The sequence below is a fragment of the Haliotis cracherodii genome, unplaced genomic scaffold (assembly GCF_022045235.1).
Source record: "Haliotis cracherodii isolate W230 unplaced genomic scaffold, xgHalCrac1.p SCAF_20, whole genome shotgun sequence".
In the NCBI taxonomy this organism is placed as follows: domain Eukaryota; kingdom Metazoa; phylum Mollusca; class Gastropoda; order Lepetellida; family Haliotidae; genus Haliotis; species Haliotis cracherodii.
In genome coordinates, this window is record NW_027266276.1 from 3336991 (window position 1) to 3464993 (window position 128003).

A 128003-nucleotide genomic window follows, 5' to 3' on the forward strand; every position below is an offset into this window, starting at 1 on the left:
AAAAGTATAAAAACGGCACGCGTAAATACCCAATGAAGCATGCGTACAAAGGAGCTAATTTCCGAAACACAATTATGAGCTAATTTACTTTGCGAGTCAAACCTTTATATTTAAAACAGTTATATAAATCTAAAACATTATTTCATTTTTTTTTAAATCTTAAAATGTTCACTAATTTTTGGGGAAAACCCAATAGAGTGATGAATAGAGGAGTGAAAAAATATTGATTACCCAATGAAAAATGAAATAACAAAATTAAAATAGAAACCCCAGAGTAAACACTCAATTGCTCAAAAAGTTATCTGGAGCTCTTGACACGTTTTAACAACTAGTACGTCAAAAAAGACGCACACGCCATTTCGACAGACGCCCTGAAGATGCACGTACTTCATAAAGACAGGTACGTCACGTAGACACATCATGTAGACACACATATAGACAGCGACCTCACGTAGACACATCATGTAGACACACATGTAGACAGCGACCTCACGTAGACACATCATGTAGACACACATGTAGACAGCGACCTCACGTAGACACATCATGTAGACACACATATAGACAGCGACCTCACGTAGACACATCATGTAGACACACATGTAGACAGCGACCTCACGTAGACACATCATGTAGACACACATGTAGACAGCGACCTCACGTAGACACATCATGTAGACACACATATAGACAGCGACCTCACGTAGACACATCATATAGACACACATATAGACAGCAACCTCACGTAGACACATCATACAGACACACATGTAGACAGCGACCTCACGTAGACACATCATGTAGACACACATATAGACAGCGACCTCACGTAGACACATCATAAAGACACACATGTAGACAGCAACCTCACGTAGACACATCATGTAGACACACATATAGACAGCGACCTCACGTAGACACATCATATAGACACACATGTAGACAGCGACCTCATGTAGACACATCATGTAGACACACATGTAGACAGCGACCTCACGTAGACACATCATGTAGACACACATATAGACAGCGACCTCACGTAGACACATCATATAGACACACATGTAGACAGCAACCTCACGTAGACACATCATACAGACACACATGTAGACAGCGACCTCACGTAGACACATCATGTAGACACACATATAGACAGCGACCTCACGTAGACACATCATATAGACACACATGTAGACAGCAACCTCACGTAGACACATCATACAGACACACATGTAGACAGCGACCTCACGTAGACACATCATATAGACACACATGTAGACAGCAACCTCACGTAGACACATCATGTGGACAGCGACCTCACGTAGACACATCATACAGACACACATGTAGACAGCGACCTCACGTAGACACATCATGTGGACAGCGACCTCACGTAGACACATCATGTAGACACACATGTAGACAGCGACCTCACGTAGACACATCATGTAGACACACATGTAGACAGCGACCTCACGTAGACACATCATGTAGACACACATATAGACAGCGATCTCACGTAGACACATCACGTAGACACACATGTAGACAGCGACCTCACGTAGACACATCATGTAGACACACATGTAGACAGCGACCTCACGTAGACACATCATGTAGACACACATGTAGACCGCGACCTCACGTAGACACATCATGTAGAAACACATATAGACAGCGACCTCACGTAGACACATCATGTAGACACACATGTAGACAGCGACCTCACGTAGACACATCATGTAGAAACACATGTAGACACATCATGTAAACACACATATAGACAGCGACCTCACGTAGACACATCATGTAGACACACATGTAGACAGCGACCTCACGTAGACACATCATGTAGACACACATATAGACAGCGACCTCACGTAGACACATCATATAGACACACATGTAGACAGCAACCTCACGTAGACACATCATACAGACACACATGTAGACAGCGACCTCACGTAGACACATCATATAGACACACATGTAGAGAGCAACCTCACGTAGACACATCATGTGGACAGCGACCTCACGTAGACACATCATACAGACACACATGTAGACAGCGACCTCACGTAGACACATCATGTGGACAGCGACCTCACGTAGACACATCATTTAGACACACATGTAGACAGCGACCTCACGTAGACACATCATGTAGACACACATGTAGACGGCGACCTCACGTAGACACATCATGTAGACACACATATAGACAGCGACCTCACGTAGACACATCACGTAGACACACATGTAGACAGCGACCTCACGTAGACACATCATGTAGACACACATGTAGACAGCGACCTCACGTAGACACATCATGTAGACACACATGTAGACAGCGACCTCACGTAGACACATCATGTAGACACACATATAGACAGCGACCTCACGTAGACACATCATGTAGACACACATGTAGACAGCGACCTCACGTAGACACATCATGTAGACACACATGTAGACAGCGACCTCACGTAGACACATCATGTAGACACACATATAGACAGCGACCTCACGTAGACACATCACGTAGACACACATCATATAGATGGTTTAAAACTATCATGATTGGACACGAAAATCGGAAAATGTACTGAGTTTGTTGTTTATGTAATTGAAAATGTTGCTGAGTGCGGTGTGAACCAACCAACAAACAAACCAACAACTGCGTATACCGAGTTTGTTTTTGTTGTAATTCAAAAATTAAAAAAACTGCTGTTAAATTTGATCATATCTATTCAACCATCACTCTTCCCTGCAACAGTTTGTAAAAAGTAATCTGTTGCTGGGTAATTTTGTGTAAAAAAAAAATAATTTTGCCTCAGTGAAGACTGGGGTAAGAAATGTATTTACAACCACATGAACCCTTCCATGTTTGAAATGTAGTAAATTTGGCCGGAAAAAAGTAAATTTATTGATTTTCAAAGATAAGATATATGAAATACCCACCAGGAGTTGTTTGTTATGCGAAATAAAATCAGTTTATGAAAGTTTTGAAATCAAATTACATTTTTTATTGTATATAATGTCAATATACCATCTGACGTTGAATGTTTTGTTCCTAAAACCAGCCTGACTTCAGGGAATCCTGTCCCGCATATGAGCCGATTCGGAATTTTCGAATTAAGTGCTAAATGTAAAAATCTTCCCAAGAATACTCATTTAAGATATTCACCAATAGTTGTCTAGGTTGTTGAATATTCTTTTCTTATGTATTGGGAGTGGAGTGGAGCGGAGTGGAGTGAGTATGGTTTAACGCCGCTTTTAGCAGTATTCCAGCAATATCACGGCGGGGGACACCAGAAATGGGCATCACACATTGTTCCCATGTCGGGAGTCGAACCCGGGTCTTCGGCGTGACGAGCAAACGCTTTAACCCCTAGGCTACCCGACCGCCCCCTTATGTATTGGGATAATTACCGAGCACGACCAGCTACTGGGGAACACACCACTGTCAAACACTGAGACATTTATGAAGGAAAGGCATCATCTCAAATGTGGAACATGTTATCATTTCAAGCCCAATATGGGCAGGATCAGCAGCTTTTCCACTTCATTGGTGCATCATGGCGTCCATAATATCTTCCGGTGACGGTGGACAATTTGTCAAAAATGAAAGCAAAAGCCATCTGAAGTTAACTGAGAAAATAAGATGTGAAGGGTCGGACTTCCTCATCTATAACATCCATGTGTGGGTGAGTCTCTTAGACTAGAAGTAGGCATCTCCATGGGCACCAATTGTGTTTCCTGTCTTGTTTTTATTATTTATACAATCTAGAAATTATGATTTAAACTAATAATTATTGCCTTTCAGACTAGTCTATCACTATCAGTGAGACAAGAAACAGCCCTGAGCGTCTGCATCAATTTGACTGGAAAAACAGATCTCGAGGAATCATGACTGTGGAATATGACTTAATAGTCATAAACTAATAATTATTGCCTTAGAGACTTGTACAAGTCTATCACTATCCATGAGACAAGAAATAGCCCCGAGTGTCTGTTTGCATCAATTTGACTGGAAAAACAGATCTCGAGAAATCATGACTGTGGTATATGACTTAATAGTCATAAACTGTTCTAAGCTTTTAGCCGCTTTAAAAGAAGACACATTATTTCCTATTATATTGGCTAATCCATACCCCTTGAATGTTACATAACTTACACATGTGAGCTTGAATACAAACCAGTTACTAGGGAACTCAAGGAATTTAGCAAACACGGCAAGCAAATCACGTTATAATGCCTCCACGTCAGAATGGTGAGATCTGATTGGTCCACGTGATCTTGATAAAATACTATGTATCCCGACATGGCGGGAAATAAAATTCTCAGCGGGAGAATAAATTTCTTATACCCCGCCACAAGCAAGTGAGGCTGCACGTGGATTTCTGAGAGGAAGATTAAATCCCTTATACCCCGCTTCGAAGCAAAATGCTCACGCCTTTTCCCAGTCAATGAAAGCCACGTGAAATAGCACAAGTTAACCTCAGATCAATCGAATAGCTGTTATCAATTTTGAAATTGTTTTAATTCTTTTACAATGTCATATTACAACATGTTGGTAAGATAAATTCGTTGTAGCAGGGGCACATGGTGTTTTATGCGTCCCCTATTAGGTTGTATACAACTACATATAACCTAAAACAAAATACTGTCATGGAACATTAAAGGCGATATTGCTACAAAGCTAGAAACTGAAGATTTCGCTAACAAGAATGCCAGAGAGGTAGATAAATAAGTCAGAAAGCGACTTTTGTTGGGTAACGAATTGGATACGGTTATTAGTAAGGCCGAGCTGAATAAAGTGATTATGAATTTGAAGTCAGAGAAATCAGCTAGATTTGATGGCATTATAAATGATGGAAGTACTGACTGTTCAACTGTCGACATACAGTATTATTTGTATACAGTAGGTAGGTGTGCATGACATGTGCTATATGTATTTCTGTTGAATTAACATGGGACATCAGCCGCACGTTAAAATTCTGAGGGGGCACGGGTGGCCCAGTCGTCTAAGGCGCTGCGATTCGCTGTGCAGTGTTGCGTCCCTTGGGCACGCTAGAAACCTATGATTGTGGGTTCGAATCCCGGTTCGCCCCGATTATGTTTCTAGGTTTGTCAGCACCATACCCGTGCTCGTGGGTTTCACCGAAGTGGTAAACGTCTGAGACCTGCATCACTTCGGGCTTTCCTCCCACATTAAGCTGACACGCTGTGATATAACTGGAATACTTTTAAAAGCGGCGTAAAACCCAACTCACTCACTCACTAAAATTCTGAAAGGGTGTTTTACTCTCAAAAAAGTCAGATCTCTCAAATAGTTAAAGTATAGTTATAGTTAAAAGTCACTTTGATTCCACTTTAGTTTTTTTCTAATCATAATATCAGGGTTATATCAAATGACGACGCATAAAAATAATAAGATGTGTCGTCAACTATGTATAGCCATATAAAATATATATGTTATATTTCTCCTGGTACTTCTTTTTGAGGATATATAGAGGTTATCACGCGAGTGTGTTTGGGGATGGTAAATACCCTGCATTAGGAATAAACATTGTATTTAGCGAGCCTTGGCGTGATAACCTCCGTGGAGAAGGTTTTAAGCCGCAGAGGTCTACAAGCACAGATATGGCTACTGATCCCGCTTGGCTGGGCCTCGTGCCCTCGCAAAATTGTTTCCAAATTTATATCTCCAAAGTTGCCAAAACTTATAAAATGTCTCAGCTACGTCACAGTTAGACACTGATTCTCAGTACATTAGACTGTTCTTTTGATAATGATAGCAATTATCCCTGTAGTTATCCAGATTCCCGATGGTTAATTCTGACTCGATCGCCGAATGACGAGGGCGACGCCATGTTTGTTTATAAACAGTGAAAGTAGTCCTACTTGACCTTTGATATTTGCATCTCTATCCGCATATGACCCCAACGGATATCGTTTTTACCCGTTGGCTTTATCCTGCCGAGAAACCTACCAATTATATGATAAATTATTTGATTTGGATTTCATAATACGAAAGACCCGTGATCTTCAGCAACCCAGTCTTGCCATAAAAGGTGACTATGCTTGTCGTAAGAGGCGACTAACGGGTGTCAGACTTGGTTGATGCATGTCATCGTATCCCAGTTGCGATGATCGATGCTGATGATGTCAATCACTCGATTGTCTGGTTCAGACTCAATTATTTACAGACAGACGTCATATAGCTGGAATATTACCGTTACCGCACAAACAAACAAACATAATACTAGACATCAGAGGATATTATAACTGAACACTGTATGCTCTTTAAAAAATCAAACACGCTTATATGCCAAGTTCCCTGATCCCCGTTTCACTTATTTTCAGCACAGTCTTACAGTTACAGTAGTCTGTCAAAAGTATTCAAGTTTCAAACAAAACAATCCAAAAAAATAGTTCCTAGTGAAGTGATTAATATATCGTGTAGTGTCTGCTGATTGATTTTTGATATGGGATGACAAAATGATATATTACTGATATGTAGCTAAAGGTATGTGTCCTTGTAAAAACTATGTTTGTAGTCTACTAAAGAAGATCGTATTGTTTAAATAAAAATAATAAGTCCATTTGTATGGCGCCAAACTCCATACCAGCTCGTGTGCTCATGGCGCTTACATTATTACCCCAGTCAATGGATCAGTAAGCACTCGATTTTTATTCTCAGCTCCCTGGGGAGTATACAACCCAAGCTGTGAGGCGCTAGAAGGTTAACAGCCATCTGCTCCTACCGGGTACCCACTCACTGCTGGCTGAACAGAGGCACATGTCGAACAAAGTCACTTGCCTAAAGAGACACCATATGTGATACATGTGCTTCAGTGTGGGGCAGGACCGAAGCCCTAGAATCTCTCAGGAGTCAAGCTGCTAAACGTGGTCACCCATCCAACTACTCTCCGAGAACGACGTTGCTTAACTTCACCTGATCAGTAATCTGTGCGCTGTGCACAGGACCACGTGTCACCACGTGTCTCGTCTAATGAACACGTTCATTATTTCATTATCGTATTCAATTCCACACAGTACTGTACACAACATTGATCTAGTTTACACACATACGAAACCTACATGGACAATATAAACACATCGCGTCTGGCTTGGAGGCAAGTACAGGGGTAAACAACTTTTGTTTGTTAAACATTTGTATGTATTAAAACACGTGCTATTTTGAAGGGAGATACAAATATTTAGTTGTGTGTTCAAGTTACTAATTTTAACTATTGGTTCCTGAACAAATATTATTCAAACCACATGAGCGTACCTCTTGCTGAAATGTGTGGGCCGGTCAACATCAAATGTAATTTGGTATCATGTGACTCCAGCTGTAACACCAGATGTGGTCATCAACCAACACTCATGTCGTAGCCAGCCATTGTTGTAGACATATATAACGTCAATGCTAGAGAATAACCGGCCACGATTTTCCAAGGAACCAGATTCCATTGGGCGTAGGGGGCGGTCGGGTAGCCTAGTGGTTAAAGCGTTTGCTCGTCACGCCGAAGACCCGGGTTCGATTCCCGACATGGGTACAATGTGTGAAGCCCATTTCTGGTGTCCCCCGCCGTGATATTGCTGGAATATTGCTAAAAGCGGCGTAAAACCATACTAACTCACTCACTTGGGCGTAAAAGGCAAAACAGCGGTGAAAATTATATGAATGGATCACTGAAAATCAGAACGCATGAACAGAGAGTATTTACATCTGGTACGTTTTCTACACACAAAAGACATTTAATTCCTATTATGCACACGTTTGCCAGAGTTTATTTAAACCCAAAATATACATACGCGCTACCCAGCTAACACACGACGTTGTCGAAACGTTGTGGTAAGGTTGTGGATTGGTAACCTTTACTATAACGTCAACGTGCAATGTTATTTCACAACGTTATAACAACGTTGCACATTTACGTTGTGAAAACGTTGTGCATCGGACATCACACAACGTGAAGGGTATCTCGAAACATACACATTCACGTGACTAAAGCATATTCTAAAACATTTCCGGAACATGTTTTTGAGATATTTTCACAACATTTTTGTGGGAAATGGTCATGAGGTAACGTTGTCTCAACGTATTTAAACCTTGTAACACAAAGTTAGTTCACGTCGTTGTGACAACGTCCATGGTGGTACACAGAATAGCGTTGTAGACACGCAATATTATAACATTGCCACAACGTAAAATACAACATTACCACAACGTAAAATACAACGTTCCCACAACGTAAACATACAGCGTTCCCACAACGTAAAATACAACGTTATCACAACGTCGAGACGACGTGAATGTGACGTAACACAACGTTAGGCCATGACGTTGTGACAACATAAATGGTTATCCACAGAATAACGTTATATAGGCGTAATATCCCCAACGTACCACAACGTAAACGCAGCGTTATCACAACGTTGTCACAACGTGAAATTGTTAGCTGGGTATAGGTTTCTTCAGTCCGAATTAAGATTTTTTCTAATGAAGAACTATTCGGTTTGGGTTTTTTCGTAGGTTTGTTAAGAGTGGACATACAGATATGAAGTGATGTGGATCCTCAAAGTTGTGACGACATTGCCAGGGCAGTTCCGGATGCGTGTGTCGGTGAAATTAGGGGGTAGGGGGTGGGGTGAGGACATGTGTCATTCAAGCAGCATGCACACCCCACAACACCTGATACTTACGCCTCCAGTAAATAAATGAATTTATACACAAACATACAATCAAACAAGGACGTTTGAAATAGTAAGGGGGTGCTCTGAGCCTCGGGAGAGTGACCTCAACCAAGGCTCAAAACACTCAGGAGTGACCTCAGCCTCGGTCCAAGTCACCCAAGATTGATTCAACCTAAAGAGTGATCGCAGCCTTGGCCCAAGTCGACCTATAGAGTGATCGCAGCCTTAGCCCAAGTCAACCTATAGAGTGATCGCAGCCTTAGCCCAAGTCAACCTATAGAGTGATCTCAGCCTAGGCCCAAGTCACTCTAGAGTGATCGCAGCCTAGGCCCAAGTCACTCTAGAATGATCGCAGCCTAGGCCCAAGTCACTCTAGAGTGATCGCAGCCTAGGTCGAAGTCACTCTAGTGTGGTTTGAGCCTAGGCCCAAGTCACGCTTGAGTGATCTCAGCCTAGGCCCAAGTCGACCGATAGAGTAATCGCAGCCTAGGCCCAAGTCAACCTATAGTGTGATCGCAGCCTAGGCCCAAGTCACTTTAGAGTGATCTCATCCTAGGCCCAAGTCACTTTAGAGTGATCTCAGCCTAGACGCAAGTCACTTAAGAGTGATCTCAGCCTAGGCCCAAGTCACTTTAGAGTGATCTCAGCCTAGGCCCAAGTCACTCTAGTGTGATCACAGGTTGTTCGATATTATATTAAAAACAGGGAAATATCCAATTGAGGGCCGAAGGGTGTGATACTCCCTATTCACAAAACGGTATAAGTGAGACTACCGTCGATAATTACAGAGGAATGACACTTCTCTCGTGTGTTGGTAAATGATTTAGTAATGGCCTCAATACTTGGGTCGTAGAGTGGAGTGAGAAGTAATTCAGTTCTAGTTGAAAAGCAGAGAAAATTATAGCACCATAGATTCTGATTCCGTGTTACCTTGTCTCATAAATATGGCGGTGGGGTAGCCTAGTGGTTAAAGCGTTCGCCTGTCACGCCGAAGACCCAGGTTCGATTCCCCACATGGATATATTGTGTGCAGCCATATCTGGTGTCCCCCGCCATTTTGTCTATTTGTGAGAGGAGAAATAATTCAGTGAAATGTTTCAGAAAGTCTTGTCTTGCATTGACCAGTATCACCATTCTTATGAGTGAGTGAGTGAGTGGGTTGGGTTTAACGCCGCTTTTAACAGTATTCCAGTTATATCGCGGCGTGTCAGCTTAATGTGGGAGGAAAACCCGAAGTGGTGCAGGTCTCAGACGTTTACCATTTCGGTGAAACCCACGAGCACGGGTATGGTGCTGACAAACCTAGAAACATAATCGGGGCGAACCGGGATTCGAACCCACAATCATCGGTTTCTGGCGTGCCCAAGGGACGCAACTCTGCACAGCGAATCGCGTCGCCTATGACAAACAAACAAAGAACATTACCTGTATAAAGAAGAGCTTGGGTTTGCCGGCTAGGGAGGGGCAGTTGCGTGCCTGGAAGGGGTAGGTCAGGGAGGAGATGGCGATATCGCGGCAGTTGACCCCGTACACTGACCCGTGGTTGTTCTCGGACCCATGTGACAGGATACAACACACGAAACAGCTGTACCCGGAATGATCCTCTGCGTAGGCGACCACATGCGACTGCCGCAGCATCTGAGTGTCAGTGAGGTTGTCCTTTTGTTGCACATGGAATCCTATTTCCTGGAACAAATCTCGTAGCCTTCTTGCATCGGTTTCCGTGCCGTGTCGCGTGGCTAGTCTTTGGTCGGGTGGGAGGTCAGTCTGATCAAAATCTTTGTTGTTGATTATCAGACAAATGCCTTTGACTTTAGTGTTCATCTTGTATGCTGATACGTCCTTGCACACATGTTGCGCGGGGCTATCGTAATCCATTCTAGGCGCCCTGACGCAATGGCCCGTCTCTCCTTCTGGAAAAGCATCCATGACAGCGAGGCTGAACAAGCGTTCTACATTATACCCCGTCTCCGCCGACACAATGAAGTGTTTGATACGTCCATGTTTTGAATCAATCTCATCGACGTCAAACACACCTTTCTCGGCATCAGTGACGTCGACGTCCGCTCTGTTACCAACCAGGAACACCTTCGCCCTCGGTGCCTTGAATTTAATTGTTCTGGAAAATTTGTTTTTGATATTGTCCCGAGAACGCTCATTTGTGGCGTCGTACAGTTTCAGGACGACATCAGCGTTACGGAGAAGAAAGCTGAAGAGAAGTCTTATTTTGGGTCCGTGCAGCTCGAAGATATTCATCTCGGCCGTTGTCCAAGGAGCGGTCACTCTTTTAGCCCAGGTTGCTGAACTCTCCATTGCCATGGTCTTCAGTTTCTTGTCGGCGGTAAACCGTCTGATGAGGGTCGACTTGCCGACAGAATCCCCGATCACAACAACCTTAATTATTTTATTTCGCCCTTCCTCAATTTTGGTGTAGCCGTCTCGGCTGGGTTTTCCACCCATGATGCTGAAGGTCTGTGTGATGAAGGAATGGCAGTGTACAGTCAGAACGGCTCTGGTCACTGGTATAAGATGTCAGATTTACTCAAACGTATGGGAATTTCCAACTAACATATTCTCTGTGTACAGGTCCGACTCTCAACTTCCTCGTTGCCTCTCGTGGATCGCCCAGATCTGAAAGGGAAATCATAGCTTAACATAGATGGTGATACTTCCGGGTATTGATACCGCGTTTCAAGCGGGATTCAGTCCCTCTAAACTCTCCTTCTTTCTTGTTTAAAGCCGCAGTCCTCAATATTCCAGCTATATGACGGCAGTCTGTCTGTTATCGAGTCTGGGCCAGACAATCTAGTGATTGACATCAGGAGCATTGATCTACGCAATTTGGGATCTTTCTAAACACATAAACGCATCTCCTGTAAACATCAACACATATCCTGTTAACATCAACACATCTCTTACTTACATCATTTTGATCGGTAAATGTCCCTTATAGTTATAACTAGCTCGAAATTTAGAGTAGCCCTGGCTCGTTTTAGATGTAGTTCTCACCAATTAAAATGAGAAACAGGGAGACATATTCGTCAACCCTGAGAACTAAGAATAATGTATCGGCAAAACGATTAAAAACGAGTTTGATATGACAAGTACTGCTTATCATGTCATCAGCTCAAAATATATACTCACACGCAAAAGAAACGCAAGTCGAATATGCAGTATACATGTTATTTATTTTCAACAGTAAAGACAAGATATACTAATAGGGCAAGATTGACAAAAATCTGACTGAAGACAGTTTAATCGATTAAAATGCAGATGACATAATTGTTTTTTTCAAATGTTAAGGGCTTACACAGTTTCCGGTCAATACCAAAAATGTCAGTCAATACCTGATGTGACCACCATTAGCATTGATCACTGCCACACATCTCCTGTACATTGAGTAGATCAGACGCTTTGTGAAGGTCCTAGGGATCCTCCTGCACACATCCAGAGCTGCTGTGCGCATATTCTTCGGCAGTTGTAGGGACTGGGCTCACATTGTGCAGACGCCTTTGAACCTCATCCCACAAGTGTTCGATGGGGTTCAGGTCAGGGCTGAGGGCTAGCCACGGTAGAACACGGATGTTGTGTTGTTGCAGAAAGGCCATGGTAGCTCTGGCAACATGGGGACGAACGTTGACCTGCTGGAAAATGTGTTGTTGGTGTTGTGCAAAAAATGGAACAACGTGGGGTCTGATCACTTGGTCGATATACCGCTGAGTAATGACGCCGTGTCCCCGACCTTGACCAACATTTAGAAAGCACATAGGTCCAAGTCTCGCATTAAGTCCAATCTCTGCCCATATCATGACGCTAGGTCCACCCCATCGATCCCTTTCCACAACGTTTCTGTCAGCGAAACGATCACCTCGACGCCGCCAAATTCTGACTCTTCTGTCTGCATGGGAGACACAAAAGCGACTTTCATCAGGGAAGAGGACACGCCTCCACTCACGATGACGCCAATTGTGATGACCCTGTGCCCACTGATGCCGTGGTTATAGAACAGGACGACGTGCTGGTCGGCGACATCTGAGGTTGTTGGAACGGAGACGTCGGATCACAGTGTCCCGGCTAATGTGTCGATTATGTGTTCCTATGGTCTGTCGAGCACTTTCACTTGCAGTTAGGACCGGATGTCGCTGGTTGACGGGTAATCTGCCGATCTTGTCGAGGTCTGGTGACCCTAGGACGACCGCTCCGAGGAAGGTCATCTGTGCTCTGTGTAGCATTGTATCGATGCAGGAGACGGTAAATTGTGGTTATATTAACGTTGAAATGACGGGCAACATCTTGGACAGACTCACCAGCTTCCAAACATCCGATAGCCTGGTTTCTCTGAATTTGAGTTAGGCGTGGCATTGTTGACCAAGGAGTGGTAGGTCCAAGAATCGGCCACAGTTTTATACCCACTACAGTTCGTGACAGTTCGTGCATTTTCGATTTCGCGAGAAATGGGTGCATGATACCCACATATTCATTGAAATGTTGGGGCCGGTCGGGTAGCCTAGTGGTTAAAGCGTTCGTTCGTCACGCCGAAGACCCGGGTTCGATTCCCGACATGGGTACAATGTGTCTGGTGTCCCCCGCCGTGTTATTGCTGGAATATTGCTAAAAGCGGCGTAAAACCATACTCACTCACTCACTCGCTCACTCATTGAAATGGTGCGTTTAGGCGATTCGATTTTTATGTTGCGTTTTTACTTGGGGCTTCCAAAATGCAACCAAAAATATTGATAACACCATCAGGCTTCACTACATGCTAAAACTCGTATCAATTTATAGTCCCGTGTTTGTTACCTATTTGCTTAAAACCACTTGCGTTTCTTCTGCGTGTGAGTATATATATATATATATATATATATAAATCATGTTTGACATCTCGTAAATGATAAGCTGATGATGCCCTCTGGTCCATGTGGCCCGTGAAGGTCCGGGGTAGAATGGGTCTTCAGTAACCCATGCTTGCCGTAAAAGGGGACTATGCTTGTCGTAAGAGGCGACTAACGGGATCGGGTGGTCAGGCTCGCTGACTTGGTTGATGCATGTCATCGATCCCAATTGCGTGGATCGATGCTCATGTTGCCAATCACTAGATTGTCTGTTCCAGACTCGATTAATTACAGACCGCTGGAATATTGCTGTGTGCGGCGTTAAACAACAAACTGGTCCGCGTACAGTTAGAAATCTCGCAATAGGCGTATACCATGCCGTGTATTTGAGACACTGTAAATGAAATTAACATAACATGTATTGCCAATTCGCCAATATGACGAGGGGCGGTCGGATAGCCTAGTGGTTAAAGCGTTCGCTCGTCACGCCGAAGACCCGTGTTTCATTCCCGACATAGGTACAATGTGTGAAGCCCCTTTCTGGTGTCCCCCGCCGTGACGTTGCTGGAATATTGCTAAAAACGGCGTAAAACAAGACTCACCCCTCGCTTATGGATGGATTGTCTCCTCGCATTTCTTGAATACACTTCTTGATCTCCCGCCAAAGGTTTGTGTGGACTGCCGACGGACTTCAACTCGTCACATTAGATCAAAATAACGATGTCAGAACGACTATTTCAGAATACACCCTCATTGACGAGTTTGTCTGCTTGTATATAAAAATGGACCACCTCCGTGGTCTTGTGGTACAGCGTCCGCCCGGAGAGGGAAGGTCCGGGGTTCGATAGACGTTAAAAAGATGGTACATGTTAATACCCTGCCTGGTGCTTGGCATTAAGGGGGTAAAACAAGGACTGGTCTGCTCGGAGTCAGTATACTGTGTCTGAGTGGGGTATTCATGTAACCTGCGGCATGGTATCTCGGTGGGCTAGCATTATAAAATCGGTATCAGTCCAGACTAGTACAAGAAGCCACACACACACGTACATGCACGTCGCTATATAAGTGCAATAATCTTGGACGCGACGTTAAACCCCATTTCACCTCATCTCACATATAACAAATATACAAGCTGATAAGCTAAGCAACTTATAACAGTGATAAAAAAAGGAGTAGCTAAATCTCTAATTGTTGTTATCTTTAACAACAAGATATTAACAAGATGCATAGACAGCCAGGGACGTCGGCCTGAGAGTTAATTAACTCAACACAGTGATAACCTCGTCTGGATTAAATAGCGTGAAATAAACAGAAGTTCTATCACAAAAATACGTCTCCAAGATAATAAAATAGACGAAAACGCCTGAATAGCAAACTAGTCTTATAGACTAAGAAGGACTCAGTCAATTTGTCGGGGCAAGGAAATCCTAAAACTTCCCCCAAACTACAAGGTACTTAAGCTCTAGACTCACAATCATTAAAAAGGGTACTTGACCAAAAGAGTAAACAGGAACTTGACCTAAATTAGACAGTCGCGAGAAAGATGGTTATTCACGTATTACGAAATACAAACAATAGCTAAAACCACTAGCTCGATACCACCAGATTTAGTCAATACCAAAGAGAAAACCTCCCCTTAACCACTTACTAAAGAACTTTAAGCGTCGACCTGACCAAACCAGTAGCAAGACGAACCGTAAACGGTCTAGCGATACCTGGGGGTAAAGACACATGATTTTGCCAAGGGTTTTAATCCATGTGCGCGGACCTCGGAGAGGACAACATGCCCTGGTCAGGCGGGGGAATGCAGTAGCCTGGTAACGTAACCAAAGTGTATTCCCAAAGATGGGGAAAACCCAATAACAGCTACTACACCACTACGGAGGATGTACGTACCAAACTAATGGGGAGAATCGAACCCGAGCCCTCGGCGTGACGAGCAAACGCTTTAACCACTAGGCTACCCCACCATCCCTCGACCAGTACAGGTCTCTGGGGGCTAGTCTGACGCTACCTCGGAATCTAGTGGTTATGAAAGAGGGGAGATTATTTGAAACAGTACGGTACACCTGTACAGCACGCATTTTCTCTACATTTCCTTTTAGCCAGACTCAGTGTCATGTATTTAAAACAATCTCATTAAAATCAGGTCTAAGTTCTCGCTGCCTCTAAACAAAGACCTGAGGACATACCATTACAGGTCACGTCAGAACGACCTTTCGCTAACTTTGACCGACCACTGAAATGACTAACAGGAAGTCGACATCAGCCAATTAGGAAGCAGCTTTCGCGAGCTTCACGACACACGTTTTAACCTGACGACTTGCATTTCAGACTACGCTTGAAAAATATTTTGACACAGTTCTCGATTAAATTTTGAAAACTGAACAAACGAACATTCCGGAATGTCTAATTTATGGTTGAGATTGTATGGCAGAGCTTCCCACGTACTGTGCAACGCCTCCTCCGTTCAAATGTTTATCCTACGGAAGCGAGAGATAGACGATATTTTTGACGGAATCAGTCCTACGAGCCGTAACTGTCTTTCGGAATACCCCTTGTAAACGTTTTCGAGGTTGCATGATTAGAAAACACAATCCGAATGTCACTTTGATGATCTGGTAAGTGACGCTTTGATTGGTCGGATGAAAGGTCGTTCTGACTTGACCCTAAGATCTTTGTTCAGCGATAGCGAGAACTAAGATCTAATTATAATGAGATTGATATTCAAAAGGAAATCAATTTCTTGAATACACAGACATTGAATGCGTGAGCCGTTATCAGCGTATCTATGAATGGGTAGATTGTGAATATTATGAACAGTAAATAGACCGCTGACTACGTACTGATAGCTGTAATGCGCCATATCATAGCAGGCGTGGCTATTTCCAAACAAACATACACCATGTACATTACAGGGAGCAACAAAATATATACAGACTGGGCGCCATTAATTGGCATTGATCCAACCTTTCTTTGGGGAGTGTCGAGACTGGCATTTACGTTATTTTTTACGTTTTCTTCCTTCTGAAATAAACACTGGTAATGAAAACATTTGTCCTCGGGGTTTACCCAAAAGCTAGCCCTGCTCCAAGGCTATACTGAAAGAAAGTCCACGGATGTGTTGTAATTCTATCCTCCTATTAGGCAAGTCTAGATATGTGGACAGTTCAAGGACTAAGTACAGTCTCATCATCACAGTCTCTTATAGGGACATCTTGTTCTTATTATTTGCATAATCTAGAAATTATTATTTAAACAAATAATTATTGTCTTAGAGACTTGTGCAAGTCTACCCAAAAGCGTACACTGTTCGCTGAAGATGATGGATTGGTCTTTGACAGAGAAAATGGGTGTTTTGAAACGTTGTCTAAAGAAATACTATGTCTCCAACAGAAATCTCCAACCCCACAATACTAAATGGCGGTGCCCCTAACTAACATGTCAGTGCTGTGCGCCGATTGTCACAATGTGAAATAGGCAATGACCCTGAAATCACTTCCGTCACGTACGTTCATGTTTGTACACAAATTAGTCTACTGCGTTAGAAATGGGCCTCATTAATTATCATACACTCATGTCTCGCCGACCCAATAGGAATATTTGATTGACAGTGAATTATTTCATGCTTGTTCCAAATGACATAAATTGAATAGACCTGACAATGTAATACTTACGCAATTTCCGAGACTTCAACAAAAAATTCACATTGCTTCTCCTTTGAAACAGGAAATGCGTTTCACGTCAAATGTCAAACAAATTGTCCCAGTGCTATGAATCCAGGAATGATATGACAAATATGACAGCCACCAAACCTATGATCACAGATTTAATGTTGGGAAGTTTCTGTGTCAGAGGTCACTGCCGCTGACACCCTGTGAAGTACACGGGTAAAAATAGACTTCTAGGAAAAAGTAGTTCACCAGGAGAAGGCGTCTTTAACATTGAAACCTTTGAAGCAGATCACCAGTTTTGCAATAAACACATCACATGACTGCATGCATCGCGCTCGACATGCGTGGGTTGCAGATCACTAGCTTTTCAATAAACACATCACATGACTGCATGCATCACGCTCGACATGCGTGGATTGCGGTCGTAGCCAGAGCTAACACACCCTGTGTAGACTTGAAAGGCACAACTCAGGTTGGTTTATCTAGAATTATATCCATTCGTGGTGTTCGGCGAAAAATAAACACACAGTCGCCCGATTGCCTGTGACCCGGCGGAAGTAAACCCTTTGACCTCGATTAACTTCAATTATAGTGCTTACGCCGGGGACAATTTCAAAACACTTCTACAAAGAAAAATGAAAATCCCCAGCCTTGCTCCAAGGTTGTTCAGAAAGAAAAGTCTATGGATGTGTGGTCATTCTATCCTCCCAATAGGCAAGTCTTGATATGTGGACAGTATCTAGCGATAATGATTTAAACTAATAATTATTGACTTAGAGACTTGTGCAAGTCTTATATAACCCCATCAAGTATTCCTCTGAAAGTATTTGTATTTATTTCAAAATTTGTTTTGTTTGCTTGTAGTTTAACCAATATTCCAGTTGCAGACCAACCAGTGATTGATATAATGAGCAACGATCCACGCCGTCAAGGTACACAATCAACCAAGTCACTGAGCTTGACCAGCCTATCTTTTTGGTCGCCTTGTACGACAGGCATAGGGGTTACTGGTGATCCATTCTTTCCATCCCCAAGTTGCATATGAGAAATAACCCGAGGTATTTCGCCCAGTGTTCTCAACAATATTAGGAAGGTTATTATTAGAAAGCGCTCACCCGTCGCTCTGAAGATCAAGGTTTGATTCCCAACATGGTTACAATATTTCTGGAATATTTCTTAAAGCGGCGTTAAAGCCATACTCACTCACTCTCACTTCTAGTAAACTTGAATCAGAGCTCAGTAAACAAAGTCAGTGACAGACTAATCAAGCGGAAGTGCAGATGGTTTTCCCCGGCAAGTTGAGACAGGCGTCTCACTTCCACTCAACCCTTGTGCCACTCAAGACGAGACAGTCAGCGTCCTGAACATGAGAGCTCTGCCGCATCGGAAGCTGAGAGTTATGACACACACAGTGACTCAGGCGATATACAGTGTCGAGCAATGTCATCGCCAGACAGGGAACTCGACAATATTGTACAGTTATTTGAAAACAAATTATCTCTCTTCATTACCAATTCAAAACACATTAGCTGACATAACGCATATGTTTCTCGAAGCTACATGATGCACTGGAGCTATACATATATCAGCCACACCCTAGCTACTGGAGCTATACATATATCAGCCACACCCTAGCTACTGGTGATATACATATATCAGCCACACCCTATCTACTGGAGCTATACATATATCAACCACATCCTAGCTACTGGTAATATACATATATCAGCCACACCCTAGCTACTGGTAATATACATATATCAACCACACCCTAGCTACTGGTAATATACATATATCAGCCACACCCTAGCTACTGGAGCTATACATATATCAGCCACACTCTAGCTACTGGAGCTATACATATATCAACCACACCCTAGCTACTGGTAATATACATATATCAGCCACACCCTAGCTACTGGAGCTATACATATATCAGCCACACTCTAGCTACTGGAGCTATACATATATCAACCACACTCTAGCTACTGGTAATATACATATATCAGCCACACCCTAGCTACTGTAGCTATACATATATCAGCCACACTCTAGCTACTGGAGCTATACATATATCAACCACACCCTAGCTACTGGTAATATACATATATCAGCCACACCCTAGCTACTGGAGCTATACATATATCAGCCACACTCTAGCTACTGGAGCTATACATATATCAACCACACCCTAGCTACTGGAGCTAGCATATATCAGCCACACCCTAGCTACTGTAGCTATACATATATCAACCACACCCTAGCTACTGGTAATATACATATATCAGTCACACCCTAGCTACTGGAGCTATACATATATCAGCCACACTCTAGCTACTGGAGCTATACATATATCAACCACACCCTAGCTACTGGAGCTATACATATATCAACCACACCCTAGCTACTGGTAATATACATATATCAGCCACACCCTAGCTACTGGTAATATACATATATCAGCCACACCCTAGCTACTGGAGCTATACATATATCAGCCACACCCTAGCTACTGGTAATATACATATATCAGCCACACCCTAGCTACTGGAGCTATACATATATCAGCCACACCCTAGCTACTGGAGCTATACATCTATCAGCCACACCCTAGCTACTGGAGCTATACATCTATCAGCCACACTCTAGCTACTGGAGCTATACATATATCAACCACACCCTAGCTACTGGAGCTATACATCTATCAGCCACACCCTAGCTACTGGAGCTATACATCTATCAGCCACACCCTAGCTACTGGAGCTATACATATATCAACCACACCCTAGCTACTGGAGCTATACATCTATCAGCCACACCCTAGCTACTGGAGCTATACATATATCAACCACACCCTAGCTACTGGAGCTATACATCTATCAGCCACACCCTAGCTACTGGAGCTATACATATATCAACCACACCCTAGCTACTGGTAATATACATATATCAACCACACCCTAGCTACTGGAGCTATACATATATCAACCACATCCTAGCTACTGGTAATATACATATATCAACCACACCCTAGCTACTGGAGCTATACATCTATCAACCACACCCTAGCTACTGGAGCTATACATATATCAGCCACACCCTAGCTACTGGAGCTATACATATATCAACCACACCCTAGCTACTGGTAATATACATATATCAACCACACCCTAGCTACTGGTAATATACATATATCAGCCACACTCTAGCTACTGGAGCTATACATATATCAACCACACCCTAGCTACTGGAGCTATACATCTATCAGCCACACCCTAGCCACTGGAGCTATACATATATCAACCACACCCTAGCTACTGGAGCTATACATCTATCAGCCACACTCTAGCTACTGGAGCTATACATATATCAGCCACACCCTAGCTACTGGAGCTATACATATATCAACCACACCCTAGCTACTGGAGCTATACATATATCAACCACACTCTAGCTACTGGAGCTATACATATATCAACCACACCCTAGCTACTGGAGCTATACATATATCAACCACACCCTAGCTACTGGAGCTATACATATATCAGCCACACCCTAGCTACTGGTAATATACATATATCAACCACACCCTAGCTACTGGAGCTATACATATATCAACCACACCCTAGCTACTGGTAATATACATATATCAACCACACTCTAGCTACTGGTAATATACATATATCAACCACACCCTAGCTACTGGAGCTATACATATATCAGCCACACCCTAGCTACTGGAGCTATACATATATCAACCACACCCTAGCTACTGGAGCTATACATCTATCAGCCACACTCTAGCTACTGGAGCTATACATATATCAACCACACCCTAGCTACTGGAGCTATACATATATCAACCACACCCTAGCTACTGGAGCTATACATATATCAACCACACCCTAGCTACTGGAGCTATACATATATCAGCCACACTCTAGCTACTGGAGCTATACATATATCAACCATATCCTAGCTACTGGAGCTATACATATATCAACCACACCCTAGCTACTGGTAATATACATATATCAGCCACACCCTAGCTACTGGGGCTATACATATATCAGCCACACCCTAGCCACTGGAGCTATACATATATCAGCCACACCCTAGCTACTGGTAATATACATATATCAGCCACATCCTAGCTACTGGAGCTATACATATATCAGCCACACCCTAGCTACTGGAGCTATACATATATCAACCACACTGTGTATCAAGAGAAGCTATGGATATATCAGCTACACTGTATATCAAGATGAGCTATACATATATCAGCTATGTGTGTGTGTGTCTGTGTGTGTCTGTGTGTGTGTCTGTCCGTGCGTGTGTGTTTCAGAAATACCAAAACATGAAAAGGCACCAGTTCAGCATGTGTTGGATGCATGTGAGTTTCGTTATGAAATAATAAACGGTTTCCGAAACGTGACGAAAAAGACTATTAAGACTGTCTGATAATATAACACGGACAGGGATCGAACCACCGACCTTCTGTCTACGCGCAGACGCTGTGTCCACCAGACCGCGGAGGCAGACAGTCTTAATAGTCTTACAAACTAATAGCAATGGAACTGACCCTTACAATGCACCTCAATATAATTGTAACAAATCAGAGTACCCCCTATAACATCATTGAAACTATATCTCTCTGTATCTGACATAGATATATATAGCAAGTAAGATGACGTAAAGGTATGATACGCTCGAAGTTAACATATAGTGTCTGTGTGGGGTGTACATTTTTAACTGCGGCATGGTATGTTCCGCGATATATATTAAAGTGCAATAATCCTGAAAGCAACGTTCACCTCAGTATCACCTTACCTAAAAAGCCGCACTCTGGAACATTGCATCTATATAAAGATGAGCTGTATAAATAATCGAATGTGGACCAGACAACCCAGTGATTGATGGTATGAGCAACGTATAACGCCGTCGGGTACGATGACACCCAATCAGCCGAGCCAGACCATGCACTCTATCGCTCCTTAAGACCATCCTCCTGAGGAAAGGGAGTCCAGTGTAGTAGTAGTAGTAGTAGTAGTAGTAGTAGTAGTAGTAGTAGTAGTAGTAGTAGTAACGAGTAGTAGTAGTAACGAGTAGTAGTAGTAACGAGTAGTAGTAGTAGAAAATAGTAGTAGTAGTAGTAGAAAATAGTAGTAGTAGTAGTAGTAGTAGTAGTAGTAGTTGTTGTAGTAGTAGTAGTAGTAGTAGTAGTAGTAGTAGTAGTAGTAGTAGTAGTAGTAGTAGTAGCAGAGTAGTTCAGTTTGTAATAGTTCAAAGGGATTTTTTTTCATAAAAGAAAAGTGAACCAAGTAATATCAACCCTTTCTTGCGGTCTGCATTAAAACGTTATCCACGGGTTATTTCCCTTAAGTCAATACAATATGGCTGTGCCTGAGCGCTCTGGGGTTGTTCGTGATGAACAAACAGGTTATTTCGACTTTTAGCATTTACAAAGAGATTTATTGTGTGATACATTATACACAAAACCTTTCTTAAAGATAACTAGTATGAATGGTATCATCAGCTGTTTATTGGCAGCATGTTTGGAGTGAGAACAGTCGAAGCCATACTAGCACATGTCAAGATTTTTTTTCTGTTGGAAAGTTGGAAAGTGACATCAGAAAGGCACCTCTGCTTCCTTTTGTTTGCTCGACGATATACTGAAATATTGTTATGTTTGTGGTATTGTTGATGGTCAGAAGTCGTACACGTACACTCTGTGACGCCGTTATCGTTTGTGAAGATGTGTACATGCCATCACAGGTTTTATCAAACAAAGTTAGGACCACCCCATTCTTTCATATTAATGTTATTAATACAGTTAATCTGTCATGACATCACCCTATTCTGTGATGATTTTATAGTGGGGTTATAGCGAAAACGGCACCGCAGGAAAATGGTTACTGATTGTCGAGCGAGAACGTACCTTTAATAATGATGAGAACGATTTATGTAGTTGTATTTACTCTTTATTCCTTGGTGATATTAATTTATTCTTTATGTCATTTGTCAATGTCTCATAGATTGACACATTCCACAGCGTTTTACAACACTGGTCCATGAACGAAAAAACAAATACCATAACATTTATGTTACGAGTCTTTACTTTTACAGTTTTCTTTTTTATGTTGCAAATAGCTATAGATCTACTAGATCTATATTTTTTTAGCAAATACTCTGAAATAAAATAGTTACCTGTTATGGTCATTTTCATAATCTAAGCCTGAGGTTAATGATGAAATGTTGATGACTGACATGTTCATCTGTCCAGTTTTCTCCTGTGTCTTCTGGTCATAATCTTATGTCAAAGTTCATGTAATCAATCACCTCTTCTGTAATGGGGCCTACACATCTCGCACAATGGAAGGCCGAGGGGAAGTCTTCTTCATTCCCTGTTAATTTCCCTATACCGAGCTATAGAAAGATTCATGCCACAAATAAAGGTACTTAAAACTTCAAAGCATGTAATGTTTTCACAATAAGTTTAGTTGTACCTCCCAATCAGAGTCAGCAAGTAAACTGGAGTAGAGGGTAATTTCTAGTATAAAAATGTTTTAACAGGCGAAATTTCACAATTATTTGTTGTTGCAAGTGAACATGTGAGTATAATTTCTTTTCTTTGTTCTTGTTCATGAAAACAGACCAAGGTGATAAAAAATAAGGTGCAGTTTTCGTCTGGCAAAAGCAGCCATTTTCACTTTAGGCAAGGTTCCTTTCTTGCGAATGTGTGCTGTTTTCATTCAGTGCCATTTTGCTCTTACCCAACTACAGTAATATCAGAGAACTGGGTCATGCTATGACATTTTAGCTATAGTAATATGAAAGTATTGATTTGTCCTAAACTTCTTTTTAGTGGTATACATGAAGGGTAATGGTCAAGTATGTTGTCAATAACAACCCATGCCATATTGCCTTTTTCTTCTTTTTTTTTTTTTTTTTTTTTTTTTTGGTGGGCGGTCGGATAGCCTAGTGGTTAAAGCGTTCGTTCGTCACGCCAAAGACCCGGGTTCCATTCCCGACATGGGTACAATGTGTGAAGCCCATTTCTGGTGTCCCCCGCTGTGATATTGCTGGAATATTGCTAAAAGCGGCGTAAAACCATACTCACTCACTCACTCACTCTTTTTTTTGTTTTGCAAAATTTAAATTATATCTCAAGACCTGGCATGACATGTATTTTATTTATGACCTCACCACCTCACCTGTCCAGTCAGTTTTTAAATAGTCTAAGAAACAAGAGTATCTGTTGACAGGCCTTACTGTGAAATGAGTAGACCCTGTACTAGCAACTGTCTGTGAGTACTGGCAGTGTTGGAAAATAAACTGTTGAAAAACCATTCATTGTCATGGAATCAATCTTAATATTATACATATGTTGTCTTTCTCTAAAGATAAACATGATGAAAGAGTTTCCCTCTCACTTATAACCCCTGGTTTGTGTGTTTGTGGTTCCAGGAGAGTTGTTGATCCCTGGGAGTCGACGACCTGATGGATCCTGGAGGAAGCCCAGGAGAGTGAAGGAAGGATATGTTCCGCAGGAGGAAGTACCAGTGTGAGTTGGTCCAGCCACTGTATCAGTGTTTGTGTCATCTACTGCTAGATAAGGATTGGGTGACCAGACTGGCTGACTTGGTTGATGCATGCCATTGTATCCCAGTTGTTTAGATTGATGCTCATAATGTCAATCACTGGATTGTCTGGTCCAGACTTGATTATATACAGACCGCTGTCATATAGCTGTAATAATGCTGAGTGCGGCATTAAACAACAAACAAACAATATTGCTAGATACCTCTTCCGTTGTCCAGAGAATAAAACATCAATCTGGTTCAGTTCCCAGCCTCATGTTAAAAGAAAGTAAAAAAGATGGTACTTGGTGTTACAGTGCCTGGCACTCAGCATTAAGGGGATAAAACAAGGACTGGTCAGTTCAGAGTTTGTATACTGGCTGAGTAGTGTATCTTAGTTAAACTGCAGCATGGTTTCTCAGTGAGCTAGCACTATTAACCCTGCATTAGTCTTAACCAGTACAAGCGTCTTCGCTTGTCATGTCGAAGACCAGGGTTCAATTCCCGACATGGGACATTGTGTGAAGCCCATTTCTCGTGTCCCCCGTCATGATATTGCTGGAATATTGCTAAAAGCGGCATAAAACCATACTCACTCACTCGCTCACTAACTAGTACAAGCAGCCACATGCACACGCACACGCACACAGGGACACATACACATCCACACCAACACACACACACAATGCACACACACACACATCCACACCAACACACACACACAATGCACACACACACACGTCCACACCAACACACACACAATGCACACACATACACATCCATACCCACCCACACACAGACACACACACACAAACACACACCATGAACACATTCACACACACACACACACACCACACATACACATCCATACCCCCACACACACACAGACATACACACATCCACACCAACACACACCATGAACACATTCACACACACACACACCACACATACACATCCATACCCACACACACACAGACATACACACACATCCACACCAACACACACCATGAACACATTCACACACACACACACACACACACACACACACACACACACACACACACCACACATACACATCCATACCAACACACACACACACACCACACACATTCACACACACACCACACACATTCACACACACACACCACACATACACACATACACATCCATACCAACACACAGGAAGGGTAATCATGCCAATGTTTTCAAGGATTTAAGTGGGTATGTCTGTTTTCAAGTCCAGAAAATTCTGGATTATGATTTTGGGGTCAAGGCATGGACATATGGATAACAGGTTGGCCACATATGGCTCGCTTCATTTGATTTCCAAGAATGTCATATCATTGCTCGGCAGTCATCGCCTATTTTGGATGGGAATTTCTCTATGTTTTGCCCACATTACAACCTTGGATTATGTTGTAGGTATGAGAACAAGGGGGTCCAGTGGATGAAGAGTCGCCCAGACCATCCAATAGGCCTGTGCCCAGATGATGTGGAGAAGCATCAGCATGCCAAGGATGGCGAACTGCCACAAGCTCCAATGTCCAAAGCAGCCAAGAAAAATGCCAAAAAACGAGAACGAAAAAAAATGTTGGAACAGCAGAAAGTTGATGAAGTTTTGAACTGTGTAGAAGACATTCATATTGCTCCAAGTTCTCCCTCCAACTCAGATGAAACGCCGAAAGAGAAAGACTCTAAATCCAGTTCCAAACCTAGCAAAAAATCAGAGAAGTCCACAACGAAAACCGGACAACAAGACAATAAGGTCCAAGTGGAGTCAGCGCCTGCGACAGAACAGTCCAGTACTGCTACAGACACAGTGAAGAAGATCAGGAACCTGAAGAAGAAGCTGAAACAAATCCAAGAGCTTGAGGTCAAGGCCAAAGGTGGCACGGAGCTGAGTCCAGAACAGAAAGAGAAGCTGACAAGGAAAGAAATACTTGAAGAGGAGCTCAGGGCACTGGAGGCGGCGTCATGACAACCAGTCGCTGCTGAAGGGAAACGGTCAAGATAGGATTAGGACAAATAGAATTTGGATTATTACAATAAGGGTTTGGATAATGACAATCAAAGCTACAAGCTGATCAGTCTCATGACCCTGCTTATTTCTTGATTATTGAGTTGAAAAAATATACAACCATTTGGTCCAAGTTGAAATAAGAATAACATTTAAAAATCAATAAATGATCTGTTGAAAGAACTGTCAGAAATAAATAACGAAATTAATAATGTAGGTCTTGTAAAGATGAGTCAAAGCACAACTACCTGTGTTCTGCTACTTGGTAGTATGTCTTTTATTACGAATAAAATCACAGTGGGGTTATGACTTTAATGCTGTTAATTAAGAGGCATATCAGTTTAAGAAATAATTTAATTGTTTCACAGGCTAGCATTTCTTAAACATAGTAACTATAGATATATATGGCATGTATATCAATGGTTAACTGGGACCTGCACAGACATAACATTGTTGACAATTACCAGGGTGCTTCATTGGATAGACAACTAAATATGCAATGTCATTAAAATCAGTTCCTTTACTCCGATTCCTCTCCATCAGCATCTGTTAAACCCTCCATAAGAGGTTATATCAGATGAAGATCTGATTTTAATGAGATTGGCTAAATATGACACAAACAACTCCTGTGATCTCAAAACTAGAAGCGGGACACTGGTGGCCCAGTTGTCTATGGCACTGTGCAGGGTTGCGTGCTCATGGGTTTCCTAAAGTGGTAGACGCCCGAGACATACATCACTTCAGGCTTTCCTCCCACACATCAAGTTGACATGCCGTCATATAACTGAAATACTGTTCAAAGCGGTGTCATACCAAACTCACTCAAAAATATAATACTTGGTAAATGGTTACTGTAAATCTTGAAATTAACGTGAGCATGAATTAAATGCGAAAAATGTGAATGGTCTTTGTTCACATTTATGAAACTTCACATTCATGTCTCCAAAGTGACTATCAACAATAAGACAGCACACAGCACACTTTGGATAGCTGAAATACCAACTTGAATATATTCACAAACACGGTTTATTGAGCAGCAGTTGGAGCAAGTACATAACAATGTCAATTAAAGAATAGGAATTACACAATAGACATCTCAGAGTTGCCACTGCTCGGGTCAAGAGTTTCAAACTAGTCATCATTGGCATAATAAGTGCCCACAGCGATGTTTGCTAATATATTGGCTCGTGAACAATCCCAATTAGCACCCTTTCCGATTGATCAATGTACACAATACTTATTTATTCGCGTATAATACGCACTCGTGTGATATATACACCCTTAATTATGGGCAATTAAATTCTGGAAAAATATCTCTCTCGTATATAAACATTTCAGGCTGTCAGCATAAACCACGGAATTAATCTTTCAACTCTGGTTTTTTTTTGACAAAATAATATTCTAATAAGAGCCCCCTATTTCTATTTTTGACCGCCCTGGGCGCTTATTACGTCAAATACGGTAGTTTTTTTATTATTGCCTTTGAACATCCTTAATGCCAGTCAGCAGAATAAACATATAAACTGCTTGTTGCTTGGATTAAGGTTAGGATATGTATCATTCCCCTGAGGATGGGGTGGGGGGAGTCGCATTGATATTAAGTCTCATTTTTGGTGTAGGGTCAGCAGTCGTAAATATTTAGAGACGCGTTTATTTCAAGATTTACGGTATATCCCCTTTGTCCAGTCTTCAGTCCAGTCCAGTCTTCAAAGATCATTTTTGTACAATTAACTCAGTTCTTAAACAGAAAAATATTCTTCATCTCATTTAAGTGGTGGTCCCCAGTATGGTTTAGCAGTTGGTTGCCATAGTTACCAACATTTTCCTTGATGTGTATTTTGAAATTAATAAACACACACTGCATTTCCTGATATTTCTGCCCACAGTGTCAACAGTGTACAATACCGGGAAACTGTGGGTCTCTGGACACTGATCATCTGGGAGTCGCCTCCTGGGTAGCTCATGTTGGAAAGAGGGTGTTCTTAATGAACAAGTTGTAAAGATGTTGTAATGAAGTATGACTTGCTTACTGATCACCTGGGTTCACTGTGGCTTCATCGACTGTGAGATACCTGGGCCTACTTGCACAAAGCAATCTTAGGGCTAAGATGATCGTAACGCCCATACTTTAACATAGGCTTACAATAGTCGTAGCGCTAAGATCGCTTTATGCAAGTGGGCCCAGGAGTTGACACAGACAAGAAACTTACTCATCAAGTCTTTGAATGGCATTTTAGAAACACATCGGGAACAGAATTTATGGATGTCATCTTTTTTATTAGGAACAGATTCGGAGTATACTCATCTTTAGGTGAAAAAATGCTTGATGGCATTTATTAGCCTGATGAAGAAGTAAGTATATATACACTGAAAAATGGTTAACCTCTAAATAATAAGGGAGCATGGGTGGCCCAGTTGTCTAAGGCGCCGTGATTCGCTGTGTAGAGTTGCGTCCCTTGGGCACGCCAGAAACCTATGATTGTGGGTTCGAATCCAGGTTCGCCCCGATTATGTTTCTAGGTTTGTCAGCACCATACCCGTGCTCGTGGGTTTCACCGAAGTGGTAAATGTCTAAGACCTGCATCACTTGGGGTTTTCCTCCCACATTAAGCTGACACGCCGTGATATAACTGGAATACTGTTAAAAGCGGCGTTAAACCCAACTCACTCACTCACTCTAAATAATAAAGAAGTTGACATCCATAAATTCTCCTCCTTTTAAACTTACTCATGTTTCATGCCAACTGATAACATATATGTGAAAATGTCAGTGTGGCGAAAACAATGGGTTTCAACATGTCCCTTGTTTTCAGTGCAACCGTACGGACCAATTCAGTGTTACTTCTGTCCAAGTACAGGTAGCTCATTGGTCAATGTAGCGTTGCATCCTGTAACCATGGAAACAATGCAAACTGATAAATATATGAGATACGAGGCAAAAGATTCCCATGTCCAATGTAGTGTTCTTCAGCAACCCATGCTTGCCCTGAAAGGCAGCTATGCTTGCCGTAAAAGGTGACTATGCTAACGGGATCGGGTGGTCAGGCTCGCTGACTTGGTTAATGCATGTCATCGTATCCCACTTGCATGGGTCGAAGCTCATGATGTCTATCACTGGATTCTCTGGTACAGACTTGATTATTTACAGACTGCTGTCATATAGCTGGAATATTGCTGAGTGCGGCGTTAAACAAGAAATAAAGAACGTTTACAAAATATGAAGTGGAAATCGTGAAGCATAGGTACATGACGGGAGGGGTGGGGGGAATATCCAAACCAGCTGAATGTGCAGGAAGACATACGTACGTTATATAAACTCATGTTTTCTGCTTGATATATGATTATCATATCAATGTTCCATTTTGTTATTTGAATGATGAGATTTGGTTTTGTTATATAGATATTGTCAAAAGTAGTCCATTAAGTAGGATAGGTATTTCAGCTATAGAGTACGTTGTCCTACTGTCTGTCAGTCTGTCTTGTAGTTAACACATTGAAAGCTCCAGAATTCATGTTGCCAGAGAAAAGTGGTTTCATTCTTTGATCTGTTGCAGTCATGTTGGTCCTCATTCATTAAAACCATCCAAGACACAAACTGTCAATCATGAATTAAGAAGAAATAAAACATTTTTGCAACCTCTGTTTTCTGTTTTATCTAAAAAAAATTATGTATCCTGGCTGGGTACAGATGCCACGCTTAGCTGTGAAGAGTTGCTTCCCTTGCATGATCTGCTGCAATGTTGTTTCCGAAAAGGTTATTGTGTCACACCTCGTGTTGAACTTGAATGTGTCGAATTTCCAGTCGTCTTGAACTCACCTTCCAGTCCAGGCAAGTTCCTTCTGTATTTATCATCATTTATACTCCGATCTGATGAACTGAGTGAGTCAAATTCCTGGTTTTCTCAAACTCATTTAGGGGCGGTCGGGTAGCCTAGTGGTTAAAGCGTTCGCTCGTCACGCCGAAGACCCGGGTTCGAATCCCGACATGGGTACAATGTGTGAAGCCCATTTCTGGTGTACCCCACCGTGATATTGCTGGAATATTGCTAAAAGCGGCGTAAAACCATACTCACTCACTCAAACTCATTTAGGAGTCCCAAGTACATGTATCCAAATTAAGAATAACACTGCCCTGATGACTCCAACACAGGACGGATCATGATTGTGTTAGTCTGTCTGTCTGTCTGTTGTATAACGCCGCACTCATCAATATTCCAGGTATATGACGGCAGTCAGTAAATATTCGAGTCTGGTCCAGACAATCCAGTGATTGACATCATGAGCTTCCATCCATGCAATTGGGATCGATGACATGCATCAACCAAGTCAGCGAGCCTGACCACCCGATCCCGTTAGACGCCTCTTACGTCAAGCAAAGTCACCTTTTACAGCAGGCTTGGGTTGCTGATGATCTATTCTACCCCGAATCTTCACGGGTCGATTGTATTAGTGAATCTTTTATTCAAGTCTATTATAACCTATTAATCGTCATATGAAACCAAGTCGAGATTACATGTAATCTCTCAAAACTTGAGTTTGGATTCAGGAATTTCACTTTGTCGGTTGTCTCGGTTGCCTTGGACCAGATAACTCAACAAGGTTCAACTGTATTTATTTATCTCAACTAGCGCCCTGTGGTGTAAGGGGCATTGAGAGTGGCGATCTGTGTCCCTTAGCCGTGTCAAGATCCATGTGAGCTCTCACATCGTAAGATGACCACGGGGAAAGATTTTTGTTTGTTTTGTTGTTGTTAAACGCCGCACTCAGCAATATTCCTGCTATATGATAGTGAACTGTAAATAGTCTTGTCTGGACCAGGCAATCCAGTGATTGAAATCATGAGCATCAATCCACGCAATTGGGGTACAATGACATGCATCAACACGATCCTGTTAGTCCCATCTTACAACAAGCATGGGTTGCTGAAGACCTTTTCTAACCCAGATCTTCATGGGCAACCAATGGGTCAGGTGGTGGGACTTATGGTGACCTGGTTGACTGGGTGTCAACCACTGGATTTCTGCCCCCGACTTGATGTTGTGAAATGCCGTGATACAGCTGGAATATTGGTAACTGTCGTGAAAACAACATTCACTCGCTCACTTTAATCACCGTTATTACTGAAGTGAAGTTGAGGGAAACTTTCAGCGATGCAGATGCTTAATAACATCCACATCTGAAAAACTTCTTGTATAATCATCAGTGTAAATGCTGTAATACCGCCGATTTGATGTTTCAGTCTCTGTCTCAAAAGGCTGTTTACTGTGTAGTGTTCGTGGCTCATTTGTAATACATGTGCATCTCAAACAAACAACTCGCATGAAACATGACAACATACCTCTCATATATTTATTTACAAATTTTAAGAAATATCACATACACAAATTGATCTACCAACTGGTTCCATATTGCCACAACATCAATATTAATAAATTATCACTGAAGCGGGATGCAAGGGTCGAGTCGTGGACCCTATGTTACATGTAAACACTGTCTTTCAGAATAAGGGTAGATGATCTAACACCTAATTTCTTTTCATATGCTTATGGTTATTCTCTCATTAAAAATAAAGTATTTGAATGTTACCGGTAAGATATATTTCTATTTTGCTGTCTACCATTTCTGGAAGAGATGATACAATGGCTTGCTGCTTGTAGTATTTTATTACTAATACTATCAGGTCTCAAACCAGTCTTGACAACCATTGAGCATGTTGTCAGAAAATAGTATTTTTACTAGTCAATGAGAGAATGCTTTACATTATTATTACCCCAGTCAATGAATCAGTATGGACTCAAATTCATTCTCAGCTCCCTGTGCAGTATATATTGTTACAATTAATCTTGGGATAATCTCATGTCAGTATCTCACCATGCTATACACAGAACCATGATTGACTGATACTTCAATATATACAGTGCTAAACAAGAAAAAACTGGAAAACGCAATTCCTCAAAAAGTTAGCTGGAGCTCTGTGTACGTATGAAAATATGCTCGATATGGTGGGGGGGGGATAATTTAAAAAATGTATCAGATATGCATCACACCACACATGTACGGGCTAACATTCATTTAAAGACGTATTTCCCCAAAACTATATTCTGATTTCAAGCAGCGTATTTTCCTGAATATAGTGCACACACCTTTTTTTAGAAAAAAACACAGCTGTGTAGAGTAGGGTGAGCATTAGCACTCCATATTGAGTTTTGATGTTTTTTCCCCAACACAAAAGACATTACATCAACAAATCCATCTTGAAGTTCGCAAATTAATCCTGTAATCACACTGCCTAGTTACAAAAAGTATTCATTGTATATCTGGACTTGAGTTTCCAATCTGTTTTAATAATTTTATTCAAAATTTCATTCAAAATTGTTAACATTAATTTCGGCAAAATTGTGTGTGTAGTGATTGGTGCGGTGGTGCATATCTAAAATGAAAAACAAGAATAATCCATTAAATTTCATTCAGTGTACTCTTTAGTCTTGCCAGTACTCCCAAAATGAAATAATTAGGAGTATGTACTGATGCTGATAATTATAATTGTAATACACCACAGCAATGACACAATACAAGGTTGAACACTTGATCTCAAACAGTATATAGCAGGTGGTATTGCAAAATACTAAAAAGTCTAAAAGGCCTTTTGAGTCTACAATCCCAAACGCTTCTGTTGGCATCATTTTCTTGACAGAAATGTTACTTGACCTGGCCTTCCAGCAAATGTAGTTCCAGCAAATGCAACATGTTATTGACAAAAGCATATTATTATACAAGATTGAATGTCACTGCACAAGTCCTAACAATTAATTTGCGCTTTTGTATAAGTTAACGATCTTATTAAACAGTATCATATTAAAAATTGAGAGCAGGCTAGCACATAACACAATTTCTTTAGGGAGTAAGAGAGTTTCGTTTAACACAGCTTTGAACGGTATTTCACTGTCGGGTTGATGCCAGATTAGACGCGTCTTTGACGAGGATGTATTTGGTGCCATCCTCGATTATCCAGGGTACTATGTCTCCTCTTTATTTGATAACTACCCTTGACTTATTCCCCACTATAGCTTTGTTAAAATACCCAATTGAATAGCACAACCCTAAACATAGCCGTCCAACCAAATGTTGAGCAAGAAAAAATCTGTGCAACATTGGGAGAGCTGGAGGTGGCACCGAAGCTGTGGAGGAGAATGAGTCCTGGGTAATAATCCAAGCAAAATGGAGACATACTACCTTTGATAATCAAGGATGGTATGGTGCTGACCAATCTCATTAAAGTCAGATCTTAGTTCTCGCCACCTCTAAACAAAGATCTGAGGATCTCATTAGGGGTCACGTCAGAACGACCTTTCATCCGACTAATCAGAGCGTCGCTTACCAGATCATGAAAGTGACAGTTGGAATGTGATTTCTAATCATGCAACCTCGAAAACTTTAACACAGCGTATTTCGAACGATAGTTACAGGCTTAATCCATACAATCTAGACCATCTATTAGCCATTCCAGGATGTTCTTTTGTTCAGGTTTCAATTTGTAATCAAGGATTTGTCAAAATATATTTCCAATCATAGTCACCAATTTGAAATTAGTGCCCTGAAGCACGAGAAAGCTGCTTTCTGATTGGCTAATGTCGACTTCTTGTCAGTCATTCCATTGGTCGGTCAAAGTTTCTGCAAGGTCAGTGTGACGTGACCCGTAATGGGGTGTTCTCAGATCTTTGTTTAGCAGTAGCAAGAACTTAGATCTGATTTTAATGAGACTGGGTGCTGACAAACGTAGGTTATTACCAAGAGTATGGGACACAGGAAACGTATATAATATATATATATATACAGTCATGCCCCACTTATACGGACTTCAGTTATCTGGAAACCTCGGTTCCCGCACGATTTTTATTCAAATGAAATAATTACTACCGGTATATAAATTTACCGGTATTTATAAATTCAGTTTCCGGAACCGGATGGTCATTTTCATACACAAAACACTGAAATGCACACAAAATTGTCTCACTTACCCGGACAATACACTTTCGCTGGTGGTAATCCTTTGATTTGTGAGAAGTTAATTAACCAAGTGACACTGAATTACGTTTTGAGACGAGCTTGTTTATTGTACATGTAATCCCATTCAATAAATATGGCATTCTGGACAATTTGGAATTATTGTTTATAATTCAAACCTCAAAATGTGGTAAAGTTCAAACTTCCATGACAGATTTTTTGAAACATGTATGTCTTAAATAAAGATTGAGTGGATGTATCTGTTTGCTCCGTCATCTGTCATGAGTTGCATAATTGAAGGGAAGTAACTCTTCCAGTAAGAAGCTGGTTTCAGTTATACGGAAATTCGTTTATACGGACGAATTGTGAAATGACGCAAGTGTCCGTATAAACGAGGCACGACTGTAGTGTGCAATGCATGCCCCTCTGATGTACTTTAAGCGGTCTGGCCTGGCATAAAAGACACTACAAGGAGTCATCGTTTTTAACATTTGACATTTTGACAATGAAATTTCATATCTAATTAAAATAAATTCACTCTAAATTTGTTTGTTTAAGAATGACATCACGACAAAGCAAGTCCAAAGGATATGATTGAGCCTGGCTTGTCCAGGAGTCTTGTTGTTTGTACAGCAAACAGGCTGTCCACATCCCTCATGGCTCGCAAGTGGCGGGAGTGTGGAGTATTATCCAAAATGTTTGATTTCACAGAAACAGCACTCGCGTCAGTCCTCTATTCACCTGAAGAAGAAAACAGCATGCATGTTACATGGATTTAACAGTTGTTATCTGTAGGTTATATTGAGGCCACAGACAAATTGTTGGGATCACTCCAAAACCATGTGTAATGTCCGACTCAAGAGAAGGGAGAAGTTCGTTATGGCATCAGTCTACAGTTGAACCTCTTCAAAATCAGGACATCCCACAAACACATCACATGTGTAATAAATAAAACTGTATTCTGAAAGAAATATGACATGATTTGAAAATGATTACTGGTATTTTTAGGTGAGATTGAAATTGAATTATCTCCCTTTGACTAGCAACCAGCACATTTTCAGTGCATTGAATTTAACCATAAAGAATCGACTTTCAATCTGTGTGAGTTCATTGACGTATGAACCTTCATAGAGTGAGAGCCAACTGTATGAACATCGGAGCTTCCCACTGGTGGAATAAACTACATGTTAATTCTATACGTGTGATTTTGCTATGAAGAGTTGATATACTACATGTGAAAGAAAAGCAAGTGCTCTGACCACTCTGAGCTCTCAGGTCGTATCACACAAGCAGCAATATTTCAGTTAACGGTAGGGTTCCCACTAGGGCTGAGACAAGTACAAATTTACTACCCGGGTACCCACACCCATATTACCCGTACCCCCCTGGGTACCTGCTGTAGGTCTCAAGAGATAGGTACAAACTGTCCAATTCGGAAAAGTTTGACCGTAACCCTGGCAAAATATATTTGGATGCACATATAAATCTTTCTGGTGCATACAAACCCAGGAAGTGATGATGATGGGAACATCCTGCAACAGTTTCACTTACTTTTCCTGTATGCATATTCCAGTGCACTGGATATCGTCCTCATATCCGTCTCAATGCTCTTGGCCCAGTTCTCAACATCACCGATTTCCTGAAATAGCAAACTGATCCGTAACATCCTAAGAAATTGTGTTCACAGTAAATCATTCAATACCACTTTCTGAGTGTAACATTGAGACGATTCCTGGTTAGGATAGGCCCCCTGCAACCAATGCTTGTTAGAAGGAGTCACAACATGGATGATAAGATTGGCAGACTCAGTGATTTGGTTGATTGTATGACATCAAACCCGACAGAATTCAAGACATGCTGCTTCCTATATTATTCTTCAATAAAATCTAATAAAATTATGGGAAGAGAGTTTGGGGTGGTAGACTCCCAAGTTACGGTATTTTAACAATGGAAATGATCTACTCTGCCTAACAATCCCAAGCTGCACAGTGTTTGTGAGATGTTACTGTGTTGAGCAACTCACTTTCAATGCTGTATTAAAATCTTCCACCAGTTTGAGCCACTGCATGGTCTGCTTGGAGAACTGGGCAGCATTTTCTTGGAGGATCTTGGTTTCTGTATTCAGCTTCTTCTCGTTTACATATGCCTGAGCAACACTACAACATGAGGGAGGGAGTAACACAAAAGGCTCCCCAGTCTTAATCTCACAAATGTATACTTTTTAAAGGTGAGGTAAGGTGAAATTGGGTTTAACGTCGCGTCCAAGATTATTGCACTTATATAGCGACGTGCATGCACGTATATGTGTCTGTGTGTATGGCTACTTGTACTAGTCCGAACTGATGCCGATTTATAGTGCTAGCTAACTGAGATACCATGCCCCAGTTTCACATGAATACCCCACTCGGACACAGTATACTGACTCCATGCTGACCAGTCCTTGTTTTAGCCCCTTAATGCCGATCTCCAGACATGGTAACAACAAGTACCATCTTTTAAAGTCTTTTTGTATGACGCGTCCGGAGATTGAATCCCGGACCTTCCGCTCTCTGGGCGGACGCTCTACCACAAGACCACGGAGGCGGTCTACTTTTTAAAGACTAGTCCAGAGGACTTATTTCACTAGTACTTGCAGTTTGCAACTACTACTGCTTGAACGAGATAAAATGTTTACTAGGCCTGGGACGAGTCCAAATTTACTACCCAAGTACCCGACCCCCAATTATCCGACACTACCTGGTTACGAGCTGTAATAGATGGGTACAAAATGTCCTATTAGGAATAGTTTGACCGTAGCCCTGGACAAAATGTATTTAGATACACATATAAAACGATCTGGTCATGCAAATACTGAAGTTGACTGAAGTTTTATCGTTATTGAAACATATAAAAATCAGAAGGAATGGGTGCATTGTCAGAAAGAAACGGGAACATTAGTGACTTGTAGTGTAACCATATAGTTCTTGATCATTTTTGTCATTAAACAATATATCACATGACTAACCACAGGTCCAGGTAGTCCTGTAGGAACACGGGTCCTTCTCAGTACCCACCCGACCCGAGTACCCGAGTTACCCATCCAAGCCCTAATGTTTACTAGGTTTACATTTTCCATCAGTATTATTATTCAGTTCCAATTTGTAGCAAAATTAAAGCACTGAGAACTGGGTCAGTATTATAGCCCTCATATGCTACTATAGTCAGTGAATACTGCCATCAATGGATCTTTAATTGTCAGCACAATTTAGTAGTCTATGGGTAGCGGACTAGTGTGAATTTTGAAACTAAAATACCATAATCAACCTTACAATTATCCTGTGATGAGAATGAGAACTGTATGCAACAAAAATCTTGTAAAACATACATCACTACATCTAGGCCTCTAATGTTTTATAATTTGGTTTTACCCTGCATTCAGATGATCGACCAGGACGTGGGACAGAGCAGTTGCAGCTACAATGGCATCCTTCTTTCTCCTTTCTAGAAACAGTCACAAGAGACATGTTAAATAAATATAAAACACAGATCCTCTGTACTGGAATTATGGGTAGAATCAGACAAGATTCATATCGCTCAACGGTGCTGGCCTACAGGCTTTCTGCCTTCAAACATCAGCATTAGTGCACAGTACCTTCACACCAAGGACCATGACAAGGGTCACATTCATTGTTTGTTTGTTGTTTAATGCCTCACTCAGCAATATTCCAGGTATATGGGCGGTCTGTAAATAAATGGATTGTGGACCAGACAATCCAGGGATTGACATCATGAGCTTCGACCCATGCAATTGGGATAGGATGACATGCATCAACCAATGTCAGTGAGTCTGACCACCAGATCCCTTTTTACGACGAGCATAATCGCCTTTTACCTCGAGAGGTGAAAAGGTGTTAAACATCATGTAGCGGCCATATAATTTCCGAGTCCCGTGATGGGATTCGAACCATGGACCTTCTGACCCGAGGTCAGACGCCTTGTCCACATGACCAAAGAGGTTAACCCCGTCAGCAAGATGACAAGGTAAGGATGTCATCTGTGGGACGACTCCACGCCCTGCTGCAATCACATTCAAGATTTCCACACTTATATAGCGACATGCATGCACTCAGAAATTAAAAAGTGTCCTTGAGTCCTTGAGGACTGCTCCTATGGCTTTTTAATCCAGCACTTTTAACTTTTAACATTAAGGCGAAGACAAGTACCCCTTGACTTTCATGCTTAAGTTTGACCACTGGACTGCGAGCTCACATGACGGAATGAGAGTGAGAATCAGACAAACGAGTGAGAATCAGACAAACGTGACTCAAACGGACACTGAACAGTGAACTGGTGAGAATTGATGTAACTAGTGACTGGTAATGTACGTCGTAATCATAACCTTGAATTTCTTTTCTGGACTGCTGACGTGTTTGATGCTGTTTGACAAGATTGGACAGCATAACTGCTCTTGAGATAACTTTCAATTGCACATTTACGTTGTGGAAATGGGTGGTAGTCGATTTCCTTTGGCAGACAGCCGGAAGTATGTTATGGTGCGATACTATATTCCTAGCGACAATTTTCAGCTTCTAAAACATTTTATAATGTGTGTCTTCTAAATAGTTCAGTTGGATCTATATATATTTCGGATTAATTTATTCACAAAATAACTACTTAATTTAATAATTACATATCTTTCTTCTCATCTCCTTTTATTACTTTGAGTCATGTAAAAATATATTTCGAACTCTGAACTGTAGTAGTATTTATAAACTAAACTGGTTCCACTACTGGCGCTTTCACGTAAGACAGGAACCCAGTCAATTTTAAGACCACTTTTGTATCCCAGGAGACCGCGTAGAACATAGCAGGGAGGGGGTGGGGAAGTTGATGTGACTTCAGCATATCACGAAATAGTATATCAACTTTGTCTCTGCATTACGTCAGGAAAGCCGTCTCACGAAATGTTTGTCTTATGGTTCATGCATTTTCATCCCTATCACTTGGGGAAATACCATCTTCCCTAGGCAATGGCGTATCTGACTTTAAATTCCAGTTTTCACCCTTTCCGAACTAGGCTGGAATTCCGGAGTTATATTTTGGCTCGAATAACGATTCATTGCATAGTCCGACAAGTGGACTTTTATAGTCAGTTAACTCCCTTGCCTCGGGAAGGTGGGGAAATACAAACGTTCGATTCTCAAAATCGGTATTTATAACGCACAAACTCATTTTATAATAGAATTTCATGCATGCGTTGATATTGGCGCTTAATGATTGACAAAAATCATATGTATATATTGCACTGATGAATACGGATGTAGAATATTGTCTCACTAAATAGTTTTATTCTTTACGTTTTTGGACTTCATAACGCGTTTTGAAACTGGCTGTGTCAACGTATCGGTGCCGCAAATTGAATTTGATGTCATCCATTGTTGTTGACGTCGCGGGCGTCCTGTATGTGACGTTGTTATAACAATGGTTGACTGTGTGTCTTATCCGTACTTTTCTACATTTATCTTAATCAAAATAATTTGCTGATGACAGAACTTCTGTAGCATCTCGTAGTCCACAATTGATTCTCATTCAGATAGTTTGACGAGAGTTAATTTTGTTCCAGAAAATAGAATATTGTCCAAAAGTGAAAGACGTTAGGAAGATGTATGAAAGTGTATAATGTGGAAGGGCAATGCAAGTGTTTTCATTCGAATGGCAAGACACTCAAAATAGCCGTCCAATTAAGTCGCTCTCACGATCGCGCGTAGTTCTGTACAAAGTTAGCCATAGCAGAGTGCAAACGGTGGTGTCACTTCCGAAAGGAAGCTATGGTGGAAATTGTTCTGCATTTATCATAACTGAATGGGGATATTATACACCGGATACGCGAGGATGCCCTCGCATCAGCTCTCATATGTCAATCAGCCAGTGAACGCTCAATTTACCTCAGCGTTCTGAGACATCCTTGATCGCATACATGTACAAGTGCATGCGGGGCAGTGGGTAACCTAGTGGTTAAAGTGTTAGTGTGACGAGATGAAGACCCGGGTTCGACTCCCCACATGGCCTTGTTCATGTTGTGGGACCTATATTGGATAATAATACCATTCCAAGCCCCAGTTCCCCGTACTATCGTCCATCAGAGAGTGTGCTAGTCTGTCTTACAGACCCTGATACAAATATATATCAAATACAGCCCATGCAAGTCTATAATGTTTGGCAAGTCTAGATCACTGCAGTATCAGGAAATGAAGAGAGTCACTGGGCTCCTTTTTATTATATTTTTATTAAGATAACTGAACAACTGTTTTTTTATGTACGATATGTTCATTTCAGAGACTAGATGTTAGTCTGGGAGTGTGCCTCCACGTGTTTGGTTAATTCTGTATTGTGTGAAATCAACCGCGCCCCCGGTACAGTTCACACGTTCTTACATCACTCTCAGAGAGCATATATATATATACATGTTTATTTTGTTATATCATGTACAAGTACGTTATTTCATTTACAGGCACACCCACAGAGCGGATAAGATAACAGCTGGTTACAGAACCTCAACTTATTCATTTAGGAATCTGAGCAACTCGGGGGTTTAGGAAACGGTATCGGTTGAAAGATTTAAATCGACACAATTATATATTTTCAACATACAGGGTGTGATATGGTGTCTAATGTCAATCACCCGCGTACCAAGACGTAATCGTAATTTACAGGGCACGAGCATGGTTTTTTTACGTAAACAGAAAGGCTCCTTTACAACGCGAATATGAAGAAAGAGAGATTTCTATTTTCGTATTGATATGATTTCATATTTTATTTTATTTTTTAGAATTTGATAGAATTAATATGTTTGGTAACAAGTCACAGCTTTATACGGTCATGGACAATGTACTTATAGACAATAAATCAATGACTAATCAAGGTTTAATCACTTGACACCTGGTTAATTGCCCACCTGACGGCCTGTAACTAAAACAACACAGCTGTCTATTCTGATTGTCATCGCAGCTATACATGGTATTCCGCCAATTAACCTTGAGTTGTGATAAGTCCTGTATCTTTACCCTGTGTGGTGATATACCTCAGATGTTTATGGTGCGATTCGCGGGTGAGACAGGTGCCCATTCATTCAGCACAGACTCGCATGGTAAAGTTATGTAGTTGCCATTACGAACATTTATGTAATTAACCTTTCCGCTGCCAAGTATTTTTTCTGTAAAATTCTTAGACAGGTGAATATCTAGACGAAACAAAATATTCGGCATGCACTATCAATTTGCCTATAATGATGTATACTGTTAAACCTGGGGTATCTTGCGATTTATATCAAACTTCAGAAGTTGAATTTCCTATAAGTTACACATTTTCAGGGTTAGTACCCCTGATAGATAGATAGATAGATAGATAGATAGATAGATAGATAGATAGATAGATAGATAGATAGATAGATAGATTAGGCAAGTCTAAATAAAGGATGCCAGTCTTTATAGGATAAACTTGTTCCTGTTAGTAACATAATCTAGTAATTGTGATTTATACTACAAAAATATTGCCTTATGCCAGTCTTTATAGGATAAACTTGTTCCTGTTAGTAATATAATCTAGTAATTGTGATTTATACTAAAAAATATTGCCTTATGCCAGTCTTTATAGGATAAACTTGTTCCTGTTAGTAACATAATCTAGTAATTGTGATTTATACTAAAAGATATTGCCTATAACCAGTCTTTATAGGATATACTTGTTCCTGTTAGTAACATAATCTAGTAATTGTGATTTATACTAAAAGATATTGCCTATAACCAGTCTTTATAGGATATACTTGTTCCTGTTAGTAACATAATCTAGTAATTGTGATTTATACTAAAAGATATTGCCTATTGCCAGTCTTTATAGGAAAACTTAATTTGTTCTTATTAGTAGCTACTAAAAAATATTGCCTAATAGACTTGTGCAAGTCCTCGCCATGAAAGTTCACCTTAGAGTGTAAATAATAGAGAAGGTATCAAGTTCGCGTGTTTGCCATACCAAATTTAGTTACGACACTCGCGTCAGAGATTCGTGGATTTCACTCTCAGTCACACAAACGATTCTGACTACCTATTTTAGAAAAATAATCATGACACGCACATGTATACATGCTTATATACTGTCTTAAATAGGTTATATCGCCATGATGATTAACACCAGCATCGCTTACTTCGACAGCAAACCGATGATGTTAATTAGTGTCTCACAAGAAAACAATTAACTACATTGCGACACGAGTGTCTCAGACTGGGATTGTCGAATCAGAGCGAGGGTCGGTGAGACACTCGCTACCTGTGTGACTAACCCTCCTAGCGGAGCATCAAGGGGAGACAACTGCGACACTGACCTCATTACTCTTAGTCTTAGCATGGCGGTTTATGTCGGGGCTATGAGCCCTTGTGTCTACATTTTCGCTGCACTGGCGATTTCTAATGGCTTTAACTTGGACCCTAGATTCTCCGTTATTAAGAGAGGACCTGCCGGGAGTTACTTCGGATTTTCTGTAGCCGAACATCAAATCGTCACCGACAGCTTCGATGGCAAACCAGAGGATTTACCCGTTGAGCAGAATGTGTAAGTTGAGCATTGTGTACACAAGTTCGTGGGATGGTCGCACCCCCATTAGACAAGTGTGATAATATTTTATTTGTATGTATCACGTGTCTATACATTTGTCTGCTCTCGAAGCATGTGCGCTTTTGCAGTGTGGTTGTTTAGCAAATGCTCAGACAAAATGCCGGATCAGCGCACAGATGGCCTAATGCATTGTCAAGAGACAGTGTCAGGTGTCAAAGGTTGAAGTTCAACCTACCCGTCCGTGACAATGTTTGACCAGTGATCCACAAACACCACTACATGCTGCGAAATGGGAGAAAACTACAAGTATGGACTGTCTGTTCGTATTTCTATCATAGCTGTTTGTCAGAGCTAGATCCAGGTGAAACACAAAACTAGATACAAGAATTGTGAGATAAAATCAGTGCTGAGTCTCAGGTCATTCATTAGGCCAGGTTTTTGTTATAGGGGTTAATTTCTTTAGTTTTGTTATCTCAACTAATCATGCTAATGGTTGTAAAAGTTTACCTAAAGATCGAGAGCAAACTTCAGTCACTGTCCTGACTTTAATCGTAGTCACTATAGTACCAATCAATACTGCAGGTACACTTTTCGCCTGTTCCTGTGAAGATCGGTGAGAAATGGTCTATGTTTGTAGTAAGAGGGTGGTCAGGCCTAGTTGATCTAATTGCATGGGTTCGATGCTCATGATGTCAATCACCAGTTCAACAGGTCCAGACTTGATTATTTACAGGCCATCGTCATATTGCTGGAATATTGCTGAGTGGGCGTAAAACAACGAACATTGTATTACCTATCAACACAAGCTACGTGCCCTCGTCCCGTTCAGCGGGGCGGTCGGGTAGCCTAGTGGTTAAAGTGTTCACTCATCACGCCGAAGACCCGGGTTCAATTCCTGCCATGGGTACAATGTGGGAAGCCCATTTCTGGTGTCCCCCGTCGTGATATTGCTGGAATATTGCCAAAAGCGGCGTAAAACCATACTCACACACTCACCTGTTCAGCAGTTTCAGCAGAAAGTGAATAAATATTCCAGACTGGAGTTAGTTGACATGGTTTTACTCTGTAGTCTCAGCAGGTGTAGAAACTAACAGTTTTAGTCCACGAGTTCTTACAATGATAACATAACATTAGTGGTAGGACGATACACTGATGCATCGGTGGATCGCGATATTTTACTTCTCGATACAAGTATCGATCACAGTCACACACCAAGTGAAAAATATCGATTCTGACCTTTAATGTTTCTTTAATATCGTTCCACTAAACATTAATCAGAAGTGCCAGTTTATAGTGAAAACACCTTACTTGACACTGCCAACTGTAAATTGTCAGTGTGCCAGGTATATTTGGCCATCCTGTCTATGAAAAAGATGGCTTACTCATAAGTTAAGAGCACATGCAAATATCGTGATACATATAGGATAGTGAGTAAGGTATCGTGATACGTATTGGATCGCACAGTTGGTGTATCATCCCTAGATAACATATAGCCAAGCCCTTAAAAATGGCAAATTTCTGCTAGTCCTGATACCAGAACTTTTGGGCAGTTTGGAAAAGACTACAGGACTGGTGCCAATTTCTAGCGCTGTCTGAAGTGTTCCAGCTATGAAGGTCAACTATTGTGGTATTAACTTGAGTATTATTACTATTAACTTTTCTTTGATGTGCTCTGCAGCAAATCAGGTCATGGTTAGAACTTTGCAATGCATCCTGTGGGGATTCCGGGTTAGAATTGGTCCCCAGCAACCTATGGTAGTTGTAAGGGGCGTCTAAATGGATTGCGTGGTTTGAGCTCAGTGACTTGGTTGACTGCATGTCACCCTGATGGATCGTTGCTCATAATATCAATCACTGGATTGTCTGGTCCAGACTCAATTATTTACTGGCAACCGTCATATAACTGGAATATTGCTTAGTGTTGCCTTAAGTAATAAACAGAAGTCTCAATTTATTAAGATTACCATGGTGAAGATGAACAATGAGAAGGCGAAACATTCAATTTTAAACAATTAATGGTTTACCCTTGCTCAAATTTAGCATTAAATTAATTAATTTCTGGCCTATAGATATGTAATTTGTACCTGTACACATACAGAATAGTTGGGTTTTTTTTATTAATCGATAAGATGATACATCGTGATACTTTTAAGTTGATATATCAATATTAAAATTGTTGATCAGTGACACCCCTATTTTATCCTGTGCTTTCATAGTAAGTGAGTGAGTTTGGTTTTACGCCGCTTTTAGCAACATTCCAGCAATATCACGGCAGGGGACACCAGAAATCTTTATTACCTGTGATTACCCCTTCTCTTCATTACTCATGATTACCCCTTCTCTTCATTACTCGTGATTACCTTTTCTCTTCATTATTCGTGATTACCCCTTCCCTTCATTATCCGTGATTACCCCTTCTCTTCATTACTCGTGATAACCCCTTCCCTTCATTATCCGTGATTACCCCTTCTCTTCATTACTCGTGATTACTCCTTCTCTTCATTACTCGTGATTACCCCTTCTCTTCATTACTTGTGGTTACCCCTTCTCTTCATTACTTGTGGTTACCCCTTCTCTTCATTACTTGTGATTACCCCTTCTCTTCATTACCCGTGATTACCCCTTCTCTTCATTACTTGTGGTTACCCCTTCTCTTCATTACTTGTGGTTACCCCTTCTCTTCATTACTTGTGATTACCCCTTCTCTTCATTACCCGTGATTACCCCTTCTCTTCATTACTTGTGATTACCCCTTCTCTTCATTACTTGTGATTACCCCTTCTCTTCATTACTTGTGATTACCCCTTCTCTTCATTACTCGTGATTACCCCTTCTCTTCATTACACGTGATTACCCGTTACCTTCATTACCCATGATTACCCCTTCTCTTCATTACTTGTGATTACCCCTTCTCTTCATTACTCGTGATTACCCCTTCTCTTCATTACACGTGATTACCCGTTACCTTCATTACTTGTGGTTACCCCTTCTCTTCATTACTTGTGGTTACCCCTTCTCTTCATTACTCTTGGTTACCCCTTCTCTTCATTACTTGTGATTACCCCTTCTCTTCATTACTTGTGGTTACCCCTTCTCTTCATTACTCGTGGTTACCCCTTCTCTTCTGTTGTATTAATGTAGGCCATGCCGAGAACGTATATTAGATAAGGCGACATGGCTTCGGATGGTGTTAAGGGCCTTTGTGGTCAAGGACATTATAGTTAAGGTGGGGCTTTAATGGCTGCCTCGATGTGAACTGTGTTTGATAGCCAACGATCAGTTATGTTTGTGTGTACAGTGTTTGAAATGGGAGTGGGCTGGTATCTGGGAGGTCTCCTATAGTATTTGAATCTAAAGACCCAATAAACTTGTAACTTTAACATTAGGGTTTATGTTATAACAACATGGACAAGGTCACTGTGACTTTAATGCTTATTTCAAACACTGTTAGTCTGGTAGTCATGGAATATATAAGTATTGTTCAAAAATACATTTTCTAGTAATTGAAAAATAAGTAATCCTACAACTGCATGAGGAAGAGAATGTTTAAATGTCATCTTCTTTATCAGATGAAGGGGGAAGTATATACTCCGAGACGTTTTGTCCTCATAATAATGAAGTTGACATCCATTAATTCTTCTCCTGTTGTGTATCTCTTCTAAACGCCATTCAAGGACATGATACAATTATATAGACTCACACTTTTTAAGTTTGACTTGAAATTGACAAATTCAGGACACAGATAATTGGTTGTTGATGAATATTTGATCTGTAGTAGGGAATACCAAGCACTTCTGTAGGTTGTTCTGTCTTGAGCTAAAATATTGAAACATAATTAAAATTTCAACATTTGGAATTAAATACTTGGACAAGAGCACAGCTCAATATTGATTCAACATTTGTAATATTTAGTATGTTGATAAATGTATCAATGCATGTATTTCAATCAGGGTCTCTCAGTCCTGCCATCAAGATAGCAGTTACCAAGCAACCAGGACAGTAAATGTTCAAATGCCAGCATCTCCTGCTTGTTGTATGACCTCTCTGAGACAAGGACCAAGGTAGCAGTGTTAACATGGCTAATGTTGTGTCATGACGACCACTCTGAGACAAGGACCAAGGTAGCAGTGTTAACATGGTTAACATGGCTAATGTTGTGTCATGACGACCTCTCTGAGACGAGGACCAAGGTAGCAGTGTTAAGTACCTCAGTGCCTCAGTCCTTGTACCCTATTTAGTGCACCAGGACATGATGTGCCACAATCCTTGTACCCTATATAGTGCACCAGGACATGATGTGCCACAATCCTTGTACCCTATATTGTGCACCAGGACATGATGTGCCACAATCCTTGTACCCTATATAGTGCACCAGGACATGATGTGCCACAATCCTTGTACCCTATATGATGCACCAGGACATGATGTGCCACAGTCCTTGTACCCTATATAGTGCACCAGGACATGATGTGCCACAATCCTTGTACCATATATGATGCACCAGGACATGATGTGCCACAATCCTTGTACCCTATATGATGCACCAGGACATGATGTGACACAATCCTTGTACCCTATATGATGCACCAGGACATGATGTGACACAATCCTTGTACCCTATATGATGCACCTGGACATGATGTGCCACAATCCTTGTACCCTATATGATGCACCAGGACATGATGTGCCACAGTCCTTGTACCCTATATGATGCACCAGGACATGATGTGCCACAATCCTTGTACCCTATATGATGCACCAGGACATGATGTGCCACAATCCTTGTACCCTATATGATGCACCTGGACATGATGTGCCACAATCCTTGTACCCTATATAGTGCACCAGGACATGATGTGCCACAATCCTTGTACCCTATATGATGCACCTGGACATGATGTGCCACAATCCTTGTACCCTATATAGTGCACCAGGACATGATGTGCCACAGTCCTTGTACCCTATATGATGCACCAGGACATGATGTGACACAATCCTTGTACCCTATATGATGCACCAGGACATGATGTGACACAGTCCTTGTAGCCTATATGGTCCACCAGGACAGGATGTGCCACAATCCTTGTACCCTATATGATGCACCAGGACGTGATGTGCCACAGTCCTTGTACCCTATATAGTACACCAGGACATGATGTGCCACAATCCTTGTACCCTATATGATGCACCAGGACATGATGTGCCACAATCCTTGTACCCTATATAGTGCACCAGGACATGATGTGACACAGTCCTTGTAGCCTATATGATCCACCAGGACATGATGTGCCACAATCCTTGTACCCTATATTGTGCACCAGGACATGATGTGACAGTCCTTGTAGCCTATATGTTGCACCAGGACATGATGTGCCACAATCCTTGTACCCTATATAGTGCACCAGGAAATGATGTGCCACAGTCCTTGTACCCTATATGATGCACCAGGACATGATGTGACACAATCCTTGTACCCTATATGATGCACCAGGACGTGTTGTGCCACAGTCCTTGTAGCCTATATGTTGCACCAGGACATGATGTGTCACAATCCTTGTACCCTATATGATGCACCAGGACATGATGTGACACAGTCCTTGTAGCCTATATGGTCCACCAGGACAGGATGTGCCACAATCCTTGTACCCTATATGATGCACCAGGACGTGATGTGCCATAGTCCTTGTACCCTATATAGTACACCTGGACATGATGTGCCACAATCCTTGTACCCTATATGATGCACCAGGACATGATGTGCCACAATCCTTGTACCCTATATAGTGCACCAGGACATGATGTGACACAGTCCTTGTAGCCTATATGATCCACCAGGACATGATGTGCCACAATCCTTGTACCCTATATTGTGCACCAGGACATGATGTGACAGTCCTTGTAGCCTATATGTTGCACCAGGACATGATGTGCCACAATCCTTGTACCCTATATAGTGCACCAGGAAATGATGTGCCACAGTCCTTGTACCCTATATGATGCACCAGGACATGATGTGACACAATCCTTGTACCCTATATGATGCACCAGGACGTGTTGTGCCACAGTCCTTGTACCCTATATGTTGCACCAGGACATGATGTGTCACAATCCTTGTACCCTATATGATGCACCAGGACATGATGTGCCACAATCCTTGTACCCTATATTGTGCACCAGGACATGATGTGCCACAATCCTTGTACCCTATATGATGCACCAGAAGTCGATGTGCCACAATCCTTGTACCCTATATAGTGCACCAGGACATGATGTGCCACAATCCTTGTACCCTATATAGTGCACCAGGACACGATGTGCCACAATCCTTGTACCCTATATAGTGCACCAGGACATGATGTGCCACAATCCTTGTACCCTATATAGTGCACCAAGACATGATGTGCCACAATCCTTGTACCCTATATGATGCACCAGGACATGATGTGCCACAATCCTTGTACCCTATATGATGCACCAGGACATGTATCGATGCAATACTTTGCAAGTATACATACTTTATGCATGGGGGATGTTTTCAAAACGGCATGGACTTCAATAGTTAATATGATATCTGCCTGCATAAAGAGGTCTCAAGCTGTTTTATCGGATGACACAGATCTACTGTGAACTCATGAAATCAATATTGTTTTCTAACCCTACTATTGAGATATGTTATCGTTTCACTAGTGTTCAAATTGAGGTTTCTCCCATAGCTTTTGAATATGGGGACCCCTCATTTGTTAATATTTGACAATAGGGTTATGACAAGGACGACTTGACTTTCATGTCTGACAACACGGCAACCAAGTGTCACATAGCCCTAATGTTCCAATCACCTCCGTAGTCTAGTGGAGAGAGCATCTTCCAGGGGATCGGAGACTCGATCCCAGCCATGTCATACCAAAAGACATTAAAAGATGGTACTTGTTTTCACTCTGACTGGCGCTCAACATTACAGGGATAGGACAAGAATTGGTCGGCTCAGAGTCAGTATACTGTGTCTGAGTGGGGTATTCATGTTAAACTTTGGCATGGTATCTCAGTGGGCTAGCACTGTAAAACCTGCTTAAGTCCGGACTAGTACAAGCACCCACACATGCTTGTACGTCACTATGTAAGTGTAGTCATCTTGAATGCGACGTTAAACCCCATTTTACCTCGCCTAATTGTTCATTCTATCAACCTCTGGTTTGTCTGTCTCTGGCTCCATTTAAAAGCTACTGGTAACCATGGAGATAGAGCTGGAATATCACCGACTGGCAAGATGTTTGCTTGTTGTTTAACGCCACACTTTGCAATATTCAAGCTGTATGATGGCGGTCTGTAAATAATCAAGTCTGGGCCAGACAATGATCGATATTGTGAAGAACAATCCATGCTGCCTTGGTACGATGACACACAATCAACCACGTCACTGAGTCTGACCACCCGATCCATTTGGTAACCTTTTACGACCAGCATAATCTTCTGAGGACCTGTAACTCCCCATGATCCTCAGTAAGGTGGTCTAGGGGTCACGGGTGGCCCAGTTGTCTAAGGCGCCGTGATTCGCTGTGCAGAGTTGCGTCCCTTGGGCACGCCAGAAACCTATGATTGTGGGTTCGAATTTGATGATAGGTAACTTGTTTTCATCGGGATATGGCTGCAATATTGCTGATGCGATGTAAAACTTTAACTCAATCACTCCCTCAGAGGACCTCCTCTAACCCAGAATCCCCGCAGGTCAGACTGACTGGCATGAAACAAGCTCCAACTCCAGTTACAGTTTTCTTCGTCATTCCAAATCATCAACTCTTGTTGCTTAATATTATAGTGACAAGCTCCTCGATCTTTGCAAATAACATCTTTAGAAATGTTACGTCGAGGGCAACAGCTGAGTCTAATTCAAAAGAGAACATGCCGCCATTGGGACAATATGCTTTGTTGACAATACCGATCGCTCGATCAATTATGTTGTCGATCATTTGGACAATAGAACCACCAAATAAAGAAAACTCACTGAATGGAGTGTGCTTTCAAGGAAGAAAATATTCAATTAGTTCACTTGGCTGCCTCAGTGGATTATCAGGTCAATGGCTCAGCAATTGCAGTGAGATGAATTTGTATAAGGAATAAAGAAATATGTCAGATGTGCTGTTAGTTTATATTTGATGATATTTAAATCAATTCTAACTCTGTTTATTTTGGATATGCTCCAGATGTAAAACCTTTGAAGTTGGCAATTTGACATTCTTGAAAATAAATGAATTTACTCAAAAAGTTACATGTCGTCCCAGTCAGTTTATCAACGTACTAGTAGTTGCTTCAACAGAGAAATTGTCTGACAAGGGTAAAATAAAAATAACTGTTTGTTTGAACATTTGTGACAGACCCGCCAAATAGCATTCTGTGCTAACAATATAACAATGTTCCCAAACAAAGGATTGTTTTAATACTGACAGGATGGATGCATTCTGACAACAACAGAAACGAAAATAACCACCAAATCTGCCGGATTGTGAGTTCTGTTGTTTAGTTTTTTTGCTTGATGGTGGCAGTTATTGCACTTTAAGATCTGTGTTATTTTGTCAATGAATGTTAACTGTAAACTGTCAATAATAGCAGTCCCTGTTCCAGTACAACATTCCCAAAGGCATTATCAGCCTGGCATACACAGCAGTGTGCAGTCAAATATAATTCTCAGCTCCCTTGGGAGTATTTAGAGAATAACCACAAGCTACGAGGAGTTACAAGTTATGTGTCCCATGTCAATGTAGGATGTTTTAAGGAGGGGCACATGAACCGTAATTTGGAGTTTTGAGTGGGTTATTGTATGTATGATCATTGACTGTTTAAGACTCTGTGGTCTAGTGGTAGAGTGGATGGTCTTGGGCGTCATTTCAAAAGATGGTACTTGTTGTTGCCCTGTCTGGTGCTCGGGATTAAGGTGCTAAAACAAAACTTGTCGGCTCAGTCAGTATAGCGTCTGAGTGGGTCATTCATGTTAAACTGTTGCATGGTGAGCTAGCACAATGCAGTCGTTACAGTCTAGACTAGTACAAGCAGATAAAACACTCACTCACTCACTCACTCACTCACTCACTCACACACACATGCACAATTGCTATATAAATGCAATAGTTCAGGAAACAATGTTAAACCCAATTTCTCCTCACATTTTAAGAAAGAAAACAAAGAAAAGTTGTATGAAATGAAAACCCTTGAGAGAAACTGCACTGCTGGCAGCCGATTGTTTGGATGACGTAATTAATCAATTTGTGATGTGAACACAGTGAACACTATAGGATGTCATAGATATATTTCTCAACAATGGAGCACTATGACGGCGTCAGAATAACCTTTCAGAATCTCTAAAAAGCACATGTACAAATATCGTAAAGTTATTACATACGATCATTCTACCCTTCCCGAATAATTATCTTCAAGACTACCCACAACAAAATAAACTTGGCATCAAGAGTGGACCAACTGTTAACATTTTTGCTGGTAGTTTACACACCAAGAACAAAAAAATAAAAACTATACACAATGATATAAAATCTATATCGACAGTCTTTGGTAATTAGACCATTAAATACTTAGAAGTTAATGTTATCTTGTTTTTGAGAACATATTTGTTTCTAGAAGCAGATTTGTTTCAAGAAACAGATTTGTTTCTGGAAACTTCTCCAGCATGTAACCTTTTTCTGAACAACTCTAAGACATCGATCAGTGTCAGTACTCCCCCTGAATGTCAGACAGTCCGGTACCATGTGTATGAGGAACAAGTACAGGGAATGTTGATAACTGTAATAGCTCACAGCAGTTCCATAACGGTAGCAATGTCAATATGCCAGGCTTATATATAGGATGGAAACTGTCATGTTACCCTATGTATTCGAGTGCCTTGTTCTTATCCAGGCCTAAGGCAACAGGGTAGTGGGGTAAACAAACATCTAGACTTTGAAATGTTTGTTTGTTTTGTTTGTTTGTTGCTTAACACCGCACTCAGCAATATTCCAACTATATGACAGCGGTCTGTACATTAATCGAGTCTGGACCAGACAATCCAGTGATTGACATCATGAGCATCGGTCCACGCAACTGGGATCAATGACATGTATCAACCAAGTCAGCGAGCCTGACCACCCGATCCCGTTAGTCACCTTTTACGACAAGCATAGTCGGCTTTTACGGCAAGTGTGGGTTGCTGAAGACCTATTCTACCCCGGAATCTTCACAGGTCAGACTTTTAAATGAACATATTTTACAGAAAATAACAGTTGTTGAACTATAGGTATCAAATATACTAAAAAGGAGCCCAGACACTTTCTTCATTTTTTGAATTCCTGATACTGCAGTAATCTAGACTTGCCAAACATTATAGACTTGCATGGGTTGTATTGGATATATTTGTTTCAGGGTCTGTATGACAGACTAGGTGGTGGGGTAGCCTAGTGGTTCAAGCAATCATCGTAACACCAAAGACCTGGGTTCGATTCCCCACATGGGTACAATGTGTGATGCCATTTCTGGTGTCCCCCGCTGGATATTGCTGGAATATTGCTGGAATATTGCTGGAATATTGCTAAAGGGGGCGTAAAACAATACTCTCTCACTCCTCAGGCAACAATAAATAAATGATTAGATTTTCGTCCAAAATTTAAAAATGTGAGGTTACTTTCGTGAATTTTTGTTTTTACACTCCGATTAATTTCCAAAGTGACTTCATATTACTACCAGTGACTAAGTGACAACATTTAACTGCAATAGTCATGAGTGAAAATAACTACTGACTAATGAGGATAGTTCCCTGATAGTTTTTGGATAGCTGTAACATATTCATGATATCATTAGTCATGTTCACAGCATCATAAAGAAGCAGTTTAGACTTTCTCCGAAATAGGAGTCAAATATTTAGGAGACAGAACTTATAAGTGATGTGGTACTTGGATAAAGTTCAGAGGTGAATAATTAGTTTATCTGGTTTAGAACGTATGATTTGTACTCAGAATTTACCTGTCAGTCTAGGTAATTATTTAAGGGCCCAAGCATGAAAATTGGGAAACAAGTGTTAATGCCGTTTATTGTCAAATGGTGTTGGTAACAAGTCTCAGAAAAATAAAAGAAATTGTCAGAAGGTCCAGATAGTGTTGAAAAGAACAAAGTCTTTGCCCATAGGACACTCTCAGGACTAGCTAAACTTGTCTGGGTAGTCCTGTACCATGACCCTGGAATATATTTATTTTATGAAAAATAAATAAATCTAGAAACGCATACAAAAGCAGGTCTAGCCAGCTCAAGCTAGCTCTATTCCACATAGGGATTATTTTTTAATTTTTAGAGTCAAGAAGTATATTGTGTAATATAAGATTTCATAGACTAAATCTTAGTCTATTGTCTGGGCAAAGCACAGAGATAAGGCCAAGAACAAAGTACCTGTGTTTCAGGCATGGCCCATCAGATTGGGTGTGTGGAAAGGTTTACTTTTTATTGAATTTGTTTCATAATGAATCATAATGATGGATGGCTTGTTTAGAACTGTTGTTAGTTGCGATGTTTGTAGAATTTGTAAGTCAAACTAGATATAGCAATGATGCAGAGACATAAAAAGAATTCTGAGAAGTCGTGGGTACAAAACATAATGCACATGGTAAATGAATCAAATGAATATTGGCGAAGACAATGGAAGAGTTCATGTTGAAAGGGGGGTTTCAGCTATTTGGCTGAAATTGTTCGTAGGAAATAATACACGATTAGAACAACAGAGTGACGTCACGAGAATTATTTATGACTGAGTATAGTCTATCAGTATCACTGGCCAGCTGGATCAATGACTTGAAACAACAGGAGACCCACTATTACTGTTGGCTTTGGACCAAAGGGCCACAGTTAAATAACTGACCCCTGCAGTTTAGTTTTGTTCAAGTTATAATTATTGTTTTTGTAGTTAAAGATGAGTTTTAGATCTTTTATCAAATGATTATAATAATCTGTAAATTTAATTTTAGACCTTACCAATTTTATTTCTTATTCTACAGTTTTAATCCAAATTTGTCAGATTTGCCAAAATGACATGCTCCCAAAAAAATTACAAAATGATCTGGCCTTACATACCAATTTTGAAAAATTAAAAATATTGCTAAAAATGGTAAGAATGACCTAGAACGTAGAATAATGAGTTATCACCTGACACACATGTTTACACTTTGATATGATGTCTCCACACCTCTCAGCCACCCCCTCAAATACCAACAGTCTGTGTCTTCTCTCTAGCGCCATCTGGTGAAGAGCTTATGAACCTCACCCAGACCTCGCACATGAAGCAACTGATGTTAGTCAACATGTATGAGTAGCGGTTCCGTGGAGATTGTACGCTTCCCCGGCTGTGTCTTGCGATGGTAGATCCATTTGATAGCAGTTGACTTTTTATCAGTTCCTTCCTTGCATGTAATTTGGAAAAACAGAATCATTCCTGCTTGAGATGATCTTAATTGCTACTGAGCGTTACAAGTGAGATTTGAAGTGCTCAGGACACATATTCGTGTTTATGAATTTTGCTACACCATGTACGCCCTGAGCAATGTAGGCGTGGGTAATGATAGATAGAAGACCTCATTAGGAGTTGGGTTCAAATAGATATGCTTGTATTCATTTTAAGAAGGGATAAGTAAATGTGAACAAAACTGTGAAGAACATAGAAATTTGCCTTTCTCACAGTTACTGATGAACCACCATCAGCCCCATCTTTTTCTTGTCAGTCATAAATGTCTTGCATGTCATCTATATGTGTCTACACAGCTACATCCAAGAGGCAGGCCACTAAACTATGACTTGAGTTCTAATCCCATATTCGCCTTGATAATGCATTTTTCCAAGGCAAGGGCCTTAACTGACTGTAAAAGTCCAGTTTCCACCCTTGTCGATGTAGGCTGGAATTTCCAAACTTGATCGTAGCGCTTCCAGTGTCTATTACGAGTTATGTCCCTCCTTATGACAATCAGATTCCACCTCTCATATCACTTGCATCAAATCACATGAGCACCTTGATTAAAAACATGGAAAGATTTGCAAAATACCTGTCGATGCTCAGTTGACGGTACATATGCTTTGTAAATCCGGCAATCGACCTAAATCTGCATGTTGAAATCCACGCAACTGTGGAAATCTTAGTTCAGCAAGGGTGGAAATGGACATTTATAGTCTGTTAACTCCCTTGCCTCAGGAAGATGGGTTATGACAAGGAACCTTGGTCTTTCAAGCCTATGGTCAAAGACTGTTATAAACAACATTCAATCACACAGTCCCTTCAGAACTGGGGACGTTTTGGAAAACAATTTTGACAAATTCCAACCATGACATACACACAACCATTATCAGGTGATATTTATAGCTCTTCATCAAGAAGGAAGGATGGTGAACACTGAAAACTCTCCCACTCTGTCCTCCCCATTTCCTGGTTTGAAGGTTACTGTGGGTCACTGTAGTCCTGAGGTTGGAGATGATTAATCCTGGCCACTGGGTATTGTTAGATTAACCCCGCATGTGTTAATCATCCTCTGTACTCGTCAGCTACAGTTTCCTTGTTTGCTCAGCCTGTTGTCATGGAGAGATGACCCTGGAAGGGGTCCAACTGACCAGGAGCTATTTATTTACTTAACAACCAGCCAAACTTAATGTGATGAGTGATCATGTTTCTAGTTGGATATTTTGTTAAGGTCACATTTAGTACAGCTATGTTTCCTTTGAAACTAAACAAAGTCAAAGGGTCTTTGTCATAACAGGGTTCAAAATGAACATAAATTTTCTAGTCCGAGACAACCAGTTTGTTTGGGCCCCACTACAACATACGTACTTTAGAGTTATAATGGTCGTAGCGTTACATCTCATCTGCTTCAAGCCCCTCATCTGTTTCAAGCCCCTCATCTGCTTCAAGCCCCCCCCCCCCCCCCCCCCATCTGCTTCAAGCCCCTCATCTGCTTCAAGCCCCCCCCCCCCCCATCTGCTTCAAGCCCCTCATCTACTTCAAGCCCCCCTATCCGCTTCAAGCCCCCCCATCTGCTTCAAGCCCCCCCATCTGCTTCAAGCCCCTCATCTGCTTCAAGCCCCCCTCATCTGCTTCAAGCCCCCCCATCCGCTTCAAGCCCCCCCATCTGCTTCAAGCCCCCCTCATCTGCTTCAAGACCCACCCACCCCCAAATCGGCTTCAAGCCCCCCTCATCTGCTTCAAGCCCCCCTCCCCATCTGCCTAAACACCCATCACCACCAACACCCACTACCACCCCTCATCTGCTTCAAGCGCCCCTCTCCATCTGCTTCAAGCCCCCCTCATCTGCTTCAAGCCCCCCTCCCCATCTGCCTAAACACCCACCACCACCAACACCCACCAACACCCCCAGCCACTCCCATCTGCTTCAAGCGCCCCTCCCTGCAGACCTTGTATCAACTGGGAGTCAGCTTGCTGTAGATGTTCCACCAACAGAAGGCAGGACAAGATGGAGCAGTATCTCCTTTCAATTACACTGATAGCAGGATATACAGCCAGGCCCCATTGATACGTATCAGAGGTCATTTCATTCCATAATGTCACCTATCATGTAGCTAGGTGCTGGAGAGGTTTATGGGAGTGTTCTGTTGGTAGTACCAGGTTGCTGTTGATAGGAAGAATCCAAACTGCATCAATTCGGGGATCCAGAATATGGGGAATCCGGGCTTGGAATTTTGGAATGTGGTTCCTGAATTTGAGAACATTCTTGGAGTGTGGTTGGGATTTCAATGACAACATGTTGGGTGTGTTATATACATGTAACCATGGTAACAGTTAAAAAAAGAAAGTAGTAAAATGGTGTTTTGATGTAGCCATTGTATATTGCAAACTACTGATACATTGATAAAGAATAGACATTACTCACAGTGATATAAGCGAGTGAGTGAGTGAGTGAATATGATTTTACACCACTTAAGCAATGTTCCAGCAATATCAGGACGGGGACACCCAAAATGGGCTTCACACATTGTACCCATGTGGGGACACGAACCTGGGTCTTTAGCACCAGGTGCGAAAGCTTTAACCACCAGGCTACCCCATCGCTCCTGGTGATGTGAGCAGTGATTTTACTAGAGACATAAGGCATTTGGACATTTTCATGAATTTTATTTGTTGAACTTTATGACAGGACAATCTCTATATCATTACCAATGTTAACTGTGAAACAATTCAGTCAATGCCCATGATTAGAACGTATCTGCACCCAGTTCAACTTGTTCCAAAGCATTGCTTATGAAGAAAATGTCAGCTGCTGATAGTAGAGGATGTAGGGAACTTCGTTGTAATGTCAGATAATCCTGATAGTGTAGGTTCCTGGTCAGACAGACCCTGACTGGACAACCAAGTATTGCGTGGGAATGTTACCACAAATATCATTCCTTTCATCACCGCACTGATGAAGTTGGCAGGCTGCCAGAGGGATGTGGAAGACTGGCTAGCTGTATGGATCCATATTTGGAGGATACTGACCTAATATATTGTATACTGATAACGGGAGGTTACACTGTCGGATCTTGGTGAGGGGGGATCTATCTGGAGGAGAGGGGGGTCTGGAAGAGGGGGGATGCAGGAGCCAGTGTGTCCGCCTATCGTACTTTTGTTAACGTTTTGACTGGGTATTACACTGCAAACCCTCCTGCAAAATCCATAATCTGTCTTCGTGTTATTGGCCAGTTAACGTAATTCGTTAATATTACAGTATTAAAGCTTTTGCCATGATTCCTTGTCTATGGGCTTATAAGTGTTTTAGATTTGTCAGACTTAAACTGACACATGTTCTGATGTATCCCAAATTTGCTGTATTGTCTGGTTCTGCGAATTAAGGGTAACATATTCGATGTAATAAGCATTCCACACTATTAAGCACCCACGGCGATATTTGCTAATATATTGCCTTGTGAACAATCCCAATTAGCAACCTTCCAATTGATCAATGTACACAAGACTTATTTATTCGTGTATAATATGCACTCGTGTGTTACATGCACCCTTAATTACGGAATATTAAATTCTCACTGGTCAGGCTCACTATTTCAATCCATGTATCCCAATTGCATGGATTGATGCACATGATGTCAATGACTGGTTTATCTGGTCCAGATTCAATTTTTTTAAGTCTGCCATCACACAGCTGGAATATTGTTTGTGGTGGTAAACAAAAAATTGTACCAAGAAAAACTGACACACCAATATATGCCAGGATAACTGTTAAAAAGCGGCATTAAAGCTAACTTACTCACTCACTCACTCTGCAATGTTCACTGTTATGACATCTATCTATCTGCCAGTACGTCGTGCTGGAGCTGTCTTTCACAAAGGATGATCAGAATTAACATTACAAAGGAGAATACCTCATGGTGATGTGAGCATTTATGACAAGAGGCGTTATATGCTGAATAACATTTGATGCCCTAATAAGTCTGTCAGGGAATGTTGGCCTATATATCTCATATATACGAGTTATCAGTTTTCTAATATCAAGACTTGCCACGACATTGCATGGCAAGCATCAACAACTACTTCAAACCGTGCCGTTTTTATCTCATTAAAATCACATCTTTAGCATGTTTAGTTCTCGCAATCGCTGAACAAAGATCTGAGGACATCCCATTACGGGTCAAGTCAGAATGACCTTTCATCTGACCAATCAAAGAGTCACTTACCAGATCATCAAAGTGACACTCAAAATGTGTTTTCTAATCATGCAACCTCGAAAATGTTAACACGGGGTATTCCGAACGACACTTACAGCCCGTACGACTGATTCCGTCAAAATTGTTGTCTGTCTCTCGCCTCCGTGGGATAAACATTTGAACAGAGGAGGCGTTGCACAGTATGGGAAGCACTGCCATACAAGCTCAACCATATATGAGACATTCCGGAATGTTCGTTTGTTCAGTTTTCAAAATTTTAATCGAGAACAGTGTCAATGTATTTTTCAAGCGTAGTCTGAAATGTAAGTCGCCAGGTTGAAACAAGTGCCGTAAAGCTCGCGAAAACTGCTTTCTAATTGGCTGATATCGACTTCTTGTTAGTGATTTCAGTGGTTGGTCAAAGTTAGCGAAAGGGCGTTCTGACGTGACCCGTAATTGGATGTCCTCTGATCTTTGTTAGGCGTCAGCGAGAACTTAGATCTAATTTTAATGAGATTGTTTTTTACCCTGAAGGATAGGCCTATATGACGTACATATTGCCCGACTACCTACACATGATGAACGTAAAGTTTTCTGGTGCTGTAGTACATGCAGGGAGAGACATTTCCAGAAGTCTGCTGGCTGGAATAGACTATTATCTGTGACCATGACATGTTAGAACCTTTGATAAGTTTGACATTAGGCAACATAGTCAAGGCCAGCGTGAATGAACATAGTTTCATTAAGTGTTGGTAAGTTTTGGAACATGTTCAATGAGTTGTACTTACAACACTTTTGGTTTACCGTATTCGATGTAATAAGCGCCAAGGGTGCTCTCAAAATAAAAAATAGAGGGCTCTTATTTTAATATTATTTTTGGTGAAAAAAACAGTTGAAAGATCGTAAATTTCGTGGTTTATGCTGACAGCCTGAAATGTTTACATAAGACAGATATATGTTTCCAGAATTTAATTGCCCGTATTTAAGGGTGCATATAACACACGAGTGCGTATTATATACGAATAAATAAGTCTTGTGTACATTGATCAATCAGAAGAGATTGTTCACTAGCCAATATATTAGCAAATATCGCTGTGGGCACTTATTTGAGCGGGATGCTTATTACTTCAAATACGGTATTTGTTGTGCTAATGTTTTTGTATTTGTGGTGGACAACTTTTGTTGATGAGTATACATAGTATATTCAGTTGGACAATAAATCTTTTGTCAAATTTCTCTTTGGCTGTAATAAAGGTGATACTGTATTAACTAGCTGGATATATATATGTTTGGGAGAGGCACGTTGCTGGTGTTTGAGAGTAAGGCTTGATGTAGATAATGACGTATAATAATGCTTCAGTGTGTGGTTTGTGCACAAGGAACTTGACATTAATATGATAACTAGCGTCCTAATGTTGATAGATTAAACAATGGCTGACATGAAACATTGTCAGCCGAGGCACAACCCTATCATGGAAATGTCCCAATATCAATATCAGTAGTACAATTTATGTTGTGATAGGACTCTTTGAATATTATATTGTATGTTTGAACCTGACGTCACAAGAAAGAAGAATTTATCAGGCCTGTAGAAGCAGGGCCCCTACTTTTTCCCAATGAGGTTTTCTTTTTTCATCATCAATTTTTAACTAGGAGAATTTTGTCCCCCCCCCCCCCCCCTCCCCACACTCACAGACACACCACACACATAGTGCTTTCATCAGGGTCAGGTGTATAAGTATTGAATATAGAAAAAACAGAGTCCAGATATTCGTGCTTGTCAAAACTCCTTTATCCTCACAAAATCTTTCGCTGTTCACGAATATCTGGACTATATTTTTCTATATTTATTAATACTTATACACCTGACGAAATCACTTGCTTATATATTTATATATATATATATATTGATCAATGTTCACAATACTTATTTATTCTTGTATAATACACTCATGTGTAATATGCACCCTTAATTATGGGCAATTATATATCAGTTGTATATATATAAAATGATGTGCTATTACTTCTGACCTTTGGTGATCCTGAATCAGTGCTATTGATGACAAAGGACCCTTGCCTCTCTGCAGTTCATGTTGATAGACCTCTATTATTATATGATGCCCTGTGTTGGTAATAAGAGATGGACGTAGGGTGTGTCGCAACATCTGTTGGGCAGAACTGACATTTCGATGGGTTGGAAGACAGCAGGTTATCAAGTCAGCTCAACCGACACATATTTAAAACTTCCACCTCAGCTGAGCAATATTCAGCCTGATGAAGGAAAAACACTCAGATTATTGTACATTAGCAAGTAGCAAATTCGAATTCGAATTCATTTAAAATGTTTGAAGGAATGAAGTAATGTATTCAACGTAATAAGCGCCCACGGCGATAATTGCTAAGATATTGCCAAGTGAACAATCCCAATTAGCACCCCTTCCGATTGATCAATGTACACAAGACTTATTTATTAGTGTATAATACACCTTATGTGTAATATGCACCCTTAATTATGGGCAATTAAATTCTGGAATAATATATCTGTGAATATAAACATTTCAGGCTGTCAGCATAAACCACTAAAGTTATCTTTATTCTCTGTTTACCAAAATAATATTCTAATAAGAGCCCCCTATTTCTAATTTTGAGAGCGCCCTGGGTGCTTATTACGTCGAATACGGTACATTGGTGATTTTTTTTAAACATTAAGTGTTCATTTTTTTAATTCAGTAATAAGTTCTTAAAAGATTTATGCAAGTGTAGTTGTGACTAATCAAGTGACCCTGGCTGTCACCTGGCCAGCATTCCTCACCCTCACCTGGCCAGCATTCCTCACCCCCTTGTCTCCCCGGGGTGCAGGGCTCATACATCAACCCCCCACCTCCAATGACTTGCTCGGCAGGGTCAGGAATAGCCTCTCTCACAGTCCATGAACCATATTATTTCCTTTCCGCCCCTTTCGGAAAAGCTCTAAGTGAAGAAGCAAGTCGATCTACATTTTCCTCAGGTTCTGAATCGCCCATCTCACTGGGGCTCCTTTCCAATTTAAATGGCATTTTTTGTTTCTATCAAAATTATATATTTTCGGAGACTAAGCGTTGGTCCAGGTCAGGGAGGTCTGAAACTCTCTAATCATGTTGACTCTTTTGTCGTGGAAATACAGAAGTCTGTTTGGACAGCCTTGGGTCTGATTGGCCAGATTTCGGGGTTCATGGTCACTTAGGTACAGCAGTATGTTAGCGATGAGAGTAAACTTACCTAGGGATTCACATGATGTTATTAACTTGGGCTGCAAACATTGATGTCGGGAAGAGATTTTCTCACCTACATTTTGTACTGTTTCTGATTTCAGTCTCAAATAAGGGATCATTTGATACGTGGCAGGAATTTTTTAAGGAAAATAATTATTAACAGGTTATTCAGGGACAAGGACTTGCCATTGCTCTGCTCTTCCAATTGTATATCTAGAAGCACTCAATCTACTCTATAGACAGAACACAGAGCATCAAAACAGTGACAGACCACCAAATGACAAAACCACAGAACCAACACACACACAGTACTAACCACAGACAAGACATCCCACAGTCCAGACAGACAGCACCCATCCCGCAGTCCAGACAGACAGCACCCATCCCACAGTCCAGACAGACAACACTCATCCCACAGTCCTGACAGACAACACTCATCCCACAGTCCAGACAACACTCATCCCACAGTCCAGACAGACAGCACTCATCCCACAGTCCAGACAGACAACACTAGACAGACAGCGCCCATCCCACAGTCCAGACAGACAGCACTCATCCCACAGTCCAGACAGACAGCACCCATCCCACAGTCCAGACAGACAGCACCCATCCCACAGTCCAGACAGACAACACTCATCCCACAGTCCAGACAGACAGCACTCATCCCACAGTCCAGACAGACAGCACTAGACAGACAGCACTCATCCCACAGTCCAGACAGACAGCACTCATCCCACAGTCCAGACAGACAGCACCCATCCCACAGTCCAGACAGACAACACTCATCCCACAGTCCAGACAGACAGCACTAGACAGACAGCGCCCATCCCACAGTCCAGACAGACAGCACTCATCCCACAGTCCAGACAGACAGCACCCATCCCACAGTCCAGACAGACAGCACTCATCCCACAGTCCAGACAACACTCATCCCACAGTCCAGACAGACAGCACTAGACAGACAGCGCCCATCCCACAGTCTAGACAGACAGCACTCATCCCACAGTCCAGACAGACAGCACTAGACAGACAGCACTCATCCCACAGTCCAGACAGACAGCACTAGGCAGACAGCACTCATCCCACAGTCCAGACAGACAACACTAGACAGACAGCACTCATCCCACAGTCCAGACAGACAGCACTCATCCCACAGTCCAGACAGACAACACTAGACAGACAGCACTCATCCCACAGTCCAGACAGACAACACTCATCCCACAGTCCAGACAACACTCATCCCACAGTCCAGACAGCACTCATCCCACAGTCCAGACAGACAGCACTAGACAGACAGCGCCCATCCCACAGTCCAGACAGACAACACTCATCCCACAGTCCAGACAGACAGCACTAGACAGACAGCACCCATCCCACAGTCCAGACAGACAGCACTCATCCCACAGTCCAGACAGACAGCACTAGACAGACAGCGCCCATCCCACAGTCCAGACAGACAGCACTCATCCCACAGTCCAGACAGACAACACTAGACAGACAGCGCCCATCCCACAGTCCAGACAGAAAGCACTCATCCCACAGTCCAGACAGACAGCACTAGACAGACAGCACTCATCCCACAGTCCAGACAGACAACACTAGACAGACAGCACTCATCCCACAGTCCAGACAGACAGCACTAGACAGACAGCACTCATCCCACAGTCCAGACAGACAGCACTCATCCTACAGTCCAGACAAACAGCACTCATCCCACAGTCCAGACAGACAGCACTAGACAGACAGCACTCATCCCACAGTCTAGACAGACCGCACCCATCCCACAGTCTATACAGACAGCACCCATCCCACAGTCCAGACAGACAGCACCCATCCCACAGTCCAGACAGACAGCACTCATCCCACAGTCCAGACAGACAGCACTCATCCCCCAGTCCAGACAGACAGCACTAGACAGACAGCACCCATCCCACATTCCAGACAGACAGCACCCATCCCATAGTCCTGACAGACAACACTCATCCCACAGTCCAGACAGACAGCACTAGACAGACAGCACCCATCCCACAGTCCAGACAGACAGCACCCATCCCACAGTCCAGACAGACAACACTCATCCCACAGTCCAGACAGACAGCACTAGGCAGACAGCACTCATCCTACAGTCCAGACAGACAGTCCAGACAGACAGCACCAGGCAGACAGCACCAGGCAGACAGGACCAGGCAGACAGCACCCATCCCACAGTTCAGACAGACAACACTAGACAGACAGCACTCATCCTACAGTCCAGACAGACAGCACCAGGCAGACAGCACCCATCCCACAGTTCAGACACACAGCACCAGACAGACAGCAGTAGGCAGACAGACAGCACCCATCCCACAGTCCAGGCAGACAGCACCCATCCCACAGTTCAGACAGACAACACTAGACAAACAGCACTCATCCTACAGTCCTGACAGAGCATTGGCCACCCCAGGCTCCCAGGTCCAGATGTTGTATATCATGAATAATAGATGTCCTATCGGCCAGCCTTTCCCCCAACCTGCTACACCTGCTCCCCATCTCCAGCCAGAGGTCTGTGGAAAGCACATGCTGCAGACAGACACCCGTGTGTACTCCATGTTTACCCTCATATAATTAATGGCCCCGTCTCCAGTGTCATGATATTTCCTCACATTATTACAACCAGATCCGTTATGGCAGCATATGCAGCAACCAGGCGGTACAAGGCCACTGTGTTATCTCCCGTCAAAGACATTCCAGGAATAAGTCTTGGATAATCGGCATGTGATGATAGAACCGTTGATAGGAAGCGTAGATTGGACGCTGCAGCTATGCAGCTACATGAATTCTCAAACTAATGGAATGTGCTAGAGGAAGATGATTGTTTTTAAGAGTCTTAATTAATTTCATCCTCAAACATGTCGACTGCTGGGAGCCCCATTAGCCTCATGAAGTATGGGCAGGTCCTTCATAGTACAGATAACATCAGATATTTATAGCCTAACATTCCATCAAGAAATATGCAGTATTCTACAAACTACAAAATACAGGCACTCTGAGTGCAAAACACACAGATAGATTCTGGATACAAAGGCATGTGCAAGGGATTTGGGGCTACCGTTACTGAATCTTGACAATGCCTGTCACATGTTCATTCATTGATTCATGCTGCAAGGTTTTAGAAATGCAAAGCAAAAAAGTCCTATGCTTAGGAGAGGTTTTGTCTGTTTGCATAATGATTTAAATATGTCACAGTAATTAACTGTTTAGTTGTGGTGTAGTTAGGACACCCTGTAAACAATTTGTTGTTTTGTAAAATTGTTTGTTTCCAGCAGATTCTGGAACAATAAATTATTTTTTAAATCAATTATACCAAAATGTGTCCGTTTAAAAGTTTAAGATCCATCCAGAAGTATTCTATCCAAAGGAAATTAAAGAACACCCGATTCTATCATGTTACTATAGTTACTCTGTCATTCCATGACCAATAAACTATAGTAACATGAAAGAATTTGTGTTCTTTAACTTATTTTGACACATGTTTGAGTTTCAAGAACTTGGAGCTCATGGTATTTGTCAAATGCTAGCATAGATCTCTGCATGAAGGTCATTTAGTGTTTTGCCAGGATTGGAAACCTAGACTTGTACAAGTCTCTAAGGCAATGAATATTAGTTTAATTCACAATTCTTAGATTATTAAAACAACAAGTTGTCGCTATGACTGACTGGCACCCTTACAGTCAGCTTTTCTAGACTTACAAATTATGAGGATAGAATTACTGTAGATCCATGGATTTACCATTGAGTAGAGACTTGGAGCAAGGCTACTGGAAGCCCGCATTCATTTAGTTCAGTATTTATTGTGAAGTGTGCTATAATATTTCAACAATTAAGGTATAATTCATAGGTGATCTGCAGCTGTTGCAATCTGACAAGGCTTCTATGGTGCCCTGTTTATGGCCTGTGGCTGAGACCGCCTCCATGGTCTAGTAGTAGGTGCTCGTCGCTATATGCGTGCAATAATCTTGGACGCAACGTTAAACCCCATTTCACCTCACCTCTTGCAGCTGACAGAGAGAACACGCTTTGAGGAGGTATAGATCACTTACAGTGAAGTCCATCATGTAGAACTAGTTCCTTGATATCTCACTGTTTATATACTTTATGCTGGAGATATCTTCCAAACAACTTATTATATTCATATGGCTTTTTGGTAACTTTCCCTGCTTCAACCCAGAGCTACAGATATAAGCAGCGTATTTGCATAAAATACCCCAAAAATATTCAAACCCAATTACTCTCTATTACCTTGCGTACAGAAACGCATGCATTAATGAAAAACTCAAATGGATAAAAACAACATGCGTAAATTCCCAATGATGCTTTTTCAGCTTGCGTACAACAGAGCTAATTTCCGAAACACAATCACAAGCTAATTTACTTTCCGAGTCAAGCCTTTACTTAGAACCCTTAAATACATTATTGTATATATTTTTTTGAAATCTCAAAATGTTAGCTCATTTTGGGAAAAACCCAATAGATGGATGAATACATGGATGGACTAGATGAGTGAAAAAATATCGGTTACCCAATGACAAATGTAATAACCCAATTAGAAACCTTCGAGTAAAAACTCAATTGCTAAAAAAGTTATCTGGAGCTCTGTTCAACCCCGGTGAAGGTCCAAGTTAAATGTTCTTCAGCAACACATGCTTGTCTTAAGGCGCTAACAGGATCGGGTAGTCAGGCAGGCTGATTTGTTTGATGTATATCATTGTTTCCCAGGTGTGTAGATCGATCCTCATGATGTCAATCATTGGATTGTTTAAGCTAGACTTGATTATTTACAAACCACCGTCATATAGCTGGAATATTGCTGAGTGAGGTGTTAAACAACGAACAAATTCATGCTTCTTAACTCAGAGTTTGAAGTGTGTTCGTATTTGTTTAGTACAGGTGCACTGGCAGGAGCAAGTGTGTGTTTGCAGGTGGCGCTGTTGTGTCAATATACACCCACTTCAAACTGACTGGAAGGTGGACTTGTCAGACTGATATGTCTGTTGTGACAAACCCTTTTTGCCAATAAAGTATTTTGTGATTAGATATGCAAGAAAGTCTCTGAATTTTAAATGCAGGTGTTGTATATTTTCTGTTTTCCATGTAAATAGAGTATATGGTAAATAGAAATGGCCTCAGGATGTTTTGTATTTTTAGATTTTTTATGAGGATAGCGAATCCAAAATTTGTTATGTGAAAGGAAAAGGATTACCGTATTCAACGTAATAAGCGTCATGCTCTAATAAGCGCCCACAACAATATTTGCTTATATTGGCTATTAAACAATCCCAGTTAGCACACCTTCCGATTGACCAATGTACACAAGACTTATATATTCGTGAATAATACCCACACGTGTAGTATATGCACCCTTAGTTATGGGCAATTAAAATCTTGAAAAATATATCTGTCGTATATAAACATTTCAGGGTGTCAGCATAAACAGCGAAATTTACGTTCACCATTTACCAAAATAATATTCTAATAAGAAAATTTTGAGAGCACCCTGGGCGCTTATTACGTCAAATACAGTATTAGGATTTACTGCAGCTTGAGGAAGTATCTAAGAAATATTTAAACCCTAATAGTAGAAATGATGCCTACCTGTATTTGATAATTTGTTCAGTTATGTATTGTATTGTTGATGCTAATGTAATTGAGGCCCCTTAAGTGGGTGGCGGCACGGGTGGCCCAGTCTTCTAAGGCGCTGCAATTCGCTGTGCAGAGTTGCATCCCTTGGGCACGCCAGAAACCTATGATTGTGGGTTCGTATCCCGGCTCGCCCTGATTATGTTTCTCGGTTTGTCAGCACCATACCCGTGCTTGTGGTTTTGAACGAAGTGGTAAACGTCTGAGACCTGGTGACGTGATATAACTGGAATACTCTTAAAAGTGGCGTTAAACACAACTCACTCACTCACCCTAAGTATGTAATTTTAAAAGGACCCCTTTGGCTTTTTTTAATCATTTGTCAGCAGTATAGATTTTCTCTTTCATTCCATGTTTTAGTAATAGTGGCTGCAGTAGAAAAGTATTTTCCTTGATAAGTCCACTGTACATCATTTGATGCCACTTTTAGTAATATTCCAGTGGGAGACACCAGAAATGGGCTTCACACTTTGTGCCCATGTTGGGATTCAAACCAGAGTCTTTGGCATGACAAGCTAACACTTGAACCACAAGGCTACCCCTCCGCCCGCAGTTCATCATGCTTGTTGTAGGAGCATAGTTACACGTATTGTAACAATGTATGACCTGGATTGTTGCTCATGCCATCAGCCCCTGGTTTGCCTGGCTGCAACTCCGTCACAGGCCACCAGTATATAGCTGGAGCAATGCGGAGTGTGATGTTGAACATTCACTTACTACTGTAGAACGTTGAAACAAACTATTGACTGGTATAAAAACAATAAATAACTGCAAGATGTATGGCTGAAATATAGCTGACTGCAGCATAAACGACACTCTTTCACTACTGTAGAAACATTCACTGTTCCAGCATGTCTAGAGATGGCTAATAAATGGTGACCAAAACTTCAAACTTCATCCTGCACCAGGACTGAAATATTTGCATTTTTTTAAAACAATACCTATCTCGATTATAAAAAAGCTAGTCCAGCCAGCTCTTTCAGCATCAGGCAAAAATAATTTAAGATGAAAGATACATATTTTGTATTAAAAGCTTTCATGTTAGTCTACTGTCACATAGTGGGGCAAAATATCCTCTCAATTAAGCCCCAAACCCAGGATGTATTTTTTTGTGAGTTTTTTTTTTGCTGATCATTTATGGAGGAAAGTTTTGCGTAGCGAGAAATTTGTAATGAGGACATCATATCCTTTCCTCTTCACTTCCTGTTTGTGGCACATGAAGCTCCATCGATATATATAGCACCATAGTCAGTTGTCAGCATTCTTTTGTTTTGACTTAATTGTGCCGCCAGTTTGTTGACTAAGCAGAATGGGATGAGCCAGGAATGTGTGAGGTCAAAGGTCGCCTACCACTGACATTCATATACACGTCTGACTGTACCTTGCACGTTATCACTGAGCCAGGGGGTCTAACAATGTCTCATTGTTTTGCCATGTTTGCTCTGGAAAAATAAATTATTTAGAAGCTGTTGTGTTTCAAATTAACTGTATCAATTAATGCTTTTACTTGTTGTCCAGTAGTATTTAGTGTTCTGGTCGTTGTTTGAAGTTATGAGTGAGTGAGAATGGTTTTACGCCTCTTTTAGCAATATTCAAGCACTGTCATGTTGGGAACACAAGAATGGGCTTAATACATAGTACCTTTGTTGATAACTGAACTGGGGTTATTGGCCTGACGAGGGAACACTTTAACCACCTAGCTACACAACCAACTCTTGGGTTAAGTGCTGATGCTTGGGTTATATTGTATAGCGTACAGTGTTCTGGCTGTTGCTGTAGATGATCTAACAGAATCGGGTGGCCAGGCTGGCTGACTTGGTCCATCATATCTAATTGCGTGAATTGATGCTGATGATGTCAATCACAGGATTGTCTGGACCAGACTTGATTACTTACAGACCACTGTCATATAGCTGGAATACTGCTGAATGTGGCGTTAAACAACCAACCAACAAAGCAACCACTATTGGGCAGTTTGATAAAGACTACAGGACTAAAGTACTCATGGAAATGAAAAAAACCTGTTATTCTCATATTAAAAATCGACACAAAGTGTTACGTAGCTGTAAATACGAAATAATTTGCTAGTTTGATGTCAGTGAACAATACAAAATGTACTTTACAGGAGGTAATTTGTCGGCACTTTCAACATTCAAAAATAAAACTAAGTCCAAATTGACATAGCAGAAACAGACTATAAGCATTATGCACCTGTTCTCACCTGTCGTCAAGGTGTCATAGGTCACCTTGATCTACTTACACCTGGTTATGCCCTGTTTCACAATAGTCTGTTTTATTCACATTTTTACACACTTTTACGTGTAAAAAGGCATAAAAACACTTGATACGCTGTATTTGTGCCACGGCCCAATTAGTACTACTTTAGTTGTTTGAATATTTACATATTTTGTATATTAACTGCATTTATTTAAGATTTGAGTACTTTAGTGCCAATTTCTAAAGCTGATTACATATACTAATAATAGGCTATTACAAATTAATTAAAATGTTTACAAAATGACATGGGCCATCGACGCGATCGAGCTAGTGCATGTCAGTTTATTAATTAGTGCTTTTAATTAATTCATAATAATACCTGGTGATGTTAATAGATCTACACCATGATGTTTACAATTAGGCCTCAAACAATTGAATACACTTCGTTAAACAACATGAAACTGAAACTGTAGCTGGTATGAAATATTTTTATCATGATTATTATGGTATTCATGCCGGAGAACCCAGGGCTGACCGAGGTGGAAGTGGGTCACATGTGGCGCTTCATGGCGGAGCTCCTCAGATGAATAATAAATGACATTTTATGGTCAACAACGAGGTGACTTTGGGGCCGCTGTCCAACATGTGACATTAGACAGGTCGGATGGTTTTTCTTAAACCTTTGCCCTCTTTTGTACCCAATATTATATGATAAGTAAAATTAATAAATGTTATTGTACATTTACACCAGTAGGTCCCGGGGACAGAGACAAAACACATGCATTATGGCAGTAAAATATTTTATACAGTAATGCTAATAATGACACACAATGTCTGAATATATGGTAAATAACATCATAATAGCACCCTGGTGCAAGGCCGGATCCAGCATATTTAAAAGGAAGGGGTCCAAAATATCGAAATCCTCTCTCACTCAATTTTACTGCTTTCAACATACCACATTTGGTTTTTTAAAAAAAAGGGTGGTGGGGTTGTCCTGACCTGGACCCTTCTCCAGATCCACATCTATCTGGTGGAACCTGAGGGGGGAAGGTCCTGACCTGGACCCTTCTCCGGATCAATGCCTATCTGGTGGAACCTGAGGGGGGAAGGTCCTGACCTCCTGGACCTTCTCCGGATCAATGTCTATCTGGTGGAAACTGAGGGGAGAAGGTCCTGACCTCCTGGACCCTTCTCCGGATCAATGCCTGTGATGGAACCTGAGGGGGGAAGGTCCTGACCTGGACCCTTCTCCGGATCAATGCCTATCTGGTGGAACCTGAGTGGGGAAGGTCCTGACCTCCTGGACCCTTCTCCAGATCAATGCCTATCTGGTGGAACCTGAGGGGAGAAGGTCCGGACCCCTCCTGGACCCTTCTCCGGATCAATGCCTATCTGGTGGAACCTGAGGGGAGAAGGTCCTGACCTCCTGGACCCTTCTCCAGATCAATGCCTATCTAGTGGAACCTGAGGGAGAAGGTCCTGACCTTCTGGACCCTTCTCCGGATCAATGCCTATCTGGTGGAACCTGAGGGGGAAGGTCCTGACCTCCTGGACCCTTCTCTGGATCAATGCCTATCTGGTGGAACCTGCACAGTGTTCCTACTTTTCAAAAGTGAAGGCTTGAGCTAGACTTGCACAAGTCACCAAGGCAATACTTATTAGTTTAAACCATAATTTCTAGATTATGTAAATAATAAGAACAAGTTGTCCCTCTAAGAGACTGGGGTCCTTAGGGTAACTACACATCCATGGACTTTTCTTTCAGTACAGCCTTGGAGCAAGGCTAGCTATGAACATGATGAGGTCTGTACAAACTGGGACTGGGTTCAGTGGGAATTTTAAGGGTGGGATAGTATCACCCTCAGAGATGCTTTTGGAGATAGGGCTGGAAATAATAATCTTACAGAAGCAGAGATCAGATAAGGGGTGTTCATCATCAGCCTCTCCTGAGTGGCACATTACATAACCCGAGAGTAAGTAATCCATCCTCTATAACTCCAGGGCTCCGATTTCAGTAAACCTACACGAGCCCCTGGACCCATCCCCATGGTTCTCGCAAGCACAAATTACACTTGATTTTCTTTGACAAATTACCGACCAATCAAACGTAGAGATAAGGAAACAGAAAATGGGTAAGGGAGGTAATTTGTATTACCTAGAAACAAAAGCCACCACCAGTTTTGATTGACACGAAGACATCCTTTCTATGAAAAAATATTTTTTAGGGCTTTCTTTTGCGTGTCTTGTCAGTTTTCTGTTGGCATCCGTCCGTCCGTCACGTTTTGTTTCCGGAGCATAACTCATAAACCGTTCAATATTTTTTCATGAAACTGTGCAGGTTTGTCAGGTACATGCTGAACTGGCGCCTTTTGCTATTTAGAAATTTTAGAAATTTTTAATTTTTACGTTTCCATGGCAACAAGATAGATAGACTTAGGTTCCAAACTCTTCTTTTTTTTTACAAGTCCCACCTCGGTTAAAAAGGTGAGGGTTTGTTTAGATTTAATTATGTCATAAATTCTGCAACAGGGGCGGGGGATATAGCCACATTAGTGGCAAACTCTTGTTAAACATTGAATTTGTATCTTGTCAGTGGTTTCAGTCCAGAAGACTTCAAGTGAGGTAAAATGTTCAAACACATCGTCCCCACAACAGCCATATGGTGTTAGCGGGAAGAAATGCTGTTCTTTGACGTGGTTTGCTCTGTGAAAGAGAACACTTACGGGAACAAGAAATTTGTCCAAATGTCATTGTGACTGTACAAGGAGAGAAAAGGTTACCACACATAAGTATTTCCTGTTACAGATTTTCTAACAGGTGGACCAGTAACCATGGTAACACAAAGAATTAATGTCGCCTCATTTCGAAACATTTCTTGTATTTCCTGAAATTTAGAAACTGGAAGTCACTGTCTTGACCTGCCATGAAGCAAACTCCAGATAGGCCTGGGGTAGAAAATATGTGTGCCCTTTTGATAGGGAATGAATCCTTCTGAATTCTCCATTTGCTGGGGGAGTGTGGAGGATTTGGCTGGTATGCTTATAAAATCTTCAAACTTTGAAGACAGCTGGATAGAAGTTCTCATATGGAGATGTGAAGTTGGTTGGTTCTGAGGAGGAGTGTTAGTTTGGGAATGGCTGTTTCTTTTTTACTTTAACTGAAAACTTCAGACTTTAAAGAGAGAATGACAGAAGTATGTATGTGTCAGTGTGCGTCAGGCTACCTATGAGGAGTGTTAGCACCTAGTGTTAGGTGGGAAGGGCTGGGGTTTTTTCTTCAACTTAAAATCTTCCGACTTTGAAGACAGCAGGATGGAAGTGCATATGTGTAGATGTACATTTTGTTTTCTATGAGGAGTGTTGGGTCTGTGTGTGTTCTTTATCAGAGCAGTGTAGTGCTCTTGTAGTTGTCAGTGGCCTTTGTTGGATGTGGGACTGACTTTAGGGCTATATAAACATGATAAAAGCCAGGTGTCACTGTAGGAGTGTCCTGACATGTTTCTTGATTTAGAAAAAATTTCTGTCAGAATTTGTGTTGTGTACTAACTGTTGTGTTAGTAATGTCCTCTGATGAAACATAGCCTTCCATTTCTGGTTGTTGTGGATCCTTGCATAGGCGGATCCAGAGGCGGATCCTTGATCCCTCCCACCTTTTGAAAACCAAATGTCGTAGGCGGTAAAATTATCATAAAGAGTGTTTTCATATTTTGGACCCTTCCCTTTTAAAAAGGGGGCATGGGAGGCACAACGGTATAAGGATCTATACCGAAATGTCACCTTACGGTAAATAAAGAAGTTGTTACCCATACATTATCTCTACTTTGTCGTCTGTCAACTTCTAAGTAATGCCTATCTAATGGTTTTGTAACATGTTATTAAAAGTACAAGTGGACTAGAAATATTAGCTTCTATCGCTGGTAATTGAAAGTATGATGAGTGTCTTTACTTCCCCCATGTTAAATAATATAAATTATTTAAAAGCACTAGCCTTCTAACCTGCTAGCCCATATCAGTTTGTAAACGTTTTAATTAATTTGTAATAGCCTAATATTAGTACATATCACTTGCTTGATAACGGTGTTAGAACCTACACCGAAACATCACTCCTAATTGTAATAAAGAAGTTGTTCATCCATATATCTGGGGCGGTCGGGTAGCCTAGTGGTTAAAGCGTTCGCTCGTCACGCCGAAGATCCGGGTTCGATTCCCGACATGGGTACAATGTGTGAAGCCTATTTCTGGAATATTGCTAAAAGCGGCGTAAAACCAAACTCACTCACTCATCCATATATCTTATCCTTCCATAGAAGTGAAAGTATAAATAGTGTCTTTAATTAGCCCAAGTAAGTTAACAACTTTGTGCTCCATGCAAAATCCATGGTACATTAACAGGCAGTCAAGCCTACAAGTAACCCTCTGTTGGGTAGTCAGTCACTTGTACGTGTAACGAGGAACCCGTGTAACGAGGAACCCGTCTCCTCTCCTCTCCTCGTACAGCCTCTACTGGTGAAGTGATCGACATCATGGTGGTTTGGGGGACGTAATGAACTCTTCTGTGTTTAAATACTTCTTAGTGGAATTAGTTGGACTTTTCAGCCTGTTCAGTGATGTTTAATGTGTTTATCTGCTTGGTTCAATTCACACTGATTACAAGCTGTTAACACGGTTACACGCTGTTAACACGTTTACACGCTGTTAACACGGTTACACGCTGTTAACACATTGACTTTGTTGAAGGAATGAGCAGCTCTTCACATACACTGAGTTCTGTCCTGGTCGTGGCATTATTTGGCTTTACCCAGTAACTGTGAACCTAAACAATGCGTCTGACCTCTCGCTGACGCCTCTGATGTAATGGTTGCCATGGTAATTGTGTGTCCTTATCAGTTGACCAGGCGTAACTGGTTCCATTGTTCTGTTCAGCGTGTAATTACAGACTCTGACAAACAATTAGCTGTTAGATAACACTTGGCATTTGCTGTCCTTTGTTGTGATTACCTGTGAAATATGTGTGAACTTAAGTGTTATGGCATTTGAGTTGTTATGGTGTTTGAGTAAATATTTATTTATGTTTGACATGAATTGAAATATGAAGCAATTTGGAGGCCTGTGTTGATGAAGGTACAGATGTTGCTGGTTTTCATATCGGTGGTTTTTGTGTCGGTGGTTTTTGTGTCGGTGGCTTTTGTGTCGGTGGCTTTTGTGTCGGTGGTTTTTGTGTCGGTGGCTTTTCAGATGCCTGAATCTTTCATTTGGTTCCGAAACATTCTTTTTGTTTGATTGCTCATTGTTTAACATCGCACTCAGCAATATTCCAGCTATATGACGCCAGTCTGAAAATAATTGAGTCTGGACCAGACAATCCAGTGATTGACATCATGAGCATCGATCCACGCAATTGGGATACGATGACATGCATCAACCAAGTCAGCGAGCATGACCATCCAAATCACTGGATTGCCTTGTCCAGACCTCGATTATTTACAGACCATTGGCATACAGCAGGAATATTGCTGAGTCTGGTGTTAAACAACAAACAAACATAAATTTACCAGGCACTTTTATGTGCAAGTGAGTTAATCCTAAAGGAAGATAGAGTTATCTCCCCCTTGTCATAATAATGGTTTGATCAATATGAAAATGGAAAATACTGCAGTCAATCTAATGAACCTGTATTCAGTTGGTTTGAGCCTGTTGGCTACATGATGTAGATCATGTATGTTAAAATCATGTGTTCTTAGAAACATGTTAAATAGTAGAATTTAGCAAGAGCCCAAAAACTCCATGGCATATTGTTCATCAATCACGGGAAAACTAAGTCAATATTTGCATGTTACGGACAGATTGTTGGGTTAGTGTGACCTGTATTCAGACATCGCCTTCTATCAATAAACTGGCCACGAGGAATGCGATAAAGATTTATGAGATATAATTGTGATGATTAATCTGTCCCAGCCTGGACAACAAGGCCTTGGATACTGATTACAATTATTTGGTCAGATAAAATATTGGAAGAATTGTTAGTTCCTTGATTGGGTCTCTATGGCAACAGTGAAATGGGTTATTTTTTTCAATAAACAGTTAATCATAGTTATATTAATTCAAGCAGAGTTTTTAGTGTAATGTGTCGTTATGTAATCCGATTAGGCCTCATTATATCTGTGTTCAACTTGACAATTTATTCGCTAAATTCTTTGTACAAGAAAATTGAGGATGTGAAAACTTATTATCACCTCATTACGTCTGCAGCTCCTATTCAAAACACATCTGATTCAGTGAAAGACTTGAGACTATGACATCAGGACACGATCATGGAGCTTGGGACTTTTTCAGGCTGGAAATTTAGCCACTTGTCCGAAGCCTGTGAGTCCTAGTAAAATTCTGTTCAGTCTAGTAAGATCAGCTGCCAGTAATCCTTATGATAACAATACAATGTACATGACATGATTGTAAGTACCAAGTCTGGGCTAATGGACACAAAGGCTTTTCCCACAGACTGCATTTTGGATGACAATCAGTCAATGTACTAAAAAATGGCCTGCTCTGAAAACCTGAATTCATATGTGATTGACCAGAGTAGCAGCTATGGTCAAGGAAACAAGTAGCAGTGAAGGAATCATTACACATTTCGGGGGAGATTTAAGTAAAAACAATATGGCTGTCATGGCCATGCTATATTGATATGGCCTGTCCCTCCAAGGACGTCCTCATTAACCACCAGGGCTATATCAACATGCATCTCCCCAAGGCAACGGGGCCAAGGCATTTAATTGAATGTAAAAGTCCAGTTTCCACCCTTGCCGAACTAGGCTGTAATTATGGAGTTATATTTTGGCTGGACTAACGAGTCTCAGAGCTCCAGATAAGCTGCGTATCTGCGTAAAATACGCATCAGAAATGCAGAAATATGCAGTAAAATAAAATCCAAGCGATGAACATTACAGATACGCTACAAAAATAAAACTTGTGTGTATCATCAAAATATTGTGAAGTAACCCTGCGTATTCGATTAGCAAATCAGCAACTTATTTTGAAATTATAAACGGGCATTCCGTCAACCTTGCCAAACTCCACCATGACAGTTACATCATGATCATTTGTCATCACACTTTATTGTGGAAGTATGGTGGTATGTTTTTAGTTCTGTAAAGCTCTCGAACCCACACGACACCAGTTTGCAGGGACTAGATGAATAGTGTTTTTAAATATTTAACTTAAATACCCACATGTGTAAAAACTAGTGGGTAACAGAAATTTGAATACCCAAAAGCATGTCTTGTGCTCTGGAGTCTATGCTTAGTCCAACAATACCGCAAGATCCCAGTACGATACGTATCACTAAACATAGATCATGATACGATACATATCGCAATATGTGTATTTATGTCAAATCATGTGGAAACTTCTTGACAATAGATATTTCAGTGCAGGTTAAAAAGGAAAACCTAGCTGTAGCCACATGTTTGTAGTGGCTATTTTCAGTACTGAACTGGAGAAGCTAATTACAAGACATTTTGCAATATTTGACTGACAAAAACACTGGGTTGGGGGTCAGTAAACGAGTAGTATGTGTATCAGCACCAATGCATCGTTGCGTCTCAAAGAATTAAGCTGGTGTTATACTTATCGATGTGATCTTGTCTTACAGATTGTTGATAGGAGCACCCAAGGCTGATTCTGACGTACTGAGTCAATTGAAGAGAAGTGGCGCCATCTACAAGTGTCCTGCAGAGAGCACACTGGAGGATGACTGTGAACAGCTCAAGGACGCACCATTCGGTCAGTTTGCCATTTTTGTTTCCTTTAAAACACATTGTATCTGAGAAGTTGACATTTTATCTGGGGCAGCTAACAACGTATCTTGAGCGGTTAACATTGTATCTGGAGAAGTTAAAATTGTATCTTGAGCAGTTAACATTGTATCTGAGCAGTTGACATTGTATCTGGAGCAGTTAACATTGTATCTGGAGCAGTTGACATTGTATCTGGAGCAGTTAACATTGTATCTGGAGCAGTTAAAATTGTATCTGGAGCAGTTAACATTGTATCTGGAGCAGTTAACATTGTATCTGGAACAGTTGACATTGTATCTGGAACAGTTGACATTGTATCTGGAGCAGTCAACACTGTATCTGGAGCAGTTAACATTGTATCTGAGCAGTTGACAATGTATCTGGAGCAGTTGACATTTTATCTAGAGCAGTCAACACTGTATCTGGAGCAGTTAACATTGTATCTGGAGCAGTTGACATTGTATCTGGAGCAGTCAACACTGTATCTGGAGCAGTTAACATTGTATCTGAGCAGTTGACAATGTATCTGGAGCAGTTGACATTTTATCTAGAGCAGTCGACATTGTATCTGGAGCAGTTGACATTGTATCTGGAGCAGTTGACATTGTATCTGAGCAGTTGACAATGTATCTGGAGCAGTCAACACTGTATCTTGAGCAGTCAACTGTATCTTGAGCAGTTAACATTGTATCTGGAGCAGTTGACATTGTATCTGGAGCAGTTAACATTGTATCTGGAGCAGTCAACACTGTATCTTGAGCAGTTAACATTGTATCTTGAGCAGTTAACATTGTATCTGGAGCAGTTAACATTGTATCTGGAGCAGTCAACACTATCTTGAGCAGTTAACATTGTATCTGGAGCAGTTAACATTGTATCTGGAGCAGTCAACGTCATCTTGAGCAGTTAACATTGTATCTGGAGCAGTTGACATTGTATCTGAGCAGTTAACATTGTATCTGGAGCAGTCAACACTGTATCTTGAGCAGTCAACTGTATCTTGAGCAGTTAACATTGTATCTGGAGCAGTTGACATTGTATCTGGAGCAGTTAACATTGTATCTGGAGCAGTCAACACTGTATCTTGAGCAGTTAACATTGTATCTGGAGCAGTTAACATTGTATCTGGAGCAGTTAACATTGTATCTGGAGCAGTCAACACTATCTTGAGCAGTTAACATTGTATCTGGAGCAGTTAACATTGTATCTGGAGCAGTCAACGTCATCTTGAGCAGTTAACATTGTATCTGGAGCAGTTGACATTGTATCTGGAGCTGTCGACACTGTATCTGGAGCAGTTAACATTGTATCTGGAGCAGTTGACATTGTATCTGGAGCAGTTAACATTGTATCTGGAGCAGTCAACACTATCTTGAGCAGTTAACATTGTATCTGGAGCAGTTAACATTGTATCTGGAGCAGTCAACGGTATCTGGAGCAGTTAACATTGTATCTGGAGCAGTTGACATTGTATCTGGAGCTGTTGACACTGTATCTGGAGCAGTTGACACTGTATCTGGAGCAGTTGACATTGTATCTGAGCAGTTGACACTGTATCTGGAGCAGTTGACACTGTATCTGGAGCAGTTGACATTGTATCTGAGCAGTTGACACTGTATCTGGAGCAGTTAGCATTGTATCTGGAGCAGTTGACATCGTATCTGGAGCAGTTGACATTGTATCAAGAGCAGTTGACATTGTATCTGGAGCAGTTGACACTGTATCTGGAGCAGTTGACATTGTATGTTTGTAGAAAATACTTGTGCTGTTGAATTTCATCTGAGTTGTAAACATGTAAGACCTGCATCAACTAGGACTTTCCTCCCACAATAAGCTGACATGCCATAGTGTGACGGAAAAACTGTTCAAAGCGGTGTTAACCCTATCTCACTCACTCCTACGTGGTTCCTGAGCTGGTGGCTTTCCTCCCTCCCACTGAACAGAGCTTTTCATAAGCTGCGTATTTGCGTAAAATACCCCCCAAAAATATTCAAAACCCAATTATTTTCAAATATTTGCGTACAGAAACGCATGAATTATATGGAAAACATAAATGTCAAAACACAGCATGCATAAATACCCAATGATGCTTTTTCAGCATGCGTTCATCAGAGCTAATTCCCGAAACACAATTAGAGATAATTTACTTTCTGAGTCAAGCCTTTAGTTAGAACCCTTATATGCATCGAAAACATTTTAAGAAATTTTATTTTATTTTAAATCTCAAAATGTTAGCTCATGAATGAAAAAATATTGGTTATGAAATGAAAAATGTAATAACCCAATTATAATAGAAGCCTTCAAGTGAAAAACTCAATTGCTCCAAAAGTTATCTGGAGCTCTGTTGAAGCACTGTCCTAAACAGCAGTGATCCCAACTCCCTCACTACTTCAACACTTATGGCATATAGCTGCATACAAGGTGAGGCGAATCAGAGTTTAATGACACATTCAAGATTATTACACTTTTATGGCAACCTGCTTGCTTGTGTATGTATCACTGCTTGTACTTGTCTAGACTTCAGGTTAGAAAGGTCCTCAGCAACCCATACTTGCTGTAAAAGATGACATTGTTTGTTCATAATAGGATATAATCAAGATATTTCATATCATAGAATCAAAATAATATGCACCAGATTATCAAGGATTGTTGTCATGGTAACAGAGATTGTTTGGTATTCAGATTCCATTCCGGACAAGGAAGAAAACATGACGGACCAATGGCTTGGTGTTGTTGTCCAGAGTCAGGGGAAGGGACGCAACGTGTTGGTAGGTGTTGTCCAATAGGGTCAGTTATCAGTTGGTTCTTTCCCATAAAGGGCGGGCACGGGTGGCCCAGTCGTCCAAGGCGCCACATTTCGCTGTGCAGAGTTGTGTCCCTTGGGCACACCAGAAACCTATGATTGTGGGTTCGAATCCCAGTTCGCCTCGATTATATTTCTAGGTTTGTCGGCACCATACCCGTGCTCGTGGGTTTCACCGAAGTGGTAAACGTCTGAGACCTTCATCACTTGGGGCTTTCCTCCCACATACATCTGACACGCCGTGATATGACTGGAATACTGTTAAAAGCGGCATTAAACCCAACTCACTCACTCACTCTCATATGAAGGTAGGACAGCCGATGCCAACTTCACACAATCTTGTTAACGTCACAAGTGGCCCATCCATTCACAGTGCCCATCGTATGCCAGAAACCTGGTATGAATACCCTGCCTGAGGCTGCCTCTATTACACCATTGCTATAAATCCTGTGTTTTGACTGTCATCACACTATAAAATCTCAACAGAAGTCTTCAACAGAAGTCGACATAGTTCACACTGAAGAGGACTCCAGTTGAAAATCTGAAGATTTTGTAGTGTCATGATGGCTAATATATAGGATTTATCGCAATGACGTAATCAAGGTAGTATTCTGTGGGTCATTAAATCTATTGTTTGATTTCTCCAAAGTTGCGAACTTATACTGTATATCACTGTAGTACTGTTCAAAATAATAAGTTAGCATGATTTATTTAAATTTTGTTATAATATTAACTGCAAGGAATATGCTGCTTGGAGTTACCTCCCTTCCCATGTCAGTTTACTTTGAATTGTTGTTCTTGGAAATTTGGCAAAAGAAGACATTACATTTCAATTACATTCTGGTTTGGTTACATTATGGGTGGGTCATCAATAAACTCAATAATAATGAAACACCATCCTTGTTGATTTCCAATTGTCTAATAATGGCTGTGTTTGTACGTCAGACGTGCGCTCACCGCTACATGCGCAGCAACTACGGGCTGGGGATGTGCTACACGCTGCTGCAGTCCCTGGACTACCAGGAGAAGTGGCGGCCATGTTTGGGACGTCCCGTGGAGCAACTACATCGCCAGTTCGGCGTGTGTCAGGCTGGCGTCAGCGGCATGTTGTTAAAGGTAGGTGGTCCACTCATGCTTTGCATGTATAGAGTTATGTCCCTTTGTTGTGCCAGGATCCAGTGCCTAAATTCAAACCCCTGATGTGCCCTGTTGTTATGACTGTTTCCCTTTATGGTTTCCCTTGAATATAAAATACAGGGTGAATTGAGGTTGGTGGTGCACTCATACTTGATGTGTGTAGAGTTGTGTCCCTTAGTTGTGCCAGGATCCATTGACTGTAAATTTAAAACCCAGATGCACCCTTTTATTATAATTATCTCCCTTTATGGTTTCCCATTAATACAAAATACAGGATGAATTGAGGTTGTGGTGCACTTATACCTGGTGTGCTGAGCTGGGACAGGATTCATTGTTCAAACCCCAGATTTTTCTTTTGTTATCCTTTCTTTGGCAACACCATACTTTTACTTGTGGGTTTTGCCAGAGTTGTTGCCATCTATGACCTGCATGACTTTGAGATTTACTCTCACATTTAGCGGTTTAGCGGACATGTTGTGTTATTCTTTGACATGCTGTTCAACACTAGGTCTTATTTTGTCAGAGAGGGTCTTTCAAAGGTTATCATTGCTCATGCTATCCAGGTTTGTCTGTCCCAGACTGAGTGGAGTATGTGCAGGCTAAGGTGATATCGCTGTTATACAGCCTTCCCATGGCCATAATGTATACAACATCACTTTGTCTTATGTCCCAATAAGGCTAAAAAACAAATAGTCTTGGTTCTCAGGCACCGTCTGCATAATCATAAAATTTTGTTTATATTTCCATTTTCAAAAAAAATTGAAAATCCTAATACTTAAACACAAAGCACAAAAAAGTTGCAAATGGAAATAAAAACAAAAAATGCAATGAAGTTTATGATGATGATGATGATGATGATGATGATGATGATGATGATGATGATAAGCCTTAAAAACAATATGATCCAATATACCACACAGTTACTTCCCTTTACATGCGCACTGTTTTACCGTGCATCTCTCGTTATGGCCACGGCAGCAATAGGAGATTGTGTGCTTATTTTTGTAGGGAGGCCCTTTCCCAGGTTGATGGTACCCTAAAAAACCACACCGCTACCTACCACAAACTACCGGCTAAATATATGCTTCATCATGTAAAGAGGGGCGGTCGGGTAGCCCAGTGGTTAAAGCGTTCGCTCGTCACGCCAAAGACCCGGGTTCGATTCCAGACATGGGTACAATGTGTGAAGCCCATTTCTGGTGTCCCCCGCCGTGATATTGCTGGAATATTGCTAAAAGCGGCGTAAAACCATACTCACTCACTCACTCATCATGTAAAGATCCTACGTATGCAACTGGCAATAATAGTCATATAACTCACCTTTGAATATGACATATCTTTGTTGCTTAATGACTAAGTTTGGTTTGGGCATGCTCATTGCTTCGGTAATTGCACATTTGTCACATGTGTTTCTTCAGTGAACTGTACCTCATTTCAACATTGTGGGCTGTATATTCAACCTGGTGTGTACAGGTGTAAAGACAGTACAGGGGTCATTTTGTAGAGATGTATTCATAAGCGGGTCCATCTGTAAGATTGTGGTGATGACATTGATGAGGGCCTTACAGTCATACCGTTGCGCAATGCCTTGCTAAGACCTGGTTATTGTGAAAAAAAGGTAACCATATCCCCAGATTCAGAATATTTAACGGGTTGATTGCCGATGGTGTTAAGCCATTTTGGGATGGTACAGTATGAGCCAGAAGGGCTTGAGGCTGAATTGAAACTACACCCACCCTTACTACCTGTCATGGGGGCACGGGTGGCCCAGTTGTCTAAGGCGCTGCGATTTGCTGTGCAGAGTTGTGTCCCTTGAGCACGCCAGAAACCCATGATTGTGGTTATGTTTCTAGGTTTGTCAGCACCATACCCGTGCTCGTGGGTTTCACCGACGTGGTAAATGTCTGAGACCTTCATCGCTTCGGGTTTTTCTCCCACATTAAGCTGATACGCCGCGATATAACTGTAATACTGTATAAAGCGGCGTTAAACCCAACTCACTCACCCACTCACCCACTCACCCACTCACCCACTCACCCACTCACCCACTCACCCACTCACTCACCCACTCACTCACTCACTACCAGTCATGAGGTGCAGTATTAGATTCAGCACAAACGCTAGTGGGGCCACACGTCCACTTTCACATATGGATAAACATGATAAAGGCTGCTCATAAAAGAAGGATGTGTCTCAATCTCTTGATTTAACAATCTTCTTGCAGGATGACGGTTTCATAATGGGAGCTCCCGGGTCGTTTGACTGGCGTGGCGTGATGTTCAAGGGGAACATGAGCGAGGTGCTAGGTGCGGACAAGTCCTTCTACTATACCCCGGTGCCGACAGAGGGGGATTCCCCTTCTCCGACAGAACCCAAACCTCCTGTGGACAAGTATGCATACCTGGGTGAGTGGACCCGCCTCTTGAAAATCAAATGTTGTATGTTGTAGGCAGAAGAAGTGACCGAGTAAGGATTTTGATATTTTGGACCCCTCCCTTTTAAAAATGCTGAATCGGCCCTTGTGATACTACTAAGTTGTGCTTAGGACAAGTAAGAACCCAGTGATGCTTATTGAACATTTGAGCTTGGAGGGCTATAAATCTTACCCAGTGCTGAATGCTTGTTTGGAATGGAATTGGCATTACAGATCATGTAAACATTTTTGTCTTGTTCATGCAGTACCAACTACAAACTCTTAGAAAAAGTGAAATATGGTTTTCGATAGCCTCCTGGAATCTTAAATCTTTCTTGTGACTGCCGTCCTACTCCGTATGGTAACTCCAAGGCCAATCAAGGTCACTTGTGATGACACAAGTGACGTCACATAAGGCATTATGAAGTCTTGATACCCATACAGACCTGGCTTAGGACCTTCTTCATGATGTCAACGTTGTATATCCAGCCCATATTTTATTATTTACAGTCCGCTGTTGATCAGTTGTTAAAATGTTGCTGATTGCAGAGGAACGCAATTGCTTACCGTCATCTCCATAATCAACGCCCCAGGCACTTGACATGGGGGGGCAACAACTCCCTCATGCACTTTATGCTTCATGAGGGGCAGTCGGGGAGCCTGGTGGTTAAAGCGTTTGCTCGTCATGCCGAAGACCCGGGTTCGATTCCCGACATGGGTGCAATGTGTGAAGCCCATTTCTGGTGTCCCCCGTTGTGATATTGCTGGAATATTGCTAAAAGCGGCGTAAAACCTCACTCACTCACTCACTCACTCACTCACTCACTCACTCACTCACTCACTCACTCACTCACTCCATGCTTCATGATGTCTCCGTGTTTTTGTAGGTTACTCGGTGACCAGCGGAGTGTATGATAAGTCGAAGCAGAAATACTACATAGCAGGTGCCCCTCGCTCCGGACAGACAGGGGAGATCGTCATCTTCTCCCAGATCCCCGGCCGCAATCTCCTGTATGCTGAAAACCAGATCATAAAGGGCCAGAGAGACTTCTCATCATTTGGGCATGACCTACTTACGATCAATCTGAATAATGACAAGTAGGTGGTTATTGTCTTCATTAGGATTGTTTTAGCTGTGGAATTTCCTGCTTTATTTAGCTGACCTGCTGTCATTTACTGTATTCCACGTAATAAGCGCCCAGGGTGCTACCAAAATTAGACATAGGGGCCTCTTATTATCCCCCGCCACGAAGTGGAAGGGGGATATAGGAATGGGTGCCGTCCGGCCGTCCGGCACATTTCGTTTCCGGAGCAGATCTTGAAAACCGTACCATATTTCTTCACCAAACTTGGCACATAGATAGATCTAGTGGTGAACTGGTACCTTTTGATAGTTTGGGATTTTTAGAAAAGTTATTTTTTGAGTTTCCATGGCAACGACTGATTTAGACTGAAAATGGCAGTAGTCCTCATTTCCGGAGCAGATCTTGAAAACCGTACCATATTTCTTCACCAAACTTGACACATAGATAGATCTAGTGGTGAACTGGTGCCTTTTGATAGTTTGGGATTTTTAGAAAGGTTATTCTTCGAGTTTCCATGGCAACGACTTTGATTTAGACTGAAAATGGCAGTAGTTCTCGTTTCTAGAGCAGATCTTGAAAACCGTACCATATTTCTTAGTCATACTTGGCACATAGATAGGTCGAGTGGTGAACTGGTGCCTTTTGATAGTTTGGGATTTTTAAAAACAATATTTTTTGAGTTTCCATGGCAATGACTTTGATTTAGACTGAAAATGGCAGTAGTCCTCGTTTCTAGAGCAGATCTTGAAAACCGTACCATATTTCTTCGTCATACTTGGCACATAGATAGGTCGAGTGGTGAACTGGTGCCTTTTGATAGTTTGGGATTTTTAAAAACAATGTTTTTAGTTTCCATGGCAATGATTTTGATTTAGACTGAAAATGGCAGTAGTCCTCGTTTCCGGAGCAGATCTTGAAAACAGTACCATTTTTCTTCGCCATATTATGCTCATTGATAGTCCTAGTGGTGAACTGGCACCTTTGGATAGTTTCGGATTTTTTTTAAAAGTTATTTTTCGAGTTTCCATGGCAAAGACTTTGATTTAGACTGAAAATGGAGGTAGTCCTCGTTTCCGGAGCAGATCTTGAAAAACGTAGTATATTTCTTTACAAAAAGGCCCAGTGAACATAGTTCACAGGAGCTAATGCATTGCACCCCCCCCCCGACATGTCATATTGGCGGGGGATGTGAGTATTTCATGCTTGTTAGAATGTAAATTTGGTGAGATAAAAAACATAGTTGAAAGATCGTAAATTTCGTGGTTTATGCTAACAGCCTGAAATGATACAAAATAAAAGTCTGTGCATATTATACAAGACAGATATATTTTCCAGAATTTATTTGCCCATGAATAAGCATGTGTACAACACACAAGTGCGAATTATACATGAATAAATAAGTCTTGTGTACATTGATCAATCAGAAGGGGTGCTAATTGGGATTGTTCACTTGCCAGTATATTAACAAATATCATGGTGGGCGCTTATTAGAACAGGACGCTTATTACGTCGAATACGGTAACTGAAGTACTGTACACAGCTGCACAAACCCAACTCAACCCACCCATGATAGGCGGTGATCTGGTCCCATGACTGCATATATCATGCAAGCCATGTACAAATGTTTTATATTTAGTTCTGTGTTGAGGTTAGTTCATGTTCCCAATGTGATCTTTCAGATATGATGATCTTATAGTCGGAGCTCCCTTCTACCATGATACCAATGTAGGCGGCGCCATCTATATCTATCTTGGTGGAGGAACTGCGGTAAGTGACGGGAATAGTTACCATGGTTACCAGTCATGGATCAAATTAGTAATTTAGTTGAAGTAGTACCCCATGCTTGGCACAGAGCCAGTTCTCGAATTGGAATTGAAAATTTGCCAAGTCATGTTGTTATAGTCTCAGCTAATATTTTTGCTTGGCAGAGATGACTTTTATTTCACTGATAAACAAAAAGCTGTCATATATCATGTTAATGTTTTGAGATTGAAGGAAATGTTAAAATACCCCTGAATTTACAAATACATGAAAAATCCCAAAGTTTCAACAAAATGACCTCAGTTTGGATACCTTGTCATTGTTTTGTTTTTTTTGTTATTAGCTGAACAAGTACACGGATCCCATCGTGATCCTCAGCCGGCAGATGAACGACCATGAGTGCCGGGAACTGCAGTGTGAACACGCCAGGTTCGGCTTCAGTCTCAGCAAGGTCGGAGATCTCAATGGAGATGGCTACCAAGGTGAGCTACAACAGTCACTGACGGGAGTCCGGGATAGAGTAGGTCCCGATAGAGATACAACAGTCCCCTGACGGGAGTCTGGGATAGAGTATGTCCCGATAGAGATACAACAGTCCCCTGACGGGAGTCTGGGATAGAGTATGTCCTGATAGAGATACAACAGTCCCCTGACGGGAGTACGGGATAGAGTATGTCCTGATAGAGATACAACAGTCCCCTGACGGGAGTCTGGGATAGAGTATGTCCCGATAGAGATACGACAGTCCCCTGACGGGAGTCTGGGATAGAGTATGCCCCGATAGAGATACAACAGTCCCATGACGGGAGTCTGGGATAGAGTATGCCCCGATAGAGATAAAACAGTCTCCTGACGGGAGTCTGGGATAGAGTATGTCCCGATAGAGATACAACAGTCCCCTGACTGGAGTACGGGATAGAGTATGTCCCGATAGAGATACGACAGTCCCCTGACAGGAGTCTGGGATAGAGTATGTCCCGATAGAGATACAACAGTCCCCTGACTGGAGTACGGGATAGAGTATGTCCTGATAGAGATACGACAGTCCCCTGACGGGAGTCTGGGATAGAGTATGCCCCGATAGAGATACAACAGTCCCATGACGGGAGTCTGGGATAGAGTATGCCCCGATAGAGATAAAACAGTCTCCTGACGGGAGTCTGGGATAGAGTATGTCCCGATAGAGATACAACAGTCCCATGACGGGAGTCCGGGATAGAGTATGTCCTGATGAAGATTCCTTTATTCAACACAATATATATTCGTTGAATAGGGTAATAAATGTTATATTATGTGGCTGTTATTCATGTGTACAATACAAAACAGATTTCCATGCTCGTTGGTTTCACAAACATCGGACACCTGCAACGCTCCCACGTTAAGTAGACACACTGAGATGTAACCAAAGTATTGTTAAAATAGCATTAAACCCAACTCAATCACTCACTCACTCACTCACCCACTCACTCACGCACGCACGCAACCACCCACTCACGCACGCACGCACGCACGCAACCACGCACGCAACCACCCACTCACGCACGCACGCAACCACGCACGCACGCAACCACCCACTCACGCAACCACCCACTCACGCAACCACCCACTCACTCAACCATGAAATAGAACTTCGAAGCTTGAACGTTTTTCTTGCCTTTTTATTAACATGAAATTAAAATGTTGATGGCAATAATTGGAGGAAAGGGTTTTGGTTTTATTATTAAGTAGTTATTCTGGTAGGTTTGATCATTATAATGCTTGCGTTTCAGACTTCGCTGTGGGTGCCCCGTACGAGGGGAAGGGCACCGTCTACATCTTCCATGGCTCCAAGAAAGGAGTCGTGGAGAAGTACGCTCAGGTGAGGTCAAAGTTGAACATTGGTTTGTATGAAAGTGAAAATATTTAACCTTAGTGGAAAATAAACTTTTGGTGTTTTCCAATTTGAGGTTTTTATCAAGTATTTGATCCTTATAAAACCAGCACCTGCAGATTTTATTTACAAGAGTTTTAACCATTACCAAACTTTACCAAGATTTTTCATCTAAACTTGGTGGATATATTAATCAGGGGATAAAGTGGTGCCTTTTGGTATTTTTTATTTTTTTTATTTTTTCTATATCCATGGCAACAAGTTTTGACTTTGATTCTGTTCATAGTGGTGTGTTTGTCCGGACCATATCTCTAAAACTAATCGGTATTCTTTCATGACACTTTGCACACACAAAGACCATGTTGTCAACTAGTGCCTTTGCTATTGAGGGATTTTTAGAATTTATTTTTTTCCATTTCCATGGCAACAGGTTTGACTTTGACTCTGTTTTAGTGGTGTGTACCGACATACAAATACAAAGTTCCAAATCCCAATTCCATGGTATTGTTTTTATAGCTCAACAACTACTGTTGTATACGGACAGACAGATTAGATAGATAATTCTCTCATTAAGTTTGACTAACTGAAACAGTCATATGTTTGGTTCTTTTGAATTTGTTGGGGCTGGAGGGGATTCGTTGTCTTCTGATGACTCATGTCTATCATCAGCTGTTAATTTAGTATGTTTTGCATAATTGGATGCAAATTTGAGATTTTATTTTATTGCTTGAATGATAGAAACAATGTATTTTGCATCAATGATCAACTTTCGTTTTTAGACCATAACTTTATCCAATTCTTTACTTTCCTCATCAGCTGATATCCCCCTGATGTTAAACTGGTTTGTGTGTTTGACTGAGATCTTCTTACGTAGGTCGGCCGGCACCGGACCAAAGTGGTTACTTTCTAGCCTTTGGCACTCCTCCAATGTTGACCTGAGTAGTGATTCTGGGTCAGAGTACGTCCCCAGCAATCTGTGCCGATCGTAGGAAACAACTAAATGTATCGGGTGGTCTGATTTGGTGACTTGGTTGATTGCTTGTCATCCTACCCCAACATCTTTGATCTCACAATATCAATCACTTGATTGTCTGGTCCAGATTCGAATATTTACCAACCGCCATCATACAGCTTGAATATTGCTATATGGCATGTGACATTAAACAACAAACAAACAAAAAAAACAAACAAACACTAAGCTGTTAATTACAGTCGGCTGTGAAATAGAATATTGCCAAGTCCTTATAAACCAAGAAACAAACCTTTCACTGCAGAGAATCCAAGCGGAAGACCTTCCCAGTCCCAACCTGGCATCATTCGGCCACTCTCTGTCGGGGGGGATGGACCTGGATGCCAATGGCTACCCGGACCTGCTGGTCGGGTCGTACGAGTCCAACGAGGTGGCACTGATCAGGGCGCGACCAATCATACATCTGATTTCTAACGTGACCTTGAAACCCGAGATGATCGACCTGTCCCAGCCCCCTTCCTGCCCGTTCGAGCCCGACGTAAAGAAACACTGTATTCAGATTAGCATTTGCCTTAGTTTCAAGGCAGAGCCCCAGGAAAGGTAAGAATATGCTTAGGGTTTAATAATATAAAAAAATGGTTCTCAGGCAACGGTTTTTGAAAATGTAGTGCGGGCGGGTGGTGTGTTTTTGTTGTTGTTGTTCAAGCTAGTATGAAACCCTGATATTAGTATTTCACTGCCAGGGTCATGCGTTCGAGACGTGGAATATTCAAAGAATTTTTTTTTTTTTAAATGGAAATAATACCGAAACATGCGACAGACTTTATGATGATGCGGGCGGTGCCTGAGAACCAAGACTAGTATGTTTTTTAGCCTAGTTTCTCACAATTATTGTATGTAGTATGCAGTCCTGTGGCAATAGACCACTGCTGACTGATGGGCACGGATGGCCCAGTTGTCTAAGGCGCCAAAATTCGCTGTGCAGAGCTGCATCCCTTGGGCACGACAGAAACCTATGATTGTGGGTTCGAACCCCGGTTCGCCCTGATTATGTTTCTAGGTTTGTCAGCACCATACCCGTGCTCGTGGGTTTCACCGAAGCGGTAAACGTCTGAGACCTGCATCACTTCGTGCTTTCCTCCCACATTAAGCTGACACGCCGTGATATAACTGGAATACTGTTAAAAGCTGCGTTAAACCCAACTCACTCACTATGATCGGTGGTTAGTTCCGTATCCGAAATAACGGCCTGCTCGCCGGGCCGTGGCTGGTAACTTTTCTGTCTAGCTGCATGAAATTTTCCTTCACCTGCTTGACTGTCTGGCAGATAATTTTTTGAATACTTTGTATTCAGTCATTATAACTCCTCGTAGATTCTCAAGTAATTGTTTTGTATTATTTCAACTGAATCAAGATGAGATTTGTCACTTATTTGTCACGATTGTTCAATATATATTATGTCTGAATTCTGGTGGGTACCTTTGAAGATGAGCAGGCAACACTCATGGGTCACCTGCCCTACTGTCTTGTTGGGGGGCACGGATGGCCCAGTCGTCTAAGGCACCGCGATTCGCTGTGCAGAGTTGCGTCCCTTGGGCACGCCAGAAATCTATGATTGTGGGTTCGAATTCCGGTTCGCCCCGATTATGTTTCTAGGTTTGTCAGCACCATACCCGTGCTCGTGGGTTTCACCGAAGTGGTAAACGTCTGAAACCTGCATCACTTAGGGCTTTCCTCCCCCATTAAGCTGACATGCCGCGATATAACTGGAATACTGTTAAAAGCGGCGTTAAACCCAACTCACTCACTCACTACTATCTTGTTGGGTTCTAAGATGATTTCTAGTTCTCAGACCCAGTTATTGTCAATCAAAATAATAAATAGGGATTACGAGGCAAAAATGATCTCAAGAGCTGAAAGGAAGTATTGGGTGGTTGCAGTGTGTCTATGAAATATATCCTATCTGTCTGTCAGTGTACAGCCATGGTCTGCACTCCCTGCACTCTGTCAGCCATGATCTCTGCACTCCGTCATCCATGATCTCTGCCCATGGTTTCTGTCCCTAGTTTGCCTGAATGGATCATTTATGGGACAAAATGAAATAATGTGTCACCGAATGAAACTTTGTTTAGTGGTTTTGAGAAAAGTAAGTTTCATAAAAAAGGGAAAGTGAAACAACGATGGCTCTTATTAAAATGTATTTCATGTTTTTCTGTCTTTATGATTCTAATGCATTATTTCTTGTATTTCCAGTTTTACGAACCAACCAAAAATTGTCTACAAGATAGAAACTGAGAAATCGCGAAGTATCTCTCGTATTTTACTGAAAAATCCATCAGAAGCTAATGGCCGTATAAAGGAAGCCACTCTTACACTTCGCCAACAAACAAACCCCAGGCCAAAATGCACCAAGGAGATAGCTTTTCTGGAGGTGAGTGGATTCCCCGTATAACATGGTCAAGACTTCGTGGGTTTGTGTTCACGTCATTCCTCCATCACGAATAAGACAGCGTGTATCCCAAGGGTATCAACTGAGACAGTATGTATCCCAAGGGTATCAACTGAGACAGCGTGTATCCCAAGGGTATCAACTGAGACAGCGTGTATCCCAAGGGTATCAACTGAGACAGTGTGTATCCCAAGGGTATCAAATGAGACAGTGTGTAACTCAAGGGTATCAAATGAGACAGTGTTTACCTCAAAGGTATCAAATTAAACTGTGTAACTCAAGGGTATCAACTGAGACAGTGTTTACCTCAAAGGTATCAAATTAAACTGTGTAACTCAAGGGTATCAACTGAGACAGTGTTTACCTCAAAGGTATCAAATTGAACTGTGTAACTCAAGGGTATCAAATGAGACAGTGTTTACCTCAAAGGTATCAAATTAAACTGTGTAACTCAAGGGTATCAACTGAGACAGTGTGTATCCCAAGGGTATCAAATGAGACAGTGTGTAACTCAAGGGTATCAAATGAGACAGTGTGTAACTCAAGGGTATCAAATGAGACAGTGTTTACCTCAAAGGTATCAAATTAAACTGTGTAACTCAAGGGTATCAAATGAGACAGTGTTTACCTCAAAGGTATCAAATTAAACTGTGTAACTCAAGGGTATCAAATGAGACAGTGTGTATCCCAAGGGTATCAAATGAGACAGTGTTTACCTCAAAGGTATCAAATTAAACTGTGTAACTCAAGGGTATCAAATGAGACAGTGTTTACCTCAAAGGTATCAAATTAAACTGTGTAACTCAAGGGTATCAACTGAGACAGTGTTTACCTCAAAGGTATCAAATTAAACTGTGTAACTCAAGGGTATCAATTGAGACAGTGTTTACTCAAGGGTGTCAAATGACTTCAGTTTCTCAGCTTCCACTGTATATTCACATGTCTGTCTAATAGTCTCTCTGAAACACATTCAACCACAGTGTGTATCCCAAGGGTATCAACTGAGACTGTCTAATAGTCTCTCTGAAACACTTTCAACCAAAGCAGGTCTTGTATTTAATGCAAGGCCTGAAATAGCGTCAGGTATTCACCAACTTCTCCCTAATAGGAAAAAGTAACAAATTATGTATTCTTAGAATAAATAGTGCAGGACCTATTTAGTGACAGGTCTGGGAACTGGTTGTGAAAATAAGCACCTGGGTTCATTCCACAGAGTGGTCTTAGCGCTGTGATTGTCATAAGTCTGTGATAAAGTATGGGAGTTACAATCGTCTTAGCGCTAAGATTGCTTTGTGGAACTGGGATTTGGATGTGTAAGGTTGAAATGGGTTGTTTGGTAATGTATATTTCGTAACTATTTTATTATTTTATTTTCTGAAGAGACATCCGTCTGTGTTTCAGGACTCATTCCAGGACAAACTGAACCCACTGATCTTCGACATCTCATACAAGTTGGAGGAACTGTCGTACACACGCCCGAGGCCAGGTCAACCCATGCCTGACGTCAACGACTACCCCATCCTCGCTACCGCAGGGGCGGAGATGGAGACAACCAAGACAGCGCTCACTGCCATGGTGTGTAGCAAACTCACAGGGCACTGTAACACTGTAACACTGTCACACTGTAACACTGTAGCACTGTAACACAGTCACTGTAGCACTGTAATACTGTAGCACTGTAATACTGTAACACTGTAACACTAGCACTGTAACACTAACACTGTAACACTAGCACTTTAACACTGTAACACTAGCACTGTAACACTGTAGCACTGTAACACTAGCACTGTAACATTGTAACACTAGCACTGTAACACTCACACTGTAGTACTGTAACACTAACACTGTAGCACTGTAATACTGTAGCACTGTAACACTGTAGCACTGTAATATTGTAGCACTGTAACACTAGCACTTTAACACTGTAACACTAGCACTGTAGGACTGTAATATTGTAGCACTGTAACACTGTAGCACTATAACACTAGCACTGTAACACTAGCACTTTAACACTGTAACACTAGCACTGTAACACTGTTACACTAGCACTGTAGCACTGTAACACTAGCACTGTAACACTGTAGCACTGTAACACTGTAGCACTGTAACACTAGCACTGTAACACTGTAGCACTGTAACACTAGCACTGTAACACTGTACCACTGTAACACTAGCACTGTAACACTAGCACTGTAACACTAGCACTGTAACACTTTTGCACTGTAACACTAGCACTGTAGCACTGTAACACTAGCACTGTAACACTAGCACTGTAACACTGTAGCACTGTAACACTAGCACTGTAACACTGTAACACTAGCACTGTAGCACTGTAATAACACTGTAGCACTGTAATAACACTGTAGCACTGTAATAACACTGTAGCACTGTAATAACAATGTAGCACTGTAATACTGTAATACTGTAACACTGTAACACTGTTTCAAACTCCTGTGACGACTGAAGCCTGTAGGGACTCTGGGTTACAGTCAGTGTTTGAAGTAAATCAAATTGTCAGGCTGCCATCAGGACCCACAGACTTTAGAAGCTGCAAGCCCTTACTCAACTCTTCAGGCTGTCCTTTAAGAAACTGCAGCTTGTTGTCACAAATTGATCGACATGTAGAACAAATATTCAAAATTGTGATTTTTTAAAAGTGTTAAGACCCCTTGACTCACATGCTTAACTTCACACAGAGTAAACCGCAGGGCAAGACAGCGACTGGGCCAGGCTAGTTGAAACTCAACCCTTTACCCTTCATTTCAGGTGGAGTTTGTCAAGGACTGCGAGGGAGAGTGTAACAGCAATCTCCAGTTCGATGTCACCCTTGACCTGCCAATGTAAGTTATTTAAACACCTACACCCGTGAAGATCCGGGTTAGAATACGTCTTCAGCAACCCATGCTTGCCATAAGAGGCAACGTGATCGGGTGGTCATGTCATCGTATCCCAATTGCGTAGATCAATGTTCATGGTGTCAATCACTGGATTTCTGGTCCAGACTTGATTATTTATGGACTGCCATCATATAACAGGAATTTTGCCAAGTACGGTGTCAAAACAACAAACAAACAAGAAACATAAACACCTACAATGGCAATATTTCCTGCAGGGGGTGGAGTCAGCACATGACATCTTTACCATGTCAGCTCGCTGATGGGGCTCTCCTGTTTGGTCATGTGGACAAGGTGTCTGACCATGTCCGAAGGTCTGTGGCTTAACTCCAAGCACAGGATTATATATATGTTATGTAGCTGTTACGTTTGCACCCGAGCGCCTCCGTGGTCCGGTGGTAGAGCATCTACCCTGAGAAAGGATGGTCCGGGGTTTGATCCTCGGCTGCATCATACCAAAATATGTTAAAAGATGGTACTTGTTGTTACCCTGTCTGGCGCTCGGCATTAAGGGGCTAAAACAAGGCCTGGTCGGCTCGGAGTCAGTATACTGTGTCTGAGTGGGGTATTCATGTTAAACTGCGGCATGGTATCTCAGTGAGCTAGCACTATAAATCGGCATTAGTCCGGACTAGCACAAGCAGTACACACACACAGACACACACACACGTGCATGAGCCTCACCATCATTTTCACCCAAACTGGGACTGAGTATGTTCATATCAAGTTTGCCCTGTGAAAATCAAAGTTAGAATTGGTCTTAAGCCTTCATTTTTGTAAGAGGCGACTAACAGGATGGGGTGGTCAGGCTCGCTGACTTAGTTGATACATGTCATCGTATCCCAATTGTGTAAATTGATGCTCATGATGTCAATCACTCGATTGTCTGGACTCGATTACTTACAGACCACTGTCATATAACTGGAATATTCCTGAGTGTGATATTAAACAACAAACAAGCAAGTGTTATTATTTTTATTAGCTTTTATTATTATTGATTTAGATGTAACATATTGGCAATATTTTGTATGTTGCAGGGATTCTGCAGGGCGGTACGTGCTGAGCCAGGGCGATCAGGCTGTTATCACCATGACGATGACGATCCGCAATGTTGGTGAGGCTGCCTACCTGACGAGGGTGTACGTGAAGAAGCCAGAGACGCTCCACTACCAGGGCCGCGACACGCTGGACGCAACCAGCAAGGTAGACACTTCATAAGTAGTTTGTCATAAGAGTTGACGACATTGGCCCCTTGGGGTAGAATTAGTCCACCCTACCTTGGCTTGTGGTAAGAGTAGAGGACATTGGCCCCCATCCTACCCAGGCTTGTGGTAAGAGTAGAGGACATTGGCCCCTTGGGGTAGAATTAGTCATTCCTACCCAGGCCTGTGGTAAGAGTAGAGGACACTGGCCCCTTGGAGTAAAATTAGTCCATCCTACCCAGGCTTGTGGTAAGAGTAGAGGACATTGGCCCCTTGGGTTAGAATTAGTCCATCCTACCCAGGTTTGTGGTAAGAGTAGAGGACATTGGCCCCCATCCTACCCAGGTTTGTGGTAAGAGTAGAGGACTTTAGCCCCTTGGGGTAGAATTAGTCCATCCTACCTTGACAAGATAGACACAATTTTTTTTATGGATAACAACTTCTTTAATACTGTAAAAAGCGACGTTTCGGTATAGATCCTTATACCGTTTTCAAGCAAGACTGCCACACACACTGTCAGTCTTGCTTGACAACGGTTTAAGGATCTATACCGAAACATCGCTTTTTACAGTATTAAAGAAGTTGTCATCCACCAACTTCTAAGTAATGCCTATCAAACAAGTCATCCTACCTTGGCTTGTGGTAAGAGTAGAGGACATTGGCCCCCATCCTACCCAGGCTTGTGGTAAGAGTAGAGGACATTGGCCCCTTGGGGTAGAATTAGTCCATCCTACCCAGGCTTGTGGTAAGAGTAGAGGACATTGGCCCCCATCCTACCCAGGCTTGTGGTAAGAGTAGAGGACATTGGCCCCCATCCTACCCAGGCTTGTGGTAAGAGTAGAGGACATTGGCCCCCATCCTACCCAGGCTTGTGGTAAGAGTAGGGGACATTGGCCCCCATCCTACCCAGGCTTGTGGTAAGAGTAGAGGACATTGGCCCCCATCTTACCCAGGCTTGTGGTAAGAGTAGAGGACATTGGCCCCTTGGGGTAGAGTGTAGACTTGATTCAAGTTGTTCATATACCACTTTACTTGTCTGCGACACAAATGTATGATGTATTAGATTCCTGCAGTTCTTGGCTGCCCAATAACACACAGGCAATATCCCAGTTCATTTGTACCACGATGGCGAGGCCAAGACTGATGGACTCCAGGATGTGGAGTAGTCTCCCTTTAAATGGATCAGGTGGTCAGACTGTGATACGTCTGATCGTCTGTTATTGTTCCTGAATGATGTTTATGTATGCTCACTGAATAAACACAGATTTATTTGGTCCAGACAGGATTATTTACAAGCTGCATCTATATTGCTGAAATGATTCTGAGTGTGGTATAAAACAATATTCATTCACTCCCTGTGACGGTGTAGCATACCTCATAAGAGGATGAAATTTGAGACAATGAGAAACATACTTTGTGTTGTAACAGCAGCATATATTTGTTCCAAGGTAGCAAAGTTGACTAAAGTACTCACGGAAATGGAAAAAAACTGTTTTTCTCAATTTAAAAATCGACACAAAGTGTTATGTAGCTGTAAATACAAAATAACAAAACAACTCGAAAAGTACTAGTCTGGATTTGCTAGTTTGATCTCAGTGAACAATACAAATGTACTTTACAGGAGGTGATTTGTCGGCACTTTCAACATTCAAAAATAAAACTAAGTCCAAATTGACATAGCAGAAACAGACTATCGGCATTATGCACCTGTTCTCACCTGTCGTCAAGGTGTCATAGGTCACCTTGATCTACTTACACCTGGTTTTGCCCTGTTTCACAATAGTCTGTTTTATTCACATTTTTACACACTTTTATGTGTAAAAAGGCATAAAAACATTTGATATGCTGTATTTGTGCCACGGCCCAATTACTACTAATTTAGTAGTTTGAATATTTACATATTTTGTATATTAACTGCAATAATTTAAGATCTGAGGTCGAAAAAACAGGGTTTTTTTTTCGTTTCCATGAGTACTTAAACACTTGATTTGGAAACAACCTCTTTGTTAAACCAAAAGCACTCAACTTAGTGTTGGAAACTTGATACATTGAATTGCTTTGCCAGGACACGGAAGTGAAGTGTGACACGGTGAAGGGCAATGCGACGCTGATCGAATGTGGGGACATCGGCAACCCACTACCCAAGGACCACTTTGTCAGTTTCTTAGTGAAGCTGGACCCTTCCAAGCTGGAGCCGTCACAGGAGGACCACCAGATCATCGTCTGGGCCAACACGTGAGTGTCTCCACACTTCATAGGCCTGGATGTTTGAGTAGCCTCGTGGTTAAAGCACTCACTTGCTTCACCACACGCCTGGGTTCGATTCCCCTCATGTGTGAGCAGGGGTCCGGAAAATTTAAAATCCCAATCGGACATTTTCATTTATGCCACGCCCCCTTCAAACAGCGTGTTTTAGTACGACTTTTTACACACAAATTACAAGTTGTTACGTATTCATAATATGATGAATTATGAATTGTTTCAATTTAAACTGTTTAAAATTCACCGGACAATTAATAACAAATAATATCATTTTAGATATACATGGAAAACATACGTTTGTTTCTGTTATAATAACGATCTGTCAACGTTGTGAACGGTCTAATTAATATTCATGAGTCTGCTCAAGTGTACGCGTCGTAACATTTGGATCGAGATTATTATCCCATATTTGGTTATCACGTGACCTCATGGGAAAAGTTTTTTTTTAAACTAAAGATTATTTAAAAACAAGACAGATAATATAATCCAAAAGCCTAAACTATCGTTGATAGCAATAGTTATTTGAATACTTTTTCATCTGTACGTAATTATTGACCATAAAAAATTTGATATCGATCGTCACAGAAAGCAAAATGGCGGTCAATCAAGATTCAATATACGAGTAGCTACTGAAAACAATAAAATCTGCAAATCCTCATTGTATGTCAACCAAGTGAAAGTCGTTAGCCACAACTTACAAAGTGATCATTCAGACTTTGAGGGTTTGGCAGATCCGGTCGACTGGCTGTCGTCACGCTTTCGCTTCTTGTCTGAGGTTACGTATCGTAGCATTGTGAGGATAATGAGGTACATCGATGATGCAAGGTATTTATGTACAGTTGTAAACACATTTTACTCAAATTAACAAGATGTTCTCAGTAATAAATCCTCGATTAATCAGTGTCAACTCAGTTTATTGCCTATTACAGTGATTGACCGATTGGACTATCATTCTACATGTTCTAGGTACGATGTATTTACAGCAATCAAAACAAACAAAGCTTGTCAGTGTAGATAATCTTCATTGTGTTACAACTGCAGACAGAAATTGCTCAGTCCTAACTGTTGATCATGTCCGGTCAAAATTTAAGAATGTCCGGACAATACTTTTTAAAATGTCCGGACAGAAAAAAATTAAATGTCCGGTAAGCAATATTTTAAACCGGACATTTGAGATTCCCAATCGGACATGTCCGGCGCATATGACGGTTTCCGGACCCCTGTGTGTGAGGCATATTTTTGGTGTCCCTTGCCTTGATATAAAGCATAAACGTTTTTTCCGTCAGGAATATTGCTAAAGTAGTGTAAAACCCAACTCACTAATACATTGGCACAAGTGGGGATTCAGGGTTAGAATAGGTCCAGCGTCCTGTGCTTGGCGACGCATGTGAATGGATTGGGTGTTCAGTCCCTTGTAGTGGGGACTATTGCGGCTATTTTCTCTATTGTGATAGCTTTACAACAGTACCCCACGCTAGTACAGTATGTGATAGTAGTAAAACAACTTTAAGTCGTGATGATTGTTTTAATCAATTTAATAGAAATGGATAAAGTATTGGTGACAATGTCAAAGTCTGCCGTTTTCCTCTCTGTTGGTAATCAAAGGGAAGTAACTCTAATCTGAAATTGTCATTATCTTGCTAATCAACCCGTGGCAGTTTTGAAATGTATATCGTCAGTGAGTGAGTTTAAATCATGAAATTCAGAATTTGGGAACAGACTTCTGTGTTGGTAAAAGTGAAACCTAGGCAACCAGTTACTTGTATACAGGACTATGCCATTGTGAAAAATAGGGGGTATTTTTTATTTAAATTCATAGCAAATTACCACTGAGAGAACACATGCAATATATTATGTTATGTATTGCAATAATTGATTAGCGTTGCAAAAATTGCTCTACGAAAGTGAAACCAATAAACATCACGGACTGTTGATGTGTATCATCATACCCTGGTGACTTCTGCACGGCACGGGTGGCCCAGTCATCTGAGGTGCCGCAATTTGCTGTGCAGAGTTGCGTCCCTTGGGCATGCCAGAAACCTATGACTGTGGGTTCAAATCCCAGTTCGCCCCGATTATGTTTCTAAGTTTGTCAGCAAAGTGGGAAACATCTGAGACCTGCATCACTTCGGGCTTTCCTCCCACATTAAACTGACACGCTGTGATATAACTGGAATACTGTTCAAAGTGGAGTTAAACCCAACTCACTCACTTACTCACTCATTCACTCACTCACTCAGTCACTCACTCTGCATTGGATGACGCAGCTGGAATGTGAAGACACCTGTTTCCTTTATTGTGTGGCTTCAAGTATGACGTAGTTCTTGTAATCTTGTGTTTTACTCCACCCACTGTTTTCTGCTCTACAGGTCCAGCTCCGAAATAACTCCAGAAAATGACTTGCATCAGATGAGTTTCCGTGTCATCATTATTGCTGAGATGACCGTCAATGGGTGAGTATATATGACAACTGACTCTGTCAACCAAGGCCTCTGACTCTCGACCCCGACCATCAAGCCCTGACAGTCAACCCCCCAACAATCAAGATTGTCACAAGAAAAACCCAGACAAGTCAACATCCGACAGTCAGGACCCTGAAGCTACAGACTGACACTTAAAACCCCAGACTCTGACCTTGACCGTGACCCCCAGACCCTGACCTGACCCAGACCCTGACCAGACCTTGACATGCCCCTGACCCCCGAACCTGACCCTGACCAGACCTTGACCCTGAACCTAACCAGACCTTGACCCTGACCCCCAAACCTGACCCTGACCAGACCTTGACCCTGACCCCCTAACCTGACACTGACCCTGACCCGAAGCCCTGATGACCACCCTGACCAATGTGGACCCAAGCCTATGACTATGAGTACCTGGACAAGATGATGACAACCATCTTTGCAAGGAACAATTTATCAATTCCATCGAGTACCTTTCACTTATTTCTCAGTTTAGAACTTTCTGTGAATTTCAGTTCACATTACGTCACTTCTGATTGCAGTGTATCAAGTCCCGATGACCCCATCATCTTTAGTGGCAGTGTGCGTGGAGAGAGCGCCATTAAGATTGAAGATGAGATTGGACCACCCATCAACCATACATTTGTGGTAGGTTAAACCATTCAGTGAGTTGTTTTATATTTATAGTCCAAGGGACATGCTAGACCCCATGTATCACTTGGAGTCAAAATAGACACCCATGTCAGGCCCCAGTTATCTGAGTCTAAATAGCCACCAATATAGGGCCCCAATTATATCTGAGTCAAACTAGCCACCTATATAGGGCCCCAGTTATCTCCATGAGTCAAACTAGCCACCTATATGGGGCCCCAGTTATCTCCGTGAGTCAAAATAGCCACCTATATGGGGCCCCAGTTATCTCCATGAGTCAAAATAGCCACCTATATAGGGACAAAGTTATCTCCTTGAGAGAATAGCCACCTATACAGGGCCCAGTTGTCTTTGTGAATCAAAAGGTCCACCTATATAGGGCCCCAGTTATCTCTGTCAGTCAAACTAGCCACCTATATAGGGCCCCAGTTATCTCCGCGAGTCAAAATAGCCACCTTTATGGGGCCCCAGTTATCTCCATGAGTCAAAATAGCCACCTATATAGGGACGAAGTTATCTCCTTGAGAGAATAGCCACCTATACAGGGCCCCAGTTGTCTTTGTGAATCAAAAGGTCCACCTATATAGGGCCCCAGTTATCTCTGTCAGTCAAACTAGCCACCTATATAGGGCCCCAGTTATCTCCGTGAGTCAAAATAGCCACCTTTATGGGGCCCCAGTTATCTCCATGAGTCAAAATAGCCACCTATATAGGGCCCCAGTTATCTCTGTCAGTCAAACTAGCCACCTATATATAGGGCCCCAGTTATCTCCGTGAGTCAAAATACCCACCTTTATGGGGCCCCAGTTATCTCCATGAGTCAAAATAGCCACCTATATAGGGCCCCAGTTATCTCTGTCAGTCAAACTAGCCACCTATATAGGGCCCCAGTTATCTTCACGAGTCTTTAGCCTCCACCTATGTTAGGCCCCAGTTATCATTGTTGGTCAACACAAAGGTCACATAGGTAAATTTGATAAGATAACCTAACACAGCATCTGACCATCACTCAGCATAGATAATGGTATCTGTCCGAACAATGCCTAGGCCAGTCCACATGCAGTTTGGGGGGTGGAGGGGATGGAAATCAGCTGTGTCATGAGATAGCAGCCCAGTTAGACAGACACCAGTATGGTAGCACACAACTTGCTGATGTTCTTGTGGTAGGATTATTGCATTGACTAAAGAAAACAATGCCTGTCACCTATGGGTTGATTTTGAACTATGTGGGGAGACTATTTGAATCCCTCTGGCTTTGGTGACCCATAACCACAGGGGATTTCGCTTGTGCTCAGTGACCCATGACCCCTTATATTTTGAAATTGTATCTTCTTGGGTTTTAGTTACAATTAGCTATTTGTTCTCACAGGTAACTAATTTTGGACCAGGCATCGTGTCTCGATCTGAGCTAACCATCTACTGGCCTTACCAGACAGAGAATGGGGAGCCCCAGGGCAAGCACCTGCTGTATCTGATGCAAGCACCACAGGTAGGTGTCTCCTGTAAATACTTAGCAAGCACCTGCTGTATCTGATGCAAGCACCACAGGTAGGTGTCTCCTGTAAATACTTAGCAAGCACCTGCTGTATCTGATGCAAGCACCACAGATAGGTGTCTCCTGTAATCCTGTAAATGTTTAGCAAACACCTACTGTATCTGATGCAAGCACCACAGGTAGGTGTCTCCTGTAAATGTTTAGCAAGCACCTACTGTATCTGATGCAAGCACCACAGGTAGGTGTCTCCTGTAAATACTTAGCAAGCACCTGCTGTATCTGATGCAAGCACCACAGGTAGGTGTCTCCTGTAAATACTTAGCAAGCACCTACTGTATCTGATGCAAGCACCACAGATAGGTGTCTCCTGTAATCCTGTAAATGTTTAGCAAACACCTACTGTATCTGATGCAAGCACCACAGATAGGTGTCTCCTGTAATCCTGTAAATGTTTAGCAAGCACCTACTGTATCTGATGCAAGCACCACAGATAGGTGTCTCCTGTAATCCTGTAAATGTTTAGCAAACACCTACTGTATCTGATGCAAGCACCACAGGTAGGTGTCTCCTGTAAATGTTTAGCAAGCACCTGCTGTATCTGATGCAAGCACCACAGGCAGGATTTGATAAGATTTGAAACGTTTTTTAGAAACTTGAGTTTCGAGCCAAGAGATGCTGATGTTCACTTTCCCTGCAGGTGATGAACGGCCCTGCAGAATGCATCATCACGCCGGAGATCATCAACCCACTGGAGATTAAGGTAACACTCAATGGACTGACTCACGTGACACAGTAGATATCTTGACATTACCAGTCGCAAATAAGTCCAAGTCTTCACAGAGAAGGTGATGAATTCCCACCCACATACCATGGCGTTTTTTGTCATGTGTTATTGTACATTTTAAAAATCTCAGTCTTGTTCACTTTTGACATGATTTATTTAGAGATTCTTGGACAGAGTAGGCCCCGCGATATTTGAGAATAAGTGAGTATTAATTGGTCTCAAAGGATTAAAGATGGTGATGACAAGGGCAGACAACTCTTGACCTGACTGATGTAGTGAACACCATTGAACATTGTTTATTGTGGTGCACTGTGAGGCTTCTAGGATACAGCTTAGAAATAATCAGGTGTCAGCTGTTTGTTCATTGTCTCCATTCAGACTCAGATTTAATTCACGCCAAATTTAATTCACTCACATTCATACACAATCAAAATGGACCTGTGAAGATTTGGGTTAGAATTGGTCTTCAGCAACCCATGCTTGTCGTAAAAGGCTTGCTGACTTGCTGACTTGCTTGATGCATGTCATCATATCCTAATTGTGAAAATCAATGCTCATAATGTCAATCACTGGATTGACTGGATTGATCATTAACAGACTTCAGTGCAATTGCTGGAATGTTGCCGACTTTGCCAAAACAACATGCTCTCACTGAATTACTTTCCGGGGTAGGAGAAATGTTGTGTGGCACTCAGAGATAGGGTGCTGTACAGAGTTGTGTCCCTTGGGTACACCAGGAACCTATGACTGTGTTCGCCCAGGTTATGTTGGTCAACACAATACCCATGATGGTGGGTTTCACCGAGTGGTAAATGTCTAAGACCTGTATCACCTCGGGCTTTCCTCCCACTTTAAGCTGACACGCCGGGATGTAACTGACATAATGTTCAAAGCGGTTCTAAACCCAACTCACTCACTCACTCATTCACTCATTCATAGATAGGGCACTGTTTTACTGCCAAGTATAAGATGCATTTAAAACATTGTTAACTTGAAGTCACCATGCTTGCTATAACATTGACCATTTGATGACACTGGGGCCTTGTAGAATTCTTTCGGGTGCTGCTTTCCTCCCACATAAAGCTGACACGATGTGATATAACTGGGACACTGTTCAAAGCGGCATTAAACCCAACTCACTCACTTATCAGGACTATGGTCTAATGTCATAACACCCTGCTGCTGCTTATAAACTACAGATAACTCGAAAGATTTTTACGGCTCATCAGACTTCGAGTAAACAAGGTTTACTGTTTATATTGTTGTGTTTATCTGTCATGTGTATGTTAGACAGTACCATAACATGAAGGGCTGGGATGAGTCCAAATTTACTTCCCAGGTACCTGGGTACCCGGCCCCCTATTACCCGACCCTACCTGGGTACCCACTGTAGGTCTCAGGAGATGTCTCAAAATGTCCGATTGGGAACTTTTTCAGCATAGCCCTGGCAAAACGTATTTAGATACATGTATTAAACAATCTGGTCATGCATACACTGAAGTTGACTTTAGTTATATCTTTATTCAACCATGTGAAATATCAGAAGGAATGGGTGCATAGTTAGAAAGAAAAACAAACATTAATGACTTGTAGTGTAACCATAGATTTTGAGATAAGTTTAGTCATGAGACAATATACCACGTGACTAACCACGGGTCCGGGTAGTCCTGTGGGTACCCGGGTTCTACTCTGTACCCACCCGACCCGGGTACCCGAGTTACCCGTCCCAGCCCTAATAACATGCATTGCATCAGATGTTTGGCCATACCAGTGGTGTTACTTTACTTGTTGACATTTTGTAGCTTATATATTAAGATGCTGGGGTCTCTTCCATAAATTGGAAAAATGGTTTCTAAAGAAGATGAAAAAAATCAGTGAGTAATTAATCAAGAAAAAATCAGGATATCTGTTCTTATATTTTCATCAACAGTTTTGATGTTGAAATAACATATTTGTTTTAATTTCATCTTCCTTTCAAGTTTGCTAAATATCAGTCAGTCAGTAAAACAAGCAATAACTTTGGTTTGGCCTAACATGCCCTGAAGACTATTAGTTTTAAAGCAAGATGTTGCTTTGAAGTTGTGATGTGAATGTTTTAGTGCCTTTCCTGAGTCTTGCAGAAAACACTGTGAGCCGGAAGAAAGGTTGGCTTTGAAAGGAGAGCTTTTATACGCATGTTCGAGTAGATGTAACATTATCATAGTGCATGACCTTGATCATTGACATCTCCTAGTTGTGTATTGTGTGCACATGGAGTCTCATACTGTTAAAACCATGTAATCATATTCCCTCCCGGGAAGGGGGTATCTGGGTCATGTTGTTAAACCCTTATATTCCCTTCCTGGAAACCCGGGGGTATCTGGGTCATGTTGTTAAACCCTTATATTCCCTTCCTGGAAACCCGGGAGTATCTGGGTCATGTTGTTAAACCCTTATATTCCCTTCCTGGAAACCAAGGGGTATCTGGGTCATGTTGTTAAACCCTTATATTCCCTTCCTGGAAACCAAGGGGTATCTGGGTCATGTTGTTAAACCCTTATATTCCCTTCCTGGAAACCAAGGGGTATCTGGGTCATGTTGTTATACCCATAACTGCTTTGAAAATTCTTTGATACCTTTAACTATAACAGCATCAGTTTTTGTGCACTTTGGATTTCAGTTTCTTATTTGCTGAGCATAGAAGGAAATACTAAATTTCAAGTGACTTTTGTGGGCCAGTGGTAAAAAATACCGCAATTCTCTTTGCAGAGTTGCGTCCCTTAGGCATACCAGGATCAGCTAATTATGGGTTCGAATCCCAGATGTGCCCTGATTTGACCCTTGGATTAGTTGTCCCCTCAGTACAAGTGTAAGGGTCTTTTCGAAGGGAATGTTATGATCAAGGTCGAGAGATGTTTTTAACATGAATGATTTCTGTACGAAGCTGCATGCATGCCTGACGTAGACGAGATGTTCTCTGCTTCACGCCAAGAAGGCTGCAACGTTTGCTGTGTGTGACTTGTGACTTTGAATGTACTTCCAGGTTAACCCAGATTTTAACATCCGCCAACCGGCACGGAATGTAAGTGCTTCAACTGACTTATCATTTTATGCCATTTATTTAAGTTTTATTTTATTAATTGGATTGAGTATGGTTTTCCCTGCTAAGCATCAGTTCATGTAGCGCAATACTATGTGCGGGATGGCCTTGGGCAAGTTTCCTCTTTATTTTGCTTATGTTGCTATTATTTTTTGTCTATGGTTGTGTATTTCTGTGGTTGTATGTAATCCACAAATGGTTGATGTTGTATGTTGATTTTGGAAAAGTGTTATGCTTTATTGGTGGGTATCCCATCCATGTTATCTTTTGTAGGTAGGTATCCATGTCATCCTTTATTGTGGTGCCCTGTCCATGTCATCCTTTATTGTGGTGCCCTGTCCATGTTATCCTCTATTGTGGTGCCCTGTCAATGTTATACTTTATTGTGGTGCCCTGTCCATGTCATCCTTTATTGTGGTGCCCTGTCAATGTTATCCTTTATTGTGGTGTCCTGTCCATGTCATCCTTTATTTGTGGTGCTCTGTCCATGTTATCCTTTATTGTGGTGCCCTGTCCATGTTATCCTTTATTGTAGTGCCCTGTCCATGTCATCCTTTATTGTGGTGTCCTGTCCATGTTATCCTTTATTTTGGTGCCCTGTCAGTGTCATACTTTATTTTGGTGCCCTGTCCATATCATCCTTTATTGTGGTGCCCTGTCAATGTGATCCTTTATTTGTGGTGCTCTGTCCATGTTATCCTTTATTGTGGTGCCCTGTCCATGTTATCCTTTATTGTGGTGCCCTGTCCATGTTATCCTTTATTGTAGTGCCCTGTCCATGTCATCCTTTATTGTGGTGTCCTGTCCATGTTATCCCTTATTTTGGTGCCCTGTCAGTGTCATACTTTATTGTGGTGCCCTGTCCATATCATCCTTTATTGTGGTGCCCTGTCCATGTTATCCTTTATTGTGGTGCCCTGTCCATGTCATCCTTTATTGTGGTGCCCTGTCCATGTTATCCTTTATTGTGGTGCCCTGTCCATGTTATCCTTTATTGTGATGCCCTGTCCATGACATCCTTTATTGTGGTGTCCTATCCATGTCTTCCTATATTGTGGTGTCCTGTCCATGTTATCCTTTATTGTGGTGTCCTGTCCATGTTATCCTTTATTGTGGTGCCCTGTCCATATCATCCTTTATTGTGGTGCCCTGTCCATGTTATCCTTTATTGTGGTGCCCTGTCCATGTCATCCTTTATTGTGGTGCCCTGTCCATGTTATCCTTTATTGTGGTGCCCTGTCCATGTTATCCTTTATTGTGATGCCCTGTCCATGACATCCTTTATTGTGGTGTCCTATCCATGTCTTCCTATATTGTGGTGTCCTGTCCATGTTATCCTTTATTGTGGTGTCCTGTCCATGTTATCCTTTATTGTGGTGTCCTGTCCATGTTATCCTTTATTGTGGTGTCCTGTCCATGTTATCCTTTATTGTGGTGCCCTGTCCATGTTATCCTTTATTGTGGTATCCTGTGCAATCTAGTGGATGGGGGATAGGATTTCGAGACTTGGTTGATTGTGTCTTGTCGTACTCAGTGGCGTGGTGTTCAGACTGTTATTCAGATGTTGTCGTCCTATAGCTGGAATAGGGCTAAATGCAGCATTACATAACAATGAAAGCTGAAAGCTGTGTACACACTTGTCTTGTATGTCTAGCTTCTCGGTTAAGTTCTAAATTCTCGGATTCATTCAATGGTCTATCGTTTTATCAAACCAAATCCCATGTTGGATTACTGACATAGGTCTCATGGAGCTCGGTCTTTATGTCCCCCACAGTGCTGGAATATTGCTGGAAGGAGCATTAGACATTAAACATGTCACGTCTTAGATAATGTTTCCAGTCACATGTTTGCAGTATAACTTGCACGGTAGTCGTATAGTAACTAGAGGAAATCACCACTAACCTCCCTAGCATGCTTGGTCACAAACAAAATAACAAATTGTAACATATTGTTGTAAATAGTATACTGCATACTTTGTATTGCCATACGAGACACTGACGTTCATGATGTCTGACACATTGTCCTGTTTTTAGTCCCGGACAGCGGCCATCCCGGCCCCCGCTCTCAGCCCTGATGCTGCCCCCAGTCGGAGACGTCGGGCGTCAACGGGGGAGGTGCGGACAAAGAGGAATGACAATCGCCGAGATGTCGTCTTGGTAGGTTACACCAAGAACCCAACTACTACAATACTGTAACATAGATTTTTGACAGTCAAAGACTTACAATTGTCACAGATTTACTTGTGGCATAATCACAATACTCTGAAATAGACTTGCGATTGTTGTTGATTTATTTTGTCATAATCACAATACTCTGAAATAGACTTACGATTTTCATTGATTTTTTGTTGTCGTAATTACAATACTCTGAAATAGACTTATGATTGTCTTAGGTTTACTTTTGTCGTAATTGCATTACTCTGAAATAGACTTACGATTGTCTTAGGTTTACTTTTGTCGTAATTGCAATACTCTGAAATAGACTTACGATTGTCTTAGGTTTACTTTTGTCGTAATTGCAATACTCTGAAATAGACTTACGATTGTCTTAGGTTTACTTTTGTCGTAATTGCAATATTCTGAAATAGACCTACGATTGTCATTGATTTATTTTGTCGTAATTACAATACTCTGAAATAGACTTACGATTGTCTTAGGTGTACTGTCGTCATAATCACAATACTCTGAAATAGACCTACGATTGTCATTGATTTATTTTGTCGTTATTTACAATACTCTAAAAAAGACTTAAGATTGTCATAACTGCAATATTGTTATATATCGACTTATGACAGTCATAGTGCTTAAAGATGGTGTTGTGGAACAGGGCCCTGTGATGTGGGGATGCGTACCTCATCGCCATCATAGTGATCAATGCCTGTCAGTGCTTCATTATGATAGCAACTGAATGAAAGATTGAGTTAGGATACTTCTCAGGGAGTGGAGGTTACAAAGGTGAATTTGGTTTGTTGATTTTAATAATCTGTAATACCAAATACATGTAACTGAAAAAAATAAAACAGTTTTTTATTGTATCTGTTTTACCAGGACTGTCGGCGTAAAACTGCGAAATGCCACAAGATCAAGTGCAACATCGGGGAGATGGGGAGGAACGTGTACGTGCAGATCAAGATCCGGGCCCGACTATGGGAGAGCACTCTACTCCAGGTGAGGGCTGGACACGTGTAGATCCTTAGAAAGAGGGGACAGAGTGAGAGAGATGGCAGGGGGAAGAGGGACTGCAGTGTTGGGGGAGGGCTGGACACGTGTACATCCTTAGAAAGTGGGGACACAGTGAGAGAGATGGCAGGGGGAAGAGGGACAGCAGTGTTGGGGGAGGGCTGGACACGTGTACATCCTTAGAAAGTGGGGACACAGTGAGAGAGATGACAGGGGGAAGAGGGACTGCAGTGTTGGGGGAGGGCTGGACACGTGCACATCCTTAGAAAGTGGGGACACAGTGAGAGAGATGACAGGGGGAAGAGGGACTGCAGTGTTGGGGGAGGGCTGGACACGTGCACATCCTTAGAGAGAGGGGACACTGTGAGAGAGATGACAGGGGGAAGAGGGACTGCAGTGTTGGGGGAGGGCTGGACACGTGTACATCCTTAGAAAGTGGGGACACAGTGAGAGAGATGACAGGGGGAAGAGGGACTGCAGTGTTGGGGGAGGGCTGGACACGTGCACATCCTTAGAAAGTGGGGACACAGTGAGAGAGATGACAGGGGGAAGAGGGACTGCAGTGTTGGGGGAGGGCTGGACACGTGTACATCCTTAGAAAGTGGGGACAGAGTGAGAGACATGGCAGGGGGGAGGGACTGCAGTGTTGGGGGAGGGCTGGACACGTGCACATCCTTAGAAAGAGGGGACACAGTGAGAGAGATGACGGGGGAGGGACTGCAGTGTTGGGGGAGGGCTGGTGGAGGAAAGACACGGAGGGAGAGATAAAGTTCAGGAGGAAGGGCTGCTTGTGGTCAGTGTTGTTTGTTTTGGATGGATGAATTCTCAATGTGATATGACTATGTGGGTTATGACTATTCCCAAGTGACGTATGACGTGTGTATTATGACTGTGTATTCCCTGTGTGGGTTATGACTGTATTTCCAAGTGACGTATGACATTGTTTGTGTTATGACTGTATGTTCCCTATGTGGGTTATGACTGTATTTCCAAGTGACGTATGACATTGTATGTGTTATGACTGTGTATTCCCTATGTGGGTTATGACTGTATTTCCAAGTGACGTATGACATTGTTTGTGTTATGACTGTGTATTCCCTATGTGGGGTATGACTGTATTTCCAAGTGACGTATGACATTGATGTGTTATGACTGTGTATTCCCTATGTGGGTTCTGACTGTATTTCCAAGTGACGTATGACATTTTATGTGTTATGACTGTGTATTCCCTATGTGGGTTATGACTGTATTTACATGTGACGTATGACATTGATGTGTTATGACTGTGTGTTCCCTATGTGGGTTATGACTGTATTTCCAAGTGATGTATGACATTGTTTGTGTTATGACTGTGTGTTCCCTATGTGGGTTATGACTGTATTTCCAAGTGACATATGACATTGTATGTGTGATGACTGTGTGTTCCCTATGTGGGTTATGACTGTATTTCCAAGTGACGTATGACATTGTTTATGTTATGACTGTGTGTTCCCTATGTGGGGTATGACTGTATTTCCAATATGACATTGCACGATGCAGGACTATATGAACGTTGGGGAGGTGAAGATCCGGTCCAAGGCAGAGCTGTACATAGATCCGGCACTAAACATCGAGTCCAAGGAAACCACCAATGAGAACTATGTAAGTACTCAGGAAATGTTGTCTTGAATTTACATTGCATTTATTAAGTAAAGCTATCATTCCTTATTTTTTTAAGGATTATGTTCATTCAGAGTCAAGGAACAATACCACAATTTTGTCCATAGGCCATCACTATAGCTATCCTGTATTGTGTCCATGGGCTACCACCATAGCTATCCTGTATTGTGTCCACAGGCTACCACCATAGCTATCCTGTATTGTGTCCACAGGCTACCACTATAGCCATCCTGTATTGTGTCCACAGGCTATCACGATAGCTATCCTGTATTGTGTCCATAGGCTACCACAATAGCTATCCTGTATTGTGTCCACAGGCTATCACGATAGCTATCCTGTATTGTGTCCATAGGTTACCACAATAGCTATCCTGTATTGTGTCCACAGGCTATCACGATAGCTATCCTGTATTGTGCCCACAGGCTACCACTATAACTATTCTGTATTGTGTCCACAGGCTACCACTATAGCTATCTTGTATTATGTTCATAGGCTACCACTATAGCTATTCTGTATTGTGTCCATAGACTACCACTATAGCTATCCTGTATTATGTCCATAGGCTACCAGTATAGCTATTCTGTATTGTGTCCATAGACTACCACTATAGCTATCCTGTTTTGTGTCCATAGGCTACCACTATAGCTATCCTGTATTGTGTCCATAGGCTACACTATAGCTATCCTGTATTGTGTCCACAGGCTACCACCATAGCTATCATGTATTGTGTCCACAGGCCACCACCATAGCTATCCTGTATTATGTCCACAGGCTACGAATATAGATATCCTGTATTGTGTCCATAGGCTACCACCATAGCTATCCTGTATTGTGTCCATAGGCTACCACCATAGCTATCCTGTATTGTGTCCATAGGCTACCACCATAGCTATCCTGTATTGTGTCCCCAGGCTACCACCATAGCTATCCTGTATTGTGTCCCCAGGCTACCACCATAGCTATCCTGTATTGTGTCCACAGGCCACCACTCATAGCTATCCTGTATTATGTCCACAGGCTACCAATATAGCTATCCTGTATTGTGTCCATAGGCTACCACCATAGCTATCCTGTATTGTGTCCATAGGCTACCACCATAGCTATCCTGTATTGTGTCCCCAGGCTACCACCATAGCTATTCTGTATTGTGTCCACAGGCTACCACCATAGCTATCCCGGATGTGAAGGAGCAGAAGACGGTTGGCCTGGAGTGGTGGATCATTGTGGTGGCTGTGTTAGCAGGAATCATCCTGTTAGCGGGACTCATTCTGCTGCTGTGGAAGGTAATAACCATATCTCTGATCACTGAATGTGGCATCACACCCTCCTCCATCCTTCCATCCCCTGTCCCCCTCTCACTCCCTCTGCTTCTCCATCCATGCGTCCGCCCCTCCCTCTTTCACTCTGCCCTTCCATCAATCGACCCCCTCCGTGGTCTAGTGGTAAAGCTTCCGCCCAGAGAGCAGAAATTCCAGGGTTTGATCCTTGGCTGTGACATACAGAAAAACATTAAAAGATTGTACTTGTAATTACCCTGTCTGGTACTTGATATTAAAGGGCTAAAACAAGGACTGATCTGCTCAGAACACACTGCCTCGTGTGTTCCACCCTCCCTGCCCTGTAACTCACACACTGCCTCGTGTGTTCCACCCTCCCTGCCCTGTAACTCACACACTGCCTCGTGTGTTCCACCCCCAATGCCCTGTAACTCACACACTGCCTCGTCGTGTGTTCCCCCCTCCCTGCCCTGTAACTCACACACTGCCTCGTGTGTTCCACCTCCCTGCCCTGTAACTCACACACTGCCTCGTGTGTTCCACCCTCCCTGCCCTGTAACTCACACACTGCCTCGTGTGTTCCACCCTCCCTGCCCTGTGACTCACACACTGCCTCGTGTGTTCCACCCCCAATGCCCTGTAACTCACACACTGCCTCGTGTGTTCCACCCTCCCTGCCCTGTAACTCACACACTGCCTCGTGTGTTCCACCCTCCCTGCCCTGTAACTCACACACTGCCTCGTGTGTTCCACCCTCCCTGCCCTGTAACTCACACACTGCCTCATGTGTTCCACCCTCCCTGCCCTTTGACTCACACACTGCCTCGTGTGTTCCACCCCCAATGCCCTGTAACTCACACACTGCCTCGTGTGTTCCACCCTCCCTGCCCTGTGACTCACACACTGCCTCGTGTGTTCCACCCTCCCTGCCCTGTAACTCACACACTACCTCGTGTGTTCCACCCTCCCTGCCCTGTAACTCACACACTGCCTCGTGTGTTCCACCCTCCCTGCCCTGTAACTCACACACTGCCTCGTGTGTTCCACCCTCCCTGCCCTGTAACTCACACACTGCCTCGTGTGTTCCACCCTCCCTGCCCTGTAACTCACACACTGCCTCGTGTGTTCCCCCCTCCCTGCCCCGTAACTCACACACTGCCTCGTGTGTTCCACCCTCCCTGCCCTGTAACTCACACACTGCCTCGTGTGTTCCACCCTCCCTGCCCTGTAACTCACACACTGCCTCATGTGTTCCACCCCCAATGCCCTGTAACTCACACACTGCCTCGTGTGTTCCACCCCCAATGCCCTGTAACTCACACACTGCCTCGTGTGTTCCCCCCTCCCTGCCCTGTAACTCACACACTGCCTCGTGTGTTCCACCCTCCCTGCCCTGTGACTCACACACTGCCTCGTGTGTTCCACCCTCCCTGCCCTGTAACTCACACACTACCTCGTGTGTTCCACCCCCAATGCCCTGTAACTCACACACTGCCTCGTGTGTTCCACCCTCCCTGCCCTGTGACTCACACACTGCCTCGTGTGTTCCACCCTCCCTGCCCTGTAACTCACACACTACCTCGTGTGTTCCACCCCCAATGCCCTGTAACTCACACACTGCCTCGTGTGTTCCACCCCCAATGCCCTGTGACTCACACACTGCCTCGTGTGTTCCACCCTCCCTGCCCTGTAACTCACACACTGCCTCGTGTGTTGCACCCTCCCTGCCCTGTAACTCACACACTACCTCGTGTGTTCCACCCTCCCTGCCCTGTAACTCACACACTGCCTCGTGTGTTCCCCCCCTCCCTGCCCTGTAACTCACACACTGCCTCGTGTGTTCCACTCTCCCTGCCCTGTAACTCACACACTGCCTCGTGTGTTCCCCCCTCCCTGCCCTGTAACTCACACACTGCCTCGTGTGTTCCACCCTCCCTGCCCTGTAACTCACACACTACCTTGTGTGTTCCACCCCCAATGCCCTGTAACTCACACACTGCCTCGTGTGTTCCACCCCCAATGCCCTGTGACTCACACACTGCCTCGTGTGTTCCACCCTCCCTGCCCTGTAACTCACACACTGCCTCGTGTGTTCCCCCCTCCCTGCCCTGTAACTCACACACTGCCTCGTGTGTTCCACCCTCCCTGCCCTGTGACTCACACACTGCCTCGTGTGTTCCACCCCCAATGCCCTGTAACTCACACACTGCCTCGTGTGTTCCACCCTCCCTGCCCTGTGACTCACACACTGCCTCGTGTGTTCCACCCTCCCTGCCCTGTAACTCACACACTGCCTCGTGTGTTCCACCCTCCCTGCCATGTAACTCACACACTGCCTCGTGTGTTCCACCCTCCCTGCCCTGTAACTCACACACTGCCTCGTGTGTTCCACTCTCCCTGCCCTGTAACTCACACACTGCCTCGTGTGTTCCACCCTCCCTGCCCTGTAACTCACACACTGCCTCGTGTGTTCCACCCCCAATGCCCTGTAACTCACACACTGCCTCGTGTGTTCCACCCCCAATGCCCTGTAACTCACACACTGCCTCGTGTGTTCCACCCTCCCTGCCCTGTAACTCACACACTACCTCGTGTGTTCCACACCCAATGCCCTGTAACTCACACACTGCCTCGTGTGTTCCACCCCCAATGCCCTGTGACTCACACACTGCCTCGTGTGTTCCACCCTCCCTGCCCTGTAACTCACACACTGCCTCGTGTGTTCCACCCTCCCTGCCCTGTAACTCACACACTGCCTCGTGTGTTCCACCCTCCCTGCCCTGTAACTCACACACTGCCTCGTGTGTTCCACCCTCCCTGCCCTGTAACTCACACACTGCCTCGTGTGTTCCACCCTCCCTGCCCTGTAACTCACACACTGCCTCGTGTGTTCCACCCTCCCTGCCCTGTAACTCACACACTGCCTCGTGTGTTCCACCCTCCCTGCCCTGTAACTCACACACTGCCTCGTGTGTTCCACCCTCCCTGCCCTGTAACTCACACACTGCCTCGTGTGTTCCACCCTCCCTGCCCTGTAACTCACACACTACCTCGTGTGTTCCACCCTCCCTGCCCTGTAACTCACACACTGCCTCGTGTGTTCCACTCTCCCTGCCCTGTAACTCACACACTGCCTCGTGTGTTCCACCCTCCCTGCCCTGTGACTCACACACTGCCTCGTGTGTTCCACCCTCCCTGCCCTGTAACTCACACACTGCCTCGTGTGTTCCACCCCCAATGCCCTGTAACTCACACACTGCCTCGTGTGTTCCACCCTCCCTGCCCTGTGACTCACACACTGCCTCGTGTGTCCCACCCTCCCTGCCCTGTGACTCACACACTGCCTCGTCGTGTGTTCCAGCTGGGGTTCTTCAAGAGGAAGAAGCCGGAGGACATGGTGACCTACCAGGGAGAGGTGAAGAAACAGAAGGACATGGACGAGGAAGAACAGTGATTGACACAACGCCTGGACCAGGAAGACGAGCCGTGATGAAGGAACACACTAGGGATGTAACGATTCACCGAACATTGGGTGTATGGCGATACTCGGTGGAATGCTGTGAATATTGTATCAGTTGATCACCTATTGCTACAAAACAACACAAGTCCATAGGGAGGACATGTAAGATGGTATCAATATCCATCATAAAATATCAGATTCTGTTAACATGAACAAGAGGTCTCAAGCCAGTCTTTAATGAATTGACTCAGATCTACTGAATGTAAAATTAATTGGGCTTCTATTAGTTTCCTTTAATGATGGAAATGTTTCCTTAAACAGGTAAATGTGGAGTTTTCTTGTAGGAACTCTCTCCACCGAAGTGTCAGGGTGTGAATGGTATGGCTACAGAGTGTATCGTTACAGTTCTAGTGAGGGTGTTACAGTATTACCAGAACCACCAGCCCTCGTCACGGGGGAGTACATGCAGCTTCAGCTGTACTTGCTGAGGATACAAATCAGCAGAAGCGTAGACACTGAAAATAGATTCCAGTCTTTGAATGGCACTTGTTATGAAACCTGGGTGCTCACCAACAATTTCATCCCAGTTGTTGGGATTCCTTCAGTATGGATTTTTCCTTGGTCATGAATATGGGCTTGGGGTTTCAAGGGGCTCAGTTTCCTTGGGCACAGATTTGGGTTTAGGGTTTCAAGGGGCTCAGTTTCCTTGGGCACAGATGTGGGTTTAAGGTTTCAAGGGGCTCGGTTTCCTTGGGCACGGATGTGGGTCTAGGGTTTCAAGGGGTCTCAATTTCCTTGGGCACAGATGTGGGTCTAGGGTTTCAAGGGGCCAATCAGTGACCCATGTAGTGCTTGACATTGAGATCTATTGACGAGTAATGTGTATGGATTTTGTGTGGGATATGAAAGTGCTTGAAATATCTTTTGGAATGTGGACTAATTTACTTGTTTAGTGTACCAGAGTAGCCTTGATTCCTGAGCTGCAAGGCTTGGGTCAGCCATGTTGGAATGGATCAGCCTCTCTTTGAATGGAACAGCCTCTCTTTGATATCAACTGTACATGGACCATTATTGTTTGTTGACAATAAAATTAGAAGATGCATTTTGATATAGTGATAAGGCATTTTTACACATCTGATGTGGGTCAGAAAAGTCAGAAAAATAACACCCAAACATCCCCAAGCAATTTAAATGTTCCACCGAGAGACAATATTTGTGATTAATGAAGTTTTGAATCAGATCAGTTGGATCAAATTGGTTTCCTACAGAAACTACATTCTTGAATACTAACTATGTACATGCAATTTGTTCACTCTTCATGACTGTGCCTTTGTTTAGTCTTTCAATATCTGTATGGTTCCTGTAGGTTAACCAGTAGAGCAGTATTTATGAATTTAACTGTGTAAGAGTTAGCACACATCGCTCTGAAGAATGCAAAGATCAGTTCCTAGTAAATGATTCTATGTATATTCTGCTTAAAAGCACTTGTGCTGCTTGAATGCATATTTTTTGTAAGTGATTATAAATATTCCATATTTGACATATTAAGCTACAAGCTATGTAAACTGTTGCCAAGGCTTCTAAAGAAATGAGACAGTATTGGTTTAATGGTAGCTTTCTTGGTTGTTCAATGGCGCCATTCATAATGAGGGTCTGTGAGTATAAGACTCCGGGGGGAGGGGGTACAGTCAGCACCTACTGTGTATCTGAAATCTGTTCTTTGGTCAAAGGAGTTCCATACCAAACTTGTCAAAAGCAGGGCAGTAATAAAGTAATTACCAGGTATTTTGTTTTCAAAAACGTTGGAGCCTTTTATTTTATCCGGGCACTTAATGTATTCAATAGAGTGCTGTCATCTTCAGCGTTAGCTTATAGCTCAAGCAGGGTACTAGGAATTTGGAAGACCTTTATGCTGTGTCATGTAATGAGGAATGACAATGTTGGTGATTAAGGGAACAAGAATAATCAAATATATGCTCAGCAACTTTATAAAAATGTTTAATAACTGTTTTAGCGACTTGGGATTTTGTGAGGATATTTTACGTCATGTTGATTTTTTGCCGAAACAGTTCAGAGAATTGTATGGGTTGATGGATAATGATAATGTATTGATCTGTGAAGTTGATTGGACAATAATGATAATGTATTGATCTGTGAAGTTGATTAGACAATAATGATAATGTATTGATCTGTGAAGTTGTTTGGACAATAATGATAATGTATTGATCTGTGAAGTTGATTGGACAAAAATGATAATGTATTGATCTGTGAAGTTGATTGGACAATAATGATAATGTATTGATCTGTGAAGTGGGACAGGAGGAAGGGTTGAGGGTTAGTTTATATAACTAGGGGCTTGGTACAGCACTTTGTACTATGATATTATTTTGAATGATGCATATATGCTTATGGTGTGCATTGAAGTGTTTTATAATACCGGATGTAGATATTTGTTACTTTTTATATTTATGAGCGTACTTGTATTACATGGTGATGTTAGTGTGGAATGATGCGTGAACATGTCAGCCTGTGTGTCACAGTTCAGTTGAAAACTTTAGAACATATTTCAATTTGTAAATACTGTTTTCGTTTAATGTTTATGTATTAATCATTTGGAGTTTGAAAAACCTTATGCTCCTTGGAGGTTGAAAAGTTCAAAAAAAGATTCAAGGAAATGATTTAGTGGAATTTAGTATGTTTAGATGTTAAATGATACATGGTGATAAGAATGTAAGATGAGAATGTGAAATGTGGCAAAATGTGGCAAAATGTATCCTCCTTACAATGGGTAATCTGGTTGGAAGTCTGACTGGTTGACATGCAGTGTGGCTTGGACGCAGCAGTTCAAGCAGAACCTGTTGCTGTGGCCGAAATGACATATTGAGATGATTTGCAATAATCAGTGATGTAAATGTGGGATGAAGTTAGCAAGATGACATCTTTCACCCTGGGCATTATTTCTGTTGCTGTCTTGCTGTATGTAGCCTTGCAATCTTGCTTGTTCATTTAAAGGAGGACTTGTCATGGCAGCTAGCGTGGGGTGTCTGTCCACTGGAACATTATGAGGGTGGTCTGGTGGTTAAAACGAGTCTTGGCTTTCCCCCCCTAGAATGGTGTAAGTGGCATAAACTCCTGGGGGCATGGGTGGCCCACTTGTCTAAGGCGCCACAATTCGCTGTGCAGAGTTGCGTCCCTTCGGCAGGCCAGAAACCTATGATTGTGGGTTTCAATTCCAGTTCGCCCCGATTATGATTTTAGGTTTGTCAGCACCATACCTGTGCTCGTGGGTTTCGCCGAAGTGGTAAACATCTGAGATCTGCATCAATTCAGGCTTTCCTCCCACATTAAGCTGACATGCCGTGACATAACTGCAATAATGTTAAAAGCGGCGTTCACTCACTCACTCAATCATAAACACTCTACTCTCCCACTCAGGGAAACAAGAAAGCAGTCTGCAGGTTGTGTTTATACCACAGTTAAATTCAACATTGTCTTGTTAACAAACACCTTACCTCTGATTCATATCATATTCATTAATAATTTTCTAATGCTGACTGCACTAGCTATCACAGGTCCTCCTTTAAATGTATTTTAAAGCCTGTATGTTGATGTAAGTTAATGGTGACTGACCCTACCATGCACTGAACAAGTCCTTCTTTCAATCTCGGCCACCTTATCTGAGTGTTTAGCTGACAGAACAAATGTATATAAGACTTCATGGTGTCCTCCCATCATTCCTTTGTAACCATGGTAACCAGACATAGATGTGTTGGCGCTGTAGTTGGAAATTCTGTTTTGACATCATTGCTCATAAATGCATTGCAGGACTCGGTACCAGATTAACCCAGGCCTCGAGCGTTCATAAAACTTAAATATCTTTTCAATTTTTATTTATTTGATCATCCAAACCATGAACAACTCCCAGGTCAGGCAATGCACTTGTTCGCCCTGTTTGACGTATTTAGCACCATGATGAGCAAATACCCATAGAGTATTCTCCCTTCTCACAAGAACATATCCCCTCCAAGTTACAAAAAACAGTCTTTCTGACATTACTTAAAGGATTCGGAGGAAGATTATGATGATTTTATCAAATTCTGGAGTGGAATTTCAAAAATGACACATTTTTCTTTATATTGATATTTCCTACTTGAAACTGATGTTATTTCTGTTGCCTTTGCATTGTGGCTCCTTAGCAGTAGCCCAGGTGCTAAATACGACAACTACGGTAATTGTGTCTGAGCCTGACTGTCAGAAGACTATTCCAGAAAGGCTGACGTCATCCCTTAAGAATCTACGAACTAGATCACAGGTCGAATTTCTTGGGTGTATCATGCACTGTTTTTGTCACCAAATGTTCCCAGCCACTGCAAGTTCAGATTGACATGGAAAGGAGTGCTGAATTTATGTGAAAGTGAATGGATTGAAAATTATGATTTATTATGAAGCAATACATCAGCCATGACCATCCATGGATTTCTTTTGGGGTGGTTGAGAGTAGGTACCACAGAAGTGTACCGTGGTACATCCCACAGAAGTGTACCGTGGTACATCCCACAGAAGTGTATCGTGGTACGTCCCACAGAAGTGTACCGTGGTACATCCCACAGAAGTGTAGCGTGGTACATCCCACAGAAGTGTATCGTGGTACATCCCACAGAAGTGTACCGTGGGATGTCCCACAGAAGTGTATCGTGGTACATCCCACAGAAGTGTACCGTGGTACGTCCCACAGAAGTGTACCGTGGGACGTCCCACAGAAGTGTATCGTGGTACGTCCCACTGAAGTGTACCATGGTACGTCCCACAGAAGTGTACCATGGTACGTCCCACAGAAGTGTACCGTGGGACGTCCGACATCTTGTACCTTTGAGGTTATTGAAAGCTGTACTTGCAGAAGTGTATCGTGGTACGTCCCACTGAAGTGTACCGTGGTACGTCCCACAGAAGTGTACCATGGTACGTCCCACAGAAGTGTACCGTGGTACGTCCCACAGAAGTGTACCATGGTACGTCCCACAGAAGTGTACCGTGGGATGTCCGACATCTTGTACCTTTGAGGTTATTGAAAGCTGTACTTGCAGCAACCTGTGAACCTGGGTAGGACTCCATGTTTTAATGGGTCTGAACTCGGCAGAATCAATGGTGGGCAGAGAGGTAGCCTAATGGGTAAGGTGTTGGCTCGTCACCATCTAGACCTGGTTCCATTCCCCCACATGGGTGCTGTTTGTGATGCCCAGGTTTGGTGTCACTGCTGTAGTAGTACTGGAAGATTGTTAATATTTGGGTAAAATCTCACTCACTTGCCCATTGGTGTGAAGGTTTGCCATGTTGATTGTCTGGGTTTGAATCCCAACATGGTGTAAATATTACCTAAAAACAGTTCCCCCACCTGTCACAGGATATATCAAGGTACATGATGGTATTGTGCCACACCTCGAGTACTATGCCATACCTTGGGTACTTGACGGTACATGACAGTATCGTGCCACACCTCGAGTACCATGCCATACCTTGGGTACTTGATGGTACATGACAGTATCGTGCCACACCTCGAGTACCATGCCATACCTTGGGTTCTTTAAGGTACATGACAGTATCATGCCACACCTCAAGTACCATGCCATACCTTGGGTACTTGACGGTACATGACAGTATCATGCCACACCTCGAGTACCATGCCATACCTTGGGTACTTGATGGTACATGACAGTATCGTGCCACACCTCGAGTACTATGCCATACCTTGGGTACTTTACGGTACATGACAGTATGGTGCCACACCTGGGTACTGTGCCACACCTCGAGTACCATGCCATACCTTGGGTACTTTACGGTACATGACAGTGGTACCTGCATCAACAGTAACATCTCAGAAGTGACAGCATCATCAGGTATACATGTCACTACCTCCACAACATCATTTGTAGGATTTGAACACAGAGATGTTTTTACCATGTAGCACCTGTTTTGATGTAGACATCTTGTGCTCTTTGCATGCTCATGTTAACATGATATACCTGTAATTGTCATATACTATCTAAATCTATGTATACCTATTACATGTACCAGTGTTTAGGCTGGACATTGCATGTGTTTTTCATAGTCATTTCAGTGTCATCAAAATTAGTAAAAATGTATTCTTAATGAAAATAATAATTGCATGCTTTTTTGATAAAGTGTGATATTATAAATGATTTTACACCAACAGAATATTATAATGAGCCATGAAAACATCACTGCAGCTATAATTAGTAGCAAGACAAGTAGTATGTAGTAGCGTGTGTGTATGAGACGTATTCCATGATTCTGTGTTATACTGCACCTGCACTGTAAATATCTCCCACTGTGTGTAGATCTGAGTGTCCATTCATTCCTCAACGTGCTAGACGTAGGTGCGCGTGGCGTCCATGGAGCTGATTCCTTGCATTCCTGTTGTTTATTTATTATGAGTTTCCAAATGAAGAGGACCCCTTGTAACATGTGGGCAGATCAGGATGAGGGAGCCAGAATTGTCCATTTTGTTGAATTTTAAGATAAAAATTTGCCTTCCTGTTGATATGATACCAGAAAGCAATGTTTCTTTATGAACTTGTATCTTTTCTAGGAGATCCTACAGTTACAATATTTATTGTGATAGCCCTATAGTTCATGTGTTTGATCACAACAAGGGTCTGGTTTTATTTCCAACGAAAAACTTGTTGATTCTAACTAATTGATTCGTGTAAAGCAGTAGAAGTCATCTCCCCATCCTGATGCCCATTTGTGCAGGGTCACCTCATTATAGTGCGGGTGTTTGGGTGTGCTGTATATAGAGGATTCAGACAGAGGCGGGAGAGGTAGGGAGCAGCTGTGGCCTCTGTTCCCTGGCTTTAATACACTGCAGGAGCAGTAGCAGTCTTGTAGACACGATGTCCTCGTGTAATACTTACAGCAGCCCTATTGAAGGGGAGCAGTAGCAGTCTTGTAGACACGATGTCCTCGTGTAATACTTACAGCAGGCCTATAGAAGGGAGCTTTGGCATTGGATTTAGCTCTTCTGGTGGACGCGATGTCCTCTTGTAATACTTACTTCAGCTCTGTAGGAAGGGAGCTTTGGCATTGGATTTAGCTCTTCTGGTGGACGCGATGTCCTCTTGTAATACCAGCATTTTCTACAGTGCATCTAGTCTGGCCATGTTACTGAACAGCAGAATGTAGTCCTTCCACAGTTACAGAGCGATTTGACCTGTGATGTTGACATTCTCCTTCTGTTAGTCAGGTTTGGCTGGTTCAGACTTGATAGTTTACAGACGCCATGATGTAGCTGGAGTATTGCTGACTCAGCGCAACACATTCATTCATTTATTCTGGCATATTTGAAACAATTCATTCATCTCACTCAATGACATACGGTTCAACCCACCGGAGATGGTTTAATGACCTGTCAGTGCTGGAGTGGACTGTGTAGAGCCCCACTCACTCACTGAGGAGTGACCTACGATGCTGATGTGGCGTTTTCATCCCGTGGGTCGCAGATCACAGAGTTCTGGTGGGCTGTGTAAGAGCTCCTTTGGTTTAGGAGTCTTGGTGCTTGTGTGCTGCAGAAACCATGACAAGCCCAAAAATTCAGGTCTCAGTCCAACTATAGTCTGCAGACCTGAATTTTGGGGCCTTTTCATGAGCACAATGACGACGATGGTGCTTCCAGAGGCCTCAGCTGCATCTCTCCTGCCAATGTCTTGACCTTGACCTTATTTGTATTTTGTATTCTTGTGCTGCCTTTCACGAGTGGCTCGCTTGAGATATGCTCTCCACATGTACAGCTTAGCATAGTATCCGTGTCTAGTTAGCTTGTAGTGACCTTGACCTCAGGCTGCTCAGTAACACAGTTTAAGAAATTCTCGCACCAACATGTACCAAGGCATTTACCAACTTACTGCATTGCCAGTGATAGGGGCCTTTCTTTTAGCCTTACCAGCCCTTAATGAGCATACAGAAATCCTGTCATGGGCAGTTTGAGGTCAAGGTTTTAGTTCAGTGTGTTTCTGAGCCCGGCTGATAGTTTTGCAAACTTTGCACATCGTTCTAATTGTGGTGTGAAACATGTAAATATGTAACCTTTGTAGACATCATCTATTTGTGAATTTCAGATGTGAGAATGATGGCAACATGAAACGACTAAGGATCCAACCATTTTATATGTAGGGGGGTGGTGGGTGTGTGGACATTTTGATTATGAGACAGAAAGAAGAGCCAAAACATTTTTACACCTTTTTTTTCAGAAATGAAGATGTTCAGAAAACTTCTTTTTTTTTAAACTTAGCCAAATTATTTTTTGCCAGTATCCTCTGTGACTAATCCTTTTTTAGAAACTACCCTGTCCCCCCTCCAGACTATACAGTGGTTGGTTCCAGAGTGGATAACAGAGATATAGTTGGAGTATCTAACTCCATTAACTGATACTCTGGTCCTCATGTCGGATAATCAAAATAATTACTTTTGTCATTTTACTGATTATGTATTCATATTAATTCGTAGTGTCATGTGTAATCTAGAGCCTTGTAACGTTTGAAGATGTCGAATCAAGGAGGAGAATGTGGACCTGTGACTGATCTCCTCTGTAGCAGACTGAGTCAGTATAATCCCAGCACAATCCGGCGGATCTCCTCTGTATCCGACTGAGTCAGTATAACCCCAGCACAACCCGGCGGATCTCCCAGCCACACTGAGCACTGGTTCAGCAGTTCACTGTTAACTTGGTGATTGTGCTTGTGGAATGTTCCGTTTCAAATCTTGTCCTTATCAAATATCGTTCTAAACCTTTTGCAAAACATCCTTTATAGATACTCTTTCAAAATATAACTTGTATATGTTGTTTTTAACAATTCTCTAAATTAACTTCTCAAATTTTATCCCATCTCTATATGGACTTTATGATGTTAAATTGTTTGTTAAATTTTTACTCACCCCCTAAAACCCTGAATTTTATTTGTTGAAAAAGAAGTATGTGTTTTGGTTTTAGAATGGTCACAGCTTGTCCTTGAGCTCATTCACGAACCCGTCAGTTTGTGTACATGGTTGTGAGATGTATTTTGTTTTACTTAGAGTTGTGTCCCTTTGCTAGTGTGTACATTTTTGTCTGGCTGTGCGGCCGCTTGCCTCGACTGTATTGCTCCACAACTAACTGTGTGACACAAACAAATTATCGACCAAGTCTTTGACAGGTGCCATCTTCTCCACTGATGTTGTCCTCACTGTTACAAACTGGGGGTCTGTTGAAATCGCAGCCTCCTTTATTTCAGCCAGACCAATTTTGGGTGAAATTGATCAATATGTTAGCGTAGTCAGGATATATTTTTTTTTAAAAACTCATCATGTTTCATAATTTATTTATTTCAAAATCAGGGAAAAATCAGTTTGGCGGATCTGGGCACAGTTCCACAAAGCGATCTTAGTGACTATCGTAAGTCAGTGTTAAAGTATTGGAGTTTGATCACCTTAGTGCTATGATGGCTTTGTGGAACGGGGCCCTGGTCTATTAATGAACTGATCTGACCTTGTTAATATAAAAACAGCAAGTCCTGACAGTGGAGACTTTATTGGCAGTAATGTACAAACTGACCCTACAGATGATGGAGTTTTCTTCAAGTAACATCTGGGCCAGTCAGAAAAAATACAAAATCAGTTCATGGCAGTTAGTGACTAGAATTAGGAAGTCATCTATTTGAATTGTTTTTAGATTATCCGTTTCACATATTGTACTTTATCTACCAGCAGAAGTGTATACTATAGTTGAGAGTTACTGCAGTTCATTAAGTGTCAGCTGTGTTGTTGACCACTCCGATATCTCTACTAACAAGTGTGAAGAATGCGTTACGCTGAGGATGTTAACCAACATATTCCTCTTCCAGAATTTTTTTTTCATAGTTACTATATATAGATCTGTGGTTATCCATCGATTGTCAGAATCATTCCATCAACATAACACGAGATAACTAATGTATCATCCTCGTTAATCAAGACTATTTATCTCGAGGCCAAACCAAAATACTGTACACAGACCAATCAAATTGAAGATGTGACCAACCTGTCAAGTTCTCGGCATTTGATTGGCCGCTTAGTTTGG

The 128003-nt window shown here is 42.1% G+C and overlaps 4 protein-coding genes across 5 annotated transcripts in view; 2 read left to right on the forward strand and 2 right to left on the reverse strand.

Annotated features, from left to right (window-relative positions):
* Window positions 1-17629, reverse strand: part of LOC139470215 (caspase-3-like) — an 18952-nt gene extending 1323 nt beyond the window's left edge. The window contains exons 1-2 of the mRNA XM_071252533.1: window positions 17219-17629; window positions 10135-11340 (exon numbers count right to left, since the gene is read on the reverse strand). Coding sequence (XP_071108634.1) covers window positions 10135-11169 — 1035 coding nt within the window. The 5' untranslated portion in view covers window positions 11170-11340; window positions 17219-17629. The remainder of the gene's footprint in view (window positions 1-10134; window positions 11341-17218) is intronic.
* A 4980-nt stretch (window positions 17630-22609) lies between these two features.
* Window positions 22610-30451, forward strand: LOC139470216 (partner of Y14 and mago-like). Its single transcript, XM_071252534.1, has 3 exons — window positions 22610-22657; window positions 24686-24782; window positions 26221-30451. Exons 1-3 carry the CDS (start codon window positions 22612-22614, stop codon window positions 26774-26776), a joined length of 699 nt encoding a protein of 232 aa, XP_071108635.1. The 5' UTR covers window positions 22610-22611; the 3' UTR covers window positions 26777-30451.
* A 1701-nt stretch (window positions 30452-32152) lies between these two features.
* Window positions 32153-39340, reverse strand: LOC139470217 (biogenesis of lysosome-related organelles complex 1 subunit 1-like). Its single transcript, XM_071252535.1, has 5 exons — window positions 39198-39340; window positions 38227-38299; window positions 36843-36975; window positions 36371-36458; window positions 32153-35560 (listed from the first exon to the last, which is right to left on the reverse strand). Exons 1-5 carry the CDS (start codon window positions 39256-39258, stop codon window positions 35553-35555), a joined length of 363 nt encoding a protein of 120 aa, XP_071108636.1. The 5' UTR covers window positions 39259-39340; the 3' UTR covers window positions 32153-35552.
* A 3848-nt stretch (window positions 39341-43188) lies between these two features.
* LOC139470219 (integrin alpha-PS1-like) lies at window positions 43189-121432 on the forward strand. Of its 2 annotated transcripts, XM_071252537.1 has the most exons (25): window positions 43189-43402; window positions 78859-78989; window positions 81686-81771; window positions 82752-82922; window positions 85168-85348; window positions 86244-86454; window positions 88121-88208; window positions 88546-88684; window positions 89972-90060; window positions 91347-91642; window positions 93296-93473; window positions 94893-95066; window positions 96258-96331; window positions 97423-97588; window positions 99653-99822; window positions 102219-102302; window positions 102854-102959; window positions 104332-104451; window positions 105155-105217; window positions 108264-108302; window positions 110354-110476; window positions 111368-111487; window positions 113039-113140; window positions 114316-114441; window positions 117797-121432. In XM_071252537.1, the coding sequence occupies exons 1-25, from the start codon at window positions 43197-43199 to the stop codon at window positions 117887-117889; spliced, it is 3336 nt and encodes a 1111-aa protein (XP_071108638.1). In that variant the 5' UTR covers window positions 43189-43196; the 3' UTR covers window positions 117890-121432. The 2 variants fall into 2 exon arrangements, with proteins under 2 accessions (XP_071108638.1, XP_071108639.1); XM_071252538.1 differs by lacking the exon at window positions 108264-108302.
* The last annotated feature ends 6571 nt before the right edge of the window (window positions 121433-128003 follow it).

Bases quoted from the DNA above. Each gene is read 5' to 3' on its own strand.
- LOC139470216 (XM_071252534.1), top strand. From the start codon at position 22,612: ATGGCTGTGCCTGAGCGCTCTGGGGTTGTTCGTGATGAACAAACAG. The intron at 22,658-24,685 runs GTTATTTCGACT...TTGTGGTTCCAG, and splicing joins TGTTCGTGATGAACAAACAG to GAGAGTTGTTGATCCCTGGG. The intron at 24,783-26,220 runs GTGAGTTGGTCC...ATTATGTTGTAG, and splicing joins CCGCAGGAGGAAGTACCAGT to GTATGAGAACAAGGGGGTCC.
- LOC139470217 (XM_071252535.1), bottom strand. From the start codon at position 39,258: ATGCTGTCCAATCTTGTCAAACAGCATCAAACACGTCAGCAGTCCAGA. The intron at 36,976-38,226 runs GTAAAACCAAAT...CTCATGTTGTAG, and splicing joins GTCGATCATCTGAATGCAGG to TGTTGCTCAGGCATATGTAA. The intron at 36,459-36,842 runs GTGAGTTGCTCA...TTGCTATTTCAG, and splicing joins ATTTTAATACAGCATTGAAA to GAAATCGGTGATGTTGAGAA.
- LOC139470219 (XM_071252537.1), top strand. From the start codon at position 43,197: ATGGCGGTTTATGTCGGGGCTATGAGCCCTTGTGTCTACATTTTCGCT. The intron at 81,772-82,751 runs GTAGGTGTTGTC...TTTGTACGTCAG, and splicing joins GGAAGGGACGCAACGTGTTG to ACGTGCGCTCACCGCTACAT. The intron at 90,061-91,346 runs GTGAGGTCAAAG...CTTTCACTGCAG, and splicing joins TCGTGGAGAAGTACGCTCAG to AGAATCCAAGCGGAAGACCT.